General features: G+C 50.4%; 8 protein-coding genes across 20 annotated transcripts; 4 read left to right on the top strand and 4 right to left on the bottom strand.

Annotated features, from left to right (window-relative positions):
- The first annotated feature begins 8,021 nt into the window (after positions 1–8,021).
- PPIH (peptidylprolyl isomerase H) lies at positions 8,022–18,779 on the top strand. 6 transcript variants are annotated; one of them, XM_084495320.1, is made up of 10 exons: positions 8,022–8,158; positions 8,271–8,335; positions 8,877–8,900; positions 9,416–9,460; positions 10,795–10,837; positions 12,655–12,747; positions 14,304–14,391; positions 15,183–15,223; positions 16,537–16,625; positions 18,676–18,779. In XM_084495320.1, the coding sequence occupies exons 1-9, from the start codon at positions 8,093–8,095 to the stop codon at positions 16,603–16,605; spliced, it is 534 nt and encodes a 177-aa protein (XP_084351446.1). In that variant the 5' UTR covers positions 8,022–8,092; the 3' UTR covers positions 16,606–16,625; positions 18,676–18,779. The 6 variants fall into 6 exon arrangements, with proteins under 6 accessions (XP_084351446.1, XP_084351447.1, XP_084351448.1 ...); XM_084495321.1 differs by having other exon boundaries at positions 18,586–18,779; XM_084495322.1 differs by having other exon boundaries at positions 17,072–18,779.
- Positions 18,780–22,597: 3,818 nt separating this feature from the next.
- Positions 22,598–32,441, top strand: YBX1 (Y-box binding protein 1). 4 transcript variants are annotated; one of them, XM_084495313.1, is made up of 8 exons: positions 22,598–22,901; positions 23,246–23,309; positions 26,835–26,868; positions 28,840–28,929; positions 29,150–29,452; positions 29,853–29,935; positions 30,042–30,307; positions 32,067–32,441. In XM_084495313.1, the coding sequence occupies exons 1-7, from the start codon at positions 22,742–22,744 to the stop codon at positions 30,274–30,276; spliced, it is 969 nt and encodes a 322-aa protein (XP_084351439.1). In that variant the 5' UTR covers positions 22,598–22,741; the 3' UTR covers positions 30,277–30,307; positions 32,067–32,441. The 4 variants fall into 4 exon arrangements, with proteins under 4 accessions (XP_084351439.1, XP_084351438.1, XP_084351437.1 ...); XM_084495312.1 differs by having other exon boundaries at positions 32,062–32,441; XM_084495311.1 differs by having other exon boundaries at positions 30,030–30,307.
- A 2,962-nt stretch (positions 32,442–35,403) lies between these two features.
- On the bottom strand, positions 35,404–39,923 carry LOC311422358 (claudin-16-like). Of its 3 annotated transcripts, XM_084495315.1 has the most exons (6): positions 39,648–39,923; positions 37,677–37,798; positions 37,286–37,388; positions 36,094–36,258; positions 35,782–35,973; positions 35,404–35,686 (listed from the first exon to the last, which is right to left on the bottom strand). In XM_084495315.1, exons 2-6 carry the CDS (start codon positions 37,788–37,790, stop codon positions 35,601–35,603), a joined length of 660 nt encoding a protein of 219 aa, XP_084351441.1. In that variant the 5' UTR covers positions 37,791–37,798; positions 39,648–39,923; the 3' UTR covers positions 35,404–35,600. The 3 variants fall into 3 exon arrangements, with proteins under 3 accessions (XP_084351441.1, XP_084351440.1, XP_084351442.1); XM_084495314.1 differs by having other exon boundaries at positions 35,404–35,973; positions 39,648–39,922; XM_084495316.1 differs by lacking the exon at positions 37,677–37,798 and having other exon boundaries at positions 35,404–35,973; positions 39,648–39,868.
- Positions 39,924–42,286: 2,363 nt separating this feature from the next.
- On the bottom strand, positions 42,287–46,934 carry CLDN19 (claudin 19). 2 transcript variants are annotated; one of them, XM_084495307.1, is made up of 5 exons: positions 46,172–46,934; positions 45,072–45,236; positions 44,833–44,917; positions 44,160–44,306; positions 42,287–43,653 (listed from the first exon to the last, which is right to left on the bottom strand). In XM_084495307.1, exons 1-5 carry the CDS (start codon positions 46,848–46,850, stop codon positions 43,521–43,523), a joined length of 1,209 nt encoding a protein of 402 aa, XP_084351433.1. In that variant the 5' UTR covers positions 46,851–46,934; the 3' UTR covers positions 42,287–43,520. The 2 variants fall into 2 exon arrangements, with proteins under 2 accessions (XP_084351433.1, XP_084351434.1); XM_084495308.1 differs by having other exon boundaries at positions 42,287–42,658; positions 46,172–46,933.
- Positions 46,935–47,874: 940 nt separating this feature from the next.
- Positions 47,875–55,591, bottom strand: P3H1 (prolyl 3-hydroxylase 1; the record flags this gene model as incomplete). The annotated part of the gene is made up of 15 exons (XM_084495293.1): positions 47,875–48,487; positions 48,601–48,741; positions 48,937–49,012; positions 49,224–49,341; positions 49,734–49,884; positions 50,065–50,160; positions 50,271–50,398; positions 50,598–50,719; positions 51,089–51,141; positions 51,268–51,357; positions 52,305–52,444; positions 53,398–53,529; positions 53,992–54,181; positions 54,514–54,666; positions 55,124–55,591. The coding sequence occupies 15 exons, from the start codon at positions 55,589–55,591 to the stop codon at positions 48,344–48,346; spliced, it is 2,202 nt and encodes a 733-aa protein (XP_084351419.1). The 3' UTR covers positions 47,875–48,343.
- A 110-nt stretch (positions 55,592–55,701) lies between these two features.
- LOC311422360 (uncharacterized protein C1orf50 homolog) lies at positions 55,702–59,148 on the top strand. The gene is made up of 4 exons (XM_084495319.1): positions 55,702–55,860; positions 56,513–56,599; positions 57,674–57,805; positions 58,560–59,148. The coding sequence occupies exons 1-4, from the start codon at positions 55,714–55,716 to the stop codon at positions 58,740–58,742; spliced, it is 549 nt and encodes a 182-aa protein (XP_084351445.1). The 5' UTR covers positions 55,702–55,713; the 3' UTR covers positions 58,743–59,148.
- A 5,774-nt stretch (positions 59,149–64,922) lies between these two features.
- CDC42 (cell division cycle 42) lies at positions 64,923–90,920 on the top strand. 2 transcript variants are annotated; one of them, XM_084495318.1, is made up of 6 exons: positions 64,923–65,050; positions 76,299–76,440; positions 81,029–81,101; positions 83,311–83,420; positions 83,533–83,730; positions 88,010–88,859. In XM_084495318.1, exons 2-6 carry the CDS (start codon positions 76,336–76,338, stop codon positions 88,097–88,099), a joined length of 576 nt encoding a protein of 191 aa, XP_084351444.1. In that variant the 5' UTR covers positions 64,923–65,050; positions 76,299–76,335; the 3' UTR covers positions 88,100–88,859. The 2 variants fall into 2 exon arrangements, with proteins under 2 accessions (XP_084351444.1, XP_084351443.1); XM_084495317.1 differs by lacking the exon at positions 88,010–88,859 and adding an exon at positions 89,498–90,920 and having other exon boundaries at positions 64,924–65,050.
- A 24,763-nt stretch (positions 90,921–115,683) lies between these two features.
- Positions 115,684–134,588, bottom strand: LOC311422356 (protein Wnt-4). The gene is made up of 5 exons (XM_084495309.1): positions 134,259–134,588; positions 123,335–123,570; positions 121,026–121,157; positions 120,541–120,683; positions 115,684–120,373 (listed from the first exon to the last, which is right to left on the bottom strand). The coding sequence occupies exons 1-5, from the start codon at positions 134,333–134,335 to the stop codon at positions 119,906–119,908; spliced, it is 1,056 nt and encodes a 351-aa protein (XP_084351435.1). The 5' UTR covers positions 134,336–134,588; the 3' UTR covers positions 115,684–119,905.
- Between the last annotated feature and the right edge of the window lie 1,760 nt (positions 134,589–136,348).

Raw genomic sequence — 136,348 nt, 5'->3', positions numbered from 1 at the left:
AATTTGCCAGGGCTGCTGTATCCTGGGGTTTGGCTGGGCATCATTTGACTGCTGGTGAGTGATGGCTTTTTGCAACAGTCGTTTTTCTTTGTTTCCTTTTTTACTTATTAAACTGTCTTTATCACATTCCAAGAGTTTTATCACTCTTACCCTTTCAATTCTCTTCCTCTTCCTCACCCGGCTGAGGTGAAGTACACAAAGGGCAATGTAGTGCTTCATTGCCTCCTGGTTAAGCCAAAATGGTCCTTTTTTGGCACCTAAACAGGGACTCAAAGGGTTTGAGATAATGCCAGATTTGACCACAGTGTGTTAGACGGAACTTATACGTTTGACAGTTACTGGTCACAATGTTGACCTTCTTGTTCTCAACATTGTTTGATTTGTTCTTTTATCTGATCCATGCCATGCAGCTTTTATTATTTATTTATTTATTTTGTACATCACATTTGAGAACTTTTTAAAGGCTGTTTTTTTTTTTTTTTTTGGGGGTGGGGGTGGGGGTGCTGTACTGTGTAGCACTTGGCTGTGTTTTTCCTGGGAGAACTATGAAAAAAGCACTGGCCTTGAGCCTAGTCTGGTATTTGGGCCCTCCATTGCTGTTATCTCTGTACTTTGGGAACCATCTCATGGCAACACTTAACAATTACATTTTTTTCCCTTTTCTCCACCAAAAGCAAATCTGTGGAGAAAACAAAGAATGTCATCTCCCCCTTCTTCTCCTGTGGGACATACCTTACAATAACCCTTCACTGTCTTGAACATCCTTGGGTAACCAAAACAATCCTATTGGTATGTCTCAAAAATCTGTTTCCAGATTTTCCTAAGATCAACCATCTATTTAGGGGTATCACACAGGGGTATGTCCTGAGTCAGAATAGTTACGGTTGGGGGGAAATATGGGCAGAGGTGCCTCGAATGTTTCTCACCTCTGATGCTCTGGGATGTCACCCCCAAACACATGCAGAGTCCTGATGGAGTGGTAGAATGAGACGTAGCTGCTCTGGCCCTGCTCCTGTGCCCAGGAGCTTGTGCGGTCCCTTGAGGCTGCCTAGGGGATGTGGCAGGATCATGGACATGACTTGCACAGGGATGGTGATGGGACTGGTGTCCGAGTGGCCCAGAGGGTTTGTGCAGGGGTTTTGAGGCCGCTGGTGCCCGCATGCTTGTCAGGCAGGAGCAAGCACACAACTCGTGCAGGAGGCTGTGGTTTCACTTGTGAGCCCATATTTAACCTTAACATTAACCTCATCCCTAACCTTAAGCCTAACCCTAAACCTAACCCTAAATACAACCCTAACCCTAAACCTAATGCTGATGCCAAACCTAACCATAACCCCCAAACCCTAACCCTACTGCTGGCCCCTAGCCGTTAAACCTAATCTTAACCATAAACTTAGAGCCCTGCTCTTGTTGCTGCTTGTCAGGTGGGGCAGGAGCGGGCTCCTGGCTCTCCCAGCAGCAGCAGCAGGCCCGCTGATAGTGACAGTGCCATGGGGTCACAGGAATGTGGCAGCTGTTGGAGCAGGAGCAGGTGCAATGTTGTGCGGGCACTGGTGTTGTCACCTGAGGCAAGCAGCCTCCGGGGATGGGGCAGGCAGGTGGCTCATACAGGTTGTCCTGACATCCCTTGGTGCTGTAGAGCTGACAGGGCAGCAGCAGCCACAGGTGCTTGTGGTTCCACTTGTGGCTGCCTACCTGATAGGGCAGTGCGTGCCTCATGAGGTATGGCAATGCCTACCTCATAAGCAGTGCATTTGCTGCTGACCTGTCACATCCTTTGCCAACAGCGACAGCACAAGCACCTGCACGATCTCTGCTGCCCAATCTGCTCAGCCACAAGTGGCATCACAAGGCCCTGTGCAGAATGGGCTTGCTGCTGCCCTGTGTGCTACTACTCAGGCACGTAGGGCATCACAAGCACTTCCAGTGCTGTCCCTGCTCCCAGCCCTTATGCTACACAGGGATCAGTGACCTGAGAACCACCCACCTTCACATCCATTCTCGTGCCCAGTCATCTGCACAGCAAGAAGCGTGGGGTCATGGCTAGGGTTAGAGTTAGGGCTTAGTGGTAGGGTGAGGGTTTTGGTTAGTGTCAGTTTTCAGGTCAGGGTTTTGGGCTTCAAGTAGGGATAGGGTTCAGGATTAGTGTTAGGGTTAGAATAAGGGGTAAGTTTATGGTTAAGCTTAGGGTGTTACACTTACAGTTAGGCTTAGGGGCTAGTGTTGCATTGAAAATTCCCATTAGGGTTGGGGTTAGGAATAGGTTTAGAATTAGGCATAAAGTTAGGGTTATAACCTAGTGCTAGGGTTATCTTTAGTATTAAGTGTAGGGTTTGAGTTTAGGGTTATGGTGAGTTTTAGGGTTAGGCTTAGAGTTAGAGTTGTGGTATCGGTTAGGATTAGCCAAGTGCAGCAGCCTGAAGCTACAGTCAGAGCAGTGAACCTAGTCCCCGTGCAGCAGTGGGTTTCAGTCTCCATCCCACAACAGTGTGCCCACCCTAGATTTGTTTCCATGCTGTGGCGAGGGTTTCTGAAGTCTGTTGATCCCCTGGCCTTCACTGCTCTGCTGTGTGTGAGGGTCACTCATCTGCACCAATATCAGGGCTGGAAAAGCTGTTGTGCATGAGTATCGACGAGGTCCAACAGCACTTTGCGGCTGGGTGCTGGGCTGCTGAGTGATGGATGCTGATCCTCCCTCCTCCTGCCCGGGCACCAGATGCACTGCAGTGCATGAAGGTCACCAAGTCCCCTCTGTGCGCTGAGAATGATTGTGCTGTTGTATGTAAAGGTTTCCAAATTCCACTAATACAACAGATGGACAAATTCCCCCGATGGACAGAGTATACTGCTGTATGTGAGTATCAACGACTCCTTCTAGTAGCTGGTGAATCAGTTTCCTGCTATGCACAAGGGTTCTCGTGACTTGCCAGCACCAGAGGGCTGAGCACACAGCTGGGTGCAAGGGATGCTGAGCCCTGCTGCTGCACCACACCTGGGCTCACCAGCATGGGCAAGCTCTGCTGATGCACCAGCATTTGCTGCCCTGCTGTGTGCGAGGGTCGGTGAGGTCCATCGGTGTGTTGGGTCCAGGCAAACTGCTTTGTACAAGGGTTTGTGAGCCTTGGTGGTAGCTGGAGCCCTGTGGTGGGCTCCTGTGCATCTTCATTTACTCGGACCTGGCCACAGTACTTTGTATGAGGGATGCTGAGCCCTGCTGGTGCCGATGTAAGGCTGAGTAGGCTGCTGTCTGCAAGGGTCACCCAGTCCCTCCAGAGCTCCTGGAAAAACTGTGCTTGCTAAGAGTGAGGGTTTGAGACAACCCATTGCAGGGGCTGGGATAAGAGGTAATAGGCACAAGCTGCAAGATGAAAATTACAACTTGATTGAAGAAATATGCTTTTTTGTTTGTTTCTTTGTTTGTTTTCCATGAGTGTGGTCAAATGCTGGAAGAGGGACCCAGACAGGTGAAGGGATTTCCACCCCTGGAGATAATACTCAACAGGCAAGGCTCTGAGCAAGCTGCTCTTAACTGGACCTGCTCTGATTGTGAGTTTGGAGTAGATTTGTGTTGTTCTCTAGTCTATGTGATTTTGTGGGTTTATGATTTCATAAACCAGTATCTTGGGGACTGCTGCATTGGTGGAACAATGACTATTGATGAGATGAATGAGGAATGATGAGAGGAATGGAGAAGTAAAAAGGAAATAAACTCCTTCACAGAAGTCTATGACAACTGGTCATTATGGTAATAATAGCAGAAACTTTAATACTCTTGCTGAACTTTGATCATGTGAGTTTAGGTTGACATGTGAGAAAGGACAGAAAAATAATAATAAAAATAATTAAATATAAAAATTGAAGCCTGTCAGCACTCAATATATGATTGAGAAATCTTGGAAATCTCTTGGAAATATGTTACATGCAGATACCTGGCCTCAGTGTTTCATGCTAAACTGTCAACATCTGAGATGCAGAAGCAGAAAAGTTAAAGCAGTGCTTATGCTTGGGACTGTCAGCCTTCCCATACTGATCAGCCATCTCAAGATTTTTTTCCTATGTTTATTTCATTACTTCCCTTGGTTATGAGACCTGACATGGGCATTTTTTGCTGCTAAAGACAGGGCAAGCCATTGCCCTGCCAGCACATTTTTAATGCATGCAAAAGTGTAAAACCAAGCAACTTTTATTAGTATTTGCTTTACAACTTTGAGTTAAGCTTTGTTCTCTGATATATCTTCAGTCGAGGAGGAGTGTTTCCCTTTATGCTGTCTACTAGGAAATAGCTGCTTACGGTCTCCTCGCCACTTCCCAGGGAATTAGGAGCAAATGAGGGGATAAGGTGCCCTCCTGTGGCTACACGAGAGATAGGTAGGCCAAAAAAAAAAAAAAAGAATAAATAAAGAAAAGGCAAGTTTATCAATACGAGCTTACTACTTATAGCCATTGCTTGTTCTGTCATCCTCTCAGTTCTTCCTAAAACTTGCAAAAAAAAGGAGCTCATTCTAAAGCCTGTGTGCGCCTTTCAGCCTGCCTGGTGCTGCCATAGCGTGTAACACACCTTGATGTTGCTGCAGCTTGTGGGCTGCTGATGTGAGCCTTCAGGTTCACAGCACGACTGACATGATGACAGTGGTATGAAAGCCAGCAGGAGGCCTGGAAACCCCTGGGACCTCCATCAGCTAAATGCTCCTGGAGCCTCATCCCCAGAGTTACACACAGACTCCTGGCTCCCAAGCGTCTGAAGCTGTTCATCAGCAAGGCTGGCTTGATAACTCTCTACTGATCACACAATGGCAGCTGGCACATGGCCCCCAGTCCCAATCCAGCTGCTGGCATGGAGACCCCCATTCACATACATGCACACAGAATAAAAGGCTCCTGACACAGGAAAAGTGGTAGAGATGGAATTTAATGAGAAGACGAGACAGACCATACTGATCAGGGTAGGGCATATACTGACTGGTAATCTGTTTATGTATCTTTTTTTTATTTTAATTATTTCCTTCCCCAGGTTTATTCCTCCCCAAACCCCATTGATCCCCACTTTTCTCCACCTTTGGTTCCTCCCCTAAACATCCAATAGTAAGTTTAGTGAGATCCTGAAAGTCTCTTCCCTTGCATCCCATAATGTGACCCATATCCCTAGACCCAGAGAGAGGAGAGGGCAGGGGAGGAACTGGGGAGAGAAAGAGGGAAAGGAGCAGGGGGAGAAGCTCTCATTGACTCATCCTGACAGGTTTCACATCTGAGGTTCTCCTGGGCAGCCCTGGCAGTAGCAGGGCCTGGATATTATTCTGGTTCTCCCACTTGTCATTGTTCCTCTGTGTGAAGACAAGCTTTTTAAACTTTAACACTCATTTCAGGGGTCACACATCCAGGAAAACGTATTAGGAATATGAATGTATAAAAAACTGTATATAAATATAAAAACTTTGTTCCTGAAATATTGAAATTTGAAACAAAGATCTGCCTTTTGAGCAAGCTGTGTGCCTGCATTCTCCATTTCCCTGTAGCAAAGTGCTTTTGGCTATGTCAGGAATGCATACACAATTTCCTTGGTGCTACAGGAAAATATTAAAATAAATTTGCATCCAACAGTAACTCTCTCTCTTATGAGGTAGTCATTCGCTCATTCTCTTTACCAAGCCACTTGTCATGGGGTGCATACAATAAAGCACCATCTGTTAGAGTCATCCTACGTTGCTATAAAACCAATCTCCCACACTGTTGTGCTCAACCTTCCATTTTTACTATATTTGGTGCAAAATGCTATGATGTTGAGTCAAATATGTGAAAAAAATATATAAATGCATACCTTATTGCAGAGCCTGAGTGGGACTGCCAATCATTGCACCTTGACTGTGACTTGTGGGTGCATTCTTCCAAATAAGCATGTTTGGAGAATAAAGTCAGCTCAATATCCAGTCACATGCAGAGTCTCTGAGAGAGTAAGGAATGCAGCCTGAAGGGTGTGGTAGACACTGAGAGTTTCATCAAAATATTATCTGAAAGTCAAGGTCATGATCAATGGCAGTCTTGGCTGTAGTGACCATGAAATGGTGGAGGTCAGAATGCTGTGGGCAGGGAGAAAGGTGAAAAGCAAGCACATAGCTTTGGGCTTCAGGGGAGCAGATTCTGGTATTTTCAAGAATCTGCTCGGAAGAGCCCCAAGGCATAGGGTTCTGGAGGTAAGAGGGGCCCAACAGAGCTGGTTACAGGAAACCTGCTTAATATGGAAGGATCACTTACTCCAAGGTCTAGGGCAATGCCTCCCAACAAAGAGAAGTCAGCCAAAACTGCCAGGAGGCCTGCAGCAGATGAACAAGAAGCTCCTGGTGAAACTCAAACACAAAAAGGAAGCCTACAGAGGGTGGAAGCAAGGACAAGTAACCATGGTGGAACATAAAAACATTGTCTAAGCAATTTCATCGCCCCCAGGGATGAAATTAGGAAAGCTAAAGCTCAGATGGAATTGAATCTGGCCAGGGATGTCAAAGACAAGTAGAAGGGCTTCCATGAGTACATTGGTGATAAAAGGAAGACTAGGGAAAATGGGGCCCACTGCTGAATGAATGGAGTTACACAGGATGGAAAAGGCTAAAGACCAAATACCTGCTTTGTCTCAGTCTTTTTCAGCAGGGCTGGCCTTCAGGAGTCCTAGCTCCCAGAGACTGGGGGAGAAAGCTGGAGCAAGGAGGATGTGCCCGTGGCAGAACAGGATCAAGTCAGGGAATACTTCAGCAAATTGGACATAGAAAATTCCACATGGCCTGATGGAAGAGGGAATGCCTGATGCAAGGAGGAGAGGGAACTACAGGATGATCAGCCTTACCTTGATCCTTGCAGAAGGGATGGAGCAGCATATCCTGAAAACCATTTCTAGGAACATGAAGAGCCAGAAAACCATCAGGAGTAATCAGTGTGTGTTCACCAAGGAGAAGTCATGCTTGATCAACTTGATAAACTCCTACAATGAAAAGACGAGCCTGATGGATGAGGGGAGAGCAGTGGATATTGCCTTCCTGGGCTTCAGAATGGCCAATGATACAGTCTCCCATAGGATTCTTGTAGGGAAGCTGCTGACATATGGGCTGGATGGGCAGACAGTGAGGTGCATTAAAAACTGTCTTGGTCCAGAGGGTGGTGATCAGTGGTGCAAAGTTGAGTTGGAGGGCTGTGGCAGATGGCACTGAGAGGCCACCCTTGATAATCCTTGATCAATTGTGGCAACTGGGAGGAGTGCCCAAAGCGTGGAGGAAAGCAAATGTCACTGCTGTCTTCAAAGAGAGGCAAGGAGGAGGGCAAAGTGGTGAAAAGTCTAGTTGGAGGTGAAGTAGCTAGAGGTTTACCCCATGGCTCTATACTGTGCCCAGTCCTCATTAACTATCTGGACAGTGGGGTAGAGTTTGCAGCTGACACAGAACTGAGGGGAGCAGCGGATACACCAGGAGGTGGTGCTGCCATCCAGAGGGACCTGGGCAGGCTGGAGAAATGGGCCGCAGGAACCTCCTGAAGTTGAACCAGGAGAAGAAGCTCAAGGGCCTGCATCTGGGAACAACCCCAGCGCCGGGACATGCTGGGGACACCCAGTGGACAGCAGCTTGGCAGGGAAGGACCTGGTGGGCCTGAAGGGTGCACGGAGGACGGAGCCAGGCCCTGTTCGGCAGAGCCCGGTGCCAGGACAAGGGGCGACGGGACAAACTAGAGCCCGGGTGGTCCCAGCCGAGCACCGGGGAGCCCTCCCGTGCTGGTGTCGCAGCCCTGGCACGGGCTGCCCAGAGGGGCTGTGGAGTCTCCTCCTTAGAGAGCCTCTGCAGATGCCTGGGCACGGGCCTGGGCACCCTGCTGCGGGCGGCCAGGACAAGATGGAGCCGGGGCACCCCCAGCCCCTCTGTGCTGGGGCCGTGACAGGGCGGCGGTGACGTCAGGCCGCGCTGTGGCACTGCAACGAGTGGCCGCTACGTGCTGCTGTGACGTCATGGCGGTGTGACGTGCTCTGCCATCAGCCCCGTGACGTAGCGGTGACGCCTGCCGTCCCGCCCGGCCGCCCGAGGGAGCGCGGCCCCGCCTCCCGCTGCCGCTTCCGGGCGCCATGGCGGTGCTGGCGGCCAACCCCAGCAACCCCGTGGTGTTCTTCGATGTCACCATCGGCGGGCAGGTGGCGCCGGGCGGCGGGCCTGGGGCGGGGAGAGGGGCTCGGTGGGGCGCGGCGGGGTCTTCAGGCCCGCGGCGGGTGGCTGAGCTGGGCTGCTCTCGCTCTCTCTCTGCAGGAGGTCGGCCGCATGAAGATCGAGCTGTTCGCCGACGTCGTGCCCAAAACTGCGGAGAACTTCAGGTGAGGAGCAGCCGGCGGGCCTGCAGGCTTGGCACGGGGCTGCCGGCCTGGAGCCAGGCTCTAGAGGCTTCACGGTGCAGGGGTGTTGTGGTGTTAGTGACGGCTTGTCAGGGCCACTGCACCCGCTTCAGCTCTCTGTCCACACAGAGCTGTCCGTGACCATGCAGCATCCTAACCCCCAGCGGAGCCTTTCTGGCTTGAAGGTGAAGGGCTCTGGTCCCTCTCTGCTCCCTCTGTGGAGCTTCTGATACGCTCACTGTGTTTACTAAAGAGAGTGCCTTAACATCATGGTAAAAACTCCTTGCCACCCCATTCTCTGTCATTGATTACAGGATGTACCACGTGGATTTCCCAGTTCCGGAAAAGTGATTATGCCCTGTCCCCTGTGGAACGTGCTGTCCTGCTCCACATTCACTGTCTCTTACAATCTCAGTGTTAAATACCTAAACCTCAATATCTCTGCAAAGCTCTGTTTAGAAATGGAAGTGATGAGCAGTTACTGATGATTCCTCTGGTCTTCTGTATTTTTTTTCTTTTCCAGGCAGTTTTGTACAGGTGAATTCAGGTACGTGGGTTATATTCTTTTAAGTAGCATACTCAGAAAAACAGGGCTGGGTGACTAGAAAGAAGGCCCACTGGGAAGCTTTCTTTACAATGCTGCTATAAAATGAAAGACTTGCAGAAATCTGCTCTGCTGAAAGTGATTAGCTTGGTTGGTCACAGAGATGGTGCACTTTCCCCTTTGGGCTTGACTTTGGTCATACTCCAGTTGCTCTAAAAGTACATTGCCTGCAAATCCCACCTGTATGTGCTGCAAATTACAACGGTATGCTGTTAAGATTTTGAGATGGGTGTCATAAGCAACCATGTCATTTAATGTGCAGAGCCCATTCAGGGTTTCCCTTGGTCTCTGATAGCATCACTGCATGTTAGGACCCAGCAGGCACTGCTGGAGGTGGGTTGTATATCAAGGGAGTTCCTAATGTACAGGACAACCATTCAGGACTCTAAACTCCTGGGAGGGTTTCGTGTTGGGATACCCAGTAAGTGGTAACAATTTTCCTTTTTATTTCCTTGCAGGAAAGATGGTGTTCCTATAGGTTATAAAGGAAGCACTTTCCACAGGTACTTCTGCTTTTGCTTAGAAGTTTAAATAGAAGTATGAGTTAAGCGTGATTTTCAGACCTGTCCCAAGGGCATTATTGGTGTAGGAGGCATTTGTAGGTGGTCATGGCTAATACTGTTCCTCTGGAGGATTTGGGGACGCTGTCAAATGCATACCACAGGTCACTGCAGAGGGTTTCTCCATTCCTGGTCTGCCAGATGAGAGATCATTTCCTTGTATCTGTTATGTATCTGTGTCTCTTGTTGAACAGCAATGGTCCCTGTGGTGGATTGGCATTGGCTGGGTGCCCACCAAGCTGCTCTCCCACTACTCAGCAAGATGGTGGGGAGAAGATGCAATAAAACAGCTCCCAATTGAGATAAGGACGGTGAAGTGGTTCACAATTAACATCATGGGCAAAACAGACTTGGCTTTGGGAAGATTAATGTATTTTTTTGCCAATTAATATCAAAGTACAATAGTGAGAACTAAAAGCAAACTAAAAACACTATCCCCACCCTTCTTCCCTGGTTCAACTTCAGTCTCTGTTGTACTTCCTCCTAAGCGGTGCAAAGAACAGGGAATGGGGGTTGTGGTCAGTGGAGCACCTTGTGCTGCTCCTCCACAGTCACTCTCCGCCCTGCCTACAGTGTGGGGTCCCTCCCACACTATGCCATCCTTCCCAAACTGATCCTGTGGGGGCTGTTCACAGGCAGCAGCTCTTCAAGAGCTACTCCATTGTGGGTTCCCCACAGGCAGCAGCACCCCCCACATCCACCTGCTCCACCAGGGGCTCCTCCACGGGCTGCAGCATGGAGATCTGCTCCATGTGGAGACCCATGGGCTGCAGGGGGACAGCCTGCTGCACCAGGGGCCTCTCCGCAGGCTGCAGGGGAACTTGTGCTGCATGCCCGAAGCACCTCCTGCACTGACCTTGGTGTCTGCAGGTTTTCTTCTCTCACATTTTCTGACTTTTCTCTCACAGCTGCCAATTAGTGTCTTTTTATTTTCTTAAATTTGTTATTATGGAAGCACAAACAACATTGCTTGTTGGGTTGGCTTTGACAAGTGACAAATCCCTTTTGGAGCCATCTGGAACTGGCTTTATATGTCATGGGGGGCAGCTTCCAGTCTCTTTTCACCAGGAGCTACCACCCCTGCACACCCCTCCCATTCCTCCGATACAGACCCAAATTACCTGATACCAACCAGTAGTTAATATTCACTGTTGGTTGTAGACTGTAACATTCATAGACCCTGATGACTTTCTCTGTGTTGTAAGACATAACTTCTTTTTAATGCATATTAAGCTGTTTGAGGCATTTTTCTACTAAGTATCATTTTACTTTTCTAGGGTAATAAAGGATTTCATGATCCAAGGAGGTGACTTTGTAAACGTATGTATTGCTATATTGCTTATGTATTTTTTCCTACATGGTGCATATGCAACTCTTTTCCAGGGTCCATGCTGATTCGTGGTATCTCCCTCTCTGTTTTGAGGCATCCGGTGGTAACTGGAGGCTTCCTCACAGCATTGCTACCAACTTACTGCAACAGATAGTAATGTACTTGAAAACAACTCTGTAGTCTTGGGTGAAAATATCTTCTCCTTCCCCATAATATTTCTTCTGTAAAATAGAATGGCAGTATAGCTAGAGGCTTTTTAAACTTGCAGAGATATTTTTATTTTTTTTTTATCCTGCTGTCCTCCTTTCTCCTGTCTGCCCAGGAAGAGAGCCTGTGGATTTCCAATGTCTTTGTGAAGACAATACCCTAGTACAGGAACAGAGTGTCTAATGCAAGAGAGTTTAAATCAAACCTAACTTTTTTGCTAGTGAATTGTCTAAAAATAGCAGAGAGTATTTGTGCCTGCAGTGTTACCATGGGGGGAAAAGCAGGGTATTTAGGCAAGGCTGTAAGACCACTGAGTCTTCACTGTCCTAAGACCCAGTAGTTACTTCATTTCTGGAACTATTTGAAATCTGAAGGGTGTGGTAAAAGATTATTATTTTTTTTTTAAATGCAAAACGTGGCTGTGTGAAAGTCACTGAGAGAACTAACTGTACAGGGGGCAGCTTAGCCACACCAGGTATTTAGGCAGTCCCCAGTTGTGATGCTGCAGGAAAAGGAGCAAGGACTAGGCAAGCACATCAAAAGATGCGGAGCTGTGCCTCTTATATTATTAGCACTTATTTTCCTATTAAGTCTGGCCTAATAAAGAAAGTATATGTTAGGTAGAAAGGCAATACAGGGAGACAGAGTACATCAAGCCAGAATAAATGGGGCTAAAGCAAGCAGAATATCAACGCAGAAAGGTAAATTACAGTCAGAATAGTAAATTTAACTGACCATGCCAGAGGTATCTGGTTGCATTGCTTCCACAGCTTTCTCTGAAGGGTTCCTCAATGCACCATTTTAAGGCCATTTTACTGAAGAGTCTCTGCTGGCACTGTACAGGAATTTCTCTGTAGGGTTGGACCAGAAGTCAGGGCGGCCTTTCAGTGATCCCACAAGCTATATCTCTATGAGTTGTCTGTCAGGCTTGTGCAAAGTCATAACCTCATGAGCAGTCAAAGCTTGCAATCTGCAGCAGTTACAGGCCATGCTGCTTTGATTTATAAATACGTTGAGGACTGAGAGCAAGCACTTGTAGTTAAGTACAAGATACCTCAACTTGGTAGAAAGTACAGCAAAAATGAGAAGCTCTGTACTTTAGAAACTGCCCTTGCTTGCGACTTTGCAGACAGTAGCTGCTAAAAACTGAACAAAGGGGGCACTTCCCTATTTTCAGCAGAGTCACAGAAAGTAAGGTGAAATAAGCGTGACATCAGCCAGTTTCTTCCACTTCCACTTCTGCTTTCCTTGTTCTACCAGCCAATACTTCCTCCCCTCCCTTTTCCCTGGAGTGCCTGTTAAGACCAGGTGGTTCCATACCAAGCAATCTATGACTTCATTGCACTGAGAGGCTTGGACTTAATCCTTATATCTCTTTGGGTTTCTGCCAGCATATTGATGACAAATGATGTACTGTGTAGTTAGAATCCAGTCACAGTTTCTCTTCAGAAATGAAACATCTGAACATGTTCATCACTGTTGTATATAAATGGCAGTACAGCATCCATTTTGGGCTGAGTTTAACACTGCTTTTGCTTGGTTATTTGAAATTCGTGCTACAGAACAAATGCTGTAGCTGACTAATCCCTCTCTGATGCAGGGAGATGGCACTGGAGTAGCCAGTATATATAGAGGTCCTTTTGCAGACGAAAACTTCAAGCTGAAACACTCTGCTCCTGGTCTGCTTTCTATGGTAAGTATAAAATTAAGATTTAAAAGCTTTTGTTACTTTCTCTCTATGCTTTTCCTAAATGTATAAAATGTTTGCCAGACAGCAGAAATCTCTATCACTGGATATAAGGTCTGAAAGACCAGCTTTGTAAGTACCAGTCAGGTTACTCATGGGTTAATGTGTCGAGTAACACTGAAGTCCTGATCCTGCAGCATCCTTTTTCCTTACCTGTTGGAGTTCAGGGGCAGGCTTTGTTTGATCAGCTTTCAGAGTAGCTTGATTATTGACGTTTTTGAACAGTGGCAAGTGCTGTTTTTTTTTCTTCCCCGATACTTTTATTAAACATTGACCTTAGCAAGGATGAAACAGAGAGATTTGGGAGTTTCAAAGCCATAACAGTGTTACCATGGTATCTTTCAGAACATATGCTTCCTGTTCAACACTGTAGGAAAACTGCAACCATTGCATGTTGTCTGGTAGGAACAATACACTGTTTTCTGGGAGTAGAAAGCAAGTGGGGCCAGAACCAAATGTTCCTGACTACAACTGCTTTTCCCTCCACTCTTCTAGCTGTCTTGTCCTTAAAATTACTTGTTTTGGACATTTACCATTTGGATTTGATATTCACCCTGTTCAAAATATGGTCCAAACAGATCTGTCACAACACAGCTAAGCAGGCAGTGTACCACAGTATGTGAGAAGGGATGCCATGCTGGTATTGCCAGCTTTGTGTTAAAGCAGCGTGGCTCTGGAGTTGTTCTGCTGGGCCAAACCAAGGTCCATCACAGCCAAAGGGATTAGCCTTAGATTGGCACTAAGGAAAAGATCCAGTGTGACTGTGTCCTGTGTAGCCCTGCTACAGCCCTGTAGCCCTGCTAGGTGCAGGACTTGCACAATTCACTTGTCAGCACAAAAACGTGCCTTAGTGTCTCCTGATTGGCAAAAGAGATTTGGAAAAATTGAGATGGACTTGAGTGTTGCAGAGATGTTTTCGTAGGAGAGACCAAATGCTCTGGGTGTTGCATTCAGCTCTGAATTACTCAGTGCATCATGCCATTCCTGTGAACCCTGTGTTGGCATGATCATTAGCTTTCTGATCCTGACCATCATAACAGGCACCTTTTTTCTTCTTAGGCAAACTTCCAAATAGCAGAAATCAGCTTCTTTTTTTTTCTGTCCTGGTTTCTGGCTTTCAGTTTTCCCCAGGATAATACTGCAGCCAGTAAGTACTCATCACCAAAAAGTTCAGCCCTTTTTCAGGAACATGCTCTGGAGCCCAGGTTTCGGCACAGTCTTGTGCTGAAGGTGCCTTTGTAGAATTATCATAAGAAGAAGTTGACGTGGCTCTTGCACACACTGGCAGGACTGACTTGGTAGTACACTGTGTCCAAGCACAGGGTACTCTCCTGCAAATAAATGTCTTGTTTTCTTTGGTTTGTATAGCAATAAACTTAAAAAATAAAAAAAAATAAAAAACCTAGGTTAGTTCTTAAGCAACAGCTCTTTCTTGTATGCGATATCTTTGCCTTCAGCTTTGGGAAGTCCTAATTTTGTATTCTGACATTCTCAACCCCCAGGCAAACAGTGGTCCAAGTACTAATGGCTGTCAGTTTTTCATTACGTGCTCCAAATGTGACTGGTTGGATGGGAAACACGTTGTGTTCGGTGAGTATCTGTCACGCAGGCCTGGTATACTGGCTCGTGGATGCACTCTGTGGCACAGCTGCTGAAATGAACAGCCATGGACTGCTTGTTCCTTCCCCATCATTTGTGCCAGCAGAGGTATTTGTGCAGCCAGATACTGAGATGGACCACTGGTGAAATGAAACATTTTTTCACAGCTTTCATCCAGATTCAGTTCTTTGATCAGTGTATTATGTTACTACATAAGTCCTCATGCCAGTGCAGATGGGTGAAGGGTTACCTTTCTTCTCCACTGTCGGAGAGTGGAGCTTTGAGCTGAGTTTGTAGAACAAATGTGGTTCTGGGGAGTTACATTTCCATGTACTTCCTCTTGAGCTGTAGGGTTTCAAGGCCAGATGTTAAGCTCTTGTCCTGTTTACTACTTCCTCTAATTCTTGAGTAACTCTTGATATTATTCTCTGCCATTTTTGCATCGTTACACATAGTGTGTTGATGGAGTTGATACATGTGCTGATGGTTGTACAGCTCAAGCTGTATTTTACTACAACTGGTGGAGGTAAGTCTCAAAATCTAGTTTTCTACACATGCCACCAGTGTGAGGGGAAAACACGCATGTGTTCTGAATGTGGCAAATGTTTTAAGAGGGATTGTTTCTTTCATCAGTTTAGAGATCAGTAGCAAACCGTGAAGTGCCCAATTACTATACGCTGCATGGTGCTTTCTGGAGAGGAAAAAAAAATCATATACATGTTGGGGAGGGCAGCAAAGGTGGAAACAGGCCATATTGAAGTGGATCCATTTTCTCATTCTAGGTAAAATCGTTGATGGACTGTTGGTAATGAGAAAAATTGAAGTAAGTTGAATTTGCCTTTATTCTCTGTGAATGTCTGTGTTGGAAAGTCACGTGGGAGAGCAACAAGGGTTTTTCTGTTCTCTCCTGCTGTCTGTTTAACGGTTACCAGGGAATACCAGTGATGGTAACTGGTGTTACTGGTTGTCATCGTTAATAAGATAATAGGAAACTGTTGTGATAAAGTCTGTCATTTAGATTGACTTTAGAAATGCTGTGATCCCGTTGTTGCTGGTTAGTCTTTGAGTGGGGATTTTATTCTTGTGGCTTTATTTGCAGTGCTTTGCATTTGTTCAGGAAGCTAAATTGAAAAGCTGTTCCATCAGCAACTCAGACAAGAGAGTAAAGCAGATCACTTCTGTGCCATTGCCTAGGATTGTTCAATGGATACTAAATCATCAGTTCTGCTGATCTGTGATCAGCATATGTAATAAGAAAAGTTAAGTCTTCTGATGGGCTTCCAGGAGCTCTAGATAAATATGTTCAGACATGGTGGTTACCCTGTATGGAATACACCACGACTGGGTGTCATGGCAGGATGGTGAGTGGACTTAACAAACAGTGTTTTATACGATACAGCTGACAGTGACTTCATGGTACACTCCTGCTTTGCGTGGGGAACTGTGTGCAAGGGCCATCAAAGAATCCAAAAAGTGGGACAAACACAGAGCTGCCAGCTGTTAGGTATTGAGAAAAGGTCCCGTGCAAGGAACTATGCAGCATGATACAGTTGCTAGCCCTTTGTTGCTAACATTTTTCACTAAAAGCACTGATGGAAGAAGGGTTGTGGTCTGTGCTGATAGGATGTACATCACTGCAGGGAGTGGGAAACTAAAGGAATTAACTAAGAAGTTCTCCTGGACTTGGCTGCTCTTTCATGAACAAGGGGTTCAGAATAGGGGATGCCTTGTGACTATCTGTTGTTTGGATTCCCCTTCTGTACGAATATCAGTTTACTTTGCTTGTTGCAGCTCTAATTGGTAACTTTAAAGGTACATAAACCAGAGCAGCCCTAAGTGACGTCTAAGTGATATCTTCTCTGTTGTATCTCACGAGGAGCTCCCCAGTTTTTGCTCTCTTACATCTTATCCATGCAAAGGATCAGGGTCTGGTCTGTATGCCGAACTGGTGTACGAGAATGTTCACTGGATTGTTCATTGCCAAGATACGTGAAGGTGCTTATATGCTGCCCAGAGCTCTAAGTTTCCATGTTCCTGGTGTTGCACAGATGCCTCTTAGCCAGTCTTCAATTACCTGTCACTCACTGGGTTTGCTTTTTTCATAAGGTGTAACATTCTATGTTTGTTTGTTCCCAGAATGTGCCTACAGGTCCAAATAACAAACCCAAGCTGCCAGTTGTGATCTCCCAGTGTGGGGAAATGTAAAGCAATGGAACAGAAATGTGGTAAGTCTGTCTTCTGAGGCATCCAGTGCAAGTGAAACATGGGCTGCCATGTTTCTTACTTTTCTCTTGGCTTGTTTTCACATTCATCTGAGTCTGCATAAAGTTGGCTCATCTCACTGACACTGAAACCAGCCGAAAACACACCTCTAATATAATTCTAATAGAATTTTTACCAGCTCAACTCCCTGATGCTGTTTCCCTTCAGGCTACATAAAGACCAAAGGCAGCATTAGAGGGACAGGATTTTGTGGCTGCTGTCTGAGGGAAGATGGGGTCATGGCAGCCCTGCCTTGGGTGGGGTTAGACTGCCTTGGAGCCTCAGCTTTAGAAACCAGTGGATGAAAAGAGACCTGCAACAGGAATGCAGCTGGTATTACTCAGGCAACTTGCAGGGATTAGGGGGTTCACTTTGACCTGCAGTTTGGTGAACTCTCCTAATTCTACAGAAAGTAGAGCGTCCATGTTTGGTGCAAGCAAAGATCAAGAAAAGAAGTGCTGGGGGAAGAGAAGACTTGAGCCTTCTTGCTCACTACAGCCATAGGACAGTTACCACTGGAGGGCCAAGGGATTATCATTTTGCATCGCTTTACCTTAATTCAGGAAGATACCACTGTCATTACAAAGGGAGATGTTTCCAGCATTTACTATGGCCCAGGCTTCGTTTTGTTTAAATCAGTAGCTACAAGACTGAGCTCAGTACAGTATTCTGTTTACATTTGTTTGCCCACTTCACTGTTAATAAAAAAAAAAACACCAACAAAAACACACACACACAAAAAATAGAAAAAAAAATAAAAAAACAACATGAGCATTTTAGCAAGTCTGACCAGATTTCAATATGTCAGGCTGCAGCTTGTCAAAAATCTGCTGTATTAGCTTTTGGTTGCTGATTTTCCAAATTTCAGCAGGCAGGCGCTGAAAAAGTAACTGCAAAATTTTTGACTTTTTGTTAAACAATTGCCAAAGGTGTCTGGAATTACCTGTGAAAATGCATCCCTGTTGCCGGGGTTAAGTCTTTCAGATCTGCAGTGCTTCAGATATTTCTCCTATTTGATGAAGTGACAATAGGGAATGTAATCATTCTTTCATTTTCCTGGTACTTCTGGTGGCATTTATAGGCTTTTGAAGATAGGCACAACCTTGTTAAGCAGGCTTTCTTGCAGATGAAGAGACCTGTGCTCATGAGTGGGATCCTTAGATCCAGACCCGTTGATCTTTGGAGCCTTTGTATGTGATCTGTGGTCAACATCCTTGAGACTGGAAGGTGTGGGTGTGCGGCTGGTGCCACCGTGCTTACTTCCTAACCAGGTCTTGGGAGCTGCCTTTGTGTATGCTGCTGCCTGTCAGTGGCCTCTGGGCAAGAATGGGTTTTGTCTCACCCAGCTTCAGACAGCTAAATCAGTTATTTGTCAAGATCCTTTAAAATCAGCCCGGTGAAACAAACACTGCTGTTGGTTTTAAGTAGACTGGAATGGAGACCCAGAAAGACTCCCTGGTTCCCTAGGTCTTGTAGACAGGTTTGGCATGACCTGGTGCATGCAGCAGGCAGTGCTCGCTTCAGTGCCACCGCGCAGTCCTGCTGCTGTTGTACGACATTACAGATGGCCATCAAGCATTCCTCATGGAAAGGGACTCTTCACTGGGGAGCATAGCAATAGGACAAGAAGTAATGGCTTTAAACTACAACAGGGTAGATTTAGATTAGCTACAAGGAAGAAATTCTCTCTGAGGGGTGGTGAGGCACTGGAACAGGCTACCTGGAGAAACTGTGGATGCCCTATCCCTGGAAGTGTTAAAGGCCAGGTTGGATGGGGCTTGGAGCAACCTGGTCTGGTGGGAAGTGTCCCAGCCCTCCCTGCCCATGGCAGGGAGTTGGAACTAGATGATCTTTAAGGTCCCTTTCAACCCAAACTATTCTGTGGTTCTATGATTTGGACCTGTTTATTCTCCTTTGTTTCAGTGTTCCTTCACTGGTGGTTAGGAGGCCTTTGCTGGCTCCATGCAGTTTCAGTTCCAGCCACTTCCCTCACTGTCCTTGTCCTCTTTACAGGCCAGACCTGCGCTCTTGACGTTCTCCTGAAGTTATTTAATAATTGGCATCTATATTTTTTTTAACACATTCAAATGTAAATAAAGGATTGTGGTAAATACCAATGTAGTGGACATCAGTTAACATGCTTGGGAATGGATTCTTTGGGTGAGAAGGGTTACTGGGTTTTTACTGTCTACTGTGTCTGCAGTGTGCATTGCCCTTAGCTGATCCAATAGGGAACACGTTCTGTGCATGGTATTGAGAGGCATTGCTGCTGGAAAGAAGGGGTGAAAGGAACATGGCAGATCTGTGTTACACCAGTTCTTTTCCTTGGCAGGTAAATAAGGCTGCCTGGCAGAGAGGTTCTTAGCATCTTAGGAGTGTCTAGAACCTTTTTACATGCAGCTTTATTGAAGCACAGGAGATTGGTACAGCATAAAGGCTTTATCAGCATGAGTTTGCTGGGCTCCGAGGTGAGTTATGCTGTAAACCCTCCCCTGGCACATCCCAGTGCTAGGCCATCGGGCTGCTTTGTGTCACAGGTGTTACAGGAATTTACCTGGGTGTTACAAGGATGTTATAGAAGGCCTTTGGGCTGGGAAGCAGAGAATGATTGTGCTGTAGGAGTAAAAATCAGGGCTCCGTGTTCTTCATGGTTGCAAAGAACACCGTCAAGGCTGCAGGTTTGTGGAAAAACTGCCAATCTCAGACTGGGTTTGCAAACTCACCTGCTGGGTGACTTGAAAGCTCCCCTCGTGGGGGCTGGGCTTCAAGGTGAGTTTTCTCGTGCAGCAGGTTAAGTATAAAAGAGGTTGGACAAAGTCTGTTTGATCACGTGCAATTGCCTCATCCTATCCTGATACGCCCCATGGCTCCTTGGGCAGCAAGAATGTTTTATGATCTTTGCCTATGGTGTGCTGTGTGGGGCTGTCTCAGGGAGGCATGGTCTGTGCAGGTAGCTTGTTCTTTACTTGCTGCTGGAGAGCAAATGCTGATGTATTGGAGGAGAGATCCTTCAGGCAAGCTTTGGTGTCCTCTTTTATGTAACAACTGTTTAAAATGTTTATGGTAGGCTCTGGTAGTCAGGCCTTCCATGTCCCTATTCCTGTGGTTGCACAGCTGCTGAGGACAGTCGCACTCGCTTCTCCGCAGCCCAAAGCATTTTTTGTAGCTGCAGTATGTCAGGTGATGAAGAAACAGAGCGTACCTTTCCTCTCCGGGCCAAGAAACTGCATGGGGCTATCTCATAGGAGATGAGGGTTGAAAATTCCTCCTATGGAGGAGAAAACTGGACCCAAATAACAGCGGTGAGGTAGAGGTGACCGAAAAAATAAGACAAAATTCAGGTGTTCCTGCTCAGGAAATGTGTCCAGATGTCCTTTCCCTATGGGGTTAGGCATGAGCTTAGCTACAGGTGGCTCATAGACATGCTGCCTGCCCGCTGCAGTGCTGAGGTTCATGGTCTGGCTGTGGGTACCCAAATTCACCGTGCTTTTTCACCAGGGAACCTATTTCTAGGTCCAGGCAGAGGAGCACTTTCTCAACCTGATGTATTTGTATCACTGTGATCAGCCAGTCTTTCTTCCTGCATAGCAGGAGCCACACAGCTTCCCAAAAGTAATTTCTAACAGTGGTAAATCCATTGTAACCTCTTGAAAGTTGAATGGTGAATTAGATTCCTGGTTATGTTTGTCCCCCTCGGACACTGAACATGCTGAGTTTCAGCTTTCCAACCGTTGCTGTTCCTTACTTGCTGGCTGAAAGTTCTCTCAACTACCACATTTTTGGGTTTAATTCCCTGGGATGAAGTCATCCTTCAGTCATATGTGAAGCAAATCCTGGAATCTGCTGTAGAGCAGATGATCGTTATTCTCTCTGAGCTCCAGTATCTTCCTCCAAGTATGGATGTTCCTACTGGAGGTGGTACATGTATTTCTGTCTGTCTCTGTACACCTGAGTACCAGGTTAGCCTTTAGACCGTGCAGGTGCCTCTCCTCAAAAGACTCTCATGCCCTGCTCGCTAGCAATCTGTGGCCCACGCATTCTGTAGGTGTGTGACCCATAAATCCTTACTGGCATCTTACTGCAGATCTGAAGATTTCTTGCCAGTTATTGATAAAACTGATAAATTGTTTTGACCCTCTATTTTATCTGACTCTATATGCCATTATATTTTGTCAATTTTCTCAATTTATTGAATGCCATCCGGGTTTGATGCCACTCTAGTTTCTTGATAAAGGTTGTGATATGGATGCAGACCCCCTACAGGACTGTGTCGCTGGATTAAGATCTTTCCTTTAATGGCTGAGTTGGAGATCTTATGGAAGAAGATACCAAGTTAGCTTGACAAGACCTGTGTCTGTAAACCCACAGCAACTGTTGTTGGTTTGAAACAGTTACATGACTTGTTTTGGGTTGTCCATTAATCAAGCCCTGCGTTTTGTCAGGGATTTCCATCAGGTCTCTAATTATTTTGGTCACGGCATCACATGCTCTCTCTCCTTCTTTGTCCATAGATTGCCTGCCTTGCAGGGCTGGGAAGCCCATTAGACAGCCTGAATCAGCAGAATCAGTCAGCTTCCAAGAGAGGCTAGCAGTCTGTCATACCCTAAGCAGATGTGTTTTGGACTGTGTAGGCTCTTTGCTAGAGCCTGGGGAGGTGAGGGGCATGGGGCTGAGCTGGGAAGTACCTGCCGCTTGGCAACACAGCTCACCTGGAAGCTTCTCCATCCAGGATGAGCAGCGAGGCACCATCTCTTTGCACCCTGTGACTAAGTGCTGCCTTGGCAGGGCCCCATCCAAGCCCTTATCCGGCCGGGACTCAGTGGTAATTGTAAGAGTGCTGAAGGGCTGACCCCAAGGGGACGCTTAGCGCACTGGTGGCAAAGATGGTTCAGCAAAGATGGTGCAGTGATGGGTCCTGCGGAGACCTTGGCTCTGTTCTTGGTGGTTGCTGTTGACCTTTCCCTCCTCTAACATGGAAGGAATCACGTCGCCAAGGGCAGGGCTGTCAGTCTGCAGCCAACAACCACAGTTCACGTGCATAAGGAGAATAACTTGGTGCACAAGAACACTCTGTTTCCCTCGGACCTTGTAGAGAATCCAGCAGAGGTTTCTCTGAGTCACTGTAAAGCGAAGCCACAGGAGATGAAGGCAAAGAGGGGAGGAAAGGTGGTCAGTGGAGAAAGGGCTCCATCAAAAGGAACCTGGCACTGGTGCTTTCCCCGCTGCCCCAGGGGGAGGAAGGGTTCAGGGGAAGGCGTTCCTGGGGCAGCCCCATGCCTCCACACCCCGGCACTGCAGAGAGGTGTCACTGCAGGGAAGGGCCGGAGGCACAGGAAAAGGCTGATTAAAGGCAAGGCTCTGAAGAGACCTCTGACCCGGGGCTGCGGCCTGGCTCTGAAATAGCTCCATGAGGAGGCGGTTATCTGGGGAAACTGCCCTGCGAGGAGTGACCAGAGGAGCTCCTCGGGGAGCCACGTTAACACAAGCAGATGGAGTCCGGCGTGATGGCATCGCCCTGCCCGCCTGCAGCGCGGAGGGATCCCCCCCCGCCCCCTCCGGGCCGTTCCCGGTTCCCCGCCGGGCCCCGGCCGCGTGGCCGCGCGCCCGGTCCCCGCCAGGCCCGCAGGGGCGGGAGCCGCGGGGCGAACGGCGGCAGCGGCGGCCAATCAGGGGGCGGGGGCGGAGCCTGGGGGTGGGCGGGGAAGGAAGAGGAGCCCGGCCGCCGCCGCCCGAGCGGCCAATGGGCGCGCGCGCTGCTGAGGAAAGGCAGGTGCCGCCGCCAACGGGCGCGCGGCGAGGGGGCTGCCGCCGGGACGAGAAGGGCCAATGGGAGCGGCGCGCCGCCTGACGGGCAGCGCGGGCGGCCAATGGCGGGGCGCGCGGGCGGGGCGCGCGGGGTGGCTAGCCGGTGCGGGCCGCCATTGTGGCCAGTTCGATCGGTATCGGGAGCGGAGAGCGGAGCTCAGCGAGCCCGGAGCAGGGAGCAGCCCCCCCACGGCCGGCCTCAGTCACCATCACACCGCGGGAGGCGGCGCAAACAGCCAGTCACCACCACCGCCCGCACCGAACAGCCGCCGCCATGAGCAGCGAGGCCGAGACCCAGCCGCCCGCCGCCCCCGTCCCCGCGGCGGCCCCCGCCGCCGCCCCCGCCGACTCCAAGCCCAACGGCGGCACCGGGAACGGGGGCAGTGGCCTGGCCTCGGCGGCGCCTCCCGCCGGCGGGGACAAGAAGGTCATCGGTGAGGCACGGAGGGGGCCGCGGCGGCGGCGGGGAGGGGACGGGAGGAGAGGGCCTCGGCGGTGCGCGCGCCCCTTTCCCCCCCCCCCCGCGGGGCCGCGCGCGCCTCCTCAGAGCGCCGCGCGCCCCCTTCCCCCCGCCCCCCTCCCCTCGCGGCCGTTGGGCGCGCGCCCCGCCGCGCGCGCGCCGCCGGGCCCCGCGTGTCGGCGGGTGGGGGCGGGGCGGCGCGGCGCAAAATGTCCGCCACGCGGGGCCTTTGTGTGCGCCGCCCCGCCACGTGCCGCGCCTGACGCCCCGCAACCCCCCCCTTCTCTCCCCTCTTCTCTTTTGTCGCTCCCTTCCCAGCAACGAAGGTTTTGGGAACAGTGAAATGGTTCAACGTACGGAACGGTTACGGCTTCATCAACAGGTGAGCGCGGCCCCGGGGCCCGGCGGGGCCTTCCCCGGGCTCCTCGGGGTTGGGGAAGGCCGGCTGCCGGCAAGAGCTGGGCTGGGAATAGCTGGAGGCGCCTAGAAGCGTGCTGCCCTCGGGAAGCTGCGACCGTACAGGGAAACGTGCAAAGTTCGGGCTGCTTTTCTCTCGTAAGGCTGGAGTGCGTGGATGGGCCTCGAGAAACAAACGCCTGGGAGGTTCTCTTTCTGACAGTAGGTGATTTAAAGAGCAAATCTGAACGCTTAAGGGTGTGTACATAGACTTCAGGTTAGCGTAGCAGTGAAGCTGCTGAGTAGCGCAGGAGTTCTGGAATTGCTCTGCTAGGCCCTTCTGGAAAGAAACGGAAATCCTATCAGCCGGTGTGTGGGTTATTTGCAGAGGCTGTATTTGTAGGAGCTGTTTTCCCCTTAAGCACCTCCGCGGGAATGCATCTACCAGAAATGGGGAAAGACATAGGATAATGTATTTGCTACTGGAGGGTCTTCTTTCTTCTTCTATGGCAGTATAAGGCTTTTTGGATCAGGAAGGTGTTGAGTGTAAGTTGAACAAGTGGGTTAAAGTCTGAAACAAGCTGAAGAAAGACATATTGCAGCTGGGTGGCTTCAAACCCTCTCTAACAGTATTTGACAGAAGGCTTGGGAATCCTTTTCTAGGGAAGCAAGTGTAGCTACTGGTCTTCTTATTTAGCTTTGTTCTAAAGATTGTCTTTTTATCTACGTGGTACCTTTTGGCCTTGTCTTAAGTATCGTCTGAGCTCCTTAGCTGGTTTTGTGTGTGACTTGCTGAACCTGTCCAGTTCCCCATATAGTGTTTGAACGTTGGGTGCTGAATAGCTGTCTGTTGTTAGCTTTAGCGTCTCTTGCTCTTCTTGTAAGTGCCTATAAAGTTACAGGCCACAAACTCTACCTCTAGGGAAGCCTTTTCTCGGCTCCACTCAGTAGTGGAAATGCTCAGTTATGTGAGTCAGGCACGGAAGCAACAGCAGCTAGTTAAAACATCTGAATGGCTTCCCCACTCATATTGTTTTGGCAGCTGTTTAATCCCTGAGGTTGCCATTTTTAATGAGAAACACAGCATGATCTCATGTTATCAGGAGATTAGAGCTGCAGCCTGAGAACTGAACTGGAGGACATTTCCACAGCTCTGGAATCTCTCACTTGATACAAGGGAAATTGCGAGAGCTTCTGCTCTTGCTTGTCTTTGCTTCAGTTGGGTACGCTTGCAGCTAAAACAAGCTTTGCAACTAAAATTCAGCTTTCTAGGTGCATGTGAGCTTCAAGTATTTACTGTGTTATTTTAATGTTGAAGTGCATTTTTTTTTCTGAAATATTAGTTTAAATTCTGTCAGTGGTTTCTTCCAGTTGTCAAAGTAATAAATGGATATGCAGGACACTGTTAACTGTCCTGCTAACAAATTGGAACTGCACATTGATGGCTGGCTTTGTATTTGCAGCTTTGCTACATTTTCATGCACAGTTGGTCTGCTTGTCTAAATGTTCTTTTAACGCAGTTAAAGGTATTGATGGGAATATCATCTAGTTAGTACTAAGATGAACTAACCAGGTTGTTAGGGCTTCAGAATGGGGGTCTTCTGTGCTGTTTCATATTTTGGTTGAGAATGTGATAGCTGCTGTTATTCCTGCGCCATCTGAGTGGCAGTACACTTACTGCTTCTAGATGTGGTTGCTGGAAAATGCCATCTTAGTACAGGAATCATGCACCGGGCTTTGAAATTAACCAGTAAACTTTCCAACTAATCACGTATACACCTTGAATTACTTGTGTGTACCTGAGTCATTCATTTATCTAAAACTTCAATATACTCTCAAATGGAACAGCCGTTGAAAAAGGACCCTAGTGACAAACATCTGGTATTGTTGCCAAAAATCTAAGTTGGGCAAGAGTATAGAGCATCCACACTTGAAGAGCATAGGTGGTGAGTGCTTCTTGATGCTGCTGTTCAGCTGAGAGTGCAGAAGGATAGCAAGCATCTTTACTGAAAGCTGTTACTTTCCTGAAGGTTATCAGCTATTGGTGCATCTCTTTAGAGATCTTGTATGGTGAACAAGCAAGTATTTAGGCTCTGGCTTTCAAGGGCTTCTCAATGCTGCATCACCGGCGGCTGGAGATAAGATGCCTCCTGATGATCACACTTGCTCTTCTCTAGTCCTTTCTGTTGTCTTTACTACAGTAAACTTGGAGGCCTGTAGTATTTTCAGGCATCAGCTCTGTAAGGAAACAAGGTGCCTTTTAGTGGTGCTGTCTGCCAGAATAGCCATAGCTTGGATTGAGTTTTGGAAAAGTCACAGTTGTCATTCTCGCATTTTAAAGCCAATGGTGAGGCTTTATTTTATTAAAAAAATAAACATAAAAAAATCAGTTATGAGCATACTTTAACACAAGCTTGCTTTGCTGTGCCTTTAACCAGTCATTCTAGGAAATAAAAGGCACTTTGCTGTTGATTCATGAGTCTGTGGAATGACTTGAAACTAACACCACAGCGAGGTTTGGTTGGTGTGATGTGACCTTGAATGTGGGGCTCTGAGCTTGTTATGAGTGGTGGAAATGGTGAGTATAGCTCTCAAATCATTGTGGAGGCCGTTTCAACTGTGCTGCTTAATTGCAGAACAGAAACTTTCCTGACTTCATTTGGTACTGATTGTGGTTGCCTGGCCTTGCTCAGCATGGCAGTTGTGGAAGCTATGGCGTGATCGCCCTGAAAGATGCTTTTGGATTCTTGTTTAGGTTAGAGGTACAGATTCATGATGTTTTCTGTTTCTTGTGAGTAGAGAAGCCCAAGGTTGTCTTTCTCTGTGTTCGCAAGTGAGACTTGAATAACCCCACTGCCTTTCTTCAGTGGAGTGCTGATCAGTTAATGCTGTTGCTCCGTAGGTGAAGGAAGCAGCATGGCTGAGAGGAGGTAACTGAAGTGGTCGCAGGTGGTTGTCAGCAGGAAGCCAGTGTGATGTATGCGCACAGGGTGCTTGCCTTGCTTCGCAGCAGGAATGTGTCTTGTGCTCTGGTCAGCAGCTGTCCATGGAGCTGTCCTCACAAGGTCGCTGCAGCTCACTGTTGCAGGCTGTAGGAAATGTGACCAGTGAAGCAAGACTCAAATGGTTTTCATAGCCTGCAATGGCACATCTCCCCCACGGTGTTACCAGAAATGATGGACTGGTCACTGTGGACTGTCAGGTGTTTTTCTTCTTCAAGCCTCTCTACTGGTGGGATTGCAAGGATGGAGAGAGGAGAAATGCTTTCATGAGAGTCTTACAGGACTTCAGTGTGTACTCTAAACCTTGCATAGGCTACCTGATAAAATCTTTCCTTTAAGCAGTAAGCTAATAAGAGAACAGTTAAGAGCAGGTTGAAGAGTAGTGCTGATGCTGGAAGCTACTTGTCTTGACAGTTTGCTGTTTTGATCCCACTGCTAAACAGCTGCATTTTAAAACTGGGCTTACTGTGCACTTGACATCTGAATTTCAATTTTGTGTTGTCTTACAGGAATGACACCAAGGAAGATGTGTTTGTCCATCAGGTAAGATCCTCTGGAAACTGAAAAACATGTTACCTATCTGAGACGTGCTCTGCACAACCTTACCTAAGTGGATCTGAGGGGGTGAAAGTACCTCAAGTTTCCAAGAACTGTTACTTGAACACAAGTGACTGTTTCTCATTGATAGGATGCACGTAGAGCTTGCTTGTGGTTGGAGGTCTTGCATATCCACATGCATCCATCATCAGGACTTTAGGGTGGAGTAGGCTGATGCTATATAGTGATGGAAATTATAGTACCCCAACTTGGGAATAGCTATCTAAAGTCCATTTAAGTTGTCTTGTGGGTTTACAGACTATAGAAATACGGCTAAAAGAAAAACGTGCAGCAGAGAGGGAAAAATGAATTGGGTTGTAATAGGAATGAACCAGTGAAGGTGTGTTTTTTTTTTCTTTGTTTTTTTTTGGCAGAACTTCTATGGATTTTTTTACTCCAAGCTTTCAATGAAAGTTTATAAACATTTTAGTAGATGTATTTTCAATCAGACATAATCATTTAAATATAACCTGTGGGTAGCACAAAGTGAGACTGTGATGCATCTGTGGTTTATTTCATAGAGCAGATAGGCCTTCATTGAGTCTGTTGTGTCTGACTTGTAAATCAGTGTGACCAGCTCAGTGTTTTTAAACATAATAAAACTGTGGAGGCATTTATTAATAAAACATTATTCTGTAATGGGCAGTGGAGAAAGTCCAAGAGACTCAACTGGTTTTCTGTGGACGGAGGCAGGAATATATACCCTGAAGGAAAGCAAAGCGGTTGGACTTCATTACTTGATTTGCAAGTAGGGTAACCCGTAAGGGACCTTGACTTACTGTCAGATTTATAGACTTGTCGTATAACTACTGTCAGTTTCTAACAGCACAGTTTGGCAGTGGCTTGTTTTAATGTAGCAATTTTCATGATAAAACAGTTTTGGGGTTTAATTTGAAATAAATGATCATGTTCTAGGCTGTGTATGCTCCTTCTCATCCTCATTACTAAGCTGGTTTCTCATGAAGATGTATTACACTCTGCTGCTGTTGTAGTAAGGTTTCTCATCTCTCCCTAAAATCATTATATGCTGAAAATTTTGGACACATTTTTCTGTAGATTTTGTTTGATTTAGGGAAGAAATCTAGCTGAACGCTATTGCTGGCATTTATTTGTAAAGTTGTTTCACTTGTCTTACTGTTCAGTTAAAGTATTTGGCAAATAGCATATGGCTGAGAATAGTGCACATAGGGCACTCTCACCTGTCAAAAAAAACACTGCTCAACAGCATAGAAAATTCAGGATTTTCCAGTAGTGTCATTTAACACGCAGACACTTAGACAAAAAGTTTTCTAGTATTGACACTGTGGAAAGTGTAATGATTGGTGTATAACATTCAGCTAGAGTAGATTTGCAGTTAGTTGGTAAATAAAATACTGTGGCTGAAGCAAGAGTATCGGAAGCCTCAGAGAAGGAAGTCTCTTGATTTCTGGTTATTGATGTGTTCATGTAGTCTGGGACAGCCTCAGTTGAGTGTAGGCTACTGCATATTCTTGTGGGAAGTAGAGGGATAGAAACCTGATTACACGATCGGAAAACCCAAAGCAAGCTTTTTGTATTGGTGTGCATACTTCATGGGAACGTACAGATACTATGGGTTGCTTAGTGATCAAGTTCTTGTTCAGTTTGCATTGGTTTTGTGGTTTCTTTATATCTCTTCAAACTGCTTTTTCAACTTCTCAACTAGCCGAAAGCATATTGTCAGATATTTCTAGGCAGTGGAAGAGCTTCAGATAGGCCAAAATTGTAGTAAAACATGAATTTGACTTTGAGTTTTCACTGTGGTTTAATTACTTGTTCAGGAGGATGACATCTTAAGGAATAAGTACTTAAATTCCTTTAAAAAAAGGTCTTCAGACATGCTAAGTAGTATTTTAATGCTGTGCCTGTAAATGTAATTCTGCAATATTATGTTGTTAGACTGCCATAAAGAAGAATAACCCCAGGAAGTACCTCCGCAGCGTAGGAGATGGAGAGACCGTGGAGTTTGATGTGGTTGAAGGAGAAAAGGTAAACACATCTCAGGTGTTAGAGTATGCACAGAAAACTTGGTCTGCAGGCTTTGTTGTGGTGCCTGTGGTTTGAGTCGATGCCTGATGACATCCAGGGAGATTAATGGGTTTTCATTGCTTTACAAATGTGGATGTAAATTGTTGCTCAGTACTATATTATATTATGCTGTAACTGATTTGGTGCTCACTGCTTACCTAACACTCTTCCTGCTCTGTAGGGTGCGGAGGCAGCTAATGTTACAGGCCCTGGTGGAGTTCCAGTGCAAGGCAGTAAATACGCAGCAGACCGTAACCATTACAGACGATATCCACGTCGCAGGGGTCCTCCACGCAACTACCAGCAAAACTACCAGAACAGTGAGAGTGGGGAAAAGAATGAAGGAGCAGAGAACATCCCGGAAGGCCAAGCCCAACAACGTCGCCCCTACCGCAGGCGGCGGTACCCACCTTACTACATGCGTAGGCCCTACGGGCGTCGACCACAATATTCCAACCCTCCCGTGCAGGGAGAGATAGTGGAGGTAATGTTTGCGTGGTGCTGTGCTGACTTGATTTCTTTGGAGCATGGTGATGGGGTGCAGCTCTTTGCCATTCTTTGTGGATGCTCAAGATCTGTTCCATAAGGCTTAGCAGTAAGATGAAATGCTTGAGCAGATAGTAATATGCTGGAGGTCTTAGTCACTACTCTTGAAAAGCAGTGTGATCAAATTAGTGTTAACTTTCTGTATAATTAACTGGAAAAATAATAGATTCTGCATAGTGCATACTTGTATGCACTGGGACCACTATCCACCTTATTGTATGCTTCAGACTTCAGCGGTCAGCCCTCCTGGCTTACAGCAGGCTCTCCATGGTTTGGCTAGTTGTGGTGGTAATGATTTTGCATGTGGCTAAGATGGTTTGTTGCCTAATGTCTTCCAGGGTGCTGACAACCAGGGTGCAGGAGAACAAGGCAGACCAGTCAGGCAGAACATGTATCGAGGTTATAGACCACGATTTCGCAGGTATGCTGCAGATCAACTCTTTTTCTTTTACCTTGAGCTTTAGCAACACAGACAGAACATCGCGATGGTCAGATGCTGCATTGTTAAAGCCTAGCTTGACTTTCAGGGGTCCTCCTCGTCAAAGACAGCCCAGAGAGGATGGAAATGAGGAAGATAAAGAGAACCAAGGGGATGAGACCCAAAGTCAGCAGCCACCTCAACGTCGGTACCGTCGTAACTTCAACTACAGACGCAGACGCCCAGAGAACCCTAAACCACAAGATGGCAAAGAGACGAAGACAGCCGAACCACCAGCTGAGAACACGTCCGCTCCCGAGGCCGAGCAGGGCGGGGCTGAGTAAATACCGGCTTACCATCTCTACCATCATCCGGGTGCGTGCCAGGATGTTTTTGAGGATACAATCTGATGGTTGACCTTTTTCTTTGGACGCTTTCCTCTTAATTTTTGCCTTGAGAGATTTGAACTATTTTTGCTAATGTGTATTGTAACTGAGCTGGCCACACTTAGTGCACTTACCAAGTTCTGCAGAACTGAGCTGTGAGATTTTGCTGTCTAAATGCTGGTTAATTGGGAGGACTCAGTTACAAAGCTCTGATATTCACTGGTGGAATCATTGCCTAGAGTATTGCTAATCTTAAAATCTTGGCTACAGTCAGTAACCCAGGCTTATGACAGTTTTCATTCACCCAGAAATAGTAGTTCAAGTGATGCTGGTATGGTGAGCTGTAAGTATCCTGCTAGGAGAAACAGGTATGCAGAGGTACTAGGATTTGCTTGAGACTGTAAGCATGTTGGCTTTTACTGCTATGTCCCAAAGGGCATTTGGATGGCATTAAGACATCTAGGGATTCATTTCTAGTAAGTTAATGTTGAATGTGCAGGAATAACTTGGTAGTGGCTTTTTATCTGAACAAAAATGCTGGCAGCAGTTGTATCTGTGGTTGATGTTGCATTCAGCTGGAGGCTTCACTTTCCTAGACTGAAGTACTGGTGTGGCTTGGTGTTAAGGTCAATATTAAAAACGTTGCCTTCATTGCAAAGTAAGCTAGTTGTGATTTGATGCTAGCTTGGTGCTGTCTTCTGATGGATTCGCTTGCTAATTTGGGGATTTTCATTGCCAGAACAGTTTACTTGTTCTATCTTCTGCTTTGTTTCTGGCACCTTCCTTGTCTGTTCTTCCTCTTCTGTATTTCCTTTGTTAACCAGAGTTCGTATCCCATTCCTGTTGTTTCACTCATTGCTCTTCTGCCTTCGAAGGCCAGCATTCAGACTTATTTAGATCCTGGTGAGAATGTTAATGAATGGATACATTACTGGGAAGAATAGGGAATGCAGGAGCAGTAGTTTGGTGTCATTAGTAGCTATAGACCTCTCCAACTATGAGGTCTTAGGGACTCCTACTTCAAGGGCTCGGATGCTGCTGAATTTGTTGTACAAATAACTTATTTTATACCTCTATGTCTTGCTGCAGCATTTTCTGTGTGCCTGACGTGAGCCTTTGTATTATCCTGCTGTTAATCTTAATGGTTGAGGCAAGCTGGATGAGTTCCTTAACTAGCAGGCTTCAAAGAAAGAAAAAACACAACGCTTTATTTTGCTTTTTCTATCTATTTGGTAGTATTGGGGAATATAAATCGTGATTTCTGGTGCATAGTGAAGCTGTTCTACCTCTGTTCGGCATAGGTGGAGGTTTGCCGTTCAGCCATCTTTTGCGGATCTTAAGTAGTTCTCCTGACTTCCCAGGAGTTTCCTCAGAGTTTACCAGCTTTGTTTCCAGACGAGTGTACGGTAGAGTTCTGTGTGTCTGCAGTGCCTGATTTGAGGAGCGTTCTCCAAGAGGCTGTCGTGAAAGAGTCTGAAGCAGGAGGCCAGTGCAGGGAGAGGTGTAGATAGAATTACGTTCTGTTAATTTTTTTTCTTTCCTGGAATTCTTTGCACTTATTTTGCATAGCAGCTGGCAGTTTTGATCACTGGAAAGTGGGCTGATGTGCTGGACTAATTTAAGAGCTGTAGCTGATAAGATTCTTCTGTGTGTATGAAAGCTCAGTGTGAATTTAAATTGCAGGTGAGTCTTGGTAGACAAAACATTTATATCTGATTATACCTGTCCCTTTTTTTCTTTCAGTTTAGTCATCAAAGAAAAGACCTAAGAAATGAAGAAGAAAAGAAAATGAAATTCCAGCAATAAGAAATGAACAAAAGAATTGGAACTGAAGACCTTAAGTGCTTGCTTTTTGCTGTTGACCAGATTACTAGAACTATCTGCATTATCTATGCAGCATGGGGTTTTTATTATTTTTACCTAAAGAAGTCTCCTTTTGGAAACGATAAACACGTTTTTTAAAAGTCTGTTTTTTCTCAATACACCTTTAAAGGTTTTTAAATTGTTTCATATCTGGTCAAGTTGAGATTTTTAAGAACCTCATTTTTAATTTGTATGAAATGTACACCTGATTTTTTCAAGTCAAACTGCAAGCATCTGTTAATAAAGGTCTTAAAGAATTAGTGTGTGCTTGGTTGTTTGAAACCCACTTTTGTATGGAAAGCATGTAAGTTAAGCATTCATAAGAGGCTTTGAAAAAGACTGCTTTATTTTTTTCAGCATGATGTATTTGGATATCTATCAAAACTATGTTGAACTCATACACTCTTCAATTTTAAGTGTCCTCAGCTCTCTTCAGTGAAACCTAAGTGAAATCTGTGTGACCCTAAGATGCTTGCTTCCTGTACTTGACTTCCTGGAGCCTGCTTCTGGCTGCCTGTCTATTCCTTACCTTACTGCAAGGGAATTTGGGTTTGTAACATGCTTCCTCATTCAGGCTGTTGTGGTAAAACAGACTGAGAGGTCTACAGAGCCTCTTGTTGCACATGAGCTTAGCAGCTCTGTGAAAGTCACAGCCTGGGACTGAGGGCTCAGGGAGATGACGGCTCTTGGTGCAGGGCTGGCTGCTCAGTGGGAGGCTGCTGTTGCCTCACACCCTTCCCATAGGCTGCAGTGGGTGGAAGGGCCCTGGCTTGTGCTAGACACCCCTGGGTGCAGTGCAAGTGGTCATTTGTTAGTGCTGGTGCCCTGGCTTCCAGTGTAATGACTGGAGGGTTGCTGATACCTTAAGCAGCAGGTGTTATATGATGGGAGTTTCTCTGTAAAAACTCCAGTTTGTGAAACTGGTGAGTTAAATGCAGAGGCTGAAATCTGTTTCTCTTGTTAAGTGAGACCTCTTTGAGCAGGGGCCTTTGCTTCCACCTCTCCAAGGCCATGGGTGGCTGAAAGGTTTCTTCCTCCTGCTGAATTAAGTTTTGTCATCAATCTCCTTGAGGAAGGTAGTCTCAAATTTGACACTTGCCGGCTTTGTAAGGATGGTCAGTCACAAACTTCTGAAAATGGTGTAATTATATCCTGATACAACTCGATGGAAAGGCCAGAGGATGATGAGGGGAGGTGCTTAGTGTCATCCACGTGTGTTTCCAAAAGCTGTTTGCTGGAGAAGCTCAGCTATGTCCTCAATGGAATATGACCACTGCAGAAAAGAGGTGATGTGGGAGCCCTTTTGGGAAGGGGGGGGCACTCATCATCTGGTATGATGCAAAGCGCTGTTGCTCCTGACTTACTAGGATGTGGATGTGATGTTTTCAAAGGTGAGTCACTGCAAAAGTTGCTGCCCCCCTTAACTGCTGTGTGGGGAGGGAACCTAGGGCAAACCAGAAGAAAACATAGGTCTCCAGCTGGGTTTGAAGCTGAGCTTCCCTTCCAAAAGGGGAGAGCAATCTCAAGTGTGCATGGATTTGATTTAACTCATGCTCTGCTCAGTGTGAGCTTCTGACAAGCAGATGTTGGAGCTCCCAGGCTGTGCTTCCCACAGGCAAGTCCAGGTGGTGACATGCTTCTCTGCTGTGACTGAATTGCTCTTATGCTGGGGTTCAGTGAGCATGGAAACTTGAGCTGTGCTTCACAGAGAAGCTGGCTCCTCTGATTAGACCTTGCAGCAAGCCAGGTGTGTGTGTGTCAGGGCTGCTCGGGGCCTGCTGGAAATCCAGAGCTGTTTCTTAGCCCAGGTGTGGCTCACTTGGTCCTGCCCAGCCTTGCAGAGCAGTGTGCTGTGTGCTTGTAATAAATTTACTGGTGATGAATGCAAAGCTGCTAGTGAGGAGCACCCAGTGGCATCGGAGTTGTCTCACAGCTTTGAATGGGAACTGTAGCTTTTTCCTTTCTATGCACTAATGAGCTCTTTGCTTTTATCATGCAAATGCTTGCTCTTTTTAATTGCTTTCCTATGTGCTCAAGTGCCAACTATTAAGAACCCAATGCTGTGTCTCTAAATGCCTTTTAACATGCTGCTGGCTGCCTGTGTCCCTTAGAGCAGTGGAGGTGTCTCCTTTAAGCTACCAGTTCTTCGGACCACAGACCTGGTCCAACCTCCTTTCACTGCCATATGGTTTGTCTGCTGATCTTTGGCTAAGAAGTAAGGGATAGGACAAAGACTGAGCAGGGAGGAGTGACTTTTCTCTCCAGGCTCACCTTTGCAGTTAGAGATGAACTTTCCCCAAGGAGCGTGGCAGAGGGCCCCAGCATCCTCATAGAGGAAGAAGCAGGCAGTGTGGTGCTGTCATATGGGCAGGAAGTGAGGCTTCCTGGATTGCACATCACCTTTGGCTGTTGAGCAGAGGAGCTGAGCTTGAAATGGGGAGATTTTAATCACAGCCAATGGGGGAGAGGGTGTTTTGGGGGTTCACGCTTATTTTCAAAGTGTTTTGTGAGTGAAGAAGGGTAATTCATTTGGAAAACAGAATTCTTTTTGCATGGGCTTCAGTACCCAGCTCTGCATGAAGAGCACCTCCACTAGTTTTCAAATTGCCTCTATGTGGTTGTGGAGTTACTCTAATGATAACCCCATGATAACATTATTGAATGCTCCAGGCTACTGGCTTTACCCAGTTTCTAAATGGCATGTATGCTACCAAATTTCTGAGTGCAGGGGCAACTTCCAGCAGCCTGCTGCATCATCAGGGCCAGCAGCCACGTGGAGTCAGTGTTGCTCTATGCAGTTGAGGCTTTTTGCTCACCTCCTCCAAAGCAGCAGTGGGGCAGTGACCAGGAGCTGCTTTGCTTCTGTCACCCTCAAGGTGGTGAGAGCTCCCCAAGGGGCTTTGGGGTGGCAGGAACAATCTAGCTGGGGTGCTGTTGCATGCAGGGGGAAGCAGGAACTTAGGACCCCAGGTTTCATATGGGGTCATATGAGGTACTGAATTGAGCTGTGTGATCTGGAAGGGTCCTGAACTGCTCCCCTCGTGTTATGATGGGAAAATAAGGAATTAAATTGGGAGGGATGTTAAGCTTTCCCCCACCCCCGCAGAGACCTCCTTCTCTCTTTTCTGGCATCAGTGAGGAGCCTCTTTTCATAAACCACCACTTTTCTAGGTTTTATTTTTGAATAAACGTGGCTGGAATTGGCAGTAACGCCTCTTTGTCTGTGACTTGCTTCTGCAGCATGCCCACTTTTTGCAGCTGCTGATGCTATAGCTTGTTCAGGCCCTGCCTGGAGCCCTGAAATTGGAGTCCTAGAGCAGTTGCAGAGATGTCCTGGAGTAGATGATGGTGCTTTAATGGGTTCAGACTTGGGGTGAGCATCATGCAACGGACTGGGTGCAGGGAGATGCTGCTGCCCATCACACACGGGAGTCCATGGTGTACATCTTGCTGGTGACAATTCGGCGCTGGGGGAACCTCAGGGGCTCCTGGCGGGCACTGGGGCCTTGCAGGAGAGAGTTAGGGATGTAACACAGGGGCCATGCAGGACAAGAAGCCCCCTGCTGTGGGATGGGGCAACCCAGGGCAATATGGACTGACCTGAACAAGTGTAGAGGCAGCAGGTCAGCAGGATGGATGCCATGAAGCAGCCTGTTGAGCCAGCCATCCCCAGCCAGCAAGACCACCCGAAGTCATAGTGGACTCCCAGGAATACATTGTGTGACATCAGCATGGCCCTCTCCACGTAGACATCCACTGCATACCATACGGAGCCCACCAGGCCCAGGATGCCTGTGAGGAATAGGGCCAGTTAAGGGAGAGCCATAAAACTCCAGGGCCCCTCTGAGGTTGCCTTTAGCTCCCTATGGGCCATAAGGTCCAGCTGCCCCCTAAGCACTCCCAGCCACGCACTTCCAATGCCAAGGATGACACCAGCCCCATAGCACATCCTCAGTTTCGCATGAGGATCTTCCTTGAGGAACTTGATGCAGTCGAGCCCAAGGAGCAAAGTTGCCAAGGCCAGGCCCACCAGGAGGTCTGCTGTGATCAGCAGCGTCCGTGTCACCACAATCTTCACTGGGGGGGGAAAAAAAAAGACAGGGGACTGAAGAATGATCAGAGGATCTGCCTCCCCCCTCCTCAACTGCTGCTTGTGGCCCTGCTAGAGTCACCCAGCTTGCTGCTGGGCATATCTGTAGGAGATGTTGACACTAGGACATTCCCCCAGCCCTATGTGCCACTCACCATGTATGTACTACAGCCAGGGTGCTCATCAGAAACCCTGCAACAGGACTTAATCAGCCTGTTATCAGCTCAGCTCAACAAACCAAACAACTTAAGGTGCACCAGTCAGCATCTGGGATATGGTCTTTTCCTTGAGACCTTCACATCACTGCGTGTGTGATGTGACTTCTCCCTGCAAAGCTTTTTCCCCAGAGCAATACAGAAATCCACACGTAGTCCATGCTAACTTCACATTCCCTTCTCCTCTGTACAAATCTGTGCTGTCCCACACTAGCATTCTTTAAAGGACAAGAGCTCTCCTGTGCAGGGCCTGATGTGTCCCATGCAGGCCTTACCATGCTGTGTCTGTCCATGAACTGAGGACACAAGGCCTTGGCCAGTGGGCATGGCCCTCACCACCCTCCCTCAAATGCCTGCATACACTCAGTACAACTGCTTTGACTCATGTCAGGCTCCCCTTTCCTAAAGAAATTTCCTTTTCCTAAGATGAGAGGGGGTTGCAAATCCCACCAGGAAATGGTGGAGCAGGCTGGAGCTGGGCCAAACCACCTCTGTGGTGTGTTGGCCTCTCAGCACAGCTTCGTGCCCTTGCTCAGCAGATGTGTCAGGTCCTTGGGCTACTGTCCTGGCCATGCTGGTGGGGCAAGAGGCCTGCAATGCTCAGACACAAAGGTCAGCCCTTCACAGTGAGAGTCATCTTCTCAAAGGGAATACTTTTAGCTGAGAACTTAAAAGTGCCTTTGTGGCTATTCGTGAGAGATTAAAGGGATTTGGTGGAATAGGCAAAGCATTTGCCTCCTGCTAGAAAAGGGTTAATGATGTACAGTAACGCCTCCACCTCCAGACCCTGCTGGTTTACCTGGATGGTCTGCCAAAATGGAGTCATATTGGTCACAGGTCCTGACCCCATCCTGCATGTTGGTGACACATTCTCTCCAAAGCCCCCGGCATTTGTGGCTCACCTGGAAGCAGGAGAAAGATGCTCAAAGCAGAAAGCACTCAAAAGCCCCCCTGCTCCTCGGGAATATCCCAACCCAGCAAGGCAGATCTTCAGGCTCTCACCACCATATCCTGTTCTTTGTCTCTCCCTTCCTTCTGCTCTAGTATTTTCCTGGTCCTCCAGCTCACGCAGAAAGTGGTGGGCTTATCCCACCATGTTCCCCCTCCAGGCCAGTGGAGTCATGATGCAACCTCACAGATATCAAGGCACTAACCTGGCTCTCAACTATGATCACAGCTGCTCTACTCACCTCTAAGCTGTCATCAGCATTCACCATCCAGCAGTCAGTGCATGTGGCCAGGAGGAGGAAGAGAGTTGAGAGGAGAGTGAGACCGAACGCCATCATCTGCAAGACTGCAATCATGGGGACACCTGCAAGGGCACAGAGATGTCTGCTGCCTCTGCTCTGGCCACTTCCCAGGAACCTGATCCTCTGAGGACAAAGCACTGCCTGGGTCAGAGTGCTGGATCCCTAAGAGCTGCTTGGAAGGTCTCAAGTTGTCCCGGGGAGTTTTAGATTGGATATTAGGAATAATTTCTTCATGGAGAGGGTGGTCAAGCATTGGGATGGGCTGTCCATGGAGGTGATGGAGCCCCCATCCCTGGAGACAGTGAAGAGACATGTGGAGGTGGCACTAAAGGATGTGGTGTATTGACAGGACTCTGTAGCTCAGGTTGGTGGTTGCACTTGGTGATCTTGAAGGTCTTTTCAAACATAGCTATGATGCTATGATGCTATAACACCTGGAATCCATCCCATGGTCCTCAGTGCTTCCAAAGTGCTCAGGTAACCTAGGCTGAGGCTGAACCACCAATTTTGCGTGTAGATAGGGCCTTTGGAGTATGTTCATTTTGCAGTCACCTCTTCCACATAGACCACCTACAGTTGCCAACCCTTAGTGTTGCCCCTTTGGGAATTAAGCATTCTTTGGAAACTATTGTCAAACAGCAACCATTGTCAGACCCTATGATCTGAGCAATTGTTAAATAGATATACTATTAATGAAATCACATGGGTCTCTGAGCTGCATGGGTTAAGCAGCCCTGACCCCATGTATGTTGTGGGGTGATGTTCACCATTGTAGGGTCTGTGCCCTTTGTGCAGACACTGCCTGCTCTAGGGGCAGGGCCAGGAAGCAGGGCATGGTGCCCTGAGCCTAGTGAGAAAAATATCCCACAAGATCCTCTCTTGGGACACCTTCTGGGAGTGGAGGTACCACTCACACTGTCTTTGAACATCTCCATCAGCTTCCCTCTGCTATTAACAGGCAGCTTCTTAGACCCCAATTTACAATGCTCTTTTAATTTCCCAGGCCACCTTCTGAGCTAACTCCCCATAACCTTTCTTCTTTCTATTAGACCCTGACTGTTTTGCAGGCTTTGAAGAAAATCTGTTCAGCTATTTGAGTTAAGTGAAAAGGAAGAAAAAAAATATTCCATGGAGGAAACTCTCAGTCATTGTTTGCACTTGGATAACTCCAAAACAGCTTAGTTTTACTGCCTGAACCTTGGCTGGTGCAGCAGGTGGTAGAGCTGCCAGCTTCATTCTGTTTTCATTGTGTTTGTAAGAGTTTTATGGGGAAATAATGATGTTTAGGGCGAAGGAGAGCTGGTGTATGCATGTGTCCATGCATGTGCATGTGGGAAGCATCCTGTCTTCCTCCAGGACAGAACATAGATGGGTAACTCGTGCATTCACCAGCTGCTACCTTTACTCATCGTGTGGCATGAGTAAATTCCTCATAAGCTCCACCACCCATCTGTCTGTCCCTACTGCCTCTTCCATGTCACCAAGAGCAGACAGGGCTGAGCAGCCCTGTTCTCCTTTTGGAAGAAGCAGAAGAGAGCCAGGCTGTAGTGAGGTGGGAGCAGGCACCAGCCAGGTACATGCTGGGGCTGCCTGGCAGTGCTTTGGCACAGGTAGAGCTTTCAGGAGAGGCAATGGCAGCAGTACTGCTTGGGGAGCATTGCTCAGCATGGTCTGCTGCAAAATGGCTTCTGGGAGAGGTGTTTTCTGCTGGTGGGATCAGGATGTCCACAAGTGCCCTCCCCTCCTAGCCCCAGCTGGCAGCATCGTGCCTTGTCCTCCACAGGCTCTGAGCTCATGACCTGCTTGGTGGCACAACGGAGGTGAGAGGAGAGCCCACACAGCAAGCAGTGCGGGGGGTTAAATTCAGCCCTGAACCCTTTCAGCAATGAAGAGGTGCTAGGGAAGCCTTACCTTCATTGTGTGATCAGGCTCCTCCTTGCAGGCGTAGGACAACGGCAAAAGCTCTTCAGGGATCCTCAAGTGGGTCCTGAAGGCTTTCGAGCACCGGTGGGATTTGATGCTGACCCATCCAGAGGTGCCTGATGGAGCCCAGGAAGCACAATGCCCAACAGAGCCCAGCTGCACTGCAAGCCCATGCCTGCACGGGGCTATTTAATGTTTCCCCAGGTCACGTCAGGTATGCTTTGTGCTCAAGGCATGATGGGGGGCCCTGTGGTTAAAAAGGTAATGGGCTGGGAACAGAGGTCGGCCTCCAAAAAATACCACATCTTGACACCTGTGGGAACCAGCTGGGGCCGTGGAGAAACACTCCCCAGGTGGGGGACTTTGTGTCCTGGGCAATTATCCCCTGTTCTTTAATCATGCCTTTTAATTACTGCTCGTGGATGAGTGGCCTAAAACATGTTGGCTTCACAGTACTGATGCAACAGGGTCAGAGGTGGCAGGAAGACAAAAAATGCAGTCTGTTGCAAGGGGGATAATTCAAACCTTTGGCCAGGCGTGCAGTCAATAATTAAGACCCTTTTTTTTTTTTTTTTTTTCTATTGAAGAAGAAAACTAGTGCTATCCATCAGGTATCTAGCTGTGAAATGGTCCAGTATTTCTCATCTCCCAAAGATGTTATAGGTTTTGAACTAATTAGAGAGATTAGCCTAAAGGCAGCAAGACCAAAGCACTTGCCAGTTCAAGCAGAACTGCGATTCCTTCTCCAGCCTTGCCCCCCCCCCCCCCCCCCCCCCCCCCCCCCCAGTTCAAAGCTCTTTAGGGAGGGAGGCAAGAAAAGGCTCTAAAGGACAAAGCCTCACTTAATGGATCCTGTAAAACCTCTGGGCCATTATCAGCCGTCACTCTTTGCTGGTGGTTACAGGTCAGGTAACTGTGCCTGGTCAGCCAGATGCATTATTGTGGGCTATTGCTGAGACTCGAAAGCACTGCCTAGGTACCTCAGCTGCCTCATGCTGTCCCAAAACCTGCAGGTTTGTTCACTGATTCCTTACTACCTGGAAAAATTACTTTTGCTCTTGCTTTCTTACAAAGCATCTTGCTGCATCACCTCTATTATATCATATTATAAAATATGCTTGCTTTTATTTTCTGCTCTTTTAATCAGTCAGTTTCTTATGTATGACATGATTTGATTCTCAGTTGAAATCTTTTGAGGTATGAAAAGATACAGGCAGGGGGCAAATCTATCAGAATATAAGTAATTAAATTCCTCTGGTGAGTGAAGACTGGATGAAGGTCAGATCTGGTTTCCTACTTCGTTTGTAAAACTGGTGCATAAGAAATATTGCTGACAGAGCGCCTGAGCCTTTCTGTTTTAGCATGCCATGCAGGGAGTCTTGTATGTCTACAAATGGAAGAAAAAGAGAGCCAAAGAGGTTTTCCTCCAGACGGGAGATGGAAAAATGAATAAAATGAATACTATTTCCCAGTGTTTTGGAAGCAAGCAAGCCACCAAAAAGTACAACCAGAAACCTAACTACTCTTCATCATAATGGTTATATAAGAAGCAAATAAAAAGATAAAAGAAGCCCCAAACTGCTCTTTTTACTCTGTGCAGCGTGATTTGGATGGAGGCAGATCCCACGCAGTGCAAGAGGAGCTGTGGGCCATCATAGCAAGTCTGGCAGCTCTTTCCCATATTTTGTTCCACTTTGCCATGTGCAAAACACACAAGGGATTGTCTGGAGGACAGTGGGGGCCTTTATGCCCACAAACACGTTCTCGCTGCTGCAGCTCAGCTATTTTTCCCCCCTCTCTGATGCGCCTCCAGCCGATGTGGCTGTTCCCAGGGAGTCGCAGGGCTGAGCCCTCGCAAGGCCTCTGGTGATGTCACAGGAGTCACCAGGGACCCCAGATCTCTGTTTTGGGGGACTACAGGGTGTATCTGTGAGCCAGCTGCCATGGGCAGGACAGGGGAGGATGGCAGAGGACAGGCCCAGTGAGGTATGACCAAGCCCTGAATTCTTGGAAAAGAGACTACAGCTTGCAGGGCTCCTCTTCCAGATTTTTTTTTTTTTTTCATGTGTTTTAGTACTGTGCTGAAGAATGGGAATTCTTAGGGAAGGAGAGCCCAGCCTGAAGCCCCCATGTGAGAGGGGATAGCAGAGGATGCTGCTTTCAAGCCAGGAAGGGCCCTGCTGAGGTGCTGGGCCAGCCCCCCCTGAATGGGACAGCTGGGATTTCCCATGGGTTTAAGGCTAAATTAAGCTGTCTTCAATGCCACGCTTTGTACTTTTAGGGTGACACATGACAAAAGGCTTGAGAGATAGCACCTGCCTGTGAGCACCTGCAAAAGTTCCGCTTAGCATGGCTCAAGTCTTCATGGCAAGCTATTATGAGCCCCAATTATTTCCGATGCCTCCCCACATGCCAAAAGGAGGGCATTGGCCACTGTGCTGCCCCAAGAACCAGCAACAGGCAAAAATATTTGGCACAGGGAAGTCATCTGGTGGAAGCCCCTGCCCAGACCTCGCCATGCAGGAGGCTGCCACAGTCCGGCAGAGTGGTCGCTTGCATGGCACTGTTCAGAAGAGGCCCAGATTTGGATGGGGGGACAACGAGACAACTTTAAAAAGATGCCCATAGTTGGAACTACTTTAATTCTACTGAGTCACAATTTTTAGTACAAACAATTAGGAAAAAAAAAATTAAAATCCCGAACAGTGCCATTCCCACTGTGTCCATCACATAGAAAAGTTAATGTAATTTCATATTAAAAGAATAAAAACATTCTTCTACACAACACTGTGCTCTTTATATAAAAACATATTTCAGCTATTATTTTTGTAAAGCATTATTTTCCTTTTCAGTCCTCACAGCAGTAGCTTTGGTGTGTATTTTTTGAGGGGAAACCCATCAGCTGGGTTCAGCTGACCAAGCACTGCTCTCCCCGATGGGTGAAGACAGACTACAAGCACTGCTCTCCCCTGACGGGTGAAGATATTTTTACATGGGGTCTGCAAGTCAAAAGAGAGAGAGGGCTGTTAGTCCTGCCTGCCAGAGAGAAACCAACCCCAGGGCAGAAACCGCGTGGCTTCCCCTCCAACACGAGGAGATGATGCCATCCTTTAATGTGGGGATGCAGACAGGGGATAACTGGCAAAATTTAGCCAGGAATCAAAGCAGCACACAGGCATAAAGCAAAAATAAGCAGGGAGAAATCAACTACTTGGGTAATTGGGATTAAAAAAATAGTAATTAAAAATGAAACACAAAAAGAAACCACACAGACTTTTTGGATCATTTCCACCGTTTGGTTTCCTGTGGTTTAGCTGGCATACCACACACAACAGACGGATAGCTGGCAGTACAGGGCCTTCGGGGGATTTACAGAAGAAATTGGAGTGATGGAGGTTCAGAGCAGTTAGTAACAGCCAAGACGCAGTACACAGAGGTGGTGGCAATTAGTGCTCCTGAGCTTAAAGACTTCACTGCACGCTCCAGGGAATCCTGTCCAGGGGATCCTGTTGGGGAAGGGGGATTTGGAAACAGCAGGGAGACATCAAAATTCACAGGTCTGTCCATCTCTGAGTTACCTGAAAGAGCTGCTCTGGGCACAAAAATAAAAACAAACCACTGCTTGTGGCTCAAAGTCCCCTTTTTTGCCTGCTTTAATTTGACCAATACCAGAGTTTGTTCTTCTGCTTGACAAGGCCACGGACTTGTGTCTGGTGAAAAATGCGCCCAGGTCGGATTTTAGGTGACAGAGCCCAGCTGGAGCACCAGCAACTGCCAGGCTGCCAATGGCCAGAGTGGTGTCTAATTCCTCTTGAGCTCAAAACGAGAATTAATGAATAAAATGTTGCTTTGGGGCAGCAGTCAGGCAGGGAATAATTGCACCCTGAAAGCAGGAATGTTTCCTAAGACCCCAAGGCCAGGGCACAAGGGCATCAAGCCATGGGGTGACCTTCCTGCTGCTTGAGTCCAAAACAGGCTGGCAGCATCCTTTTCCCTGGAAAATCGAGAAAAACTCTGCACTAGCTCCTGACGGCAAGGCTGCAAGACACACTGAGGCACACAGGGACAGCCGCGTGTGGCGTGGGGGTTGCGACACAAAGCGCCTCTGTGCTGCACACCCCCGCAGGACCAGCACCTGCCAAAGTGGCACAGGGCACAGCGGCCAGCGCCACGGGACATGGCCCAACCACCCACAGACCCAGCAGCTCGGGGCTGGGGGTGGACATGCAACCTCCTCTGGGGAGCCTGGCGGTGCTGGATTCAGGAACTGAACAAAAATAAAAATCTAGAGGTTTGCACTTCATGCAGTGCTGTAACCTGGAAGCTGGAAAAGCCCCTGAGAAATAGGTGTGTCTGGAGCAGATGAAAGGTCTCGCATGGTGCCCAGGGACCGTGCAGCATCTGCCGTGCCGAGTGGGAGCACCGGGGTCTGGCCTGCTCTTGGGAAGGGAGGGAGGCGTTTGGTGGCAGAGGGAGAGCAGGGTTAGGGATCAGACGTACTCCCGAGCTGTTGAGGGCTGTGACTGCCGATAGTACTGCTGTCCTTGCCGCTCCTTGGTGGGGCAGGAACAGCACAGGAGAGAGCCCCCCAGTATGGTGAGGCTGGCGGCCCCCCAGCCAACGAACAATGCTGAGCCGAATTCGTACCTGTGGCAAGAGAGACGGGGACATCAGGGAGGAGGACTGGGAGTGAAAAAGGCAGAGGTACAAAGAGAAACAGGGACCCCAGTGACACCTAGGCCCTCAAAGCCACTAGGAGGCTGCTGGCAGCGTTGAGGCAGACGCTGGGTGTCCTTCTCTCCAGCCCCCCCATGCTTCACATTGGCCTGATCTTGCTTTTAGGATTCCCTGCAGCTATCGGGATCTTCCCCCACATTTTTTTCCTCCCATGTGCTGAAACCCCACATGACCACTCTTACGCTGTCTCAGTGTAAAGCCAGCAGTGGCACTAAGATTAAAACTTATTCAGCTGCTTAAAACCAGGACTGAAAGTGCTGGAAGGACTTTCATAGTGTCACAACTGCAGGATGGCACTGGCACAGCCCCAATACTGCCCTGGCTGCAGGCACATCTGCCTGCCCGGCGCCTTGCCCAAACCCACAAAACACGCAGGTATGTTGGGGACAAGCTGGGATTCAAAGAGTTCCCCTCAGGCTGGGGGTACAACTCCTACCTTGCGTTGATCGGGGTGCTGGCACTGAAGAACTCATAGGTGACCTGTGTTGCATACAGGGACACAGCTGCTAACGTACACAGACCTGGACATCAAACACTGAACATCAGCAACACCCAGCCCATCACCAAACTGTTCCCTCTTCCCTTTCTCTGCCAACAAGTCTCTAAAAGCTGTTTGAGCTCTTTTGCATTGAAGAAGGGCAAGGACCCATGGACTGGACCTGCCCAGCCACTTACCAGAGAGGATAAAGAGGACACCCCCAGCAACAGCAATGCGGCTCTTGGTAACGGGATCCTCTTCACCAACTTTGGTGCATTTCATGCCCACGACACTCACAATGATGCCAAAGAAACCCAGGAGGAGAGAAATAACCATGAGAGCCCGGGAGGTCTGGATGTGAACTGCAGGGGGGGAAGACAAAGCTGCTCAACAGCAGGAGCTTTCAGCCACAGTGGTCTGCAAAGCAAAGTCACCTCCCAGCAGGATGAACTGGTCCTTAACCCTGGTCCTTAACCCTTGTTCCCCTGTGCAGTCGGGGGCAGGAGCCAGCCACACACTGCTCCTGTGCCCAGAGGCATCGTGTGGTGCCAGACCTCGGCTCACCTCAGGGCACCTCTCCCAACTCCATGCAGCCACACCCCGACCTTCTTCCCTACCATGCTCCTCTTCTCGCTGTGAGTTCCTGGGGTGGGAACCACGGCACTGTGCCCACAGCAGCACCGTGTCCCCAAGTGATGTCCCCACCAAGCAGCTGCCATTCCCCTGCGTGACACCTGCCTTGGGGCTGAAACCCACAGAGGCCAAGGGGACAAAGCCACACAGAGGGGCTCAAACCCAGGGGCATAAGATGGGCTCAGGCCTACGATGGGGCTCTAACACGTAGCAAACCGTGGGTGCATTGTGGGGCTCAAACAGTGAGGAGCATGAAGGGCTCAGAACTATAGCAGGACTCAGACCCACAGAAGAGGACATCAGGGAGCACAGGGCTGGGGGTGGGCTCTGACCTACTGCAGCGGCCAGAGGAGCTCAGACCTGTGCAGTGCCCAGACCTAAGAGGGGCCCAGGGGGAGCTCAGAGCCCGTGGGGCTGGGGAAGGCTCGGACCCACAAAATGGGCAGATCAGGGAGCTGGGGCCCATTAGAGGGGCTTCGACACGGCGGGAGGAAGGACTCAGACCTGCTAGGAGCACCGGAGGGGCCAGGGGAGCTCAAACCCACCAGGAGGGGGTAGTGCGGGGTAGGGGGGCTCTGAGCCACAGCGGGCGGCTCAGACGCGTGCAGGGGGGCTTCAACCCTGTGGGTGTCGGACCCCGGGGCCCCGTCCGCGCTGTACGCACCGTCGAGGGAGAGGAGCGAGTCGTGGAGGCGGCACTGCACCTGCCCGGTGCTCTGGGCGGCGCAGCTCATCCACAGCCCTTCGTGCAGCCCCACGGCGGTGATGATGGCGTCCCCGGCGTACGAGCTCTGCCGCCACTGGGGCAGCGCCGCGGCGGCCAGCGCCGCCACCCACCCGCCCAGCGCCGCCAGGTACCCGGCCAGCTCCCGCGCCCCGCCGCCCATCGCCGCCGCGCTGCGCCCGCCTCGGCCCGGCCCGGCCCGGCCCGGCTCGACCCGGGGGCGGTGTCCGGGCCCGCCCCGCTCCGCCCTCCCTCGGGCCGCAGGAGGGGCTGAGGGGCCCGGGGAGATGGGGGGGGGGGGTCCCAGGGCTGCACGGGGTGAGGGAGAGTCTCCCCGAGAGGAGGGACCCCGGAGGGGAGAGGCGGAGGGGCCCTGAGGGGATCGGGGAGATGGAGACCCCCAGGGAAACCAATGGGGGACGCAGCGTGCCCTAGGGCCCGGGGCAGCGTGGGGTGGCCGGGGGAGGCTGCTGGGGCCAGGACCCCCCTGCCGCGGGGGCAGCTGTAGGAATCTGGCACGGGGCCAGGGCACGCAGGTGGCCTCGCACAAGGCTGAGGGGCGTGAGGCTGCTCTGTCAGCCCCCTGACACGAAGCTGGGGTTGGCACAGCGTTCCCCATCACGGCCCGATAGGCGGTGGGTGTGGGCAGCCGTAGGGCCGGAGGGACGCTGGCCTCCTGTGGGGCCTGGCAATCTTTAACCGCCTGGCCTCATCTGCAGTCAGCTCACGCTCAGGGCTGGCTGGCAGGGGGCTGGATGCCTCCCCTGGACAAGCTGCCGTGCTCGGGGGGACAGCGGGGAACTGCTCCTGGTGGAGGGCATGAGCTGCTGCTGGAGCCCACCCAAAGAAAGCAACCTCACGGCCACCTGCCTGTGCCCAAGTCCCCAGCCCTGGTCACCGGAGCAGCCCTTCGCCCCCTCCAAGCACCAGTGCAGGGCCCCCTTGCAGGCGGCTGGTGGTGGGACCATTACTCACATTCCCTGGATGGTTATGGTAATGGCTGAGGCACCCAGCACCCCCGGGAACAATTCGCTGCCCTGTTCGGCTGGTGCTCAATGTCCTTCTTGTTCAGTATGAGGGCAGAGCCCCCGCCCGGGGCAATGGGAAGCCAAAGTGGGGTGAACTAGCCCCTGCCATGCCAGCCCCAGCTCCCTCCTACTTACAGCAAGAAGATCATGGGTCCCTTCCAAGCCCCTGCTGCCCAGGGGGATGCTGCGGGGCTAATCTAGGGGCCCCATTGCGCTGCCAAAACTTCTCGGGGTGCTGCCCTAGGTGAGTGGCACAGCAGACATGCTTGCCCACTTTCCAGCAGGACTGGGGGCCAAACCCTGCAGGGGTTGGGTCACTGGGCATGCACAGGGAGCCCCTGCTCCCCACCATGCCCCATCCCCAGCGCTGCGGGGCAACAAGCCTTATTTTAAGCCCGGGGCACTGTGCTTACCAGCTGAGGCACCCGGTCCCCAGCACCTCCCGCAGCCGCTGCCTTGGGGTTGCTGCATGGCAGAGGCCAGGAGCCGCTGGGTGCTGCCCGCCAGCGTTGGGGCTGCTGCCCTCGCCTGGACAGCAACAGGGTTGCAAGGCCCAAACGGTGGCTGATGGCACGGCAGGGAGTGTGCCACCAGGGGAGCTGTGCTGCGAGCAGCTTCTTGGAAAAGACGACCTTTATTCACCCATTCTCTGCAGAAGGCACTGAAGTAGTGGTGGTGTGGAGTGGGCTCGAGCAAAGCAGTAAGGCACGTTTAGAGTGACTCCAGCCCCCTCAGCCCCACACTGCTACCTTGGTACTGAGTCCTCAACCATAAGAGAGCCTCCCCCCTCCCTTTGCCCCACATCTCCCTCCTACCCCCCCTGAGTTTGGCTGCTCCTCTCCAGGGCACGCTGAGGTCAGTGGCAGCTCTGGTGCGGGGGGGGCAGATGCCATGGAGCAGCACAGGGCACCTCCAGCTCCCCCTCCTGCACAGGGTGTATTGGCCACAAGGTAAGTCCCATCTGGCACCCCAGGGCCGAGCAGCCAAAGCTGCGTGCTACAACAGTGTCCCAAAAGGCTGAAGCTGGTGGTGCTGGCAGAGCAGGGCAGGCCCATGGCAAGGCTAGGACCCTGCACAAGGAGTGTCAGAGCTCATCCTTCCTTGCTGCATGCAAGGCATCAGTGGTGGTGACAGGTGGTGGCTCCTGCTCTGTGCTGGTCTCCTGCAGCAAGTCCACCTCCTCCACCCTGAAAAGCATCTTCACCAGGTCGTCAGCCTGCACACGCTCCTGCAGACCAGAGCTCACGTCAGACCCTGCTACCCCTTGCTTCCACAAAGGGTATGGGATGACAGTCCCAAAAATGTTCCTGCTGCCAGGGAAGAGTGGGCTGAGGTGCTCACCCGCTCGCTGTGCCGTGGGTCCAGGGTGAACCAGAGGGCGATGGCGCAGCGCTGGCCTTTGGTCACAGCCTTGACGCCATGGGGGTTCTCTGAACCAGAGGAGAAGCCCACGGCACGGCCGCACTGGGGCTGCACCTCTGCCTGCAAGGGAGAGGCTGGTCTGGACTTGCTACACCAGGTGGGGCAAGGGGGCAAGTCAGCCCCCGACTCACATTAACCCCTTGCACTGACATGGAGGACTGTCCCAGAGGACAGCAGCAGGCTGGCAGCCAGCGAGCAGGAGTGGGGTGTGGTAATGGGGCTGCCGACAGATGCACGGGGAGCTGAGGTACTTACAGTCTCCGTCTTGGCATCCAGCTCTGTGAAGTAGAAAGCTCCCCCTTCAAAGTCCCCATTGAGGTAGAGGATAGCACTAAAGAAAGCAGGGGACAAGCAGAGGTGACATCCATCACCCCAGACCACAGCTCAGCAAGCAGGTATGTCTGGAGCTCCCCAACAGCAAGAGATGGAGGCAGGAGAGCCCAGCATGGCCTGCCCTTCCACCCCAGGGGCTACTGGCCCACCTGCCACTAAGCCTTAACGCCCTCAGACAGAGAAGTTCTGGCCCACAAACACCTCAGTACCTGTAATCCCGGAAGGTGTAGGCTGGTGGTTCCTTCACACACACCATGGCCTCTGCATTGAGGATGCAGTTGTCCACATGCACCTCGTGACTATTGTCACTCCGGCCTTCTTGCTTATCTAGGGTGCAACAAGACCTAGCATTTCAGGACCAGTCTGTCCCTGTAGGGCGGTGACCTGTCCCCAAGCACATGTATGGAGATAACAAGGTCACCTGTAGCCTAATGCCCTTCCACTCACTGGAACTTGGTCATATGGGTAGCGCAAGTCTATGGACTTATCTCATGGCATTTCTTCCTGCCCTCCAGACAGCCTCCCCCTACACCCAACCCCAAATGCCTCCAAGCACCAAAACCCAGCAGGGTATGAAGCTGCCTGGAGAGCCAACAGGGCTGCTCATCTCCCCAGCCAGACTTAGGGACAAGCTCCCCACACCTTCCTTTTAGGAAATGAGATAGGAGAGCAGGTACCGCGATTCTCCTTGTGTCATACTTCCCTGCGGCCGTACTCACCCTCGATGGCTGTGCGGCACACCAGGTGGGAGTAAGAGAAGTGGAGTGGGACCTCCAGGCGGAAGTAGGACTCCATCATGTGCCGCACCTTCTCTGTCACGTTGTAGTAGAGGTGGGCACTCTGCAGGGGAACCTTGCCCTCCTGGCCCAGCTGAAGGGGACAGACAGGACATGGGCTCAGCTGCTGACTGCCCTGGGGCAGGAGCCCTTGTGGAACCTGGCATGGCAACTGAGGCAGCCCCAGGAGGCCTGCAGTGGCAGCTGCCTGCCTTCAGAGTCCCCTCCCTCATCACTGCAGCTTGTTTCTTCCCCTCCCCACAGACATCCTAACCTTGAGGGCCTTCAGGACAGTCACGCCATAGAAGGTCTCACTGGGAGTGTGAGGAGATGTCTTCCCACGATAGCCGTCCCCAGCCGAGGCCGCTGCCTGCAAAACCCAGCCGACATTATCCCATCTGACTTCTGAACCACAGGACGTGACCCTTCAGCATCAGACCCTGCCCCATTTCTGCCCATTCCTCCCCTCCCCATGCTCACGTTGGTCAGCCTCTGAAGCTCCCGGCACTCCTCAGCTGACAGGACCCCATCCACCACGACACGTTGCGAGCCGTTCAAGGCCTTGGAGTTCATGGTGACGCTGGCTCCCTCGTACACCAAGGGGCCACCTACGGCACAAATGGGATCAGGAGGGAACGTGGATGGGGCTGGGGGCTGCTGGCCCCAGCATACAGCACTGGTGGGGGTGCTGTGGTTAGCCAGAGCCTTTTGCCTGCTCCTGCCACCACCTGCCTGGATGGACTGGAGGCTGGCACTGGGGACACAGAGGTCCCTTTCCTACCTCCCCTGACCCACAGCACCCCGCACCTTCTCGGATGAACTTGCTTATATCAGCAGACTCCTTTGCCTTCTCCTCCACCAGCGTCTCGATCTCCTTCATGAGGTTGCCGATCTCCTCCGAGATGCGTGCCGCCGTCTCCCGCTCTACCCTGGGCACACATGGGCCATCAGCTCCACAGCCCCACTGTCCCCATGTCAGGAACAAGGCATGCCAAGGCAAGGACAGGACAAGTTGTGTCTAGGGGCTGGTGACAAAACCCAAGGTGGGAGCATGTCATCTCCACACAGCCCTCACCCCCCTGCCCCAAGCCACTCATGGTGGCCTACCCAACCCCGTGACCCAAGGGCCAAGCTGGAGAACCAAGTGCTGCCCTCCAGCAGCCTCTCCCAGCTCCAACATCAAATAACTTCCCTGGCAGTGACTCCGCAGCCCCCCAATTCAGCCCAAATCCCAGGAAGGCAGCGGGGTACTCCCCACTGGTTTCCTCCCCATCAGGAAGGCTCATGCAGCTGCTCACTTTTGTTTCTCTCGCAGCCTCTTTGGTATCACCTCCTCGGGGGTCCACGTGTCCTGCAGCCACAACAACAGCAACAGCAGGAGCTGGACAAGGATCCAGCTCAGACACAAACAGCACATCCCTTTCCCCTGCATACACACCCCTGACTGCCACGACCAGCCAGGTCTAATGCCACTCACCGGGTCCACAAATGGGATCCCAAAGACATCGTAGCTGAAGAAGAGCAGCTCCTTCTCCATCAGGCTTCGCTGGCGGTATGCCTGGATCTCCTGGGGAAAGGGACAAGAGGGATGGGTCAGGGCACTGCACAAGTGCTCTGGAAACATCCTGAGTGAGGGCAGGAGGGTGTGGGATTTGCATTGCTCCCATGGGCCTCCCTCCAGACCCACTGCTCTGGTTTCCTGGACTCTCTGGCAGCTGGGGAGCAAGTGACTTCCCCATCCTGGTTGAACTTTCCTATGTGGATGAGCCCTAGGGATAGGATGAGGGAGACACAGGCACATGGAAGGGGACACATGTCCCTCCTGCAGAAGGCTCTGGAGAAGCAGATTCCCTTTTGTGCCCCATTTGATGCATGGCAGAGACCTGAATTCCCGTCTACCACCTCTAAGGTAGCACCAGAGCCTTTGGCCCCAGCTATTTTGAAGTGAGATTCTTTCCTTCTAAAGAAAATTCACTTCAGTTGTTCAATCATGTCGAAGAGGTGGGTTTGATCTTCTCAAATACATGCCTTCACAAAAAAGACTGTTTGCCTCTCCTATACCTCTCCCAGGAGTGCTGTTCAATTTGTGTAAGCAATCAAGCGTTCACTTGGCCATGTAAATTGGCCAAAGCTATTTAGTCAGTGATGTTTTTCAGTCTCAGCTAAGTTCCAGCTGTTAACAAGCAGTATTCCCTCCTATCTGCCCTGACACAGCAGCACAGAGAACAGATTTGCCTTGGGACTTGCTCACAAAACCACCAGCTCTGTTACACTGCCCAGGACAGGAGACAGAGAGAGATGTGAAGTACACTCATGGGCGTGGATCAGTCAGACTCTTTTTGGTCTGAGACCAGTAGGTCTCTCATTCATCCTCTCCTCTCTGCCCTGCTGATGGAGGGTGACCACTCCCACTGCAAGCCCACCCAGAGCTGACTGTGAAACAGCTGCAAAGGCTGTGAGCCCCAAGAGGACAGAACCTGTCCCCACAATGTCTCATCCCAGATGGTCACCCACCTCTCGTGGTTCAATGGGCCTGGCCAGGTCTTCCCCCAGGACAGCAGTATAATAGGCCAAATTCTGGTTCATCACCTCATCGTTTGGGAAGAAGAGCAAGTAGGTTTTGGTGCATTCAATTGCTTTTTCGTAATTCCCACCTGGAAAGAGAAACAGAACTGTTATGGCATGTATTTTCCCTGCCTTGCTGGTGTCCAGCTTTGGCACAAGCACGATCTGCTGCTGGGACAGCAACTGGGAAGGATGAAAGGGATTTGGCAGGGGCTAGTCATCAGGAAGACGATACACTGGCAAGCTCAGTCTAATGCAGAATAAACAGATCATAAGCTCTAAGGCTGGACGCTTTCAAACAGTGCATCAGAAAGAGTAAATGGGGATGCAGAGGAGAAACAACAGAGAAAACTCTTATTCTGCAAAAGGTCTCCCTTGCAAGCAAGGGTAGATACTCTGGAGGAAAGATAACCACTGACACAAAGGGAAAGTAACAGCCCAAGGCCCTCGCCCACCTCCACCTCACCAGAAATCAATGCCACTGGCTGGGTAGTTTTCATGCCTGGAAATTATATCTTAAAGCCTATTTCCAAACAGCAACACCCAACCATTTCCAGACCAAGCTGCAATTTTCAGTCATTTAAGCACTCTGACCTACTTTCATCTACAGTATTCCATCCTTTCAGTCTTCTTGGGGTTCATTTTTTTTCCTTTTTCTGGAGAAACACGCAAAGAACTAATTCAACTTTTTCTAAGGAGGAGAACAACAACAACAAAAGAAAGAGGTGCATTCGCCTGGGTTATAACTAACTCTTCTGGAGGGTGCCTCTGTCATTTGGAGTTTGAGGTTGAAAGTTGGCAGGAGAAAAAGAATATACTTCTCTAGGCTGTAGTGAAGCTTCCTGGGAATTTGGCATCTAAAGGGGGACGGAGACTTACTGCAACCAAGGGCAGCAAGACCCAGCTGTCCTGCAGCACATTCCTGCCCACGAAGAAGGGCCTGCCCTTTATTTCTACCCTAGAGCACATCGTCCGTGGTGATGACAGCAGTGCCATGTGCTGGAGTCCCAGCCAGCAGAGGATGGGGCAACAAGCTACTTACTGTTGTAGTAGGCAAACTGCAGGTAGTTGAAGTGCGAGGGCAGGAAATCCTCCAGGGGCTTTTCCCGGCCAGGCTGTGAGGCGAGCTCTGTAACGCAGCCCTGCTTGCAGCTCAGCACCTGCATGTAGTGATCTGGTAGGAAAAAAAATACCAACGTCACCACTTGCTGGTGATGTCACCAAAGGGCTGGTGGATGGGACCTTGGGGGTCCCCACTCCAACCACCTGGTGCCAGCTCTGCACCAGGGCTCTTCAGTGTCAGAACCCCACAGGGATGGTGGTCTCCTCTGACAGGGCTGGTGCCATAGGTGTGCCACCCTCCAGGGAAGGAGGTGTTCCTCATACCCAGCCCCAGCTTCCCAGTCTTGTGTCCTGGTGACCCTCTGCTGGTCCCTCTAGGAGTATGTGGTGGATCATGGGCAGCATCCCCAGCACTGAGCAGGTAGAAACACCTCCTACAACTTACTGATCAGGATCCTCCTAGGAAAATCTAGGATAGGGCTTGCTCTTTTCAGGATGAGATGCATGCTCACCCCACAGGGAAATCAGGGGAGTCCCCAGGCTGTCAGGCAGGATGCTGTACACGCACTCCTACCTGTCATGGCCTGGAAAAGATCTGCGTTGTACTCCAGGTAGTTGTAGCCTTCGTAGTCATAGGGCCCCTCACAGAGTGCACGGCACTCAGTGTCTGCCACAAAGTACTCCTCCAGTGCCTTCTCTAGGTGCAGGACAGCTGCAGCGGGCTGCTCCTCTGTGTAAAACCTCACGCCTAGTCGAAATTCAGTCTGTGGAGAACCAGGCTAAGGAATGACTGCGGGGTCTGCTGCTCTTTGCAACATCCCCTCACTGCAGGGCCACAACAGCACCGAGGGCGTCCCTGGGAGAGGGGAACCTTACTCCTGCCACAGCCCCTGCTGCAGGAAAGCCCTTGTCACCATCCCAGAAGTGCCCTCAAAGTCACTCAGCCAATGCTGCCCAGCGCCTCTTGGTGGCAGACCCATCTCCTCTTCCCCACACCCAGCCATGGCCATGAATTTTAGGCTTGTTGCCACGATCCCAGCCAACACAATCCATCTTTCTAACCCCTGTGGATAAAACCCGTGGATGGGGTGCTCACCATGTGTGGCCTGGCCTCCAGGTCAATGAAGTCGGCCTCCTTGACGCCTGCCATCATCTGGTAGTACTCCAGGTTCTGCTTCATCTCCACGTGCTCGGGGTTGGCCACAAAGAAGGTGTGCGCCGCTGCCACAGCCTTCGCCACCTTGTTGATCTGGGTGGGGGGTGGCAGGAGGCGTGAGGAACCGGGACCGAAACCTCCTCCCGTTTGTCCACGGCCCATGCGCACGGTGCTGAGGGGAAGCTCCCCAGGGACCCGACGGGGTCACAGAATAGCACGGTGAAGGTCAGAAAAGACCCCCGGGATCGTCCTGTCCAGCTGCTCCCTACCCAAAAAGCAGCAGCCCGGCTCTGCCCCGCTGCCGCGGCTCCTCCAGCAGGGCCGCGGCCAGGCCCGACGTGGCACCGCGGGGGGAGCCGGGGAGGGCGGGGAGGGCCCGGGGCCGCCTCCCGACCCCCGCCGCCAGGGCGGCCGCCAGCCCCCGAGCCCCGGCCCCCAGCATCGCCCCCTCCCGGGGCCCGGGACACCCCCGGCGTCCCCCCGCCCGCGGGGCTCCGCTCCCGGGAGACCCCGCGGGGCGCTCCCCGCCGCCCCCGCCCGCGGGCCGTACCTTGAAGTAGGCGACCTGGAGGTAGTTGTAGGGGCTGCGCTTGCGGAACTCGCGCTCCAGCTCCTCGCCCAGGCGGTACCTGGAGGGCGCGGCGGGGCCGCAGCGCCGCAGGCAGGCAGCGCGCCGCAGCAGCCCCCGGAAGAAGAGGAGGTCGCGGAGCGGGGGCTCGGGCTCGGGCTGGGGCCGGGGCTCCTCCGCCGGCCCGGCCGTGGCGTTGGCGCAGCGCAGGCGGCACCGCAGCAGCCGGGAGCGCAGCGCGGCGCGGGCACGCAGCGCCCGCTCCATGTGCAGCACCACGCCGGGCCAATCGCCCCGCGCGTACGCCTCGGCGCCGGCGGCGAACAGCGCGTCCGGGGGCTCGGCCGGCAGCGGGGGCTCGGCCGGCTCCGAGGGCCCCACCGGCTCCGGGGGCCCCGCCGCCCACGCCAGCAGCGGCAGCAGCGGCAGCAGCCGCCCCGCCAGCGCCATGGCCCAGCCTCGGCAAGCCCCGCCCCTCCGGGAGGCCCCGCCCCCGAGATGCCCCGCCCCTCCGTCAGGCCCCGCCCCTCCGTCAGGCCCCGCCCCCTGGAGGCCCCGCCCCTGTCCCCGGCATGGCGGCGGCGGGGGGAGCGGAGCCCGGCGGTGGCGGCGGCGGCGGCGCGGGCCTGGCCCTGGCCCTGGCGGAGGGCGGCGCCGGGCGGGCCGCCCGCGTCGGGGACCCGGGGGACCTGGTGGCCCTGGCCCGGCAGGTGCAGCAGGTGAGGGGAAGCGGCTGGGGCGGGTGTGGGGCTGCGCAGGCGGCCGGTGTCCCGCTGCTGCCCGGCCTCCTCCAGGGCCTCCCGGGACAGCGCCGGTCCCGGGGCCGCTGCTCCCAGTGCCGCCCTCCGTCTCCTGGGGCCCCCTGTCCCGTGCCCTGTGCCGTGGCCTGCTGCCTCCCCCTGTGCCTCCCAGTGCCTCCCAGTCTGCCCTGCCTCCCCTAGTGCCTCCCGGTGTGTCCTGCTGCCTTCCTGAGTGCCCCTTGCTGTGTCCTGCTGCCTCCCCCAGTGCCTCCCAGTCACCCCAGTACATCCTCCTGCCTTCTCCCAGCGCGTCCCGCTGTCTCTTGGCCTAGCAGAGTCTCCTGGAAATTCCCACCGCCCCCTCTGCTGCTGGCTGCGGCCCCAGGCACCCCGGTGCCTCCTCCTGGCCCTGTGGCTGTCATTTCCCTTCCTGGGGGTGCCTGGGTGTCCCCCTGCCAGGCTGGTGGGCTCAGAGCTCCCTGGGCAACTCCTGCAGCACCACAGCCCTGTCCAAGCCCTGAGCGAGGCTGTGGCCATGGCTTCTCCAGCGCACGTCCAGATCTCTGGCGTGGAAGTGTCCAGAGAGAGCCCTGGCTGCCCCGGTCCTGAACAGCCCCATTCTTCCTTGCAGGCGGGTGACTTCGTCCGAGCAAACGCCTGCAACCGCCTGACCGTCATTGCCGAGCAGATCCGGTATTTGCAGGAGCAGGCTCGGAAGGTGAGGGCAGGTCTCTTGGTGGCTGGGCGGGGAGATCATTGCCTTGAGCTTGCAAGTTGGCTGTGAGGAAACAGGAAGGAAAAAGTAGCTTCGTAGGTGATGGCAAAGCATTTGGAACAATCTGCAACCTGGATGCGAATCATTGCCAGAAGCCAAACAGAGAAGGTTCAGTGGGGACACAATGAAGTTTTATTGTCTGGTACCAGCTGGGGGTGGGGGAGATGTTTTTGGGACTTTCCTCTGCATAGCAAGGAGGACTTCAGCCTGCGCAGACCAACTTCTTTCTCAGGAGCAATGGGAGCTGGGGGTCAGACCAGAGCAGCTCAGGCGTCAGTGGTGGCTGTGTGATGGGAATCTCCTGTCCCTGCAGCCTGTGGGTCATGCTCCAACGAGGACCTGGCACAGAACAGATGAGTTTTTCCCCAGTGATTGGCCACGTCTCAGCTCTTGAGTTTGTCCAGGCTCTTTTGCCAGAACAGTCAGACCTGGCCACAAACACAGTGGGGCTCGGCTGTCCTCGGTTCTGCCTTCACCCCTGGGGCTGCAATCATGAGTTCTGGAAGCAAAGAGAAGGATTGGAGTGAGAAAGGAGCTGCCAGTCACTGCAACTGGCCCGCAGCCATCAGGGCGAGTGTGTCGTTTGGTCATTATCTGCTGGAGCCATAGAGCAGTCAGCTGGAGGATGCTGGGAAGCTGAATTCCCATTTGTTTGCTGTCCCTTCCCCAGGTGACCTCTGCAGGGCCTGGTGACCGTGTGTGGAGGCAAGGAATGAGCCCAGCACATGGTGGGATGAGGTGTGGAGGTGAACCTGAGGTTGTGAAGAGGTTGCTGTTGCTTGGAGGTAACTCCACCTTGGTAGAGTGGTGCATGAGCCCCAGGGTTCAGCTCAGATGAGGAAACAGAAAATAAATTGTCCCTTTGGAAAGCATCCGCTTCCTGGGGTGAGTGAAGATGTGCTGTGTGAAGCCAGAACTGTGCTGGGAGGGCAAGGCCATGCAAGCAGTGTTTTAGGCAGATGTGATAGCGTGCAAATAAGTTATATTTCACCTAGAAATCTTAAATTTGTTTTTTAGGTATTGGAGGAAGCTAACAGAGATGCTGACTTGCACCACGTGGCCTGCAACTTTGTGAAGAAGCCAGGAAACATTTACTACCTGTATAGGCGGGAGAGTGGCCAAAGATACTTCTCCCTCCTGTCTCCTAAGGTGCGCGGTAACAGCTTTGGAGGAACTGGGAGAGGAGAAAAACAACAAGTTTCTAGTGCTTGGGCACTTCTGGAACTCAGAGAAAAGCACTAGCTTGATGGAAATATTAGTGGGCCCTTGCCCATTTGGTAGTGTTCTTGGTCTGAGTTACCTGCTGGTGTAAGAGCCATTTTATGAAGTTCTCTTAGATGCTGGTAGAAGGTGGGTGAGATGTGTGGCAGGTAGACCTGAATTCAGTCTTTGCAGTGCTTTGAAAGTAATGAACTGCAAACATGCCCTGGGCCTTCCCTGTCCAGCGCGGCTGTGTGGCAGCACAGTTTGTTCAAGTGCTTCAGCCCAGGGGCTGGGCTGGTTTGCAGCTTGGTGTTTTGTTTCTATGGGAAATGGGGATGGCTCTGCCCTTGAGTGGTGGGGTTAGTGTCAGGGGTGTCTTCCTCCCAGGTACCACTTTTCTTATGTGCAGAGCGAGGACTTCAGAGAAAGCAGAGCAAAGTACAGAGCAGGGTAGAAGAGCTCTGCACAGGTTGGGGTGATGTTGAATCCCCAAGCCTCCCTGTGTCTGCAGCACTGTAGCTTGATCCAGCCTTAGACTCGGGGTAGTTGATCCTATTTTTACGTTAGAAAATGGTGGAGTTGTGTAGCTGGGACTGCCTCAGAGGTGGAAGGGCAAGCCAGCCCAGACAGAGGGGCCATAAGCACAGTCCAGCTTCGAGGGAACCTGAGTAGTGATGTGAATCTGTCCTTTCTCCTCCAGGAGTGGGGGACCAGTCCCCACGAGTTTCTTGGTGCCTATAAGCTCCAGCACGACATGTCCTGGACTCCGTTTGAGGACATCGAGAGGCGAGATGCTGAAATAAACATCCTGGACAAGCTGCTGAGCCGGCAGGCTGTGCTGCCCCTGTGTACAGAGCCCAACTTCCAGGGTCTCACCAAGTGATGCAAACTGTGGTGACCACGCATGACCTCTGAGCAGATGGGCAGTGCCTGGGTGCTGCCAAAGGCAGGGCAAGGAAAGAGACCAAGAAACAAACATGCTGATGCTGCAAGTACTTGCTCTGTGCTTTAATGAGACTAATTCTGAATTCAGTCTTACTGGATTTTCTAGTAATCGAGTAACTTATTTCTTTGACTTACACCAAGCTGTATCAAGTGGCAGATAATATCAGGTGGAGTAATTTCAAGAGGGCTTGGGGCAAAAAGCAAACATGCTTGGGGCGGATGTGGTAGTGCTACAAAATGTGTCTTACCTGTCTGGCTGTGGTGTACCTCAGTGTGACTGCTTGCGGCAGGTAATGATTTCAGGGCTGGATTTGGGCCCTCATTAAAACACGCATATTTAGGAAGCCCTGTGGCCTGGGAAGAGTGGTCAAAACCCCACGCAGAAAGGTCTGTTGTGACTTGAGTATATGGGTCTCTGTCCCAGCTGGTGCAGAGTCTGAACCCCTGAGCCTCGAGCATGGGGTGGCCTGGAGCCCCCTAGTTTTGGAAGAGCATCCTCAGAAGTGCCAGGCAGGCTTCAGACTGTCAGGCTGGCTGCTGTCCATGGTTCGGAAGGTTGGTGTTCCACAGCCCTTGTACATTCTGTGAGGAAAGGCTGAGGGAGCTGGGAATGTTTAGCCTGGAGAAGAGAAGGCTCTGGGGTGACCTCATTGCAGCTTCTTACACTTAAAGGGGGCTTATAAAAAAAAAAAAAAAAAGAAAAAAAAAAAGATGGAGTGCGACTTTTTGCTCAGGCAGACAATGATAGAACGAGGGGGAATGGCTTTAAACTAAAAGAGGGGAGATTTAGATTAGAGGTTAGGAGGAAATTCTACACTCAGAGGGTGGTGAGGCACTGGAACAGGCTACCCAGAGAGGTGGTGGATGCCCCATCCCTGGAGGTGTTCAAGGCCAGGTTGGATGAGGCCCTGGGCAACCTGATCTGGTGAGTGGCATCCCTGCCCATGGCAGGGTGGTTGGAATTTAAGGTCCTTTCCAACCTAAGCTGTTCTGTGATTCTGTGATTTCCTCTTGGCATTGAGTGGCTGAGCTGCCAGAGTGAGACAGGAGTGTGCAGGGGCCGCTTACACTGGATGTATCTGTACCAGAGCACTGGAGAAAATGAAACGAATCAAACTTGATCTCAGATGATCTCCAAGATGGGTTCTGTGTCCTGTCTGCATGATCGAAGTCCTGCTTTACCAGGAAGGCTCAGTGGTGTGTGGGGCTGGTAAGCCATCTCCAGCCTCTATTTTCCACGAAGAGCTGGGGAGAGGCAGAGATTGGAGCTGAGGAGATGCCTACCCTCAGTGCCCAGAGAACTGTGCCCCTGGGGTCTGGGCCCAGCAGGGATGGAGGTGTGGCTTCTCGGTGGAGTTGGACTCTCCTCACTTTTAAGGCAGCAGGAGAAGAGCGTTGTCCTGCCTGGCTGAAGAACTGCAAACCGCCCCAGTGCCCAGTTTTACGTGCTGGGGCTGCTAGCATTGGCAGTGCTGCTCCTCCCCAGGGAGATGGCTTTGCTCACTGCAGCCTCTCCAGCTACCAGCATGTATTACCCATACAGCAGATTTTTGCCTTCCCTTCATGGTGAGGAGCATGCACTTGTTGGAGAAGGTCCCCGTGCCCCTGAGGGCTGGCAGCACCAATTCCCTGTGGGAAGAGCTATTCCCTCCTGCAAGGGGAAGAGCAGCACATCTGAGGGGTGCAGGTCATCCCTGGGATGATGAGGCTAGCATGACCTGGAGTGGACCCAAGCTGGGACCTGATCGGACCTTCCTGACTCCTGGCCACTATTTCCTAACCTCTCCTCCTGCATCCCGCTGCTGCGCATGCTGGAGCCATCCTGGCCAGCTGGATCTGGCCCCCCAGAAGGTGTCCTGGTCTCACAGGGGTGTGACAAAGCTTCCCCACAGCCTGCGTCCCTCCTGTCCTGGGCTTTCTCCTGTCCTGGTACTGCCATCACCCTAGGTCAGCCCTGTCCCGGTGGCAGGCCCTGGCAGCAGCCCAGTCCTCGGGCAGTGCAGGACTCTTCAAGCAGCTTTTCCCAGCATGCCCTTCCTTGCTTGGAGCACAGGGCAGATTAAAAGCAGTGTGCTGTTATTAGACCAGGGCATAATTAATTCCTTATCAAGTCACGAGTGCCTAATTTGACAGTGTGTTTTGTTTTTTTCATAGAATCATAGAATATCCCAAGTTGGAAGGGACCTGTAAAGTTTATCAAGTCCAACTCCTAGCACCGCACAGGTCTACCCAAAAGTTTAGACCCTGTGACTAAGTGCACAATCCAATCGCTTTTTAAATTCAGACAGGCTTGGTGCAGTGACTACTTCACTGGGGAGCCTGTTCCAGTGTGCAACCAGTGTCTCGGTGGAGAACCTCTTCCTGATGTCCAGCCTAAACTTCCCCTGCCTCAGCTTAACACCGTTCCCACTGGTCCTATCACTGGTGTTTACAGGGAATAGGTCACCTGCCTCCCCACTCCCCCTCACAAGGAGGTTGTAGACCATGATGAGGTCTCCCCTCAGCCTCCTCTTCTCCAGGCTGAACAGGCCCAGTGCCCTCTGCCACTCCTCATTCGTCTTCCCCTCTAGGCCCTTCACCATCTTCGTCGCCCTCCTCTGGACACTCTCCAACAGTTTCATGTCCTTCTTGTACTATGGTGCCCAGAACTGCACACAGTACTCGAGGTGAGGCTGCACCAGTGCAGAGTAGAGCAGGACAATCACCTCCCTCAACTGACTAGCAATGCCGTGCTTGATGCACCCCAGGATATGGTTGGCCCTCCTGGCTGCCAGGGCACACTGCTGGCTCATATTCAACTTGCTGTCAGCCACAGCCCCCAGATCCCTCTCTGCAGGGCTGCTCCCCAGCGTCTCATTGCCGGTCTGTACGTAAAGCCAGGGTTGCCCTGTCCCATGTGCAGGATCTGGCACTTGCTTTTGTTAAACTTCATGTGGTTGGTGATCGCCCAGCTCTCCAATCTGTCCAGATCTTTTTCTGCTTGTTTCATCACTTCAGGTCTTATTTTGCTGCATGATATTAAATCTTAACTGGGAAGGGAGAAAGTTAATTATTGTATGGGTTTTTCTGTGGTGCTAATTACAGCAACATCAGGGAGCTTCTTGTGTGGTGATTTATGCTCCTCTGGGAGGAGGGTATTCCTGCCCTGGTTGTTTCTGTTTTTAAAACTAGGACTAGATGGAAAGGCCTAAAGTTGTGCCAGGGACGGTTCAGGTTGGAAATGAGGAGACATTTCTTCTTGGAAAGAGTGGTCAGGCATTGATTGGGACAGGTTGCCCAGGGAGGTGGTGGAGTCACCATCCCTGGGGGTGTTCAAGGAAAGGTTGGACATGGTGCTTGGGGACATGGTTTAGTGGGTGACAACAGTAGTGATAGGTTGGACCAGATGATCTTGGAGGTCTTTTCCAACCTTAATCATTCTATGATGCTATGAAAAGCTGTATGTTAATGTACATGCACAAGGGGATTAGGGTGATGTTCACAGCCTTCTGTCCTTTGCAGCTTGTTATTTGGTATGCTGTCAGCATGACTTCATACCTCCAGCAAAGGCCCTGACCCCCTGTGCTCCAGAACTCCCCCATGCCCCACTGCAGTTCCCCTGGGTGCCAGCACTTGCTGTTGGAGTGACAGCTGTCTGTCACGGAGGGTTAGTGCTCTGAGCCAGCCTTCTTCCAGCGCTACTCCTTGTCCTGAGCCCTCTGCTACCTCAGGTCATTCTATGTGGCCAAACCTTGCGGCTGCAGCTCCCTGTCACTTTAGGTGTGGCAAAGGTGTTTCCCTTGGGTTTGTAGCAGAAGAGTGAAATCACTATGGCTGTATGAAAATACACAGAAAGTATCAAAAGGTGAGAGACGCGGAGGTCACGAGCTTGTGTGGGGCACTGCTGCAGAGTCAAGCAACCCACCCCATGTAAACAAGGCAGGGATGGAGCTGGTGGCGGACAGGTGAAATGTGCCAAACTGGAGCCTCCTGTGGTACTTGCAGCAGGATGAGTTTCTACTCCAGGATCACATGTCGGTAACGTATCAATTACATGAGAACAGGGAAGCCAGTGTTGGCAAAAACACTGAGACAGCTTGGGGAGGGAGGATCTCTTCAGTACCTCCAGGCTCATGAGTGCATCCACTTGGTTCAGCTTCTACAGTGCCCTTGATGCATTTTGGATCAATGGGGCAGGAATTTCATCATGAACAAGGCACCAAACACCAACTGGGAGGAGTCAGCGCGACGCAGTGCCATAGAGAGAAGGTCCGAGCTGTCTACATGTGAGGTGCCGGCTGCTCCGTGCTCCCACACATCTCTCATGCCTTGCATTTGCACGAACGTGTGCCCTCTTTGCTTGGAGGAGCAAACATGTAGGTGAGGAGTGAATGAGGCAGCAGGTGTCTGACTCATTTCAGAAAACACTGCTGTGCTGAGGGTTTCATTCTGTGCATCTGGGGAGTTTTTTTTTTTTTTTTTTCATTTTGAACTTCTGCGTAAGTCATAGCAAGGAACTGTGGGGCTTTGAACTTTAAAAGAACCCTGGCTGTCTTGCCAGGGTTCTTTTTTTGGTATGCTCCTGAGGGCATACCAAGCTACATTCACTGGGAGGGAAGGGGGAGAAGGCTAACTGACTGTTGCATCTCCTGTATGTAACGCAATTCCTGGAAAAAAGGTTAAAAGTCAGCCTTCTCCTTTGAGACCTGTTTCCATTCAGTTTCCTCTGTATACACCCAAGATTAATTTAATGCTTTTGCATTTGAGGACACTGACTGTCCTGAGTTAGTTCACATACAAGCTAAGAATGGACTTGGTGACATTGGAAATTTTGAATTTATATGTTTTTTGGGCAAAACTGGTTGCAACAAGGAACACCGCTGTGCGAACAGCCCTTCTTCCTCCTGAAACAGTGCCACTGCAGTCAGTGGGGATGGTGTGGTGCAGCTTGCTGGCTTTGGAAACAGCAGCTGTAGGTAGGAATCCGCCTGGACACGGTATTTTGAAAATATTTCTTTCCACTTGCACTTCCATGAGTGAGTGTGGTCTGAAGCCAACAGCCTGCTCCAAACCCCCTGGGGATGGGCGGTTCTGGCAGCAGACATAGATGTGCTTCTGATGCCATTAGCACTGGGCAGAGTGGTTTTGCTCCGTCTTTGGATGTGCAGATAAAATGGGGCTTGCTTATAAGGGATGACAGAAAGATACTCTGAACATCTGATCCTCTCTTGGACATGCACCCCGGAGCTGATGTTTGCTGACATGAGCCTTGATGTCTTCTTTTGGTCCAGAAAGATGGATTTATCAGGCTGCCCAGGGAAGTGGTGGAGTCACCATCCCTGGAAGTCTTCAAAAGACGCTTAGATGTAGAGCTTAGGGATATGGTTTAGTGGAGGGCTGTTAGCGTTAGGTTGGAGGTTGGACTCGATGACCTTGAGGTCTCTTCCAACCTAGAAAATTCTGTGATTCTGTGATTAATGGCTTGATGGCATAAACGGTACGGAGAGTGTGGGAAACATCTCTCTGATCTGCTAAAAGCATTTCAGCTCCTGCTCATGGCCCGTCTGTACATCTTGCCCATTGCAGTAGGCACAGAACCAGGGCTGGGCACTGCAGGCAGGATCAGAGGAGGGGCAGGGAGGCTTCTCAGCCCTGCCCGATGGTTTTCAGCTGTTTGTTGTAGGGACTTTTAACCCCAAGCTTCCTGCTGCTACCACTTCGCCTTCCTGAGCCACGCTACAAGACCAGCAGGTCTTCCTGGCTTTTAAGGATCCGATGCATCTAAACATGCCTCTAAACAGTCAGAAAGGCCGCTTTTTGGTTCGTGCTTCTTAAATTAGCAGGGCCCGGAGCTTTTCTCCGGGTGCTCCTGAAGGGCAGTGCTTTTCACTCAGAGGGCTGGCGGGGCGGGGACACCCGGCCTACAGGAGACGGCGGCCGGGCTCTCCTCCGCCGAAGGCCCTGCCGGGACGGCAGCGCTATTTGGCCGCCTCGGCACTGCCCTAGCGGCCTGGGCGGGGGGCAGGGGGCGGGGACCAGCGCGCGGAGCCCCCAGCCCCGAGGCCGCTCCGGGCCCTGCCGAGGCGGCCCCGCGGTGCCCTCGGCCCCCCCGCCGGGTGACGTCATCGCCGGCCGCGCAAACCCCGCCCGAGTCGGCGAGGCCCCGCCCCCCAGCCCGCTGCGTGATGACGTCAGCGGCGGCGTGCCCCTGTGCCTGAGCCGAGGAGACCCCGCAGCGAGCTGCCAACGCCCGTTGGAGACGCGGAGGTGAGCGGGGCACGGGCCGGGCCCCTCCGCCCCCCGCAGCCCCCGGCCGGGGGGAGCCGCGCCGCGAGGGGGGGGGGGGGCGGGAGGGGGTTAGCGCTCGGGGCCGGCCGGGCGCCGCCCTCCCGGTGCCGCGCTGTGCGTGCGGGGCCTCCTCAGCCGGGGCTCTGCCCGTAGGGGTGCGCCTGGGGGGGGGGGCGTGCGGCGGTGCCCGGGTCGGCGGAGCTCGGCCGCCGCCTCCTCCTCCTCCGCTCGCTGCGGCGGGGCCTCGGCGCTGGGGAGCGGCGGCAGCAGGAAGGGCCGGGCCCGGAGGCCCCCTCGGGCCCCGCCGGGAGGGGAGCGGAGCAGGGGGAGGGGAGGGGGGGAAGGGAGGGAAAATGCCGGTGCCTCGGCACCTGGCGGGGAGCGGCGGCTGGGCTGCGGGGAGGCCGGGGCCGGTGCTGGCGGGGCTCGGGCCTCCCGCTCCTTCCGGGGGCGAGCGCCGCCCAGCTCGCGGCGCTGTGCGAGGCCCCGCTGCGGCCCCCTGGGCCGGAGGGGCGGCGGGGGGCGCTCCGTGCCGCTGCCCTGCCCCGGGGCCCGCTCCCGGTGTCGGCGAGCGCAGGAGGCGGTGGCGGTGCACCGAGGGCCGCTGCTGAGGCGCGTTTTTCCCTTTCGGTTTTGGAGCCCCGATTGTAAGGTGAAGGGGCTGCCGCAGCGCCTTGTGGAGCTGTCGCGGTGGTAGGCGTGAGGCCGATGGGACCTGGTGGCAGCGGGGGGATGCCCTCTGCAGCCAGGTGGCTGTGAGCCTAACAGCTAGGGTTGTGAAAGCCGTCCTTAAGAAAGAGTTGCAAAATGGTGCTTTTGCCCTGTCCGGGTGGGTACTGCAACCCCTAGAGCTGCTCTGCTACCATCCTTCGACAAAGCGCCGTAAAGACGAGGCCTTAATGAGGAGACCGGTGACGACTGTGGAGTCAAAAGTAGTTCGGTCTGACCATCTATGATCGTCTTTGTCTCCTGTTCATCTGTGAATGTTTTCTCTCCCCTAGAAAAAGAGGTGCTAACTGTCCTTATTCAAAATGTGAAATAGAAATACCCTAAATTTCCTTTCTTTAGAAGAGTATTTAAAGCCTTTGTCAAGCTTGAAGTGTTACTGATTGGAATAGTTCAGTAAAGCACTTTAAATTGCCTCTTTTGGTTAGCGAAAGGTTCAATTGCAAAAGCAACTTTAGATAGAAAGTCTTCATGTTTGGATAACTATATGTGGAAAATCTGTTGTTCTTCTTTGCAAACTGCTCTTTGTTATTGTACCCATTATGGGGAAGGCAAATATATGTCTGAAACAGGTCATAAGGATGACCATAAGGCTTGAATCAATATATTGTTAATTGTGAAATCATTCTTTGTTCAAAGTGTTTACTCCGTATGTGCCTCAGTAATAAGGAGGAAAAGCATTTTTAAGTCTTGGCAAGAAATAAAAACTACTGTAATGCAAGATAAAACTTGCTTGCAGTTTGCTAACATGTTTTAGGCAGAAATTTTAATTGTTAGATTTGCGTACTTTGAACTTGGTTATTCATGACCTGTACCTGATGCTTTTGATTCATTACATATGCAGGTTTGGGTTATTTGCTTACCTAAGACTGATGGCCAGTTTTGAAATGTTTGTTTTTGTTGTGAAGTAGATCTGTTGTGAAATCCCTGGAGTATCTAGAATAAATCTGTAGATCTTCTACTAAAAGATCACTTGTAAAGAGAAACGGAGCCATCTGAAACTTGTAGGGATTTCCCAGATGAGCGTGCCTCTATCTTTTTCTTACTTTCCTAGGAAACGTGTACAAGGCTGGTGCTGAGTGCGGTGTGCAGCTGGCTGCTAATCCTGATATTACAGCTCCTTCTAGTTAAAATGGAATTGTACTGAAAAAAAATTTCCAAGTCTTATGAGCGTAGACAGCTGGGACATTTAATTAAAATCTTTTCATCAGTTATCTGTTACCCTACAGGCTTCAAAGTTGATACAATGTTTTGGTATAATAGGTTTCAGCACTGCTTCAGGCTTCTGAAAACCTGTACAATATACTGAATACACATCACTGCAGTTTTGGTTATCTGTTTTATACTACAAGTGCTTGCAGCTTTCAGTCGTCTGTGCTCCTGCACCCTTCAGTCCTGCTAGTCCATCTGCCTGCCTTCTGGGTTTGGCCCAGCTTTTGCTTTGTCTTTATGCTCGATCATATGAATTTCAGCCATCCCAGCTTCTACAGCGATGGCCTGTAAAGAGTAGTTGTAGAGGGATGTAGTTATCCTCATGCTTGAGGCCTGGCTTCTGAGGAAAGAACGCCTCTTTCTGGAAGGTGAGGTTGCTGTCAAAGTAAATAGAAGTGAAATTGTGTTCTAGTGCTCTGTCTAGCAAGAAGCTTTCTTTATCCACTTAGTGTATTCTAGGCTTCTGCCATGGCTACTGTCACTCCGTTATGCTAAATGTGTATAAAAAAAAACTATTTTTATTATTTAATATTATGTCATTTTATTTGTTGTATGACTAGATTAGCTTTTATACTGAACTTTTAACAGGAATTTAAAGCAGCTATACTTCTGCATCCTATCATCAGTTAATTAGGTGGCTTCCTTCAAGCCATGTATAAAATAGTTTATACCATATGAGCTAAGGGTAGCAGTGGCAGTACTTCCTAGGGCTTAAACCTGGAGTATCTGTGGACGCCCTGTTGCGGCAGCTGCCTTGGGAAGTTCTTGTAACCACTTTTGTACCTTTCTGGTGGTACCTGGGTTACTGGCCAAAATCAGAGACCAGAAAGCAAAAAAGTGACAGAATGTGCATTAAGGCAAGGTATTCCCAGGTTCTGGTGGTGGGTCCTTTAGATGGATGTTGGATGGAAGAATTGAGTTTACTTAGTCCTGGGTATGCAATAAGCTTAAAATAACGAATGTAGGAAGCAGAGTTTCAACTGTGTTGTCATGTAATTGACCTTTGTGCTCTTCCTTTTGAGTTTCAGGTTATGATTTCTGCTTTAAAGAAGTTTTAAAAGCTCCAAAATACCGTTTAACCCGTTTCCTCATCAGTAAAGTCACTGTTTTTCATGAGGCATTACTGACTTCTCTAAAGTGGCTTTATAAAGAGAAAATGAGCTAGATGTGCAAAAGCTTTTCGGAAGCATTGTTCTATTTTTAAGCTGTTGTGTTGCTAATTTACCACCATTTCTTTTGAATGGTAAGGCATAATTCCCAGCATAAATTATTCTGAACTCTGTTCTCATCTCATGGAAGAAAGACAAATGCTTGCTTCTTGTGCGATTTCTGTGTGCACCGGGCCTTCTGTTGAGCCTTTCTGTTTGGAAGCGGTGTGCAGATACCACATTTGTCTGTATTGAGTCTTCTGTGCACGTGGTCAGATTGCAGGTTTCGAAGCGTAGACCAAACTATGGCTGGGTGGAGGCTTTCACTGGGCTGAATCAGGGTCAGGGCCAAGCTCAAGTGGTGGTGGCGTGAGCCTGGTGGAGGCTCAGAAGCAGTCAGCTGTGTGTGTGGCAGTGGTTTCGGGTGCCACAACGGGCACCTCCTGTAATGGGCTGTCTTGAACCACTCAGATCTTGGGTTGAAAGGTGCTGTGGTTTTGTCCAACGATGTGGTCTGTTTTGGAAGGAAATAACGGAACCACTCTTGCAGTTCTTGGATGTAAGGGAGGAAGGCACCCACCACTTCATATGCTTGTGTAGCTGTTTGCAGTGGAGAAGCCTGGCTGTGGAGGTGCTGGGCTGTGTCATGCCAGTGGGCATCCTCTGTCTGTGGTTCCGTCAGTCGGCTCCAGTTCAGTGACTTCACTGCTTGTGTTGCTCAGCCTAGGCAGAGGGGCTCTCAGGAGGATCCTCTTCTTCCATGCCCTGGAGCAGGAGGTGTTGTGTCTGTGTGTGCCAACTACTGAGATCTGTTGTGCTGTGAGGCAGGGCTGCACTGCTTCCTCCTGCGGCTGCTGGGTGCCAGGCACCCTCTGCTGCTTTAGCTCTGGCTTTAGCTGTTTTAGTTCGCCAGCTGCTTCATTAGCTTTAATAGAAACACCGAGGTGGGTCAGTGTTGATTAAAAGTCTCTTCTGGAATGCTATTAAAGCTTCATCTCTTCAGTCCTTGGCAGTGTTGCTGATAGGCCTGAGCTGCCCCCCGGTGTGCTGCTTCCTCCAGACACCGGGCAGTTTGTGTGCGTGGAGCCCCAGCACCTGCACCGCTCCCCAAACATAACAGCAATGCTGATGTGCATGCAGGGTGGCTGCCGCTGTGAACAAATGTGCATCAAAATAGCAGTTCTGCCAATGTCAGCTCTGCCACTGGCAGGGAAACATCGAGGTGAGTGTGCGCTGTGGTAAGTCAGTAGTGCAAACAGCAGCACAGGGCTGCTCTGCATCGTATTTGTAACTTAGTGGCACGAACCTGAGGTCATTTAGCTAGGACTGCTTAACACAGAATGAGGATACCGAACAGGATTTTGTTACACGGTAGAGTAAAACAGCATCCTGTGGGGCAGTTAGCGAAGAGTAAAATCTCAAGATGTCCTTGACAAAAATAAGAACTTAATGCAAGCACATATGCTTTTTGGTGCTTAATAAGGGCGGGGTTTTCCCAGTGCTGCTGGCTGGTTTTGGCGGTGCAGCCATCTTGCACTCTTGCCTTTTCCTGTTGAGTTGATGTTAAAGGAAAGGTTACTGTTGTCAGCTTACATCTGCTGTAATTTGCTCTGAGGTACAAAGCAGGACGAACTGACAGTGCCAGCACTGAAGCACATGAGCAGATGTCAGCCTTGCAGCACAGGATCACTGGGACTGCTGTAGCAGCACAGGGCCCATTGAGTCATGCTTACTGTTTGACTGGGCTTCACGGGTAGCTCTTCTTTCAAACGTAGGACTAAAATGCAATGGTGTGGCTACCAACTGCCTTTTTTTTTAATTGTTGAACTTGAAAGGTGGTATAACGCTGCTAGTAGTTTAGGTTTGGGTTTTTAAAATTCCCCCAGCCAGCTGTCTTTAATTCCTGTCATGTGCACATCTCTGCTCCTCTGGTTTGTTGTGAGGAGCTTTTGAGAAGTAGTGCAAAGTAGCTGTCGCTCAGTGCTTAATTAGAAAAGTTGCATTAGGCATATAAAACAGCTCGTCTTGGGCAGTTGTGTTTTAAGAACACCTTGGACTTCTCCTTTGGTAACTCATAGTAACTTGTCCAGAAAAAAAAGTTGCTTGGAAACAATGTAGATGTTGGGATAGTCAAGTTTTGTCAAGTGGCAGACTTTGACTATGTGTCTGGGAACTTGGTGCGCCCCTATGTTGAGCTGGTGTTCATGTACTGAGGGCAGCCTTTGTGGTCCTGAGACCATCGTCAGACTGAGGTCTGTCACAGAGCCCATCCTGCCCTTGTGGTGGTAGGGACCATGGGTCCCTTCTGCTGTCATTTTTTTCTGCTGCACACTGAGACTGGGGCTGTTGGTGATGGCAAAGGATGGGTCTTCACCAGAAGTCTTGTGGTTGTCTTGAGAGCACCTTGTAGCAACAGCTTTTTGGATGTATGTCTTGTAATTAGATAACTTCTCTATAAACTGAATGTTAGCTGTTTCTAGCTGAGATGTCTCTACATTGCAGAGTGTACGTTTTGAGATAGGATTTAAAGGAGTGTCTGAATTTTTATTGTAAGGTCAAAAAATCCTCAAAAAGAAGGATATTTTTTCAAGACCCTTAACTGATTTGGTACAAGACTGTTTAAGCAAGTCTCCTGCTCTTTGCAGATTTTGCCTTAGACTTCATCCTTTGCTCTGAGGGGAGTGCTACTGCTGTGCTGTTTGTAGCTTGACAACTTTTTTTTTTTAAGCTCTGTTTAAGAAATTGAACCCCCAGGCCCTCAGCCTGACTTGAATCTAAGGGATGCTGTGTGCCTGCAGCAGTCAGTGCTACAGACGAGTGGGCAGGTAATGTTGGGCACTAAGTGGTTTATGTGTCTTTTACATTTCATGTATCATGTTGGATATCTGCTGCTTCTATGCTAGCATACTTGTGGGGTGAGGTGTCTCCTCCATGAAGAAGACTCCTAGCAAGCTGGAAGGTGGGCTTGAGACGTTTTGGGTGACTTTTGGAAACGGCTGTTGTATGCTTGCAGAGGGAAATACTGCCCATGGTAATGCTGCTCCTCAAACTAGTTTTGACTTCTGTGTCTGTTTGCTATTCTTGGAGTCCGTCTCAGAGGGCTACTTCTGCTGGTGTTTTGTGCCATGTGTGGCAACAGAGGGGTCACCAACAGGTCCAGCCTCCTGCTGACAGCTGAGCTTGTGTGCTTTGTGGGCTTTGGAGAGCTGTTTGTGTGCAGGGATCTCGGAGCTGGAGTGTCTGCTGCTCTGCTGGCTTTGCAATACAGGCATGTAACTTTCTCCATGATATTGGTAGGTGTCTCTGGTGGGGCAAACCTGACTGCTGGGATACTACTAACAGATTATGGCACTGCAGTGCACATGGTATGGGAGACTTCTCGGTTTCAAAAGCAAAAGTGTTGCTCTCTGGTGGGGACAGGGGAGGTGGTGAAGGGGCAGCGCTTTTGGGTGCAGTGCCTTGAAATGGATGGGATTTTGTTTGAGAACTTGTTCCTAGATCAGTCACATTCTTTATTTAGAAATATTTCTTTTATAAGATATGAAATGAAAGGTAGTGTGGAAGGATGAGAGTGTTTAACAGATCGGCGTGGATAAAAATCCTCTGTATAGTGTTGTTCTGACTGCTTTGACCCCAGAGGAGTTAGATGGATGCACTGTTTACTGTAAAGCCATTGTTTGGAAAAAAGTTTTTGTGGTCTTTTCAGTCTCCAGAAATGGCTGTGCTTGTTTTGTTGCAGTGCGGAGCAGGCTCTGAAGCTGTGACAGGCTGCTCAAGCCTTGGCTTGCGCGTTAATGGTGCGTGCTAAAGAGCATCGTGAAATGGTTCTCGATCGCCAGCTTGCAGCGAACGGGGCTCAGCCGCCATGTGCTGAAATGGCAGCAATCGCAGTGCTGCGTGAAGAGGAAGTCGCGGTGCTGCCGTGGCTCGGCAGGAAGCTAGTACAGGATGTGTGGACAGATTTGACAACTTGGTTTCCTTTGGCTAGAGGAAGGTACACATTTTAACCTGAACACAGAAATTAGTAGCTCAAAAAATGAATCTTGAGCAGTTCAGTCGCTTGAAACTTGTGCATCAGGAGTGACGGTGGGATCGCGAAGGTTAGTGCTCCATAGTGTAGTAGGGAGCACTTCTATATGAAGCATGACACCATTTCACTAACCCTTCAGTTAGTACTTCACATTGTAACTGGAATATATCGTAACTACTGTGAATTACGTGCTGTTTTTTAAAACTAAGCAGCTCCTGTAGCAATGCTTTGCTTTGTGTGTTTGCCATTGTAATGGGAAAATGGCTCGCATGGGAGGGGCTGCAGCTCTTTGGGCCAGCGTTTCTCCCAATTGTGCTGGTAAGTGGTAGCCTGCAATGGGTTGCTTCAGGTTTTTGTTGTCTGGCAGATGTCGTCTGGTGTGTGTTCAGGCCTGTGCTGAGAATGGGTGCAGTTCCAGGCTTTCCTTGGTGTGGATGTGTAACGCCTCTTAGTGCAGTATTGCATGGGGCACTTTGGTTAGGTGTTCATCCTAACATTTGTATTTGTCAGTTGCAACTTTCAGCAAAATTCTGAAAAATGGACCTACTTGTCCTGGAATAGGAGGACTGTGTGATGAATTTGTAGACCACCAGATGTTGTAACTCTCAGGTTCCAGAAAGCTAGATCCTATTTTTCTGGGATGCTTCTGAGTTCTGTGAAATCACATGCTGAACAGGTGAAAATGTAATGAATGTTAGAAGTATGATCAGTTAACATTTTTTACTGAAGCACTGATTTTTTTTTTTTATTATTCAAGATTATAATACAAAGAGGTTTGGAAAATTAAATGAATTTAGGTTTAAAAAAAGCCTTGTTGAGCAGACCTAAGTTAAGTTGTGTTATATTCAGCTTTCTTTTCTGGGCTTGACTGAAAGGCTCAACTACATGGCTCAGTCTACTTCCTGCACTCACACTGGGTGCTTTCCAGTCTATCTCAATTCCCTCAGACATTTTAAAGAAAATTGAGTGCTTTCTGGTCCTGCTGGGTGTCCTATAAGTAGATTTACTTCTGTTAGACACTTTGCGGGGAGGAGACAGAAACTTGGAACTTTTTCTCCCTTCCATAGCATTCGCTTTGGGGAAGAGTTATTTTCCAGTTGTATCTCGTATTGGACTATTTCTTTTCATGTCACAACTTGATGTATGTGTCTCTAAATGTTTGTTTTTTTCCTCCTATGGAGGAATAGGTGCTCAGATAGTACAGAGCAGATAGCTCCCTAAAAATGACTTTGTTTTCAGCTGTGTTTTGTGGACCTGCTAGAAGTGGAGAACATCAAGTAGCTCATCCAGGAAATACGGAAAGCCTTCTAATCCAAGTAAAATGACTTATTCAACAACTCTGCTTTCCCACCAGTAAAACTTTGGAGGCCTATGCTTAGCAGTCTAAATCTGCTTAAAACTTAGGTCACCTTATTTCAGTGTTTAGAAGTGAATTTATATATCCATTTATCAAAATGTGGGAAGATTCCCTTTACGTAATGGATGTGCTCGAATGCAATTTGGTCCTTGAAGGCAGCAATCCTATAGAGCAGAATGGCTTTCACTTCAATGTGGGGTGAATTAAATCTCTGTAGAGAAGCAGCAGTCAGCCTGTTAGAATTTCTGTGTTTTGGAGTAAATCTTCTTTTCTTCCTTTAAGAAAACCTACCCTGACTTATCCAGACCCCTGCTGTGCAGTTCAGGTCCTGCTTTGTGCTGCAGCATTTGCAGCCTGGTCTGTCCTGCTGGCAGGAGGTGCGTGGTGAGGGCGAGCAGCGCTTCTCTATGAGATCCTCTGGGACTGCTGATGCCCTGTGCTGCACAGGCTGCATTGATGCACGTGCCTGACCTGACAGCTTCAGGCATATTGCTGCCGGCGTGCACGGTGCGTGTCCAGCTTGTGTTTTCGGTCACAGGGGAAGGAAGGGTCTGACCTGAGCCCCCGGTAAGAGCAGAGCATCATCTCACCTGGAGCTGGTGTGGGGACCTGGTTGTGGCCAAGGGCAGAAAAACGTGGGGTCTGCAGTGCAGTTGTGATCTGATGCACCTTGTAATGCAGATGTTGCTTTGTTACTGCTTGACTGAGGTCCTCTGGAGCAATGAGGCTTAGTGAATAACATCAGTTACACCCCTTTTTTATGAAGGCATACGTGAGCTTTTCCTGTACGAGTGCACATGCAGCAATTTGTAGTTAATTGGGTTGGGATGTTGCAATGCACAGGATGTGCTTCAGAGTGCTGGGTTCTTCTGTTAGTGTGCTGTGGGCTTATGGAAAGGCTACCTTGGAGATGAGGAACCTGCAGATTACAGGGGGAATAGAAGAGGAGGAGAATCGGGAAGGAGGGAGGAAGGCAGGACGGAGGGGTAGGTGTCTGCCAGAGGGGTGGCAAGTGAGTGTGGCTTCCTCTGAAGGGGTGGCAGCAGCTGGCAGTGTAACCAGGAGGTGGGTGTGCTCCTCTGCTTGTCCCCGTGCCTGGGACAAGCAAGGCCAGCTGGAGCAGAGATTTGAATTTGGGTGAGCAGCATAATAGATTCCACTTGGAACTGAAAAAAGCAAGCTAGAAATGGCTGGAAAACCCCATCTGGTGTGCTTTATTGTACTTGATCTACTAGTGCTGAAAAGAACTCAAAGCCTGCTACCTGGTCCATGCATTGGCACTGCTGAATGCTTGTCTGGGCATCTTTTGAGATGGTTCATTTGAAGATGGCTGGCTCAGTCTTGGAGCATCCCTACAGCATGTGAAGAAGAGCTGCTGATGCTGTTTGTTCTGAGTCATTAGCAATTACCTTCCCACATAAGCTGTGCTGTATCCAATTGTATTGCTTACTATGACCGGAGTGCTCAAAATCTGGAACTACATTTTTCTCTCTACCAGGTCATTCAGAAAAGGGAGATCTCCAGGAAAGTCCTGGTAGCGTGGTTCTGTAGGGATCAGCTCAATTTTTTTTTATGCAGTTACCTAGAAATGAGAGCCACAGCGACATCCTTGCCCCACAAAATGGTGGCAGTGCTTTAGGCTAGCAACTTGTAGTGGGTATCTTGTCCTGTGCTCCCCCCCTACACCCTGGCTGAGAATAATTCAGTTAGCAAATCTTTGCTGCTATAAACTTCAGTAATATGGAAGTGTTTGAAACTTGGTGGCGACTTTGACTCCAGCAAGCCTTGTGTCAGGATTTCATATCTGTACGTGGAAAAGAAATAACTGAAGGCCTTGTATTTTTCTAATTAAAATGACATCTTAATCAAGGGCAGCTGTCTGGCACTGGAGGCAGCAAGCTAAGGTTTAGAAGTATTGATAGGCAAATATTGATTGAGGTGTCAAGGTAAATATTGATTTAGTTCCAATAATAAAATCCTGTGGCGGGGCAGCGTTGCAGCAGCTGGCTGCTTCCAGATCTTGTGTCCAGGGAGTAATGAGATTGCTCGGGGTCTGGTGCTGCTGAGTTCCTCAGTTCAGTCACCACTTCCAAGTGGGGATCAAAGTATTTGCTTAAGTAGCAACCGTGACCCAGAGATTTTAGAATTGTACTTGAACCTTCAAAAAAAAAAAAGGGGGGGGGGGAGGGGAGGAGGATTAATCATGTCATGTTTACTTCTGTCTATCCCTGCTTATTTTTATGCCATAAATTAGTTTCAAAACTCATACTGCTGTATTTCCTTGTGAGATGTGTTTTACTTAGCAGCTATTGAGACCCAAGCTCACACTTCTACCTTTCAGTGTATCTAAGGCTGGATATTTTTATGGATTAGAAACACTCTGGGAAGGCAAAGATTGTTTTTTCTCCCAGCTCTGGGTAACTAAGCAAAAACCACACTGTGTACAGGAGTGACGTAATTTACCTGGTTCTTCTGCCTAGCATTAGAAGTGACTATGCCAAATAAAATCTTGGCTGGTATTTGGCAGTTGTATGCAGTGGGGAGGCTGGCTATATGGAGGAATTTGCATATATGAAAATCCTCTGGGGTGCGTGTATGGTGGAGAGACTGTATCAACCACCATCTAGGAATGTCTTGTGTTCAGATCCCATGCATCCTGTTAGGGAGCTTGGGCTCTGGCTGAAGCTTATCAATGACAACCTGCTATACAGTGAGAATGAAAAACCTCTAAATACTTCTCTTGTTTTCTTTCAGGTTTACGTTGGAGTTGATACTATAGCAGACGTGAGCTATGCAGACGATTAAGTGTGTAGTTGTGGGCGATGGCGCTGTTGGTAAAACCTGTCTCTTAATTTCTTACACAACAAATAAATTCCCATCGGAATATGTACCAACGGTGAGTGCTGAAACAGCTCTAGTTGTTCTTTTGGTGTGATGGGGTTGGGCAGCATGAGTTTCCTTCCTAATTAACCTTTATGGCATGAACACCTTAACGCTTGTTCTTACAGCATGTTGGAGACTAACACATGGAAAAGTAATGATCAGCTTGGTATGCTGCTGCTACTGACTTTTGCTATTACCTGGTAGTGCTGGGATTCTTTTCATGCATGTAGTCTGTATGCTGTTTTGACTATTTGTAGCATCTGGGTTCTCTTTGGTGGCCATCAGCTGGGCTCTGTGAATAAGATCACTTGCAGTTGCTGGAACTGTTAAGTGGGGAGTGAGCAGCAGGAACTCTTGCTATCCAGCTTGCTGAGCTCAGTTGTAGCTGTACCTTCATTTTTAGGCCTTCACTTTTAGGGAAACTAGTGCTTCATGCTGCTAGAACAGCCAGTGACCACAGTTACTGTTTCTGATTACTGTTACTGATGCTGATTTTTTTTGCTTTGCAACTCTGAGAGGTCCATAGGTCATGCGGTGAACTACAGAGCATGTCTAGTTATTTCTCTCACGTTTGGCTGAAGTCATGTTTGCATCTAGACTGCATAATGTCATTCCAGTTGTACATCCAGATACTTAACTTTGTGTAGTCCTTTGCTATTTCTATCTCCATGTAACACGCTTCAGTAACCTCTGAGTATTACAGGGTCAGATTTCTGAGATTGAATCCTTTGGCTTATCTAAAAATCAAGTTTAGAGCAGTTTGGCTGAGGCACATGTGTTATTTTTCTAACAGGGAAGTGATGCTGCTCTTAATATTGGATATGCAAGATTGGCATGCTGACAGTGAGATAGTTCAGGTTTTTTTGGGGGTAAATGATCTTTTCTGCTATTGTAAAGCAACTTAAAAGAGTAGATAACTCCTCTGAGTTACTGGGTAGCTCCTTCCTGATGCCTCTTTCAAAATAGCAGCTAGTTTAAAAAAAAAAAAAAAAATCCTGTCTTTGTGGAAGAGAAGTTGCAGTGAGCTTCCATGCCTCTTTTTTTTAGCTGTTGTCTTTCTACACTCTCTGAAGATCTTCAGCTTGCTAAATTTGAGGTTTCCTAGAATGGGATGGACTTTCATGGGTTTGATATTCCTTTTGTTTTAGTTGTAGATCTGGAGCTGAAGAGGAAGCTTGAAGTACCCCAAACCTAAGTGTATTCAGCTTGGATGCAGTGACCAACCTGAGGGTTGTGTTGTGGGCATGGAGACCTAAGTTCAGCCTGTCATGGAGATCCTCTTGTTATGAGCTAGTGGGGGCGCTTCACCATTCTCTAGCTTTTCTGAGTGGTGCTGAGTATCTTGTTGTGGTGCTTCTAGGACAGCCATGTTGCATACTGAACCTATGGAATTCTGCTTGCCCTATTTAAGCTAGTCTTTATGGTCATGACAAAATGAAAGTGATGAGTGAGTTTGGGCAGGCAGCCAACAGCTTCTATACTTATCCCTAGTGAAATTACCCTTAATTATGTTGAAAAGTTTTAATCTTAAACTCATGAGGCTTCAAAATATACTCTTTAAATTTGCTGTCCTGCAGATGGTAGTACTGTCTATAAATCCCTGGTAAGAAACTATGTGGAAAAGTTACTCCAAGAAATTAAGTTACTTGCCAGAGAAGTGTTTTCAAGGTGTGCTAAGGCTTAATTTGGGTCCATTTTAAAGCTGTCCAATGCTTCTGAAATACTATTTACCTCTGAACCTCATGGCTCAAGAAACACATTGTTCTGGGAATATCACAGTCTTATTTCTAACCCTGCTTATTTCAAACTCTGGAAACTGGTAAGTAACCTCTGATATTCAGGCTCCTGCTTCTAGTGATAAACAGGAAAAGAAATATAACAGCATTGTTCCCAAATGAAAGCAAGCTGAGAGCAAACCCAAATGTCCGTGGAATGTTTGTGGCTGAAGAAGGAGACATGTAAGAAAGACCCTAGAATAAAGTCAGACTGTGTAACAGAAATGGTTAAGCAGGAAAACCTGGAGATAAAGTTTTGCTCTGGAGCATGGTAAATATGGGCGGTGGCTCGAGGCCAGTGAGCCAACCAGCACTGGGAGTCCTGCTGCAGTTATACTGCTGATCTAACAGCAAATCCTGCTGCACACTACTGTGAGGTGTCTGAGAGAAGAAGATAGCAGGCACCCTTTGTTGAGTGTGTCTCATGGTATGTGGAGTGCTGTAATGAAGAAGTCAGCCTGCTTTCGGCTGAGTCCTTCTGCTTATGCAATACTGAATACAGGAGGTGCTGAGATAAACCACATGTGGTCACTGTGCTTAGTGGTACTTATGAACAATAATAGGAGCAAAATGCTGATGTTTGTAACAGTTCAGACTGCTAGATAAGTTTACTTGCTTTGCGGTTCTGTCTCTTTCTTGAGGGTGTTTCCTGGTGGGAGATGAATTTCATGCTGGTGCTGAGGTCCATGCATGGTTTTCATTCCTATTTTCAGAAAAGGTAGCAAGAAGCTTGTCTGGGGAATGGTAGGGCAGGTGTGAGCCCTGTACCACAAAAGTTCAGGCTTTCTGCGGTAAAGGGCTGCCTTGTGCTGGCAGGAATTGAAACTTTTTGTCTGGCTAATGGCTACTCTGGGTTTTAGCTTGTTTGGCTCAACTGAAAATAAAATTGTGGGTTGTGCTGGGTCTGTAGCTTCCAGGTTTGTTTGAAGGCTAGCCTCATAACCTTGGTCTCTTCTTAGTGCTGAACCCCAGACCTTTTCAATAGTGACTGTACCTTTAAAAACAAACAGGGAACATAAAAACAAACCAAATGTTAATGCTCCTAAAAATGGGCAGCTCCAAATAGTATTTTAAACTTGCTGTTCGATGGGCAAAATAAGGGGATAGTAGAGGAACAGAGTCAAGCAGCAGTCCTGGTTGAGCATCTCTGGGGGGTTAAACTTCTGACTGCCTGCTGAGGTCTCGAAGAAGAAGAAGAAATGTTCTGACCTTTGATGGGGGCATACCAGTCTCCTGGTCTGTACCTAGCAGGAGAGTTTTCATCCTGAGCTGTATTTCTCAGTCTTGGAGCAGTGGTCGTCATATGTTGCATATGCCCAGTGAAATGCCCGCTGCCCTCCTCCAGGCTGAAGGTCTTGCTTGTAACCGGATGCTTTCTGGGTTGTTAGTCTGGAAGGGATTGGGCTGCGGATAATGGACCTGTGTGTTGAAATGTAGTACAGTACTTAACATCTTGAAAGCTTATCCAAAGTAGTCTGGAAGGTGGGCTTTCAGCTGGGGACATGCAGCTTCCTGCATACAGCTTCTCAGTCACAGTGAGTTGTGCCAGTTTGAAAAAATGAGTGTGGTGTCAGGTATTGCTTTAACCAGGACAACTGTCTGGAAAGGAGACTGATCTGATGAGCTCTTGAAAGTTCACATTTGAAGTGCTGTCTTGCGGGTCTTAGCCTCAGAATTTAGTGGGAGTTTTTCAAGGACCTGGACTCTTAAGCCTTTATTATAAGAGCATGTGACAGCTCATTTCTCCATGTTCTTCCTTCTCTCACTTCCATGAAAAGCTTTCAAGTTGAGTGTGACCTGCTTTAAATTAATGCTGCAGTTTGTCACCTGTGAGAGCTTCTGAGCCTTCAGGTTTGTGCTGAAGTGTAGCCTGTTGCCATTCCTTACTCGGATCTCAACCGTCTCTGAGTAATCTTGCAGAATGCAGAGGCAGCTTTTGTTTCAGTGGGAATGGTTCTCAGTGGTCGTAACTTCTGAAATAGTCTGTCGTGGTTTTGAAGATGCAGTGGTCTTTGGTCTATGGATGCTGACCTCAGACAGCAGACTCCTTAATGAGTATGCAGGTTTTGAATGAAAAAGCTTTGGATAGGTCCTCATGATCAGCAGTGTTGTAAACAAGTTACTTGGTCAACCATTTCTGGTGCAGGGTTAGCATTTGACCTGTGTAGCATGGCTCCTCTTGTGGACAGGACTGTTGTGCTGGCTGCTGCACAGAGACACCATGACTTGATCTTCCAGAGCTGGATTCTACATTTAGATTAGGGATGTGAATTTGGCACATATTGATTTTGACTGGCTGCATTACTGGGGATGCTTTCCTCCAAAGTTGGAGGATAAATTTCTGCTGAAAAGATGGGGTCTGAATTGTGTTCCCTTGATGTTCAGAAAGATGAACTTCAGAGGACTGCAGTCCTATGAGTAGTAATCCCATAGCTCTGTCCTGAAGGATGTAAGTAAGGCAAGACTGAAGGTCATCACTTCTGTCTTAGTGGGGACATGTGTTATTGGGTGTAAGTGTGAAGGTTGAAATTTCTGTGGCAATGTGGGAAACCTCAATTACAGGCAAGAGCTGTTAGAGGTATGTTGTTCAGTGGCTTTTACCCAGTTACACTCAGTGGTGTATCTAGTGTGCCTTTGCTTTAGGTACCTCGTGGAAACAACTCTTGCATCCCCGTTCCAAATTGAATTGTCCTGTTAATAGCAGCATAGTAAGCCTGATGGATTCTGTTGTCCTGCTTAGATGACTGTTACACAAACTGGAGGTCGTCTGGCAAGGTGAGTAGGATGATGGCTTATTCACAACCTCTTAATATGCTTTCTTAACAGGTTTTTGATAACTATGCTGTAACAGTGATGATTGGAGGAGAGCCTTACACCCTAGGCCTATTTGATACTGCAGGTGAGAAATCAAGTGTTTGCATCATTGTAACACCTCAACTTTTAGTTATGATGTTGAACATGAAGACATACTTTTTTTTTTTTTTTTTTTTTTTTTTAATAAAAGGGAAAAATCTTTATTCTACTTTCCTGAGCTTTTGGGAGTTGCTAAATTGAGTTCATTAAACAAACCAACCAACCTTCTTGTAGAGCTGTTCTATTTCGTGACAGTACATAACAAGTTTCAAACTTTTACCTCTAATTTAGGGATTACCTGGTGGATAAGAGGTTTTGTCTTATTTAAACAGAAGTAAAGAAGAAAACTGAAGAAAATACACGGACTGTGTGTGATTTTTTTTTTTTGTTGTTTGTTTAGTAAATAGCCTATTTTTTGCCAAATGTCGAGAGAGGATGACAAGCAGTGGAACCTCTTAGATGCCCATGTGGCTTGTCTTTGGTGCCATAAGGTGGATGAAATCTGGATGTTGTATGGGGCTTCATAAGCCCTATACGTGCTTTTTAAAATTGCAAATCTGCACAATTCTTCATATTTACTAGATTATATTTCCGTTTCTGACTGGAGAAATGTACAGTGATTAAACTACTACCTATGTTTATTATATAGCATGGAAAACTTAATGGGACAGGTTAGAAACTGGTTAAATTGTTAATTACCCAGTCCCCACCCCATAATAACACCAGATCAGTACAGCAGCATCTGAATTATTCAATGTATGATTCTTCAGGAGACCTTAGTTAGTAACTTGTTACCTAAAATTGACTTGGTAGAACTTAATGTGGCTCTTTCCAGCTGTTTTTACCCTGGTCTACTGTATTCTTACAATACTCAGGGGTCTGGTACCTGCTTAGTTTTGGAGCTGTTCACTGGTACCAGTAAGAGCTGTGTTTTAGTCCTGCTGCCTGTTGTACTACTGAGGTTCTCATGGCTCAGGCCTTTGGAAACCAGAGCTTGTGCAGAAGTACACATTCATGCTGTCAGCCCCTGAGTGCAGTGACCCATCTAGTAGTCCTGCAGGCTTACCAAATGGCTGAGTGCATATAAGTGACTTGATGAGCTTGTGGATATAACGGCTTTCCTTTTGGAGTCAGGCTTCTGGAATGGAAGGCTTGGCACTTCAGGAGTCACCCATCTTTTTGCTAAACAGTAGCTATCACAAGTCACAGAACTTAAAAATAAATAAATAATTAAGGATGAAATCCATGCTAATGACTTTTACAATAAAATATTTGTTTTTCTACCATGAAGACAGCTTTTTGGAGTACACTGCTAATTGCAGCGAAGTGTTTTGGTCAGTGCTTAGTTCATCTGTGTCCAGCCAAGCACCATAGCTTTAACAAGCTTTTTTAGGCATCTGTCTTCAAACTGTAGGTCATCTCGCACTGAGATGTCCCAGGTGTTGAATCAGCTACTTCCAAGTCTCGGAGGTCTTTGTCCTCCGTGGCCAAGAGACCAGTAGTTGTAATCTGAGGTCTTTTGAACAAGTTTCTTAACTGGTTGCCACTTCATACAGCAGCTCCTTAAGTGTGAGGTTTGCTTTGCTTTCTAAAAAATCGGAATTGGGCAGGTATAAAAACAAACTTGCCCAGAGGTGAGCTAGTGAGTCAGTGCTAATGGTGCACTCTAAGGACTGCCTGCTGTCTGACACAAAAGAAAGCCTGGCTTCCTTTGAAACACAGCCTGCACTGGGACTTCGATGTGTTTTTGGGGGAATGCTGCTGGACAGCCTGATTATTCCCATAACAGCAGCATTGTTTTACTGCTCAAAGGACACTTTACTAGATGTTTGCAAGTATCAGTTGGGAACTGCTGAACAAAACTGTTTGTGCATGTTAATGAAATTTGATGGCAAAATACATTGCAAAATCCATTTAATGGATAGAACAGGTGCAGAAGACTTCTATAAAAGTCTTTGTTGTAACTGAGGAAAGCATTCTGCAGTCTGTGGCTACTGGATCTCAATTTGTTAGAGCATACTCCTGACTTCCATGTTCTCCTGTGACTTTAAGCAGCTTGTTATTACGTAGCAACTGACTGTATTCTGTATTTGAAAACTAGGCTCCTTAATGTTTGGATTCAGGGCATGTGTATTTGCTTAAGAGTTAGGATTACTCACAATAATGCTTTTGTGCTGCAATATGTATTCTAGCAACCTGTAAAGGGTGATACTTTAATGTCTGCCTCTAATGCTGTTAATTTTCTCCTCTTCTAGGTCAGGAAGATTATGATAGATTACGACCTCTCAGCTATCCGCAGACAGATGTATTTCTGGTCTGTTTTTCAGTGGTGTCTCCTTCTTCATTTGAAAATGTGAAAGAAAAGGTTTGTTTCCCTCTGTCTAGAAAGCGAAGAGCTGGTGCAGTGATTTTAGAAATACCTAAGGGAATTAATCTAGGTAGTCAGTAACAAATACTTAAAAATCTTCTCTCCTTAGTGGGTACCTGAGATTACTCACCATTGTCCAAAGACTCCTTTCCTGCTTGTTGGGACCCAAATTGATCTAAGAGATGATCCCTCAACAATTGAGAAACTTGCCAAGAACAAGCAGAAGCCCATAACTCCAGAGACGGCTGAAAAACTGGCCCGGGACCTGAAGGCTGTTAAATATGTTGAATGCTCTGCACTTACGCAGGTAAGAGTTGGTCTTTGACTGTTTCTGCTTGTTTGTATTCCATACTTTTTTTTTTTTTTTTTTTCAGTTACAGGGGAAGAACAGTTCAGTATGAATGTGAAAGGATGTGAGCTCTTTCTGCTGTTGGCACGGTAGCTTTCTCTGTCCTGTTGTTCTCAGGCATGAGGAGCTGGCAGTGGTACAAGCAAATCAGCCTGTAAAGATTCGGCATAGTGTAGAGGGGAGATGGAGGAGGGTTTGCTTGCTTAGTTTGCTTTTGTGTTGGAGCAAAATAGCCCTCAAAAACTTAGAGGGCTTGTTATGGGCAACGAGTGGGTTAGAACACAGAATGCAGTTCACTACTGAAGAGAGCAGGCAAAAACAAAATAACACTTCTCAGATGAGTGGTTTATATCTCAGCAAAGTAAGTTCTCTTCTAAGAATAGAAGCCTTCCTAGCTGTGAAATCTTCTCTCTCTTCCTGTGAGAGCTTCCTTTTTCTTCTCACCATCTAGTCTGTGGTGATGTACATTTCCTTTATCTGCCTTAAGATGAAGGTTCTATTGAAACAGAAAATAACTATCAAATAGTTCTTAAGATGTCAACATGGTGGTGCTATGAACTAACTTGTGAAAACGAGTCTAAAAACAACTAAAACTGCTTACTTGAGGCCAGGAAACTCAACAGTTCTTTTCCTTTAAGTCAGGAATACTGGGGTGGGAAGTAACCATTGACTGGCTAGCTGGAATGCTGTCTTTGGATGCCTCCAAAACTTAATCTTGTGCCTACTTTTGCAGAATTTATTTCAACTCTTCACAGCGCATTAAATATGAATTTGTCCCTACCTGATGTGCATGGAACTAAAGGTGCACAGTATCAAGTCTTGCTCTTCTACTTTTTTTTTGTGTATTGATCTATAGTATCTTGAGCACAAAGCTTTATTGCTGAACTTTATGAAGCCTGAAGTTCAGTGTGTCTTGCACCTTTTGCCCAGATTGCATGGTGGCTCTTTTGTTTGGGTTCCTGAGACTTTTTGTAACAAAGCTTTGCCTGAGTGATTGCTGAGAAGAGGCTTTTGAGGGAATTTAGCAGGACACTGGTACTGGATGTGTTGTGGTAAGGCATACTATAGTTCATCCTGGGAATCTCTAAGCAAAAGGTAGCCTTGGCTGTGCCTCCTTAGTGCCCACGTGGAAACGGAGGGCTATTGGTGCTTGAACCGTAATTCTCCTATAGCTGTTTAGTCCTCAAATACCGTTTTAGCTGGTGTCTGTTGCACAGCTTGAACGCTGCTGCTAACTAGGCTGTAGAACCTACTCACTGGTTAAATGGGTACTAGGATTTTTGTCTTAAGTCAGGGAGATGCATTCTTCTGTAGCTTTAGGCTGGCCTTGTTTGATCTGCTCAAATGGCATGGAAGCCATTTTGTTCTTTTTATTTCCAGATAAACTAACTGCATCAGTTGCAGGGAACAGCTTTCTATGCTGGGAAGTTCAGCCTGAATTTCTTGCGGAGTACTAGCAATTGTACACCCGACAGTGGTTTCAGAGAGAGAATAACCTGGTAGGAGGGTTCAGAAGCCTTCTCACCTGAAAGACTAGTCAGTCTGCTTCTGCTCTGTTCTCTTCTACTTCATTTTTTGACCTTCACCACAAAACATCTCTTCCTCAGTCTGTTGGCAATAGCTGCCAAGCAGAAACATAGGTTCTCTGCAAAGGGATGTTTGAAGTTTCAAGCAGTGATCTAGCTGGCAGCTTGCTGAACACAGAAGGTGGCTGGCCGTCCTAGCCAGGAGGGTGGTTTTCCTGCCTGCAAGGCAGAGTTGTAGCAGTTGGTTTCAACTGAAGCTAGACTCAGCTGGGTAGTTCCAGTCTTTCCCTTAGCATCCATCTACACAGTTCACCTCAGCAGCCTAGGTAGTCTTCGGCCTTCCCACTACCTCGCAAATGACTTTGGCACCGCAATAGCAAATAATCATAACATTGTAGAGCTGGAGTATGTGTTTTTCTGGAAGGAAGGTTTTGTTTGCCTATGGGGAAGAGTCATTTCTGAAAGTAGTAGGTGAGCTGTAAGAGGCTGAGTTTGAGTGTTTTTTATAGAGACGGTATCTTTTACCTTCTTGAGTTTGAATGTGTAATGGTGAGGAGTGAGTTTTATTCCCTTATTTTCTTATAGGTGTAGAATCCCTTTTTGTGATGAATGCGGTGAAGTAGATCTGTTTCAGTTTCTTCAATTACATCTACAAAATAATACCCAAATACTACTGTAAAGGTAGATAATGTTCTGTTTTAGGGAAGGATGACTGACAAACAGCTTACAAATAAAATGACTGATTGTTGCTTGGTATATTTGATACAAGTCTGAGTAACTTTCTGTAGCTCAGTGCCAGTACCTGACACACAGGAACATTTTGAATTTGGTTCCTTATTTTTTTCCTGATGTTGGACTTGAACATAGTTGATGATTTTGACACAGCCAGATTTATAAAGTGTCTTAAACCCTCTGTGAATAAGGGGAGCCTGAGTTCAGCTGGCTTCCCAGTCTAGCCCAGGAACCAGTGTTACTTGAACCAGAGCACCAAGGCTGTGTGCTGTGGTGTCAGACACTGCTCCCTTCATGGGGTTATTCTTCTGTCATCTGGACTTCTGATTCTAGTCTTACTTTCACAACAACTTTGCCCCTGATTTTTCTCCACTTCATCGATCCCCATTTTTGTGGGCTAGGAAAATGAAGGAACCCATGAGTAGTAGAATTAAGGAAGCCTATTTTTCTTGACTATTCCTCTGAGTTCTTTTTAACATCTTACAATTGAGTCTATATGACAGCCTTAATCTTACGGAGAAAGGAAATCTACTTTCATACTCAATTTAGGCATTATTTATTTGAACTCTATAGGTTTTTAATCAGTATGGGTTGCAATGCTTTAAAAAAAAAAAAAGGCTGGAGAGAATGTGTGGAACTATTGTACATGATGACTTCCTTAGACAGCTTACGTACTTTCAAGTATAATCTTGCATGTAATTTGATGGACTTAAATGCTTCCAGATAGAATTGTCTTAGATCTCCCATGCGTGTGCTTCAGTAAAAGACTTGCTAAAAGATATATATGTCTAGTTTAACCTGTGAGGGAGAAATCTGTTACATTTGAATGATCTTCCTTTTAAAAAAGAAATCTTAATTTTGCAGAAATTAAGTTACTTGCAGAAAGCAACTTAAACTTTTCTGTTCTTTGGCTGGTGTAAAGCAGTTCTGAATTTATGAAGGTTGTGCTCATGACAGTAGATTTAGGCGAGTCCAGTTAGCCCAAAGTAAGCCAGGTTTCACCTCTGGTGTTCACCTGTAGCTTGGCAGAGCTATGTGGGGGTGGCCGTGTGCTTTGGTGTTTCTGTTGTGCTTCCAGCAAATGCAAGGCGTGCTTTGTGCTCTGGTGTAATCCCCGCAGGCTTCTGGCAGCTATGTGACTCCTGGTGTGGTGTTGGATCTCTGTTATTCCAGTCCTAACACTGTGTCTGTCTTCCTGGACTTGAGTGGTTATACTTCCCATGGTAACTAACTGAATAACTGAAATGCATCGTTCCTGTAGCTGGCTCCTAGTGTCAGCATAGCAGTGTTAGGTAAGGTACTGCATCACTTCTTACATGACCAGTAGCCAGTGTCTGAAGGTGATGATGGCTTATTAGAGAGGTACTGCTTCAGTCCCAGACTGTTTTCCCAGCTCTTTGGAAATCTTCAGTTATTCAGAGACTGAATTCACAGAGCAGAATTATTTGGAGCCTTTGCTCCGGACTGGCTGCTGTCCTAGTAGATAGGAGCAGCGAGTCCCTGCATCTTATGTGCAGTGGGTCACCCACAGTGGGTGACTACAAAAGGAGGTGTTTGGGCAACCCTTTGGGCCTCTGTGTTGGGGCAAGCTGCTCTCCAACATGTTTGTTCCCCTCTAATCTCACTAAGTTTATATTCACTACAGTTTACTGAATGTACAGTACAGGGGTAGCCACTGCTCCTTGTGCAGCTCCTTCCCTGTTTGTCTCTGCCAATTGCTGCTATGTTTGTTCCTCTGCCCTTTTGGGTGTTCATTTTGTCGAACTTGATGGCCTGTCACATGTTTTGCCTGTTTGTCTGACTTCCTGGTCATCTAAATGAGATTTCTGCCTGGGACCTAATTTGTTTTTTGCCAAGTAAATATTTTTACTGCCTCTGTGAATTCAGTCTGCTCTGTCCTGAATGCTCTTTGTATCTGCTTGTTTTTCTCTAACCCTCTAACCTGGCTGCTGTTTTTTCTCCTCCCCTCTGTCTTGTAGAGAGGTCTGAAGAATGTGTTTGATGAGGCTATCCTAGCTGCCCTCGAGCCTCCGGAAACTCAGCCCAAAAGGAAGTGCTGTATATTCTAAGCTTTCTCCTTCCCCTCTTGCTGCTGCTTCCTCTGTCCCACTACTGTAGAAACCTGGTTAAAAACGAATAAAACCACCTTTATTGAAAGCCGTTGTGTCTGCTTACCATTTTAGAGCAACCTCTGTATTAGCTCTTGGACTGAAAACCATACTTAAGATCTTTAGTAAAACATCGTGACTGTGGAATGTGAACTGGACTCGCTTAACTCTCTACTGCTTGGGTTGCCAGATGTGGGTAGCTTTATAATTCAGGCTGTTGGGGGAAAGGATCTGATTACATCATTATTTTAAAGAAAGATTGACAGAGTAAGACATGTCTGATCTTCCTGAATCCAGCTGGAAGAAGCGATGCGTATTTTCAATTTCTACTTGTGACTCTTGTTAAATGTATTTGCATGACAAAAGTACATGAAACGGTGATCTGCAAGTTACGCTGTAATGTGAAGGATTTTCTGGTTCTCCTTTGTGCAGTGAGATGTTTTTCTGTTGCTATTGCTTTGGCTGTCCGTGCTGTAGTGGAGTATTTGTAAGTCCTTGGGAAGGAAATATCAATGTATTTGCTGCTGCTTTATGAACTGTTAAACTTCTTGCTTTCACTAACATGGTAGAACATTTCAGTAATAGATCCTTAAAGCCTGTTACTGTAAGATGTAAAGCTGCTTCTTATTCTTACGCTTCTGATTTTTATTGTTTTAAGGAGAAAACGTCAATTGTAGTTTCTTTAAATTTTGAAATTAAAAATTGCGGTTGTTTGTATAAAGGAGTGATGAAACTTTATTCTGATTTGCACTTCCTGGCTTCAGTTTAACCCTTATGCAATGTATCTGCTTTGTACTCCTCCCATTTTGACTTCTCCGATACCATGCACAGCTTCTGGGCTCCACCTGGCTGCTTCTTAACCATGGGGTGCGTGGGGCCAGAGGCCTGACCACAGCGTGTACTGGAGCAATTGATTGTTGCATGCTTGCCTTGTCTCTTCTCTCTCCTGACACACGGGTGTCTGCACTGCTATGCTCAGTGTGTTCCGGACCAAGCTCTTCATTCGAATGCAGCACTTTCTGCTTTGTCATTAGCATGTGAAATGTGTTACTAGCCAACTAACCATAAAATCCGCATTGGGTATATGACTTCAGTACATGTTTGCTTCTTGTGGAGTATACTGGTCCATTCTCAAAGGACTTTGTTCCTGCTCAGCAAAGCAGATGCTCTGCTGAGGACCTGCTAACCGCAGCTGCGCTGCTTGGGCAGCCCCTGGATGAGCAGAGGAGGCTCTGGGAGGTCCAGATGGCAAACCTCAACCACTTGCTAGCAGGGTCTGTCTGCCACTTGGCTCTCTCTGGTTTTGTTTATGTGAACTCAAAAATGAGACTGCCCCTTTCTCTCTTTGCCCCTTTTCAGAAAGGCCTAAAGAATGTATTTGATGAGGCGATATTGGCTGCCCTGGAGCCTCCGGAGCCGAAGAAGACTCGCAGGTGTGTGCTGCTATGAACGTCCCTCCAAAGCCCCTTCTGCAAAGCTGGTGTTTGATGTCATACTAAAAGCAATGTTTAAATCAAACTAAAGATACAAATTTTAAAATTTTGTTTTTGCAATAATGACAAATGCCCTGCACTCCCATCTCCCCCACACGATCCCTGTGTGAGATGAGAATGTTAGTGTTTATTCCCCGGTGTCCCCTCAATTCAGTTAAACTAGTTAATTTTGAGTAATTATGTAGTATCGGAAAACACTGATCAATACTAGTTTTTTATTTTGTTTACTTGTTTCTAATTTTTTTGTTTAAAATCCAGCAATGCTTGTGATGACTTTTTTTCTGTAACAGACTAATTCTAGGCTGTTTTATTGAAGTCTTGTCCCTTATATCAGTCTGGCAAGACTTGGTTCTGGTTTCAAGAACTCCTAGGGCTGTTCTGCAGTCAGCCAGCAGCCTGTGTGTCAGCAGACTTTCATACTACAGACAAATACAGGAAAGTAAGATGTCCCAAGCTGGTGCTCATCTAAGGAGGAATGTAGAAAATGCACTTGCATCTCCTCTGAATTTGCCTTGTATTTCTCCTCCTGGCTTTCTACTCTGCAGGTCGTAAATTTCTACCCTATCCTCTAAATTATAAAGTCTTAGGAATAGAAGAATCCTTTTCTCTGGATGCACCATCAGACTTGAAATTAGCTTGCCAGTCTCTTCGTAAACTTTTTGTCACAAGATGAAGAAATAACAGCACATTTTTAAACATGCCACACTAACTCAGTTGGCTTTTAACAAGTCCATCTTCTGCCAGTCCTTAATTATTTGAGAAATGCTTAAAATGACCAGCGTATACACTGCTGTTTAGACATTGAAAGGACCCATTCTGCATTAAAACAAGTTTCGGAGCTGGTCTTGGTGGTGCATCTTGTGCTGGGTGGGCCAGCATCCCTCAAGGAGGGGTGGAAATACAGACCTGTGTCAGTAGGAAGGAACTGCAAGGAGGGCTCTTGGAGGGTTTTCTAGTGTTCAGTGTGGCACCATGTAGGGACCAGTTAAGGGAATCCCCTTTTTCTGCATTTTGTTTGTAAGTAACATTGAACCTGCAAGATGGGCTACAGTCCTATAAGGATTGTGTGCAGGATCTTCGTGTAGACTGCAGTGTTATTAAGGATTTTACCAAAAAACACACTTTGGCTTGCAATTTTTTTTTTTCTTTTAAGACTTAGGGAATCTTCTCCATCTTCCCAAACTCCAATTTCTTGTCAACTCATTAGTATTGAACCATTGCTTTTTCATGTCTAAGTTCTTTGTATATGCATTCTTTTCAGATGTATTAAACATAAAATATCTTCACGAGCCTGCCTGAGGGTAGTTATTTCCTTTGTCTTTGTGTGAGGGACTTGTGAATACATGACTTTTGTCCTTTGTGAGCCCCTCTCTGGTCCTTACAAGTTAGTCTGGGCCTTTCCTTAATGCCTAATGCTATCAGTTTACACCTTCCTTCCTCTGTGCTGCTGGCCTCAGTTCTGTTAAGATGGTTGGGATCTGTGGCAGTCACTGCTGTTGTACCCAAATCTGAAGGGTGGGTGGGGCACAGTGCTCCTTTAATAAGGGAGCACTTATGCTTGATTCCAAATTGTAAAAGTAGGCTCTGGGGAATTACTGGGCTCTTGTACCTCTTCTGTCTGGGAGGTGGTCTCTGTGAAGTTTCCTGTTGCGTGCCATTCATGAGCAGATAACAAAAATCCATAAAGGAGGAAATGATATGATACTTACCTCCTATTTGAAAGTGCACAGACTTACTGCACATTTTGGTATATTCTGCGAAGGAAGGAGGTCTCGCACTGTTGATGTATAATGTGCGTTAATTACTAAAAACATACTCCAAAGAGCTTCGTTGAAGGTAACTTGTAATTTAAGAAGCTGACTTTTGGGTACTGTAATCCAGAAGCTCAGCGTAAAACATGAGCTTTTCACTTTTTAGCAATTAGTGCTGCTGTTCAGCTTTGCAGTTCAGTTTTTAGTTGCTGTCTTCTGTGGGGAGAGTTGTCTGTAGCTCTCTGGCTCGCAGCTGAAGGTACTGCTCTATGTGTGATGCTCACTGACAACCCAGCACTGGTGGCTGTTCCTTTTGCTTACAGCAGGCTCAGATGGGCTCCTACATCCTCCAGTTGCTAAACCTAATTAATGTCTAAAGTTGGCAGCCAGGCCAAAGTGGCCAGAGGATTGCTTGCATGAAATCAGGTGGGAAATTCCTTCTGAAATGCAAGGAGAGTCCTTTAGGACTTTTGCTTTCAAGTAGCAGGTTTACTCTGCCAAACTTTTTTGGTCTTGGATACAAAGTTGCCTATAGCTGATAGTTTGCTATGCTCCTCCTGCATGTATTTTCTGGCAGTGACCTGTGCCGGTCCTTTCCTCCAGGTCAGTTTGGCTAATCAAACAGGCTGTGCTTGTTGTTCGGGTGTCACGTGGCTAAACTTGTCTCTTGAGGAAATCCTTAAGGTGCTAGATGATGGAAAAAACCTCTCCAGAGAGTGCTGCTGCTTCCTTCCTCTGTGTTGCATTAGCTTTGTGGAGGTTTGGCTGGTAGCTTATGTTAGTATATAGCTGTCCCAGTCCAGAGAGAGGACAAAGTGCTAGAATTGGCTGAACAAGCTCAAATGGTTTAGCTTGGGGGCTCTTTCACACCATGTCCTTTCTGTTCAGCTTATTGATGAGGTCCCTCCCAAACCAGGGCTGCGAGGTGTGCTTTGTGTCGCTGGGTTTGGTAAAAGTGGTGGTGGTGGAGAAACCACTCTTATCCCCTTTTGGGTTTGCCATTTTTGGCTAGCATATTTGAAAGCAAAGGTCTTAAATGCCGCAGGAGGACTTGGGAACTTCCATTGATACTGGTGTGGCAAGCTAGTAGGTGGCTTGAGCTGCAATTGCCTTGTATTACTGCTTTTTATAGTAGAGTAGTTGCCTATCCCAAGATGCACCCACAGCCCCATGTTATCAGCTTTCTTGCCTGAGAAGACTCAAGGTACCCGTGATAGCTCATTACTAGTGCAAGCAGTACATGGTCTGAGCTGGCTTTTGAACCAAGCGCTCCCTGTGTTAGCAGTGGCTCTTGTAAATGGCCAAAAGTCTGATGGGAAGGCATCTGAGAATTGTGTTAAAACTTCTCAAAGGGCTGAAGGCTGCATGGAAACCACAGAGCAGGTTCTTGTTTTAATGCCTCAGTTCCAGTGGCTGGGATGCCCAGCACTCTCCTAATGAGACCTGTTGGTCAGCCATGTACCTGTTCTGCTAAGCAGCCACTTCTTCCTGCACAAAAATACAGGTTAGTGAATTCTGTTTTTTCAGTTAGGCTCTCATGTGAATCCTTTAATTCCTAATGTTAAATCAGTTTGCTTAAAAGCAGATTGCGAATGGAGCTCTTGTTTCTGTTGGTTGCTTCAAGCAAGTGGCTTTGTATCCTGAGCAGCTGCTTGGTGTCTCTGGAGCAGTGACTGTCGCTGCCTCAGCTGCCTGCCCACACAATCTCTGTTTGGCTATACCAGGAGATGATTACATTCACTAATTGCATGGAAAAACACCTTGCAGGATACTTTTCCTGCTGAACTAGTAGACTCTAGTGTTTATTTTTGTGGTCAGGCTGGTACCAAAACCACTGCAAGGAAGGAGGTAAGAGGAGAGCCAGAGTGGAGGCGTAGGGAGGAGGTGGGAGCACACACAGTCTGACCAGTTTGTCTGTATCATGTAAACATGTGTGCTGTGGTGACAAGTGGCATGAATCAGTTTGTTTTCCCACTGTACAGTTGTTTGAGTTGAAATATGGAAGTTGAAAACTATCAACTAATAGGCAAGTATTTAGTGTAAGTCCTGCCTTTCTTTTAAGAGACATGCTTGCATCAGAAATACAAAATGAGGTTGGAATCCAGGGGTGATGACTGCTGAGCTGCAGGGCAGCAGTTGCCACCTGTCCCTAGCAGGAGATGATTTTGGCACATCCTTGTGCTCTGTCCCTTCCTTGCTGATTCAGTTAATGTGTGGAAATTCCCTACCATGTGTAAGCTGATTTACCTAACCCTGCTGTTTCTGTAGCTCTTGGTGCAGGCATCATCTCTGGCTGTGATAATTCAAATTGATGCTAATATCGTGCCACACTGATGGCTGTTTCTTCTTCTGCCAGCATCCCCATGATGTGCCATCAGGAACATTACAGAAGTGAGGAGCCTTCTCTCTCTGTCCCTTGCCTGTTTCCCTGTGGAGCTGTGCAGGAAGCAGTGCATGCTGTGGAAGCAGTGATGCTGCTGAGCAGGGCAGGGCTTGATGTGAAGCTGCTCCCAGAACAGCACAGGAGGGGATGCTTCCCTCCTGTCCTACCGGCCCAGGGGCTATGTTTGCTCTGTCAAGTCCAGTGGTTTTAGGGGAAGCTGTTTCACAGTTACAGTTAAGGGCATGTTTGCTGTGGGGTTTGCCACTCTATCTGCAGCTGGGATCTTTTCTTAAGCCTCTTGGAGCTGGATAGGGAGACAGTTCTGCAGCTTTCCCAGGAAGGTGTTAATCTGTTCAGTCACTCTTTAATCCTGTTTTCCCTTTTCTTCTGAGTAATGTGCTCATTCTTGCTGTCAGTGGTGTGCCTTATGCTTAAGCACATTGTGCAAGGAAAGATGAGCATGCTTGATAAGACCTCTGAGGTGCAACTGCATCTTTACCAGCACCTTTGGAGCATGTTTTATGGCATGGGTCAAATGAGAGTGCACCACTTAGCAAATGCTACCTGTTGTCAGTGTGCTGCCTCATCTGACCTGGGATGGCTGTCTTTGTTTGCACTCTGCTTGAATTGTGTCTGTCTGCTCTTCCTTCCTTAGTGGGCTCCTGGGGGGAGATGTGATGAGGTGCAGCCACCTCCATCAGTTAAGTCAGGTCAATGTGCTTTCGAAGCCAATCTCCAAGCTGTCCGTAAACCATGCATTCTGGTTAACATCCCAGAGCATGCTAGCTGGAGTTGTATTAGGTGTACACTGCAAACATGGCAGCTCCTGGGCTGGGAGGACAGGAGGGAAGTGTCCCCTCCTGTGCTGTCCTGCGAGCAGCCTCGCATCGAGCCTCTCCCTGTCCTCGTGCAGCTGCTCAGCAGCACCACTGCTTCCTCAGTGTGCACAGCTTCCTGTGGCCCCACGGGGAAATGGGCAAGAGCAAGCGAGCCCATGTCTCTAGCGTGTTTGAATTGGATATTGTACTTCATCAGTTCACTGGGTTTGTGTCTGTGGGACCTGGCTAGAGTGAGTTTGAAGGCCACCCAAAAAAACGTGTGGTTACTGCTGGGTATGGTTTCACTCGGTGAACACATTCCTGTTGTCTCTGCCATTTGCTGCTGTAGATGCAGCTAAAAACAGACTGATGATTTTGGCATGTTCTCAAGAGACAGCAATGTCCTCTGCTACTTGGCCACCATCTAGGCCTTGCTTTGCAGCTGGTAGCAGCTGCCTCCTTTTCAAAACAGACTGAGTGGGACTGAGAGTGCTGTTGTCAGCACTGCCCTGACCCAGCCTTCCTGTAGCCTTAACTCATGCTCACTGGCTTCTCTTCCTGCATGGCTATTTTACCTGGGGTCCTGTGCTGGGGAGGTGCACTGCTTTGCTTTCACCTGCCACCTACGCTTGTCTTCCTCCAAGAAACGTTTCTCCCTGTTGCTTCTCTTCTTCCTCTGGTCCATCTGAAGCCTGCAAGTCACTGCTTGAATGCCTGGGCACCTTGTTAAGGACTTAAGTTTCATGGAGAGGATCAAGCACCTAAGAGGAAATTATTGCTTCTGAAACTGTAAAAAGGAATCATAAAGTGGTTAAACTAAGAATAAATCTCTTTTGGCTGGCAAAAGGAGCAGGGCTCTTTTCCTGGTGGCGTATTTCTGCTGGCTTAGTTCCCTTAGTTCCTGCTGTGAGTTGTCCTTTTCGTGAGCTGAATCAGTTCCTGAAACCCCACCTGGGAGAAGCCTGATCACAGGAGCTCCAACCAACCAACAACTTCGTGAACTTGTGCCCTAAATGACTTGTCCAGGATTGTGCAAGAAACTGGTAACAGGGCACAGGCTCAAGCTCAACAGCCAGGTTATCTTAGCGAGAGATCCTGCTGCCCTGCCATAGACGTACCAGTGAGTCCAGGACCTCCTTCCTTTTCTTCCTTGGGATTCTTTCTGATGCTTACAGGCCAGCTCCTGCTTGCTGTAGTGAGGTAAAATTGAGAAGAACATTTGGCATCTGCATGGACCTGGATGAATAGCGTGGTGTGGGGGGAAGCCCTTGTCCCAGACAGAGGACATCTGGATGGTGGCAGGGGAATGAAACTCCCCGTGCTGTGGCAGGACTCGTGTCTGATTTTGATAACTCTTGGATATAGATTTATGTGTTTTTAGGTCTGGCCTGATAAGGGTGCCCTCTGCCTGCTTCTCTGCTTTGTTGGAGGTTGCCAGTAACAAAGGCAGCGTGTTTGTTGGATTACCCCTTATCTAGTGATCCCTGGAAGCTAGTGAAGTATTCTGCTTTCCCCAAGGTTTTCTTTGGCCTGGATTGTCAAGGTAAGCTTTGATAGGGAACATTGCTGCTAAGGACCAAAAAGACCTAAAGGTCCCTAGAACCGCTTTGCAGCCAGGTAGGGGCCTTCCCTGAGCTGTTAACGCTCAGCTCACTGCACCCGAAGGCAGGCAGTGTGTGGTGGGCTGCGTTTAACCTATTGTGCCATACCTGGGCAAGCAGCTTTGGGTGCTCGGAAATGGAGTATTTCTTGTGGGCAGCCCTTAAACGGTTCTGTTTCAAGCTGCCCTCTGGTGGTTTCAGACTGGATGGCTGAAATGAAAAATCAGCCCATTTTACTGACGTCAGCCTCCTGCAAGGGCTGCTGCAGGATGTGGGAGCAGCGCTCCCAGCACCACACTCGGCGGGCTTCTGGAGGTGAGCAGTGCTTGCAGCGGTGTGGGACACTGGGGACTTGACTCCAGCAGCCCTCGGGGCATTCAGGACAGCTGGCAGGGCTGCCTGGGTCGTGTTGGCAGCTTGCAAAGCTGGATGAGAGCTGAATGAATCAGCTGGAAGAACCCCAGAGCTTGGTGCCCTGCGTTGGGGATGACTGGCTGGGTGTTTCAGGGCGAGGTGTAGGGGTACAGGATTGGGCAGGTGCAGGTCAGAGGCCTTAAAGCACTTCCTCCCGGGCTCTGGTAAGAGATGGGCTTGAGCTGTGTAGCGCAGATTTACTGTCATCTTTAATAACACCCTTGCCACCAGTATTCGTGCTGGGGTAGGCTATATAAGCAGTAATAGTATATTACTAAAAAGTATAAGCTATACTATTACTAAAAGTATATAAGTTATAATACCTGCTTCATTTTTACATCTCAATTTCCTGACTTTAGGATTTATGCTTCTGTGAAAATACTTCCTCTTGTTACTTGTGCGTTTCTAGCTTTTACTTGGTTTTGAGAAAATCAAAGTACTGCTGCGGGTTGTGTTAGCACAGTGTGGTGTTACCACCTGTACATATGAGGTGTGCGTTCATCTGCTTGATCCTTCTGTGCATCCATGTGCTGTGTTTTTCAGGCTATAGAAGCACTTGTGTAAAAGAGCTGTGGCTGTAAATGTGCAAGCAGAAAGCCTAAGCCCTTAAGTATACAGTGAGTGTACTGTCCCCATCTATACTTCTGCTGGTGACTGGTCAGAGTTGGACTAACGTTGTGCAGGTTTGTGTAGCGTACTCCTGCTGGGCTGACCCCAGATATTCCCACCTGTTGCCTGGTGGGGTTGTATTTCCCCAGCAGTAGTTAGAGGGGATGAGCTGTATAAAAACGTGGGACATCAGCAGGGTGCCTCCAGATGTCCCAGCAGTGAAGGAATCCCAAATGTTGCTGCTGAAATAATCATTGAAACTGGTTCATCAAAACTGGCTCCTCTTTCCTGGATAAGTTTCTGTACAGGTCCAGGACACTGAGAAGCCAGTGTTCAACCTGTTGGAGGATATCAGCAACTCTTTGGGGTGGTGATGCTCACCAAAGCATGTATGGGGGAAGGGGAGAATTTCTATTCTTCCCTTGCAGTCCTGTGCTGGCTGTGCCTGAGCAGTGTGGCTGCGGAGGAAGAGCCAGGAGGCTTCCCAAAACGCAGGTGCAGGAAGAGGCAGAAGGGCTGGTGGGCAGGTACAGTTGTGCGGTCACTGCCCTTGTCCCACGTCCTTGGGGTGCAGCTCTGGAAACCTCTATCCTGCATGGTGGCAGTGTCTCACTCTGGATGGCAGGATACAGGCACATCATCTGCCTTGTCCTCTGGAGCATCTGTTCCCTTCATTCGGTGTAACTCAGAGTAATTGCAGCTTCCTAGCAGCTGAAGATCTGGCTCAAGCATAAGAAGAAAGCCTTTTCTGTAACACTACCTCTTTCTGCATCAGGAGCAGGGCTCTGGGGTTAAGCCAGGCAGGGATTGCTAGCCATAGGCGTGATTTTTATGGGGCTGGGGAGCACTGGAAGTGTTTTTGAGGGCAAAAAACACCTTCTGAGGATGATAAAGCTAAACTGCCTCTGCTGTGATAGACGTTAGCAGGATTTTCACAGAAATGCAGTCACTGGAGGAGCTGGGACTGGTGGCAAAGCATGATTCATCTCCAGAGCCAGAGGTGACCCAGAGAGGTGCGTGCTGCGATGCCTCTGCACCTCTGCGGGGATTTGTTCAGGATGTGGCCCTTCAGGTGGTGTTCCTGGAAGTGAAACAGCCTCATCTTGTGGTGGCATGCAGGTGTTCTGCCTGTTATTCAGGCTTACTGCAGCATTTCCCTTTGATCACTGGAATTGTGGAGGCTTCCTCACAAGAGGGAGAGCTGGTTCATGCCACTGTCTGAGGTGATCCCCCTGAATTTAGCTGAGGTAGCTCAGCATGCTGCAGGAGCTTGTGTCTCTTGCTAAGGCTGGGGTAAAGCTGGCACTGCTTAGCACAGCACTTGTCCTCCCATAGGGCTGGCATTGTTACTGATGCACTGGAGGCAGCAGGCTTTTTTGTTTGAGTTAAAGTAAAAAGAGGGGAGAAGACTATTTAAAAAAAAAAAAAAAAAAAAAAGAAAAATAAGCCTCTTATAGCAAACCAGGACCAACTGTCCCAAGAGGTGCTTATGAACCTGGCACTGACTGATTTTTAAAGCTCTTAAAATAAACCTTGTAATGTTTTGCGCAATATATTTTTCTTCCCTCGTCTGACAAATACTGATCACCCTGATTTGGTATGCGCTCCAATAACAAAGACAGTAATTTGTCACCTCCTTCGCAGCGGGGGACGCGTGGGGACAGTTGGCTGCAAGACACAACCTGGAGTTTGTCACTGCTGCTCGGCCCAGGGGTCATCAGGGCCCCTGCCACTAACCTCTCCGCAGCATCAGCCGCGATGCTGTCCCTGCCTTCGTGCTCATGGCAGCTTTTCCTGGGACTCAATCCAGCGCCTGGGACAGAGGCTCTCTGTTCTCCTCGTGTTTGTTGGACACAGGGTGACTGCAGTGCTGTCCCTGGAGCTGTGGGTGAGGCTGGAAGGGACCAGAGGCAGCAGTGAGGTCTGAGGGAGGTGGTGCGAGCCTGGCCTCTGGGGTGAGCAGGGCCTGCTGGGGTTGACGAGTGAGCGAAAAGGAGCAGCTTGGGGCCAGCCTGGTGTTCCCAAAGAGGCTTCCACTGCTCCGGTAAATCCCAGGCAATCCCTGCACTGTCACAAATCATCCCTGGGAGGCTGGAGGAGGCGTTTGGAGGTCCTGTCACTTCCCCTCTGCCTTTCCTTCCCCATGTATTAGTTCCCTCTTTGCCTTCCTCATATCCTCTGACTCTGTTCCTCTTCTGTTGTACCTAAAGGTTTCCCTTCCTTCTACCTGCCTTGTGTCCTCTGTAATTGCTGTCTGCCCCCACTCACCGGCTTTCTTCTGTTCTTCCTATTGCCCTGGTTTTGCCCATAGTCCTTTTGAGCTGCCTCTTAAATCTTTGTTCCCTGGAGTGGGACCTGCAGGTGCCCTCCGTAGGAAGCTGTGCGGAGCAAGGGATGCCAGCAGTGATGCGGGCAGTGGGACACAGCTGGGCAGCAGATCCCCTGTGCTCAAGGTGCCCTGCAGATGCTTCGGGTGCCATGGGATCTGCCAGCAGTTGTGCCTTACGAAGGCACCTGCCATGGTCACAAAGCTTTTGCTGCCCTGTCCTTCCCATGGGGTAGTGTGCGGGTGGATTGAAGCATTTTGGAGGCTGCAAACGTGCTGGTGAGGCTGGGCTGACCTCACCACAACCTCCCGAGCAGGTGTGGGAGAGCTGGGCTGGCTGCCTGCCCCAGGACACAGGCTTTTAAACCACCCTCCCGGGGGTGTGTGTGAAACATCACCAGCTCCTCAGAGCTTTCCGAATGGCTCAGAGTTGGTACTGTTTGTTTATTTATTTATTTTTATTATTATTTAAAGGCTCTAACACTCTTCTAGAGCCTTTTCCAAGAGGTGAAGCAAAAGTGATTAGCGTTGTGTTTGTTCAACCTTAACTACAGCTGAACAAACTTTTTTTTCTTCTTTTGCAATTGTTACTTGGGTGAAAATTAGAACAGTTTACTTGTGCCATGACATAGTGGAGCGTGTTTTCCTTTCTTCCCTTTTTATGTCCCCTTTTCTTTACAATCCTAAAGACGCTCGAGTGGGCTCTGGGGCTGCAGCCTTCATAGGCATACATAGCCCAAATGGTCTTTAATTGAGCCAGCAGCCAAGCTGGCTGGGAATGTCCTGTAAATGTGAAGCTCCTTTCCCTTGAAATGGCTGATTTAAAAAAAAAAATATCCAAAAAATCATATGTGGTCCCTTCTGCAAACAGACAAAGCAGATGCAATGCATGTGGCATCCTTGCTTTCTTGAGATGTCTGCTTCAACTGTCTTGTGCTGGATTTGCAGGCTCCCAGCACGTAGGTACAGCCCCTGCCCTGATGGAGGTTGTCTTGCCCCACGATGTTATCTCAGGAGCTGGAATTGCAGCAGCAGGATGCTTTGCAGTGTCTGGGTCCGACCGCCTTGCCTCACTTCATTGCAGAGCATCAGTGGGATGAGCAGTGACCGAATTGGTCTGCCTTTGCTAAATCGCAGAGACTTGGTGCCAATCCTGTGCCCAATGGGGCTTCGTACCCCAGGGCAGTGCCTCTGTGCAGGGTTTCCCAAGCCCGCTAGATGGCAAACACGTAAAAGGTTTGCTCCCTGCTCCTGGCCACAGTCAGGCGTGCTTCACAGTGCCAAGAAGCGAGCTGGAGTTCTTTTTTTTTTTTTTACCAGGGGCCGTCTGTGCACCAGCAGCCTCCGGCTGTAGGTCTAGTGCAATCATTTACATTTCCAGCTCCTTTGTATAACATTGATACTGGGGAGTGTACAAACTGCCAAGCTGTTTACAACTGCGCCGGGGCTCCGCCATCAACAGAGTGCCTGAATTAGCAGCATCCAGCTGGGCGCCTGCTGTCGCCAGGCTCAGGGAGCAGCCTCGGCTCTGTTGCTTTTGGCTTCCTTCCGTTGAACCCGGCCCTAGTTTAGAGAGGATCAGGAGGAAGAGGAGAGAAGTGAGGAGGTTGAGCAGGAGTTTGCTTGCCCCGATGTACAGTGCTGAGCCACCTGGGTCTCCCTGCATCTCCCCAGCTGCTGGAAGGGCTCATCTGCCTGCTTCCTTAGTGCCTGCTTGCCCCAGGGCTGTGTCCCCGGGGTTGTAGTTTCTGCATTGGGCAGGCAGAAGGTGCTGAGTCCCTCTCAGGTGCCCCTTATTCCTGCTATGATGCTGCCCACACACTTCCTCACCTCCTTCCTTGCAGCAAGCAATTGGCTGCTCATGGCTTGGACTGGCATATGCTTCATTGGGTTAGAAACTGGCTGGATAGCCGGGCCCAAAGAGTTGTGGTGAGTGTAGTCAAACCCAGCTGGAGGCCAGTCACTAGAGGAGTCCCACAGGGCTCAGTACTACGGCCAGTCCTCTTTAATATTTTTATTGATGATCTGGAAGAGGGCATTGAGTGCACCCTCAGTAAGTTTGCAGATGACACCAAGTTAGGTGTGTGTGTCGATCTGCTTGAGGGTAGGAAGGCTCTGCCGGAGGACCTGGATAGGCTGAGGCCAACTGCATGAAGTTTAACAAGGCCAAGTGTCGGGTCCTGCACCTGGGGCACAACAACCCCAAGCAGAGCTACAGGCTGGGAGATGAGTGGTTGGAGAGCTGCCAGGCAAAGTAGGACCTGGGAGTGATGGTGGATAGTCGGCTGAATATGAGCCAGCAGTGTGCTCAGGTGGCCAAGAAGGCCAATAGCATCCTGGCTTGCATAAGAAGCAGTGTGGCCAGCAGGGCTAGGGAAGTGATTGTCCCCCTGTACTCGGCTCTGGTGAGGCCGCACCTCGAGTACTGTGTTCAGTTTTGGGCCCCTCGCTACAAGAAGGACATCGAGGTGCTTGAGCGGGTCCAGGGAAGGGCGACAAAGCTGGTGAGGGGTCTGGAGAACAAGTCCTACGAGGAGCGGCTGAGGGAGCTGGGCTTGTTCAGCCTGGAGAAGAGGAGGCTCAGGGGTGACCTTATTGCTCTCTATAGGTACCTTAAAGGAGGCTGTAGAGAGGTGGGGGTTGGTCTGTTCTCCCCTGTGCCTGGCAACAGGATGAGGGGCAATGGGCTAAAGTTGCACCAGGGGAGGTTTAGGTTGGATATTAGGAAGAACTTCTTTACTGAAAGGGTTGTTAGGCAATGGAACGGGTTGCCCAGGGAAGTGGTGGAGTCACCATCCCTGGAGGTCTTTAAAAGACATTTAAAATGTAGAGCTCAGTGATATGGTTTAGTGGAGGACTTGTTAGTGTTAGGTCAGAGGTTGGACTTGGTGATCTTGGAGGTCTCTTCCAACCTAGATGATTCTGTGAAGCCTCCGACGTGTTCAGCTTGCTCTGTCCATGTCTCTGCTTTGCTGTTTCCCCCAGTGAGCCTGCAGTGGTTCAGCCTCTTCAGTAAACAAAATTGTGGAGGTAGATGGAACAGACTTGTCCCAGCAAGGGCACTGTCGCGAGACTGATCCCTCTTCCAGCTTTGGCTCCTGGACCTTTTCATGATCTTGTGCAAAGAGAAGATGCTGCTCAGGTCTGTGAGCTGGGACTTCTGAGGGTTCAGCAAAACAGTGGGAGCATCTTCCCTCTCCTGAGAGTGAGAAAGCTTAAATGTGCCAGACTTATGTGTCCTGGGTGATGTGGAAGAGCTGCTGCCAGCTCCAAATGACTGTTCCTGGGCAACACTTGTCCAGGGAACCTGGGAATGTCACTACTTCTGCTGCAGAGCATGAGACTTCTGCAAAATGCCAAAGTGATTTAAGATCCTGATGGATGCAGATGCTTAGGTGTCCAAAGAGCTGCCTCTGAACATCTCTCCAGACTTGAATCTGTCTCGAAGAACTGCAAGATCTTTGAAAATGTGGCTATAGTGTCTGGCTAGAGCTCAGCTGCTGTGCATATACAGCAGTATTGCTTTTAAAAATGGGACTGTATTGCTCATGGGGGCTCATGAACTGGTGAGCTTTGATTCTGTGACTTGATCAAGCCCATCCTGCTCCCAGCCCCTCTATGGAGGATGATTTGCCTTGGGGTTGCCTGTCTGGTGCTGGCTGTGGTGCTGCAGAGAGTCCCAGCTCTTGCTGAGGCTAATGCTTGCCTCACCCTGCTGGGGGCAGTGGGGAAGGATCTGGACCACTGGATATGTCCACAGTGCAGGGCAACAAATCCAGTGCTTGTGTGCCAGCATTGATATGCTTGCTTTGATGATAAGCCTGGCTGTGAATGCAGGAAAGCCTTGGAGTGATGCTGTGGGGATCTGCTTCCTGCTCAGGTCCTTCCTCAGACCTCTGCAGCAGGGTACCTGCCCTGCTGCCTGAAGCAGGCTTGGGATCTGCAGAAGAGCCCCTGGGCTTTGATTCCTGCTTTAATCTCACTTGTCTCAAGTGTCTCTTGGTCCATAGTCTGCTCCCTTCTAATTTCCTTCTGCTGTGGCTCTGACATGGGTTAATGTGTCATGCTGTTGTTAAACAGCCCACCCAGACAATGGACCTGGCCCCGCTCCTGTCTTGTGACCAGTGGCAATTTGGTTGCGAGAACAACAGTTCTTGTCTAACAGACCTGGTGTCATGGAGCGTTGTCTATCTCTGCCCTGCAGAGAGTCAAGGTAAGGGCAACCTTGAAGTTGCTTTGAGTGACCTCTTGCAGTGGCCAGAGGTGACAGTCACCGCCTGTCCCAGCCCCCTGCAGAAGGAGGCATGTGTGGAGGTGCGTTGCAGGTGTGGCAGTGCTAAGGGGTGGCCAGAGTCCTGCGGCACCCAGGCTTGTTGGAGGCTCAGGTAAGCCTGGTAGGGGTCACAGTGCTACCTGAGGGCTGGGGACTTGCTCCAGACTTTCTCAGTGCAGGCATCTGAGTGCAGCCATGTTTCTGGCTCCTTCATTGCCTGTCCCATGCCTTTAGGGAGGAGAACGAATTGGTGGAAATCTGTACCTTGTGTGGTGCTGCGTACCGGGTCAGACCCGGCCAGCCTGGAGCTTGTGGAGCCAGCTCTGCTTGTGGCTTTTGAAGGTTTATTCCTCCATAAAGAGCCCTGTCTTTTCTCTTTTCCATGAAAGCTTTGTGTGAGGCTTGGAAGGTAGGGTGCAGATAGGTGGGCAGATGTCCTAGGAGTGTCAGGGAGGCAGGAGAACTCCTGAAATGAGCCAGCACTGGTGTGGTGTCTGTACAGCCAGTCTCAGAGCAAGTTTCATGTTTTATGGCCTCCTGTTTCCTCCTCTTGCCCATTCTGCTGAAGATGACCCTGGGGATGTAGCAACAGCTGAACCCAGCCACTGGGTGTGCTGGAGAAGTGGAAAACACGTGGCTCCCCTTCCTGAGGGAGATGCTAAGCACTGGATCCAGCCCTGTTCCCTGGGGTTAAGTACTCAAGTACAGCCTGGTCCTGCCAGATACAGCCCATTGAGGCCAGAACGTGCGTCCATCCACCTCATCTGCAAGCCCCTGCCCTTGCCTCCTTATCCTCTGGCTTTGCAAATGCATTCAGAGAAGTAGGGCCTGAAAGCTGTGGGCATGGTGGCAAGTAGCCAAGGGCTGGGCACTGACAGAAGAGGGGCTGCTTTGTGCCCCAGGCCTTCCCAGCCCGCTGGCAGCCCCCCAGGCTCTCTGTCTCTTGCAGCTTCACCAGCCCTTGGCATCTTCTGGCAGCACTGGAGCTCCTCAGTGTGCAGCATCATTCAATTCAAGTCCCTCTACCTCTCCACCACGCTCCCCCGTAGGGTTGCCTGCCCAAGATCACTGAGCAGTTTAAGTGTTTTATCAGATAGGAGGCTTAATAGCTTGACCTCAGGACCTCTATCACCTGCATGGTGCAGCAGCTGGGGGCTTTCATAGAGGCACATGGCTTGGTTTTGCTGTATGTGTGAGCGTGAGTCTGGAACCAGGGATCACTCTGCCCAGGTCTCTGGCAGTGCGTCCCAACAGGGGCCAGGCACAGCTCTGCTTGCAGAGGACTTTGCATACTGAGTCTGAAGACTTGTCTGTGCCTGTGGCACTTGGAGATGCCTGTCAGTTTGTCTGGACAGGCTGCATGAGCTCAGTTTCTGCAGGGTAGATGTGGATACCCCACTGCTATGCCATGGGGCTGTTGGGGAAGTACAGGCAGGATGGGCGAGCAACCCTCTGCCTGTCAGAGAGTTTTTGAAGGCAGACATTTGTCACTGGCAACATGTGTGAGATGGGGATATGGGCCTACTGCTAGGCTGATGCTTGGTGAAGCAACTCTCATTTCACTAGTAGTGGGTGCCCCCAGCACAGTCCTGCCTAGGTGCTGGGTGGGAGAGCTATGGCCTAAGCTACAGGAGCAGTGAGCAGTTGCTGCACCAGGGTTGCAGCCTTTCTGAGGCCGGGTAGGATGCCCAGCACACACTGACCTGGTGCTCGGCACTGCTGTGACCCTGTGAGGTGCTGTCCTGCAGTTGCTCTTGGCTCCTCTCCTTGTACACTGGCTCAGGTGGGTGCTGGGCTGCTGCCCTCTCACTGCACGGGGCAGGTGGCCCCGACCTGCTCAGTGTGATGTGACCTGGTAGCGCACTCCCTGTGTCAGGGGGCTTCAGTCAGAGCTGACCCCAAGCAGGCTGTGATGCTAGGGGCAGGATTTGATGCCATCTCCACTCCAATCTTCAGCCATCAGTGAGTTTGTCTTCTGGAGTCCCTGGGGCCCCTTTATTGTCACAGGACAAGTCTTACGTTCTCTCCTAGGCACCAGAGTACAGCTTGCCCTGAAGGCAGTCTCCTGCCCTGCTCTGGCCCTATATCCTTGGCATGTGTGGGCCAGGGTTGTCTGAGTAGCTGTGCTGCAGGACGAGAACTCCCTTTCCCTGATCCTGCTGCTTGCAGCAGCTGCTGAGGACAGATTTGCTGTGAGGCATCTCAGGTGTGTGTGGCTGTGGGCTGGGTTTAGATGCATTTCCAGGGCTGTCGTACCTTTGTGCAGGGGGACACTATAAAACAGGGTCAGGTATGTCTAAACTGTGGTGGTGCCAGCGTGAGCTCCACAGGGCACAGAGGGGGCAGTCTCAACTCTGAACTTTTTGCACTGAAAAATTGCAACGCGCCTCAGAAGGAGCTGGCAGCCCCACTTGCATTGCAGCACCGCGAGGTTCAAACAGGAGCAGGAGTTCTTGGGCGAGTCCCAAAACACTGCTGGGGCCTGTCACCAGACCCAGGAGCGTCTGTGGCTCCAGGTAGGATTGAGTGAGCCTCACTTCACCATGGTGACTCCCCAGCCCACGACCCAGCAGTGCCTAGGCCTGGCAGCAGGGACCAATGCTGAGGCAGGGGGGCCCAGCAGCATTCCCCTCTGCTTGTTATTTCAGCTGCTGGAGCCTTGGCTGTGCCTGCGTGGGATGGACAAACACCCTGCAGGTGCTGTTTGCAAGTGCCTTCTTCCCTCTGCTCCAGTGGCCCCCAGAGCACTGCTCCGTGGGGGCCACAATGAGGGGACTCCCTCACTGCTGCCTCCTTCGCGCCTGGCCTCGGGGACAGGCCACGAATACTCGAACCCTTGTTGCCTGCCTCCGCCGTGACCCAGGCTGCTAACAGAGGCTGTCTTTCTGCTGGCTGCAGAGCCTGCGCGCAGCCTGGCCACCAAACTCCAAGCCTCCAGGGCTGCCTCTTAACCTGGAGAAGCGGCGGGTTATTTGTGTTGCTCTTGGCAGGGGTGCCCTGGCCCTCCGAAACACAGAGGTGAATGTGCATAGAGGTGTGGGGCACAGGCCAGCACGCGCGCTGTTTGTGTTGGACCTGCCATGCGGGGAATTAGTTCAACTCTGCTGCTAATTGCTCCTGAAGTGCAGGGCTCTGTCGAATGGATGTGAACATGTGGCGGGGACAGCAAGCGCAGCTGGGGGGGAGGGGGGACTGGCCCCATTCTGCTCTGCTGAGACCTTGGTGCCTCCCGGCTGTGTCAGCCCCACATAACTCGCAGAGAGTGGAGGCTTCTCAGCCATGCCCCAGCTGCTCAGAAGCCCTGGGACTGATGTAGTTTTTGTGGAGAAGGAGCACCCTCCCTCCCCCCCCCCCCCCGTTCCTGCCCCATGCCATCTCTTCTGGGCTAGAGAGGAGGATTTGACAGGGGAAAGGCAGGAAAGCAGTAATAGGATACTAGCACCTGCCCTGTGTCTCCCTCCATGGGCATCTGTCTGTTGGGTCCATTAACCCATCAGCCCCCAGGATTTGCTGCACCTCCTGCTGCGAGGCTTTCCCCACTGCCCAGTCCTCATGCTGAGCTCTGTTGGCTCTCCCTGCCCCATCCCAGGTTTGCTCTAATGCCGGCCTTTAAACCCCTGGAGCTCTGAGTCGTGGTGCTAGGGGCTGGGAAGGATGAGCGGTGGGAGAGAAGGGTTTTGCCCTGCGGGAGGGTTTCTGCTCACCCACGCTGAACTGCTCTGCCCCCGTGCCTGCCACCTGGTGGCATCTGGTCCTGCAAAGGCCTCGGGCCTGGGGTAGTGGTGTTCAAGGGTCTGATTCCCCTCTTGCATGTGAGTCCAGCTGAGCATGGCCAGGAGAGGAAAGGCCTTGAAAACAGTGTCCACATGCATTGTACAGAGCGTTTCAGAGACCTCCAGCCATGCCAGCACAGGAGCCCTGGGTACATGTTGCAGGGTGCTGGGTGTTGCCCTTTGGCTGGACAGAGAATTGTTCTGTATCGTGGCCAGTCGTGGAAGACAAACACTGCTGCTCGCCGTGCTTGGGATGGAAGGGGGCTGATGGAGACCTGTGCTTTCCCAGAGCAGGATGGGACATAAGGTGGGAAGAGGAGCAGCTATATGCTGTCCTGGCCTTTGGAAAGTGGTCTGGGAAGGGGGCACCAACCACCCCACTGTCTCTCTTGCAGCCAGGGCCATGCTGTTGACCTACAGCAACCCCTTGGGTGCTGTGCATGGGGAGGTCAAGGACAGAAAGCCCCAGGCAGGCTTAGGTCCCTGCAGGACATTAAATCTTGGTCCTCATCCCACTGGAATTTAGCATTGACTTGCTCTGAGCCTCTCCAGCTCCTGCATCCCTGCTGGGTGCTGAGCATTGTCTGGCTCACTGCTCTTGCTGACCTCCATCCTCTGCTGGCCTGTGGCCTCTCCTGCCCTGCCTCCCCTCCATCCCCATGCTTTTGGTTAGAAATTGTCATTTAAAGCCCAAATGTCCATTGTCCAAACTCAGATTAAGCACCATCTGTGCAAACTTTGAGGCCATTTCAGTGACTGGAAGTGGATGACTCAGAGCAACATAGTGACATGGATCGGCTGTGACCCTAGGTGAGGTGGGTGGATCTCAGTGTGGAGTGGCCCTGTTAACTTGGCCGCCTCCTGAGGTACATGGCATGGGAGACAGCTTTTGGAGAGCTGTGTGGTGCTCCCGGGCTGTGGGGTGCCCCCAGGCCATGGGGTGTTTCTGAGTGGCTGCACCTCATGTCAGTACTTGGGTCCCACGGGTGGCTTCTGGGGCCTGTGTTTGGGCTTCCACTGGGAAGGGGGTATGGTGTGGAGGCCCATGGTGAGGCCAGGAGTCTGTGTTAGTGTGAGACCTTCCAAGAGCCTTGTGTTGTGGCCATTCTTCCCCAAAACGATGTCTGATGGTGAAGGTGGTCCTGGAGAAGGGTGCCAGAAAGTGCTGCATCCTCTGGTTAATAGCAGGAGATGCCTTCGTGCGGGAGTGACAAAGCTTTACTCTTAGTATCTTCTATCTGCACTGCTTTGCCTGCCCCCTACGTGACACGTTCCCTCTGGACTGGGATGGTACCAAACAGGTCATGTTGGTGCTGTTATGGGAGGCAGAGAGCCAGGCTGCTGGCAGTGGCAGCTGGACAGATGCTTGCCCTGCAGCAGCCAACATTGCCTACTACCACTGTGGCTGCCTGCCCACTTCACACACACTTGCCCAGGGTCTCTTAATCTTCATCATGCTCTGGTGCATTGTGGTGCTCCCAGCAGGGAGGAGCAGTTGGCCAATGTGGGATTTTCAGCAGGACTCACTCAGTGTTGGTCTGGTTGTTGTGAGGTGGAGAGGGTGACGTTCACTGCTGGTCTCCTTGCAGCACACCTGAATGGCTGTTGTCAGTTCTGGGCTCTCGCAGAAACTGTGCAAGGTGGCTGATTTCCCTGCAAAAGCCCTAAATTAGCAAATTGACCCCAAATCCCTTTGGTCTAGTGTCCTGAAGGAGGCAAATTTGGGGAAAGAACAGTTTTTTAGGTGGTTCAGGCTGGGAAGATAAGGGATCAACTGTTGTGAAGGATGGTGATTTAGCTGATCCTGTGATTGCAGGAGGTGGATCTGGGTCCTGAGCAGGGCAGGCATGGCTATGTCCAAGGAGCAGAGCAGGGATCCCTGAGTGATAGATGTGAAAATGGTAAGTGAAGTGCTCCTGAATTTTGTTTGTAGGGGGGAAAGGGATTTCTAGATTGCAACTTTTTCCCTCTGCGCCGTGTTTTGGTTGCTCCTCAACTCTACCACAGGTTGTTTGTGGTTCGCCTGGACACTGGTGATGTGCAATGGGTGATGCTGGAGCAGCTTTGAGCTCAGATCTGACAATGAGGACAGGGCTGGACTTTGCATTCTGGCAGAGATATGGAAGGAGCACCAGAAAAACGCTTCTCATGTGGAGTCATTTTGCTCAGTTCCTGATCTTGGTGCTGTCCTTGCCTACTGCATTTGGATGGAGAATGGGTGAAATGTATGCCTGCATTGTAATCTGGGATCCTGTGGGCAGATCAGGTCTTTGGGTGCTGAAGGCCAGTCCTGAGAGGTGATAGTCGGGGCAGGAAGCATTAGAGAAATAAGTAATCCTCAACAAGATGCTGTGATTTAAGACAGCTTTACACCACATGTCCAGCCTGAACAGTTACAATAACCCTAGAAGTTGGTGAAATTATTAGACAGAGCTTAAATAAAATGATATGAAGACAATGCTAAAGCAGGTGACATTTCTCTTGGCTTAATGCATGAAGCACAGAAGAAAAGGAGAGTTTCCCTTGTGAAAGTCTTCTGGTTCTACTTCCAGAGTTAAAGTGTTAAAGTGTTTCCAGAGTTAAAGTGATATGTTGGGAGTTACGAGTGTTTATCTAAAAGAAAAGTGGCAGGTGAAAGGGATAAAATAACAGTTCTTAAAGCAATGCAATATGTTTGAATTATCTGAGGATCAGAGCTGGAATTTGGAAGGTAATATTGGATAGAAGGAAATGGGAGATGAAGACAGAAATAGGATGGGGAAAAACAGCTCAAGGTGGCTTCGTCATTGGTTGCTACAAAGGAAAACCAAAGAGGTTGGCATCATTAGGATCATTGTGAATTTGTTTATTGGAGGGGATTTTTGTTGCACTTCCAGAATTAATCTCAGGGCCAAGCTATGTCAAGGTGCGAAACAGACACTCCCAAGTTGAGTTGGGCTAGAAAAACATCAGCAGAGCCTGCCCCTGTACCCGAGAACACCCCTGGAAATGGCTGTTGTGCTCGGATGACCATGAAATGCCCAGTGCCATCTCTGGCCGAACACCGAGGTCCTTCCCTTTCTCCTTCAGTGTGCTGGGTTGTGTGTGCTTGGCACCTGGCAGAACTGGGCTCCCCCAAACATCCACTGTGCCAAGTGTTTGCCAGCAGCAGTGAAACAGCCGCTCTCCACCTACCTCAACCAGCATCTACTTCTGCTCTCACCTCCATGGAGCTGAGGGATCTCCATGGGGACACACATGGGCTGGGATGATGCAGGCAATGTGGCCAGAAACTGCTTTGTGAGGGGAGCGGGACGCCTGGGCAGCAAGGGGAGCACCTCCAAAGGGCTGCTCTCAAATCCCCAGCACACAAAAATTTCATGTACATTTTTCCCACTGCCCTTGCTCTTAACTGGTTTGTACAACCTCTGCTTCATCTGCTCTTCAGGCACCATTCTTGCTAGTCCAGAGCTCAGCTTTTCCTGGGCTGTCTGCCCGGAGGTTTCTAGCTCATGCTGGCTGAGAAACTCATTGAGGGCTTGGGTAAGTCACAGAACCGTCACCACTGCCTCTGCCCCCAAACCTTCTGCCTGGACCGGCTCCCCAGCTCCAAAATCTTCTTGTTTCCTTTTGCCTCCTTGCTTACATGTTGGTCTGGATCCCTACTCCCTCCACGTGGTGTGTTGTAGCTTCCACCTTCATCACCTGCTAGAGCCTTTAGATGGCAGCTCTCACAGCTCTCCTGGCATCGAGGATCCCCTCCCTTTACATGCCTGTCTGCTCTTATCAGGGTTCCTGTGTGAGCAATTGCTGCCTCCAGCTCTGGCCAAGGAGCCCAGGGTTGCATTCTCACCACCGTATGGTTTGCAGGTACAGTAATACACACCAACCTTTTAATAAGAAAAAGCAGAAGTCAGAGAGCAGAGGGTAACTGTTGCGTTGCCTTCCTGAGTCCGCAGGCAGCCCATAGCAGGGACACCCATATGTACAAGCATCCTGGCACGCTTTTTCTATCGTCTGGACTCTTCGTAGCCGCAGCAGGTGGGAAATTGAGGTGGCAAAGTGACTCTATTGAGAGAAAAAAAGACACAGAGGACTGATTTATTTTGCATCTAATTCAGCTCTGATGCCCTCCCGGATATTCTGGGTTTCCTGGTGGAAATAAAACAGCTGCAGGTTTTCCAGCTGGCCACAGAAAGCAGAGTGCTTCCACCAGGCTGAGTCCCAAATCAGCTATCTGCATGGCTGCCACTGCTGCTCTTTCTCTGTGACTCTTCTACCTTTCCCCACAGTCATCTCAAATCTCATTTATAAGAGCATCCTGGGGGGGCCTGTGTCCTGCCTCCCCCTGTGTGGTCTCACTTCACTTGAGAGTGTGCATCTTCCTGTTGTGTAGTGGGTTGTGCGTTTGCTTCCTTCTTTTACCCTGTTGGTTACTTGTTCACCCTGTTTCCCACCCAGACTCGGTGTCTTTCTTCTCTCAGCTTTGATGAAACACCAGATAAACGGTACCACCATAACAGCTTCTCTGTATACAGGACACAGCCCTGCAGCTGCAAGACCTCCACTTCATTCCCCACTTGTCTTTATTACTGTAGACCAAGGAGCATCTTCTCCTGGGCTTGAAACAAATACGCCTTATGCTTCAAAGCAAAGCAAACCAGGTGAAAGGAAGCATGGCTTGTTGCTCATGAAGCAAAAGATGAAGTATTTGAGTTCACCTGCCTCTGACTTTCCAGAGCTCGCTTGCTCTTTCCAGAGGTCTAGAATAGAAAGTTGCACTGTGAAGCCTCTGAGATGCATTTTTGCAGGCTCCCCTGAGCCTGGAGAGTGTTGTATTTCTGGTTTGCACATTAACACTGCTGCAAGCGGAGACTCAGAACACCTTCAGAGTGTTCTTGCAAGGTGACGGTCCCCCTCTGGTTGGTCTCAGCTTGTCTGTGTGACAATTTCCCGTGGTAATACCACAAGGCAATATAAATGCTGATGTTCCTTTTTATGCAGAATTACAGATTTTTTCACTCTTCCAACTGAGCTGGATGTAAACCACAGTGCCTTGACCTCTGGCACTGCTCTGAACATGTTTTATATTTCTGTGGTGGTCTTTGGACATCTCTTGTTTTATAGCCAAGTTTCAAGTTTGAGGACATCTATAATCCTGCCACATTTAATTTTCTGCACATCTTCCTTCTAAGACGGTAGCTCAGCAAACAACTTTTTGCAGTGCAACAGGGTGCCTGAGCTGTCTTTTTCAGAAGCAGCCTGAAAACTTCCTTTTAAATTTTTTAATTTTCAGGTTCAAGAAGCATTGACCGATAAACTTCCATGCACCAACTTTCTCTCCTTCAGAGAAGTTGAGGTTTATAGGCTGCAAAGTGTGTGCACGGGAAGGCGCCGAGTCTTCTCGTTTGCTTTGGTGGAAGCCATAGATGAGAGGGAAAATGCAGTTGCAGTTTTGGTGCTTCCCTGGTCACAGCACTTTTCCTGCCATTTCCTTGACTTGTGGTGAGAGCAAGTTGTGTTTCTTCTGGTTCTGGACTCCAAGGTAATGCTTGTACCTACAAGTAGCTGAAGTCATCTTGCAGGCCTAAGGATGGGAACTGGAGAAGCTGATGGTCTCTTGGCTGTGGTCTGGTGAAGAAGTCACAAAACCATTGAACTCCTCCCTGGCGAGCAGTGGTGCTATTCTGGCAGACTGCAGGTACCTCTATGAGACCATCTTCTGGTCATCTGGGGGGGGGGGGGTGAGACAGGTGACAAGCCACTCTGGTTTTGTTTCCTGCTCTGTACACCAGCAGTCGTATAAGGTCAGCCTTCCTCCAGCCCCTTCTGAAAGCAATGATGAGACCTTCCATGGAGTTTGGCTGTCACCCCGCTTAAGGAGACTGGGACAGCTGAAGACACTGGATTTTCCAAACCCTTCCTTATTAGACCCTGCTATAATAGCTCTCACTTACCTAGTAAAGACATAGTTGAGAAAGGAGCAAAGGCTCAGATGTCTGAAAAAGCAAGGACCAATGTCCCAGGATTTCTCCAGATCACCAAAATGAACTGTCTTGCCTGCAGTGTTACCATGCACTGGACTATTTCCAGTGAGTGTTAATTGTCACAGTATCACTGTCCTGAGGGTGATTTAACCCAAATGTTCCCCCATGTTGTCAGGGATCCCTGGTTTTGTCTAGCCTCCTTCATCTCTTGAGGCTGAATCGTGGGATGTTCCTCCTGGCTGCAGAGAGGAGATGGCACTGCAGCCCTTCCTCTGCTTTGAGCATGCAGTCCCGCTTCAGCCCCCCTGTTGAAGTGCCTGTTTCTTACTTTCCATGAAGCAGACACCCCCTGCTAGCAAACTCCGCCTTGTTCAAGTAGTGGCATCTGAGGAACGAGCCAAGAGACACTAGGGAGAAAGGGAATTTCCTTGCAGCAGCCTGGATAGAGCCATGAAAACAAATTCAGAGCCTATTGCTCTTGAGGAATTCCTCTTGAGGAATATCTTGCTGGGTCAGACTGGTGGGGACTGGCACCTTGGGGTTCCTGGGCACTGGAGGAACACTGAGCTCTGTTGCTCCTGACTGACAACGAGGTAGGGACTGGGGTGTTTGGCTCCATGCAGCTCCCCAAGCTGCTCCTTTGATGTGATGAAGGACAGTCCGTGTTGAACTCGTGGCTCCTGAGGTCCACGTGCAGACATGAGGATGTGTTTGGCCATATCTCCAGGACCCCTGAGGAGGGGCTTTGGAGGGGTGAAACATCCCGGGCACGCCTGAGAGAGAAGAGGAGGGCAGGACGTGTTGTCGGTGCTGGTGAAATGCCAGCTATGAGCGGAGTCTGGGCTAAATGCTGTGATGCAGGCCCGATCCTCAGCCCAGCTCCTGCCCCTTCCTCCTGCTCTGCCTTCACGGGGTGTTACGATCCCATCTGAGGCAGGTTGCACAATTTATTTTCCTGTACTTAAAGCAGGATTTTAGCAGTCAGGGTCGGGAGGCCTCTCCAAGGCGTGCTGGCTGGGTGCCCTCCTGCTGTCCTGGGATTGCTGCTGTCAGAGGCACAGCTCTGCTCTGCTGGGCGTCCTGCAGTGCCGTGCTGCTGTGGCTTTGGGGCTGCTGGGGGGAGCACCCTGGAGCCGAGACACTGCTGACATCTTCGGTGAACACAAGTTGGAGCACCCTGGTGTAGGCGCTGAGGTGGGACTCATCCTTTCTGATTCCCATGATGTAAGGAGGCCTAATCCTCTTCTGTTGTTTGCCCAAGCAGGGAGAAAAGCACCTGTCCTGCCTAGTCCCAGGCTCTTGCATCCTGCCACCTTCATTGCCTGGCTTCTCTATGGCCAGCTGACTTCAGTAAATTCATGTGGATAGAGGGAGAGCAGGAGATACAGGAAAACTGCTGTGCGCACCACTACCAGGGTGCAGAGTGCTGCCATTCTTAGGAAAGAGCCCAAGTCCAATGCAGGAGGAAATACACAGAGGAATTTGCTGCTATGTTCTTGTATGGTGTAGGGGAGGGAAAGGGTGCAAGTGCTAATTTGTGCTCTGCAGCCCAGTACCCACAGTGACTTCGCTGCTTTGGAAGTAGAGCAGCAGGGTGTCTGAGCATGCCTGGGGAGGGAGGATGAGATAGTTGGGAGTGATAGAAGTGTTCACAGCCAGCAAAGGGCATGAGCGTGGTGTGGCCAAGACAGCAGGAGGGAAAGAGGAGATCTGCCCATGTGCTTGGCCATGTCCTGCTTAGACTGGAGGGCAAAGATGTGGCAAATGTGAAGTGCAGAGAAGCATGGAACAGCCAAGGTTGAGCATACAGTGATACATGGGGTGGGATTCCCAGAAGAGGGAAGGAGCAGAAGATGGTGCTGAAGTTGGGAGTTTGGGGAATAGGAAAAAAACTCTTGGAGTTACCCATCCACTGAAGCACGGTGGGGAGGACTTGGAGGGGAAGTCCTGTTTTCACCATGATGATCTTGAGTTGGCAGTGGGACACCCAGGAAGTTACGAGCAGGAGAGGCGGGGTGGAGGCATTGGGCTACGAGTCCTCGGAGAGGAGATGAGCTCAGCAGGCAGAGCAGAGGATGTCCGAGGGGCTGGGGACTGGGGCTGTGGGGTTGGTACAGGGAGGATTGTGTGAAGGGGTGGGCTCTTGGCCCAAATGCAGTGGGTCAGGGAGGCTGGTGGCATGGGACGGGCAGCAGCAGTGAGCAGAGACTTAGGGGGACGTTCAGGGTCGCATGGGGGATGTCAGGGATGTCTGAGTGGGCAAGAGAGATGTCACAGGCCTGGGGAGCACTGGAGGAGGGGGTCAGGAGCATCCTTCTCCTCTAGGGTTGCAGAGGAGCTGGCAGCTCTCTGTGCCAGCAAGGGCAAGAAGGGGGTCCTTGTTCTACCCTTGTACGGGGAGGTGTTGGGGGCAAATGGACACAGTCCCTCACCTGGGGCTGAAGCTGGTTTGGTGAGGGGAAGAGATGGAGCTGGGGAGGTTGTGGGACAGGATCCATAAGGAAGAGAGGAGCCATTTGAAAGTGGCAGAAAGGAAAGGTATTTCCTTTCCTATAGGATAAAACGAGGCGTCGGGCTCGTTTTATCCTATCCTACCATCCTATTCCTGCAACAAAAGTTAAAATATAAATAATAAGAAAAAAGCCTTAACCCCTGCCACCCACAGAGGCCAAAGTGAGAGAAGCCATCAGTTCTACAGTGAATGCTGCTCAAAGGAGGGCTGAGCTGCCATGGGAGTATTAATGCCCTTGGAGAGCACAAAAAGAGAGAGCTACAACTACCAAAAGGGGCAGGGCAGGGTGCATGCGGGCCCAGCAGCACACCAAGGTGCTGGAGCAGGTAGCTCCAGTACAGAGGCACTCAGCGCTGGCATTCTGGGGGTACTTGGCGGTGTGTGGGACAGCGTGGGGCTAAGAGGTGATGCTCTTCCTGTGGAATGACCGAATGCCGTTTGTCCCCTTGGCTGAGATGAGTAGGGTGTGATGGTGCTTTCTGACTGCCTTCAGCCATGCTTCTTGGCTTGAGCCTGGCAGCTGAGTGCCCCTGACTTGCAGAGGGATGAGTGGAACGTGCTGATGGGGTCAGTGTGGAGTGGATTGGGCACCTGGCGTCAGAACCCCTCCAAATCCAGCATCCCACAGTGCAGGGGTGGAGACGAGTACCTGACAGGTACCTGGCTCTATGTCTGTGGGCAGTTCTTGCCCCCCAGCCCAAACCTTGGGAACTGGCAGGATGTTTCCAATACTCTAGCTGACCCTGCACAGTGGCTCTGGCCCCTTGGCAGGGGAGGAAAGCACTGCTTTAAGGAGACAAATATCAGCACCCTGCCTATAGGAGGAAGTTGGACATACTGAAATCTAAGATAAGTGGCCTCTTAAGCCAGCAGCGTGTCAAGTGGTTGAGGCAGAAGATGAGGGAGCAAGCTCCTACCCAGGCCTGGCTGCATGAGCTGGGGCAATCTGCTGCCCTCAGCACTGTTGGGTCCCTCTCTCCCCTGCCCTGGCACAGGGCTGCAGCCTCTCAGAAGAGCATAAACAGGACCTGCCTGAGCAATGATCACAGCAACTGATGGCTGCATGCTCACCAGGAGCCCAACAAGGGGAAGCACTGCTGAGAAAGCAGAGATGCAGCTTGTGGCCCAAATGCTAGCATCGCCTGAGGTTGGGAGGTTCCTCAGGAAGGACGAGGACAGCCCAGGCTGGGCCTCAGTGTCCCCTTTGCACTGTGCCACGTGGGCACCTCTCCTCCTGGGTGAGGCCTCACAGGAGAAGACCGATGACCATCTCCTGTTCGCAGCGTGCTGGGTTCACGCAGCCCAGCGGAGCCTGATTGCTAGGAAAAGAAAACCCTGTGGCTAATTCAGCACAAACTCATTATTTAATAGACAAAGTAAATATGAGAAAAAAAAAAAAAAGCATTCCCACTCCTAACCCACTGCTGAAATTCAGTTATGAGAAGAGCCAGAGCGCTGCAGAGCCAGGGTATCTCTGGGTGACATTTACAGGGCTCAGCTTTCATCGCAGTTTGAAAAAAAATCCCGTATGCAGAGATTATCTACACACTGATCTGGATTGTCTTGTTCAGCTTTGGCCCTCGTCCTAGATGGACAACGAGCAGAACACTTGGCTAGTGGCCTGAGGTCTGTGGCCTCTTCTGCATGAGCTGGGAAGAGGAGGAGCAGTCTCCAAGGTACTTGAGAGCTTGCAGCCTTGGGACCTGGAGAGCCGGAGGGTGGGGGAGCGGAGCCAAGATCCCCAGCAGATTCTAGGCGAGACAGCCCCTGCTCTGTGCTGCCCTGCTCAAACATCTCCAGCTTGCATGAAAATGCCTCAACCTGTGGTGGCTCCACCTTGGGGTTTCTGCTGGGTGCCAGCCCCCTGCTGCCACCCGGTGCCCCCTGCTGAAGGTCTGGGGAGCTGGGCAGCTGGGTGACAGGCGGGTCCCTTGGTGCAAGCCTCCCCTTTGCCGTGGTGTGGAGGAAGCGAGCAGGGGCCTGCTCCAGGCACACGGCTTGGCCCTGGGAGCTGCAGCGCTGCTGCATCAAGTCAGCTGTCAGAAGCCTTCCAGCCGTATGGTGTCTGGAGACCTTCCAGCGACCACAGCCTCTCCCCCAGCCCATCACTGCCACAGCACAGACGGGATTTAATGTATGTCTGCTTGTTCCCCTAACCTTTCCCCTCTCGAGGCAAAACAGGGAAGAAAAATAAGGCTGCAGGTTTGCAAGGACCCCCAGCCCAGATGGTGATGGTCACGACTCTGGGCTTTTCTGGACTGAGGTGGGCAGAGGGGAATGGGCTGGCTGCACGTGGGCGCTCCCTGCTCACACAGCAAATGCAGTGCCACCCCACAGTGGCTCCTGGCACTCTGGGCAGATGTTCGTCTTGGCTTGAGGTACCATTTGGGGCTTTTTCTTTGCTCCCTTTGCCTCTCAACTTGCAGAAAACTGGTTCGCTTTCCACCTCCCCTCGCAGTGCCCCACTGCTTATTAGTTCTCCAAATATTTCGTCCTGCAGCCTAGCAGCAAGGATGCTGCACCAGGTGGCGGGGAGGTGGGAGCGGGCAGGACAGCACTTTGTCCCTGTGGCGCTGCTGCGGGCACAGGGCAGCTGGGGCTCTGCTGCACTAAATCCCTGCACATGGGGCACATGCAGCAGCATCCCTTGGGCTCAGCCTTCCTCCCACACTGCCTGAGGATGAGGCAGCAGTAGCAGCAGAGCATGAGCATTGCATGTCCCCCTGCAGTGTCTTCCCCTCACCCCAGCAATTGCTTCACTTTAAACTTCTGCTTTTCTTGGTAAAAACTAGGCTGGGGACTGGCTGTGTCCAACCTTGTCCCCAGGACCCCTCACTGGCTGTGGAGAATGCCCTGGGGAAAGCACACACAGAGGAAGAGGAGGAGACCTGGTGGTGGGATGCTGGTGAGCGAGGTAGGGGCGGTTATAGAAAGGAGGGAAAGAAATCCCCTGGGATTTCCTGCCACTAGCTCCCATCTCTTCCTTGAATTGCAGGTACCACAGCCTCCCTGCACCCTCTCCACAGGCTCCAGCACAGTGAGGTGCTGGAGCAGTGAGGGGGTAAATGGGTTTGCAAGGGGAAGGGGAGTTGAGTGGGGATGTGGTGTCCCTTGACAGCCTGGGCAGCTGCTGAGGAGCTTCTGTAAATCACAGCAGCTGCCAGAGCTGCTCCAAAAGCTAGCTGCTGCCCAGGAGGCCTTTCAGCATCCCACAACAAGGGCATTCAGGAGTGTGCCACATCCCCTCCATATTCTCATAGCTCTAGATGGGCTCTCTGTGTTGCCATTAAGACCCAGGGACAGTGCCACCCTGTTGCCATCTCCCCATCTCCTGCCATGCCCCAAGCTGCACATACTGGCTGCACTCCATCGCCTCTCAAGGCTCATCTGAGCCAAGCAGTGCTCCGGGCTGCTTAGTGCATGCCTTAAACAAATACAAATCATTGTGATAGAAGATACTGAGTGCCTAACGCCAGCCTCAGCTTAGCCATCGCCCATTCACAATGCCCTGGAGGCAGTAGGAACTCGTCCGATGAGAGCAGGCATCGTGCAGGTCCCTGGCCACCTGGTGAGATCAGGCACATCCCTGCTGGCTCGGGAGGCCACTGTGGGGCTTTGGCTTCAACAATAAATAAAGCAAACAAACAAAAATACAACAATTGCTTTTTTTTTTTTTTAACTTTAAATATTTTTTTTTCTTTAAAATCTGTTTTCCTCTGGGGCTCTGTCTCTGTAAAGAGCTGCAATCTCCTTGCAGCGTCTGGGCCACTTCCTCAGTCCTGGCCCTGGGGCAAGAGAGAAGCAGGGTCACTTAGAGAGGGGAATGGACTGGAGCTCCCCTCTATGCATCACCGGCACGTATGGATTTCCACCACCCGATGGCAGGGTTTGCACTTGACGGAGCAGCACCAGTGGAATTTGCAGCTGCACCTTTCCACAACCTCCACTTCGTCCGTATGAAAGCCCCGACCACAGCACATGAGCTCACAGCCATCGATGGCCTTGGAGGTCTTGTTGCACTGCCGGCCACTGGTGCCCAGCACCCCATTCTTGAGGTCATGGTCACAGAAATCAGGGCTGGAGTCCAGGTAGACAAGGTCCTCGTCTGTGTGCGGTTTGAACTGGGAGTTTTTTGGCACCAGCACTTTGGTGGAGCCGATCTCACTCTGCTCGACCTCCGTGGCACCATCAAATTTCTCCTTCAGCACGTTGCCCACTTTGCGGAAGGGGGGCATGGCTTTCCAGCACGTCTTGAACTCGCACGAGCCTGACACACCATGACACTTACACTCCACCCGCATGTTGTTGAGGATCGCCTGGAGGAGCACATATGAGAAAGGAGACAGGACGATCAGCATGGGATGGATGCAGCAGGAAGGTGGGACAGAAAGGGGCAGGGCTCTGTGGGACATAGGGGGTTTAAAAGTGAAGCCAAAGTGGCTGCAGACCCTGCTGGGCTGCCCGGGTACCCCCTCACCATTACCTTCCTCCCTGCCTCGTTGTTGTGGAGGTTCATTAGCGCTCTGTTGGAAGAGGCCCCTTTGCTCCTCTCACGGACGTCGACGAAGGACTGTGAGAAGGCCACACCATAGGCGATGTTGTCGGAGCAGCCAGACCACTGGAAGCCTAAGGCACAGGGCATGGGTGAGACACGACGCCAGACACCAGCCTGCCTTGCTCATCCCTTTCAACCCTGCTCTTGCTAAACTACTGCTCATCTGCCCACTTCTGTCTTGCTCTCCACCAGGCTGGGCTGCCCATGTGAGTCACCAGACTGGGGAAGCCTGAGAAGGGCGGCCCTTTGAGGGGGGAGGAGACAAGATCCTTTGGGCTGTGCTCCCAGGTGTCTTTCTTTTTATTTATATATATATATGTTACATTTCTCTTAAGGGTGGCCCCCCAAGAGTGGGCATTGCTATGCTCGGTCGCTTTGCATCCCCGCACAGCTCCCGCGCTGTGTGTACTCACCCTGTGGGCTGCCCCCCTGCACTGTGCGGTCGCAGCCACACTTGTCCAGCTCACCGCTGCTGCAGGCGCGGGTCACTGCAAAGGCCACCCCTGCCGAAGAGATGGCATAGACGAATGCTGCCTCCCGCGTCCCTGCAACGGCACAAACAATGGTGGAAAACATGGCAGGAGGGCCGGGGCATGTGAGAAGCTGTGCATCTCAGGTGGCCAAGGCTGGGCTGGGCTGCTACATGCGCCTCTTCTCCCCATTCCTCCTTGCCCTGGTGTTGCACATAATGCCTCTTGAAAATCTGGTCTGAAAATGGACTCTTAGCAAAACACGCATACAGAGCTAGCAAATCGATCCCTTTGCCCTGTCTCCTCTTCCCCAGCGATGCGGTCCCACATGCAGGACTCATCCTCCCCACTCCCAGGCATGATGTGGGGATGACAGGCTTGGTCCCAAGCCTGTCATGCTTGGTCCCAAGCCCGCACCAGTCCCAGCAGAGGAACCTACGCTGCTTGCAGCAGCAAAAGCCCCATCTTGCAATGGCCAAGGAGCTGGGAACTGCCCTGCAAGGTTAAAACCTGAATGTGATGGGTAAGATTTTAACCTGGCAGTGAGAGAGATGCAAAGGCTGCATCGCCAGCATGGGGAGAGCTCTCCTGAGCCTACATGGGGTGACTGTCCTGCCTGGTGCTCACAGGGCACCCCTTCATGAGAGCCCTCTGGCACCCCAGTTATACTTCTGCACTGCTCCTGATATCCAGGACTGCCCCCTGCAGCTGCAGACCCTTGTCGTTGACACACAGCATCCCGGAGCTGTAGACACCTCCAAAAAACAGCCTGCAAAGCTCTACTATCACAGCCCAGTCCTGAGGAGCAGTCCCTTCCCTCCACTTTCTTGCACTACCTGTGTGGTGGCACCCAGAGAGAAAGAACTCATTTGAACCATCTGCATGGGGAGACCTCTGGACACAAATCCCAGGGGCGGCACAGCCTGGGATCGTGGCTGTCAGCTCTTGCAAAACCCAAACACCCACCAGCCTCTGAGGCTGAGGGGGGCTAAGGACACAGCTCCTCACCAAAGAGGAAGGCTGGTGTGTTGGGTAGCCATGTGTTAGGGCTGTGTGAAGACAGAGGTGGGGGTGGCAGATACCTCCCTGGCTCACCGGTTGGACAGAGGGCAGCTACTTTGGTGGTCGCAGCCCAGGCTTTGGTGGCCAAGCAGCAGTGGCTGGGGAAGGCCCAGCTAGCGGTGGGACTGAACCGCCTCCAAGTTAATCGAGGTTAATGGTAGGATCATGTTGGTCTGTTTGTGCTGTGGCTGACTAAAAAGAGGCGACTTTCAGTTTCTGGTATTTCTGGTATTTCCAGTCCTGAACCTTCACAAGAAGAGCTCTTCACCCCTGTATTGAGGGGAGGAAAGTTAAACAAGGAGCTGGTGACAGCTTTGACCGGTTCCCTAGATGGGAAGGTGCTCAGTGCATCAGAGGTTGGGTGGCACCCGAGGGGATGCAAGGGCCTCTGTGGAGGTCTCTGGGGGTGCTGGAGTGGCCTTCCCCTCCGGCTCCTCACCCTGAGACTCTGGGCCCTCACTTGGTTTGGTCACAGCCCTGTGCCCCCAGGATGCCTTTGTGCAGCTGGGATCGCAGGGGCCAGGTGCTGTCCTGGCCATAAATCCTCCCTGAAACGCTGGCAGTGTGGTGGTGGCAGCCGATGCTGCTCCAAAGAGGGTCCAGCCGCGGCGTGTTTTACTCTTGCTGGGCGGCAGAGGGCTGTCCTCACAAGGCCTTGCACGCAGATGGCTCTGTTGGAGAGCAGCGCTGTTTGGCAGCAGTCACCACTGTGGTGCTGCCCAGAGAAGAGACTGAATACATCCAGCATCTTGCTGCAGCTGTGGCTTTGCAGAGCAAAGCTCCTTGGCTCAGCAGGATGGAGATGGGGCCACTGAGCAACCTTATGGTCCTGCTCGAACTTGGCATGTCTTTGTAAAAGCTCCAGGCTGGATGCCTGGGGCTGATGCCTCCTTGGTGCCTACGTATGATGGGCACCCACTGGGTGTGAAAAAGATTCAGCAGAGCAACCATCCAGCAACTGAGGAACCACAAGGGCCTCGATATGCTGCTGCCAGCACAGTCTGAAGAGCTTTGCTGCAATGCCCAGGGAAGGGCTGTGAGCCCCAGGACCAAGTGCAGGGCTGTTCCCTACTCTCTGCAGCTGCTGGCTCGGTGGCAAATGAAACCCCCCTGCAGCCCAAAGGACCTGGCTGGGCTGTTGGAACTTCTCCCCTGTGCTGCAGCACCCCATGCATGTCTGCCTGGCTCACCTTGTGTTACCACCTTGCCGAAGACAGGCAGTGTGTCCAGAGTAGAGCAGTTCCAGCGGCGGTTGCGGAACTGGTACTGGCACTCCTCAATGGCCAGCTGGGCTCCGCGCCGCACCGAGTCCATCACCTCCAGGTTCCTCTTGCACATCTGCACCTGGCGCTGGATCAGGCCCTTCAGCTTCTCACAGGTCTCCTCCTCAGAGATGCTCCCCACCGAAGACAGCTTTGCCAGGTACCTGCCACAACGGCCAGTGCAACGGGTTAGGAGGCAGGGACTGGGGGAGCACACACTCATGTTCAGCAGGAGGTGAGGAGACCCAAGCCTGTCATCCCCTCACCTGGGTCACCTTAAAAGTGCCACTGCAGTTGCTCCACGGGATGCATTTCTGCATGGCAGAGAGCAAGGCCAAGCAAAACAACCATCCTGTGGCAGCCTGGTCCCCTGTCTCTTAGAGAGCCCAGCTGCTGACTCCCCTTTGCCTCTGTTGCCTACATGGAGGATATTTTCGGTGTTGTCTGAATGTGCCTGGTCAGGTCTCCTGAGTACCAGCATATCCAAGTGCTACTAGGAAAAGCCAGAGGTCTCTGAAGTCAGCCAAAATAAGCAGGACAGCCACTTGGCTGCCAGTTCCAGCTGCCACACGGCTCCCGCAGCGTGGCAGTGTGCTCATCACCGACAAACATCTCCCTCCAAACCACTTCCCTCCTGGAGCCTGCTTTTAGCTCCTCCAGTGACTGAGGATAGCCTCTGGGAGCTGCCAGGTTTTCTGTAACTTGGGGTTCAAGCAGTGCTTGAAGTGGGGAGGATGGAGCCAGAAGCCCACTGGGGACAAAACTGCATGTGCTGAGCACCTCCTGCACTGATCCGGCTCCCAAAAGTAGCTGCCAGGGATTTGGTGACTTGGAAGAGCTGGCCACATGCTCAGTTTTCCATGGCCCCATGCTCAGCAGGACTTACAGAGTTGCTCTCCAGTGGTGGCATTAGGGAAAGGGAGAGCTGCCCCTTTTTGGGTGAGCATCCCACAAGCTCCTGGCAGCTCCCCACCAAGCAGCTGAGTGCACTGCACACTGCAGTAACCCAACCCACCACATCTTGCACCCATCTCCATGTGCGCCAGTTTCCCAGGCTCAGCCTCCTGCCCCAGCCCTAGATGGGTTATAAGATAGACCCCCCACAACTCATCCAGGCTGTAGGATAAACCCCGATTTTCTAAGATTATCCACGCTAGTGCGGGTGCAGGCATGTGCCCAGACACCTCCCTCCTTCCTGTGGCTGATGGCACCTGCTTCAAGTGCCACTGCCACTGGTGGCACCCTGTGTTGCCACAGGGCAGCAATCCCTGGGCAGGCACAGCTCATACTCGCACCCTCCAGCCACACTGAGCTCTAACATTCTCAGGAATCACCAGCACCAAAAAGCTCACATTGCTACCTTGCCCGTGCTGAGTGATGTGAGTACTGAGCAAAGGCTTTTTGGAAAGCTCATTCCTTGACTCTGCATTTCTCAGCCCTACAGAGCTTGCGGGTTTTTTGTTTGCTTGTGTTTTTTTTCTCCTCCTCCAAAGTTACAACATCCTACTAAGGATTTTGCCTTTGAAGCACTGCTTGCCTCTGAGAAGTGACTGTTCAAAAGTGGCTCCTGCTTCCTGCCTGTTCCCATGTGTCCCAGGAGCCAGATCTGCTGACTTCAGCCACAAGATCAAGCTGTCATAGCCTCTTCCTCCCATTAGCTATGCCAGCCTGCCCCAGGAGGAGGGAGCAGGATTTTCTCTTCCGTGCATCAGCAGAATTATTCACCAGCTTGGTTTCATGCTTACAACTGGGGGCTGTGGGAGATGGTGAGAAAGCCGTGTTGGCTTGCAGTGTCCGTGGGGAGTCTGCATGGCTAGCCGTCAAAAGCATTCAGCTTTCCTCATGCATGGAGGTCACTTGATGCAATGCCTCTCGGACAGTGGGAAGTGGCAGGCTGCTGTGGTTTCAGAGCCAAGCTCTTTTCTAGCCTTTATACCAGCTAAGCAGCTCTGCCCAAGGGTTTCTGCTCCTCTAAGGGCCCAGTCTTTGCAGAGGACCGGCTGCATGACTGCCTGATGTACACAGCTAACTTGAAAACCCTACCACGAGTGAGCAAACCCATGGCTCGTCACCTTTCTGCCAGCCCCACGATGCGAGCAGTGCTCCTGGTGCTGTGCTGCGGCCCTGGACACTGGGAGCAATGTTTGCTGCTTCTGCACCCTGCTGCATGTGGCTGGGCCAAAACAAAGGCAGCAAATGTCCCTTGGGATCGTTCAGGACACTTGATGCTGAGCCCATGACAGCCCTCTTCGCTCCCTCACCCAGCTGTCATTTCAGTTTGTGCACAGGGAAGCCAGTGCACAGCAATGCAATCAGATTCATCCCGAGACACTGCGAGTTGGGTGATTAGCTTTGAGCCTGGAAGACAAGAAAACCAGATTCTGCCTCTAGCACCATCCCCTTGTGCTAATCTGCCTTTTTTTGCCCACTCCCCATCCCCCATGACTTAAGCAGTATTTTTTGCAGGAGGGAACCTGCTCCTGGAAAGCAGCATGGCTGGTCCTGCTGGTGAGCCAGTGCCCAGCCCCGCTGCAGGCACCTAACATCAGCTCTGCTTAGGAGCAAAGGAGATAGGGGCACCATCTCCTTTTCTAATATATTTCCCAGCTCAATGGGATTCTCCAAGCAATGTGGAGCTATAAATTCAAAGTACACATGGAGAGAAGGATGACAAGAGCCTTTCAAGCCTTTCCAAGTAGATGTGCCTGATAAGACACCTCCCCAACAGGCACTTAATGGTATTTGGGATGATAAAATGAAGGACAAAGATGCTTCAAAGATGGATACAGTTCTCCAAGAGCATGTCTGATAATTTGTTTTGCAAGGCAGGCAAATGAGGTGAAGCTATCCAGAATGATGCTGTGGCCTCTCTCCCCCATCATTCCTCCTCGGCCCATGCACATCTGCCCCTCCGGGGATGAAGGCAGCTGTGCCTGAAATGCCACAGCCCCAGGAGACTCCCAGCTTACCTCCAGCCTCCCACACCCTCTGGTACCATCTCTGCTTTCAAAAAAAAGGCTCCAACCAGAGGGGGCAGCTCCAACCCTAGTCTCTAGGTCAAATCAAGGATGCAAGGAAGGATATTTGTCAAGTATGGGACTGCTTTGAGTCTTTCAGGTGGCACCTGTCCGTGTCATGTTCAGGGGCATGACACAGGAACATCTCACTGCCTTTCCCTTCTCTGTGGCAGCTGTGGGGCAAGATAAGAGCTGGGAAAGGTGCTCTGCCCCCACCAGGATTTTTTTTTCCCCATCCAGGAATTTTTTTTCCTGGATTGAGGTGGTAGAAGCCACAGACTTCTACCTTCTCTGCCTTTGTGCACATGCAGTAGGACCAGCACACCAGGAGTGAACCAAAGCAAAGCTGTCCTCTGCAAGGTCTCAGTGCAATCTCCATCTCAATATCACATCTTGATTTCTCTGTAGCTGAGCAGGGCTCTAGACTATGATTTAAGTCTTACAGGCAGCCTCAGAACAGCCCTGCTTGTGGAAAAACAAACAAACAAACAAAAAAAAAACCCACAAACAATAGCATAATTTCTTCCCTTACCAAGACTGGGCAAAGAATGTTTCAAGGGGTAGCTCCTGCCCAAGTCATTTGTTCAAGTCTTGTCTTCTTGCTTCATCATCAGATTTGTATTTCTTTTCTCCTGCCTTTACATCCAGACAAGTCACTCACAGAACAAGCTCCCTTTTATTAAAAATCACTGACTTAACATAAAACCGACAGAAAGCCATTCTTTTATATCCATCCACAGCATACAGATCAAGGTTGAAGTCCCACAATTTACGTATTTGCAGTTGATCCACTCGGTGAGATGGCAAACAGGGAAACCTCAAAGCCAGGGAGATTTGAAAAGGAAAAAAGAAAGCCCTACTTAAATAAAAGTGATGATAATTTCTGCCGCAGAGGCTGGCAGGTAGAGGCAGAAGGAGAGGGGAGGGGATTGGCTGCCATGGAAAGGTGTGGAAATGTGAGTCACGGATGGATTCTCAGTAGAGGCGGTTTGGGGAAGATGCAGCAGATGTCCTGAAGTGAGCAGAAATCTTGGTTTTTAAACAACAACAACACACACACAAAACAACCAAGAAACATCTGAAATTGAGTTTCAGGTGTGAAAATTCCTCACGTTGTCTCATTTGGAGAACATTTTCCTAAAGTTGGTGACAGCCAGGCCTGTGGCCCCCTATCAGAGATGCTGAGCAGTCAGATGAGTCAGAAGCTTCGCCCTGCTCAGCAAACACCCTGTCCTCCTGGGCCACCTGCCTGGCTAAGGCCATAAAGGGGTTGTTCCAGCCAAAACAAGTGAGAGGAGAGAAGAAAAGAGGAGAGAAGGAAAATGCTTCAGTATCTCTGTGCTGCTGGAGCAGGGAAGGCAGCCACCAGCCTCCACCTGTGCCCATGGTGGGTGTTGCTGAAGACCTGCAAGGCTGCCCCAGTGCAGCTGGTGGCCCTGCAGCAGGACATGCCGTCCCCCGTCCTCCCCCAGAGACTAGACGCCTCTCCCCCTGGGGATTAGATGTCCTTCCTTTCTGTCGCTTGTAAATGTAAACCATGATTTACAATGCCGTCATCCAAAAGCCTGTCTGGTTTCTTCCCTGGAAGAAAAGCAGCTCTCTGGCTCTGTCCTTCCTGCCAGTTACTGCATATTTAATCTCTTGACTGAAACCATGATTTTCACACCCGATTCTCCACCTCCAATTAATGGCTGCCAAAGCAGTCCCCCAGGGCCACCGTGCTCACCATGATCTGACCAGGGCTGGCAGGGAGCGAACCCCACGGGGCTCTAGCCCAGCTAGGGACTCTCCACCAGCTGCCCTGCAGCTTCTAGGATGTGGTTTCACCCTTAGCAAGCTGTCACAGGCAATGCTGGCCCCCCAACCCCTGGGGACAGCCAGGGGGCCTGGTTGTGGGTCCCAGGACAGCCTGGTGCCCTGGCTCAGCACCTACACTTTGTGATGGAGAAGAGCAGAATTGGCAAGCTGAGCCAACCCTGAGGGCAGAATCTACTTTGGGAATCTACTTTAGCTGTGCAGGAAGCATCCTTTACAGCATCTCCCTTTATAAGCCAATAGGATCTTCTCCTGTGCTTGAGCACAGCAGCAAGGACTGACTGCAAGAGGAAGCAAGTGTGGGCCACATGTCTGAGCCATGTGGGAATTCGCCTTGTGCAGCACTTCAGGCTAGACCTGGTTGGAGAAATTCTGACAAGTTTTTCATTTCAATCCAAATTTGCAAACACATGGTGAGAGAAGCCCTTTTTTCAGGATTAGTTTGATCTCACCCAACTTCCAACAGACCCCAGGCTGGTTTCCATTGGCCAAGATGCTCAATTAATTTTTTCCCCGAGTAATTTAATGAAAGCACAATACTGGCTCCAGTTCTGCTGAGGCTGCCAGATGCTGCACAGTACCTTCCCAGCTGCAAACCACAGCAGCCACTCCTGGGGAGCCCGGAGGATGCAACTGGGGGTCACCCACAGGAATGGGGGGCATGCACCCCACACCTGGAGGCAATCAGAGGTGGCCTGCACTTTGTAGCCAGGGTAGGGCCTGCCATTCAAGCAGCCTTGGATAATTGAGATCTCTGTGGATTCGCAAGGCTTTCAGCTTAAAAAAAATTATAATGAAAATCGAGTATTTTAAGAGCCTGTGGTGTTGCACTTCTAAGGAAATATGGAGGAACCTCCTGGAAATGGCTAACCTCCAAGGTTGCTCAGCAGTTTCACATTTTAAACAAGCCCAAACAAATGGCTGTAATGTATTTCCCTCCATCTACAAGGAAGGATTAATTGAGAGGACAACAGCTCTCTGCAGAGTAGCATAAGCATTTTTTTGCTGCAATACAAAAGCCTGGTTCTGACTCATGGATCCACCACAAACCATTGCAAAGAAGAAATCTGCTTCTTGCCATTGCTTGCACATGGAGCTGACCAGATCCTGTCTTTGCACACCGTAGGATACAGGGTAGCTTTATCCGACCCATGTCCCTCCTCCCTAGAATATGGCTCCTGAAGATTAGGGTATAGTTTTATTTGAGGTGTCCTTAGGGAAAGAACAATGCCCATCCTCACTGAGGAGCGGGAGGGCATCAATCCCTCCTCCATCCTGGCAGAGCTCAAAGACAAGCCTGGGAGTTCAGTGTCGAGATTTGCAAAGGTCTCTTGCCTCTGCAGGATGCAACCCTTAAGGGCAGTCTGTTTCAATAGCTGAGCTAAACTTAGCTGCTTTTGTCAAAAGTGGCAGGATTTTTTTTTTTCAAGTATTGAAAAAAAGAATCATTCAAATCAGTGGAGGCTGCTCATTTAGGTCTGCCTCCCCAAATCCCTTGGGAATAAGCATGCAGGGTCCCAGCACCCCCGGTGTTAATTAACCATGCAGTGCACGGGCAGGGGAGCCCTAAGTGCTGTGCCTGCAGCCCCAGCAGGATTCCCAGAACAACGTAAAGGGGCTCTGGGCACCCCTGCAGCAGAGAACCCTTCATCCAGCCCCCCAGCAGCCCTTGAAGCAAGGAAATTCTCCATCAGACCCACTTTGTGCAATCCACTGCCCTAGCTGCCAGAGCAGATGAGACTGGGGAACCTTCCCGACACCGTCCTCGCACCAAAAAGCACATGGGGAGGGGAGCAGGGCTTGGCAGAAGCAGATCTGCCCCGGAGCTACTTGCACCTGCTGAATGAGGGCTGCAACAGCGTGGCATCCACTGGGAAAATGCTGGGCTGGTTCATAGTTGAGTGGAAAATGGGAGGGTCACAAAAACATTGCAAAGAATCTCACGCAAAATGGAACCCAACCAGGCTTGAGGTGAAGCAAACTCTGCTAGCAAAGCTGGGGAGATTCACCTTAAAAATTGAGTCTGGTTTAAGAACAGAGAAATGCAAGTAGAGGACCTAGGCCTGCTTCTTCTACATCCCCTACGTTGTGCAGTGACCCAAAACCGGCAGAAGATTAGTGTATAGGGCTACCCAGGCTGCTCCTGCAATATCCCCTCTGCAAAGCTGGCAGGGGTGAGCAGAGAGCATTGGGCCCTGTGTTTGTCAAGCACCTTGTGATGTTCAGTGAAACATCACAGGGGCTACAGAAAAAAAAATCTTTTTATCCCTTTCTCTCCAGCCCTCAAAAGTCGTTGCTATTAGTTGCTTAGCCAGGCTTGTTAGGACGCTTGCAAGGTCTCCAAGCTTTCCCAAGAATAGGCAGTTTCATTATTTAAAGGCTTTTAAAAGCCCAGCTGTGCTCCTGGCCCTTTAAGCCAAGTCTCAAGCCCAATCGGAAGCTTTAAACTCCTGTAAATAGGGGGTAGATGGAGCTGCCGGTGGCACACCCTGCTCTGCAGCAGCATAATCACATCTCCTACTATTCAGAGTGCATGGAGAGCCTCCTCCAAAGCCAGTTCTGGATGTGTAACAGCAGGAAGAGGGAGAGAGGCTGCAATGACTCCCAGAGAGCTAGATAACCAGGGCCCTGCCCATAAGGGACCCCTGCCCTGTTGCCTCTTGAAGCTTTTCAGGCAGGGGAATTGATTCTCAAGGCTACAACTGCTCCAACAACCCAAATAGCTACAGGTAACAGCAGCCCCAGTGCCATACGCAGTTAAGAGAAACCTGCATTTATCCCCACTTCACATATGTTCTAGTTCACCTCTTCAGGTGGGTTTCTGCTCCCCACCAGCCCCCAAGGAGTTAAATAAATCACCCCTTACCTCCTGCCAAGACAAGGGCCCAGCTCTCCCTGGGCCACTTCCAAGAGGCACTCAGCCCGTGCAGTGCTGGGCGTTTGGCTGAACCCTCTGAGAACACCCCCAGCACCAGGATGTTGCTGCACCTCTGTCCGAACATGCTTCCAAATTCAGTCACGTTCCTGCATGCATAGGTTCAAGAGCTGAACTGAGGCCGTGACATGCAAGTTGCTTCGAATTGCAGCTCGTCCCATGGGTAAAGCAAGTCCCTGGAGTCCTCCAGAGGAAACACAGAAGGGAGAGGGACCTGCCCTTTATGCACAAGCACAATCAGCTACAGCCCTTTACTTCACTTTACAATTCTGTGTCTGCTTTAAGGGGAAGGCTTAAAGCACTCCGAGCCCCAAAAGGCAGAAGAAAAAGCAAGTCTGAAGCTTTCATTGGAAGGGGCAACAGAGCATCTCTTCAAATTTGTATGTCACAGCTTTTTTGGACAGGCGGTGAGCCCAACAGCAACTCCCCGAGCTCAGACACTGAGAAAACACACCTGAGGTTTACTTCCTAGCCAGATAGAAAGTATCTCAGTCCATTTAATGAAAAGATCTGGCAAAGTCCCTTCCAGCTTGAAATGTGCAGCAGCAGAGCAATGCCTGGCAGAGATGCTGACACCATCCTCTTCCAGGTGGGATGGGGCTCAGAAGGCACCATGTGCAGGGTCCTGATGAGCCCTACCTCACTGAGCTGGGCTTGCCGAAAACCTTCAGCTCAAGTGTTGCAAGTGGCGTTTCCGAAGCGCTCAGGGAATGCGAGTCCCGACAGGTCAAAAGACGCTTTAGAAAAAGCCTCGTCTTGTGAAAGGCACACTGAGCTTAATCACTAATCCAGCAGGTTTCTGGAAAAGCAAACTTCACTGTGCGCTGCCACCCAGTGCACACACGTACGTGCAGAAGTATGCACCTGGCCAGGCGCGCACCCAGCACCGTGCGCCAGCTGGATCCAGCCTCCAGATGCTGGGCGCGGGTGGGCAGCACCCAGGCAGCACTGCGATAAAGCAGAGCATGCTGGAGCCCACACGCATGACACATGCAGCTTTGCAAAGACATACGAGGCATACTCATTCTTTGAATATCTGATAACTCCTGGGATCCTTCTAACTCTGTTTATTGCCTCCAGCAGCCTTTGTTTCTGATGTGAGAAGATAAACAATGGGAATTGTCTTAATCCTAAAGGCAAAGAATAAAAAGCACTGAGCGGGGGATGATCCTTTTATCACAATACATTTGTAACATCAAAAAGTTAAACCTTTCTTTTGAACGCACTGAGCTGTATCTGCTTTTCCTCCCCTGTTGGCAGGAATGAGCCCTCCGTTCTCCCATGGATGAACCCCCCACGCCCACCCCTCGTGCTGTGCTCTCGTCGTGCTGCAAGCACGGCTGGCTGCACACAGTGCTGCCGCTTGTCGCAGTGAGCCACCCCTCTGCCTGCCTCATCTTCCCACTTCTCCCCACCAGCCCCAGCCCTGCAGCCGTGTGCCAGGACTCCCCCTCCGCACACCCATGTGGAGCTGACCCTGCTGCTGTGGTTTAACACCGAACCCCTCCTTTGCCAGGTGCTTCCCCATGCCCATCCTGGGCGAGCAGAGGCTGCTCCTCCCCGGGGACCTGCAGTCATCCTGCAGGGCTTCCTCCGGACTTTCTCCCTGCGGGAAAAGCACTCCCACTCTTTCCGATGTACCTTCACCAGAGGCGTGACAGCTTAAAGACTACCTTGATAGCTGCTGCGATCCACCCACCTCTTTGCTAGAGACTATCAGAGCACAAGTCGCTCCATCTGGCAAAACAGGGGGGAGGAGGGCTGAGTGCTAACACATCCCAGCCAGCTGCCCGAGGGTGAGCACCTTTTCCCATCAGCAGGACACTGGGAGAATACTGCTGACCTGGTGCCAGCTTTCCCCAGCTGTAGGGAGCATCCTCCAAAACCAATCCACCTCCTGCAGTCTCCAGCAAGCCAAACCTAAAGGCAGGAGAGATGGGAATCACAGAGGGCACTCCTTGTGCCGCACAGGGGACATGCTTCTGGGTCCATGCCTGCCTGGGTGTGATTGTTGGGAGAGGTGCAAGCCACCAGGGAGCTTTTGTGTTGGCAGCCCCAGCCTCCAGCCCTGGGGTCTCCCTAGGGGTCTGTGGTGTGCCTGCTCTTGCTGATGGAGGCCCGGGGAAGCAAGCTGGATGCGGCCCACATGCCCAGCCTGACAGCAGGTTCGCTTGGTGCAAGCACCGGGATCTGAGTTCAGCCTGCGAGCACAGCAGCCGGTGACGCTGGGAGTGGGGCAAATAGTGTCTCCCAAAAGACAAGATTTATTAGGAGGAAGCAGTGCCTCAGAGCTTTGAGGGAACGCGCTGTCACACTCCGTCCCCTCTGCCCTGGGGGTCTCCCCAGAAGACAGCCCCTCAGCTTTGGCAAATGTGCAGGAATTTTCCAGAACGATTTCCACCCCTGTTTACCTTAGACATTATTTCAGTGTTTGCTCAGCGGGTAACCAATGTCACCGGGCTCCTCCACAGCACGCAGCAGCCCCCCACAGCCCCTTGACTGTGCTCGGGGGGCAGCGGGAGCCAAGACACGCGCAGCCTGACCTGCAACGGGTCCCCGGGGCCAGTGCGCGAGCAAGCCCAGCTCGGCCGCAGCAGCCGCCCTGGCCCTGACAAGTCCTTCCCTGGACCGATGGCCCTCACGGGGCGCCTCGCCAAGCCCCAGGCCCTGCTCTGACCCGGGGGCCCGACCTCGGCTCCCCAGCGCAGCCCAACCGAGTAACTGAAGAACAAAAGGAGAAAGAGGGGTCTTTCGTGCCCCTCAAGCGAGCCGGTGAGCGGCCTCGACGAGGCGCGGGAGCCGAGCAGCCGGGCATGGTCTGCATCCCTGCAGCCCACCTGCCGGGGCCGCCGGGCCGCCAGTCGCGGCCCCGCCGGCTCGGAGGGGGCGACAGCCCGGAGCCCCCCGCGGGCTGACCCGGGGCCGGGAGCCCGAGCTCCGCCGCCGCCCCGCTCCGAAGCTGGGCAGCGACGGGGCGCGACCCCCGCGGGGGGGATGCTGCCGGGCCCCGCGGCACCTGCTCGGCCGCCCCCGGGGGGAAGCAACAAGTGGCGGCGGCGGCTTCCCCTCGCCCGCGGCTACTCACAGCCAGTTGCTGGCGTTGGCCGAGAAGGTTGCGAGGATGATGAGCAGCAAGGAGCGCAGGAAATACTCCGGGCTCATCCTGGAGGGCAGGCAGGCAGGCAGGGAAGGAAGGAGTGGAGCGGAGCGGAGCAGAGCGGAGCGGAGCGCGACGACGACGACGACGACGACGACGACGACGACGACGGCGACGGCGGCGGCGGCGGCGCCCGCCCGGCCCACGGCCCCCAGGCAGCCGCCGCCGCAGGTGGGCGCCGGGCAGGAGCGGCGGCGGCTGGCGGCGGGCGCTGCCCGGTAGATGCGCCCGCGGCGGCCGCCGAGCCCGACTGTCAGCTCGGCCGGCCCATCCCGGGATGGAGCGGCGGGCCGGGGGCGGGCCGGAGGCGGGGGCAGCCCCGGGGGCGGCCCCAGACTGCGGCTCCCGGGGCGGGTCCCGCCGCTGGGGACACCCCCGGGGCGGCACCGGTGGCGTCCCCTCGCCGCGCTGCGCTGCCCGCCTGCGATTCCCCCCCCGGTGCCGCTCCACCGCCGGCAGCGGGCCGCGGGGCTCGGGATGGAGCACGGTGGTGCCTCGGTTTTCCGTAGCGCTGGGAGAAACCTGGGCATCCCATGAACTGCCTCCACTTGTGTTGGAAGGAGTCTCCCAAGGAGAGGTTTCTGAGGGTTCGCCACAATTAGGCAGCTCCTGACTTCGTCATCTGAAAACTGAAAAGAGGGAGGTCCTGGGGGATTACCGTCAGTAGGGAATAGCAGCCGGAGCTGGCATCGGGACAGGGCCACACACCCTCTTTGTGTCACCACAGGTCTGTCCCTGCAGTGCCTAGTGCTGTGCATTGAGCATGTGGAGGAGGATGCTTGAACAAGCATTAAGGATTAAATCCACACCTGAAGTTGTCTAGAAAGGTCAACTGCTGGGAATCCCAGCAGCCTGGTTTGCTGGCCCTGGAGGCCAGGAGATGCAGTGGGAATCCCCATCTCTTTCCCCATCTGCCATGTCTCCATCTATCCCCCACAGACCACATGGGCACAAATGACTCAATTTAAAGCCAGGACCAACACAAGATGTCATGAGATGGCTGCTAGGAGTGAAACCCAAGATCCCAAGCAGCAAACAACTGTGCACCAAATCTCCTCCTGTCAATGCTATTAGTTAGGTCCATTACTAAAACCTCTTGCTACCATTTCTAAAATCTTGCCAAGCTGGTTTGGAGCTATTCAAAATTCCCTTTGTCTTTTCAGCGCAATTTTCCTGCTCACAGCATAGCTGGAGCACACTTATTCAAATCAAGGCAACTTGCACTGTGCTGCACACATGCCTAAGTATATTACACCTACTTTAAAATCTCTGCATTAGTTCCCTGTCAAAGTGAGGATTTAATTTCAAAGTGCTTTGACGTATTTTCTAGCTCCTGACAGGCTGCAGCCCACCCTCACCTAGTCATTCATCTAGCTTCGTGTTCTCGCTGATGAACTTGGTTGAAAGCGGGACACTGGCTGGTGGGCAGGTGAATTGGAGGCTGTCGCTGTGAGCCCCAACTAGGTAATTCAGTGCAAGTGAAGCTGATTAATCTGGCTCATTGTGCAAGACAAAACCGTGGCTTTCCTCTTGCTTCTAATGCCTCCGAGTGTTGAGTGAAGTCATCAGGAAGGCAAGACCTGGCTGAAAAGCTAATGGGTAAGAGAGGTTAGAGGTGCCTGGCTGGGCTGCCAGAGCCATGTAAGTGCACACAAATAGTGTGCACTCACAAGTGTTTGGACCTCGGGTGCCTTATTGCCCCACAAAAGCCAACACCAAAGAGTCCAACAGAATTCAGATGGGTGAGCATGGCCCTGGACCTCTGCAGGGATCCCAGAGGCATGACGCATACCTGTGGCCCAAGGAGCATCCCTGGCTGAGGTGCTAAAGCTGGCAGTGCTGCTGGCAGGCTCAGGGAATGCCGTGGCTCTTCCCAGAGCAGCCCTGATGGCAGGATGGCACAGCAGGTACCTGGCCTGGGCTGGAAGACTGTGAGATACCATGGTTTGATTTCCCAAGGTCTGGGCTCCCTCACCTTCATTAGAGCCCCATGTGCTGAGGGTCATGCAAGATGCTCT

The sequence above is a fragment of the Aythya ferina genome (assembly GCF_964211825.1).
Source record: "Aythya ferina genome assembly, chromosome: 21".
NCBI classification, from domain to species: Eukaryota; Metazoa; Chordata; class Aves; order Anseriformes; family Anatidae; genus Aythya; species Aythya ferina.
This window is presented reverse-complemented; position numbering and strand designations above follow the sequence as displayed.

What these genes read in the sequence shown, in the direction of transcription:
- PPIH (XM_084495320.1), top strand. Translation starts at nt 8,093, where the DNA reads ATGGCGGTGCTGGCGGCCAACCCCAGCAACCCCGTGGTGTTCTTCGAT. An exon ending in ATGTCACCATCGGCGGGCAG is followed by an intron (nt 8,159 to 8,270) that starts GTGGCGCCGGGC and finishes CTCTCTCTGCAG; the next exon opens with GAGGTCGGCCGCATGAAGAT. An exon ending in TTTTGTACAGGTGAATTCAG is followed by an intron (nt 8,901 to 9,415) that starts GTACGTGGGTTA and finishes ATTTCCTTGCAG; the next exon opens with GAAAGATGGTGTTCCTATAG.
- YBX1 (XM_084495311.1), top strand. Translation starts at nt 22,742, where the DNA reads ATGAGCAGCGAGGCCGAGACCCAGCCGCCCGCCGCCCCCGTCCCCGCG. An exon ending in GGTTACGGCTTCATCAACAG is followed by an intron (nt 23,310 to 26,834) that starts GTGAGCGCGGCC and finishes GTTGTCTTACAG; the next exon opens with GAATGACACCAAGGAAGATG. An exon ending in TATAGACCACGATTTCGCAG is followed by an intron (nt 29,936 to 30,029) that starts GTATGCTGCAGA and finishes GTTAAAGCCTAG; the next exon opens with CTTGACTTTCAGGGGTCCTC.
- LOC311422358 (XM_084495314.1), bottom strand. Translation starts at nt 37,790, where the DNA reads ATGATTGCAGTCTTGCAGATGATGGCGTTCGGTCTCACTCTCCTCTCA. An exon ending in ATGCTGATGACAGCTTAGAG is followed by an intron (nt 37,389 to 37,676) that starts GTGAGTAGAGCA and finishes TCCTGCTTCCAG; the next exon opens with GTGAGCCACAAATGCCGGGG. An exon ending in CATTTTGGCAGACCATCCAG is followed by an intron (nt 36,259 to 37,285) that starts GTAAACCAGCAG and finishes TTCCCCCCCCAG; the next exon opens with TGAAGATTGTGGTGACACGG.
- CLDN19 (XM_084495307.1), bottom strand. Translation starts at nt 46,850, where the DNA reads ATGGGGAACGCTGTGCCAACCCCAGCTTCGTGTCAGGGGGCTGACAGA. An exon ending in CTCGCTCCTCTCCCTCGACG is followed by an intron (nt 45,237 to 46,171) that starts GTGCGTACAGCG and finishes CCCCCCCTGCAG; the next exon opens with TTCACATCCAGACCTCCCGG. An exon ending in AGCACCCCGATCAACGCAAG is followed by an intron (nt 44,307 to 44,832) that starts GTAGGAGTTGTA and finishes CTCTTGCCACAG; the next exon opens with GTACGAATTCGGCTCAGCAT.
- LOC311422360 (XM_084495319.1), top strand. Translation starts at nt 55,714, where the DNA reads ATGGCGGCGGCGGGGGGAGCGGAGCCCGGCGGTGGCGGCGGCGGCGGC. An exon ending in TGGCCCGGCAGGTGCAGCAG is followed by an intron (nt 55,861 to 56,512) that starts GTGAGGGGAAGC and finishes TCTTCCTTGCAG; the next exon opens with GCGGGTGACTTCGTCCGAGC. An exon ending in TGCAGGAGCAGGCTCGGAAG is followed by an intron (nt 56,600 to 57,673) that starts GTGAGGGCAGGT and finishes TTTGTTTTTTAG; the next exon opens with GTATTGGAGGAAGCTAACAG.
- CDC42 (XM_084495317.1), top strand. Translation starts at nt 76,336, where the DNA reads ATGCAGACGATTAAGTGTGTAGTTGTGGGCGATGGCGCTGTTGGTAAA. An exon ending in TTGAAAATGTGAAAGAAAAG is followed by an intron (nt 83,421 to 83,532) that starts GTTTGTTTCCCT and finishes TTCTCTCCTTAG; the next exon opens with TGGGTACCTGAGATTACTCA. An exon ending in AATGCTCTGCACTTACGCAG is followed by an intron (nt 83,731 to 89,497) that starts GTAAGAGTTGGT and finishes GCCCCTTTTCAG; the next exon opens with AAAGGCCTAAAGAATGTATT.
- LOC311422356 (XM_084495309.1), bottom strand. Translation starts at nt 134,335, where the DNA reads ATGAGCCCGGAGTATTTCCTGCGCTCCTTGCTGCTCATCATCCTCGCA. An exon ending in CGGCAAGGTGGTAACACAAG is followed by an intron (nt 121,158 to 123,334) that starts GTGAGCCAGGCA and finishes GTGCCGTTGCAG; the next exon opens with GGACGCGGGAGGCAGCATTC. An exon ending in GCAGGGGGGCAGCCCACAGG is followed by an intron (nt 120,684 to 121,025) that starts GTGAGTACACAC and finishes CCTGTGCCTTAG; the next exon opens with GCTTCCAGTGGTCTGGCTGC.